This window comes from Hemicordylus capensis, chromosome 4, assembly GCF_027244095.1.
Source record: "Hemicordylus capensis ecotype Gifberg chromosome 4, rHemCap1.1.pri, whole genome shotgun sequence".
Lineage (NCBI taxonomy): Eukaryota > Metazoa > Chordata > Lepidosauria > Squamata > Cordylidae > Hemicordylus > Hemicordylus capensis.
In genome coordinates this window covers 22,967,332-23,082,457 of record NC_069660.1, presented here as the reverse complement: position 1 = coordinate 23,082,457, position 115,126 = coordinate 22,967,332, and the positions used below count along the sequence as shown (strand labels likewise).

At 43.5% G+C, this 115,126-nt stretch overlaps 2 protein-coding genes across 5 annotated transcripts; one reads left to right on the top strand and one right to left on the bottom strand.

Moving 5' to 3' along the window:
- The first annotated feature begins 7,652 nt into the window (after window positions 1-7,652).
- Window positions 7,653-98,500, top strand: RTF2 (replication termination factor 2). Its single transcript, XM_053245555.1, has 9 exons — window positions 7,653-7,805; window positions 11,818-11,912; window positions 12,012-12,105; window positions 14,444-14,583; window positions 19,510-19,588; window positions 88,081-88,194; window positions 95,093-95,147; window positions 95,810-95,902; window positions 97,562-98,500. Exons 1-9 carry the CDS (start codon window positions 7,737-7,739, stop codon window positions 97,753-97,755), a joined length of 933 nt encoding a protein of 310 aa, XP_053101530.1. The 5' UTR covers window positions 7,653-7,736; the 3' UTR covers window positions 97,756-98,500.
- On the bottom strand, window positions 48,257-67,449 carry LOC128323041 (beta-1,3-galactosyl-O-glycosyl-glycoprotein beta-1,6-N-acetylglucosaminyltransferase 7-like). 4 transcript variants are annotated; one of them, XM_053245551.1, is made up of 6 exons: window positions 67,138-67,442; window positions 63,403-64,894; window positions 62,688-62,851; window positions 58,510-59,599; window positions 53,844-53,939; window positions 48,257-51,716 (listed from the first exon to the last, which is right to left on the bottom strand). In XM_053245551.1, the coding sequence occupies exons 4-6, from the start codon at window positions 59,486-59,488 to the stop codon at window positions 51,490-51,492; spliced, it is 1,302 nt and encodes a 433-aa protein (XP_053101526.1). In that variant the 5' UTR covers window positions 59,489-59,599; window positions 62,688-62,851; window positions 63,403-64,894; window positions 67,138-67,442; the 3' UTR covers window positions 48,257-51,489. The 4 variants fall into 4 exon arrangements, with proteins under 4 accessions (XP_053101526.1, XP_053101527.1, XP_053101528.1 ...); XM_053245552.1 differs by having other exon boundaries at window positions 58,510-59,590; window positions 62,688-64,894; XM_053245553.1 differs by lacking the exon at window positions 48,257-51,716 and adding an exon at window positions 51,756-51,992 and having other exon boundaries at window positions 62,688-64,894; window positions 67,138-67,449.
- Window positions 98,501-115,126: the final 16,626 nt, after the last annotated feature.

Here is a 115,126-nt window from a genome sequence, read left to right as displayed (position 1 = left end):
TAAAGAATGGGAAACAAATTGAGGTGCTAGTGTTTGGACGTAATGCTGGCACTGCAAAACTGGTGGTAAAGTTGTGCCGTCGAGTCAGTGTCGACTCCTGGCGACCACAGAGTCATGTGATTATCTTTGGTAGAATACAGGAGGGGTTTACCATTGCCTTCTCTCACACAGTATGAGATGATGCCTTTCAGCATCTTCCTATACTGATGCTGTCCAATATAGGTGTTTCCCATAGTCTGGGAAACATACCAGTGGGGATTTGAACCAGCAGCCTCTTGCTCCCTAGGTACAGGCAGCTAAACCTTATGCAAACCAAAGATACACATTACAGTTTGGGGAGGGAAACCACGGATCAATTTCCTGACAAAACTGTGGTTACATGCATTTGGATGTACAGTTTCCAAAACCAGAAGTGAAGGGGGCTCTGGTTTCATGTTACGTGCAAATGTGGCCTAGGACTCTTATTTATGATCACCACAACTCTGTTCCAATTGTGGATATATGTATTATAGCACTTATTCCTATAATTTGCAAGGAAACAGATTGGGGCCACATTTACCTCTTCCAGATTGCTACAAAGGAAAATTCAGAGGCAGTTTATACATGTGGCAGAATCAAATGGTCCCACATCAGGCTGTAGGTCAGGGGTGGGCAAACCTGCCCCCCCCCCCCCACAGCTGTTGTGGAACTACAACCCCCATCATCCCCAACCACGATTTATTGGCCCGGGGATGATGGGAGTTGCAGTTCAACAACAGCCGGGGAGGGGCAAGTTTGCCTACCCCTGCTGTAGGGGAAGGGCCACATCTTGAAAAAGCCCCTTGCACATGGGGGGAAATGGCATGTCAGGGGAAAGCCTAGACAAAAAACATTTACTTATTCACATTCTAGCTCACTTTTATGCCAATTAGGCATTCAGCACATATTTTCTACCCTTGCTTGATTTCTACACAGTAAACTGCCATATGGAAAGGGTTATTTATTTATTAATTTAGCAGATGGTGGGGCGGGTTGCTGGATGCCAGGAGACCTGCAGAAAATGGCAGGACATTTTATTTGGCCCATTTTTACAATATGGGGGCGACTGTGTGTGTGTGGGGGGGGGGTAGTGTCTGGGAACTTAACCCCCGTGTTCCCATAGACTCAAAGCCTCATTGTCCGCTGTTTTGTTACCCGTAGTAATCTGTGGGAACAGAACCCCCGCAGATAATGAAGTCTACCTGGACACATTTAGAAGCACAAAACAACAAAACATTAAATGAATTAAAACAGTTTAAAAATAAATACCAGTAAACCCAAAGTTATGAACTAAAAGTTTTTCAGGTGTTTCTTAAAAGCAGCCAGAGATAGAGAAGGTCTAATTTAGGTTGGGAGTGCATTTCAAAGTCCTGCGGCAAGAAGGCCCTGTGTTGGGTTGCCACCAAATGAGCCAGTGGCTAGATTTGGGCGAATCTGGGTGGGTTAAGCAATCTGGGTGAGATGCTTATCATCCGGGTGAAACCTGGAATTTTGGGGGGCATGGCAACTCTACGTAGGGAGGGCATAGGCAATCTATGTTTGGGCCGCCCCCCACAAGCCAGCCGTGGTCACGTTCATGAAGATTATAAATGCATCAGCCTTTTCTATTGAAATCATGCTTTGTTCAATGGTGCTCTGAATATGCCTTAGATAGCAAATAGGTATGTGTGATCAGGTAGCTTTGAAAATCTAGCCTAATTTACAGTGTCTGTGTAATAATATTTGAGCAGTGGTCTTGGGGCAGTTCACTCTCTCCCTAGCCTACCTCACAGGGTTGTTTGGAGAATCAACTCCCAAATAACTCATCAATGGCATGAAGTGAATGTTGATGGAACACCCTTACCATATTCAGTTCAGTTTATTGCGATTTTTGATCAAATACAAATCAAATAAATCTACCCTGAGGGTAGATATCAATATAAACACATACATGCATATACATACAAAAAATCAGTTACATAGAAGATTGAGATAACAAATATACAGGACAAAACAACATTAAAAAGAAAAAGAAGGGACGATTAAAATTGACCGTTTCTGACACACCATATGCACATTTTAATCGCAGCTGTACAGAGTTTGGCTACTGAATGCAAGACATAAGTGTGTTTATCAGAAAGAAATAAGTTTATATAAAATTCATCCGAATTGTCAGGGTATCTAAGAATGAGAGGAGCAATATATTTGGAATGCAGCTCATGGTAGAAAGAACAATACAGAAGCACATGGCCAACCATCTCAATATTCCCACTTCCACAACGGCAGTCTCTCCAAATAAAGAACTCGCCTATACCTACCCTCTAGTACTGCAGAGAGCAGAACCAATGTGTGTTCCTGAAAAATTAGGTCATATAGGTATTTAGCTGGTGTTTGTGGCCCCTCCCATATAAGGCCTGTTCGCCCTGAAGGGAGGCTGAAGAGAAGCCAGGAAACTAATACACCTTCCCAGACACGACTTCAATCCTGTGTGCCTTAAAGAGAAAGCACAAGAGAAGCTGAGGCCAAGGAGTGCTGTCACATCCCAAAGAGACCACAAACAGCCTGAGACAACTTATATCTATTTAAGCACAATCTCTTTGGCAGATTAGTCTTGAGGTGGCAAACACAAAATCAATAAAAATAGCAAATCATTAAAGCAATAAAAGATGTCTGAGGGGCAGTTTTCCCCACCTTGTAGGTTTATTGTTCTTCTCTTGCTCACAGGGCCATCAGTGGTTCGTTCTACTGACCTCTGTGATGGAAGAAGGGGTCCAGTCCTTTTGCATCTTTTACTTTTGTTTGGTTGAGTATGCTCTATTATAACCCACTTTGAGTGCCATACAAGAATTTGTTGTCCAAACCTAGTGCAAAAGTGGGATAAATATTTAAGATACATAGTGCCTCTTTTGTTGGTGTGCACTACTTGCCAACAAAAAGTAGTTGGCTTTAGAAATCAAGGGCAGTTCTGGGGGGGGAGGGGCAAGGGGGCCACTTCAGATTATCAGTTGTTCCCCACTTCCTCCTCCCACCCCCAGTTTCAGAAATCTAACATGGGACACAGCTTGCCCACCCAGAAATGCATTTTGCCCTAATCTCAGCTTTTCCCCTGGTGCTGCCACTGTTGGAAAGCTTTACATCAAAAGACACATTTCCCTATTGAAACATATTTTTACATCAAGATTCCCAAACATGCCACCATCTAATTTTTATACGAGGAAATTCACCCTTCAAGGGATGTGCAAAAATCAAATTTTGAGATTTGATTCAAATCTTAATTGAAACTAGCAAATTTGATTTGAATTTGAATAAAATTGGCCTGAAACAGGCTGATCTTATCTGAATTTGAATGTATTCAAATTCTCATTGACTAGCTGACCCTTCACAGATCTGTACGCTATTTGCCCCCCCCCCCACGCTGGCATGCCCAGATTTCTGGCTGGCCTGGCAGCCGGGGGGGGGGGGACGTGCCCCCTGCCGCCTGGTTTGGCTCCCCCCACTTGTCTCCAGCGTCTTCCTCCGCTTGCCCCCCCACGCTCTTCAGGGCAGCGGTGCTTTGCCCACCGCCGCCCACTTCCCCCGCCCCCGTGCTCTTCAGGAGCCCGCAGCCTCGCCACCACAGCCCAAAGCCACCGCCACCTCGCCACCGGAGCTGAGCGCACTGCCTCACTGTCTCCGCCTCCCTACCCATTCCCTCCTGCCACCACCTCCTGACTCTTTGGTGTGGCCGGGCCCACCACCACCTTGCTGCCGCCACCATTTCCCCTGGCAGCAGCCAACGGCCTCCTGCAAATCTCTGCCGCCCAGCCAATCCAGAGAGCTTCCGACGCCCAGCCAATCAGCTGAATGCCGGGACACATCCCCTTGGGCACGTCTACGAGGATTAAATATATAGATTGTTTTTGCGCCTTTTTGACTAATCAGGGCACCTGAATAGTTTTTAAAAGGTTACAAAATGTCCCTAAACTGTCATCGAATCAATTCAAATTTGAATCTGGCCAATTTGATTTGAATTCAAACTGAATTACCCTTTTAAGGAGTGATTTGATTTGAATTCGAATAGTTCAAAACAGCCAGATTCAAGTCGAATCAATTCAAATCAATTCATACATCCCTCCACTCTTCCAAGGGTATTTTCTGGGAGGTAAAGGTAAAGTGTGGTGTCAAGTTGATTTCGACTCCTGTCTCCCACAGAGCCCTGCAGTTATCTTTGGTAGAATACAGGAGGGGATTACCATTGCCTCCTCCTGCACAGTGTGAGATGATGCCTTTCAGCATCTTCCTATATTGCTGCTGCCCGATATAGGTGTTTCTCATAATCTGGGAAACATACCAGCAGGGATTTGAACTAGCAACCTTCTGCTTGTTAGTCAAGCATTTTCCCACTGCTGGGAGAATAAAGTTGAAAATCCCTCCCTACAAGAAAGACTTGAGCAGTCTTAGGCCTTCAAGAGTGTGTGACTAGGGCAGGATCCTAGTCTACAACTCCCAGCATCACCAGCTGCAATGGCCTTTGGCTGGGGATTATGGGAGTTGTAGTCAACAACATCTGGAAATCCCTGTTAGAGGGAACACTGGTGCCTATCCTTCCTACTTACTTCTAAGTAAGAAACTTCCAGTTGATTCTCAGCCCAAGGCTGTTAGTATCCCCTTTCCCTACAGTAGGTGCTGATCAGACCACACTCAGAGGTTCCCAGGGAAGAACTGCACACATCCCTCTCCTACTCCTCTATAGTTCAGTAAACCCTGCCCTTCACTCTCGATTGGGTTACAGGAATTTGATTCTCCTGGGCTTTCTTCCTTATTTGGAGAGGCCCATCCTCCAAGCAGTTACTCTAATTGAGGCCTAGTCCTCCCTCAAGTCTGACTATAGCTATACCTGCTAACTAAGCAAAGAGGCACTTTTAAAAAGTGGTGATCCTCTTTATTTATCAGGGGGAGAGCAACTGGCCGTATCCATCACCAGCACAGCATCCTTCCAACGGCTGTTGCTGCTGTCTACCCTATGTTTCTTTGGGGCCCTTTAAGGACAGGGATCCATTTTATTTATTTATATCTATGTTAACCACTTTGGGGACTTTTGTTGAAAAGTGGTATATAAATATTAGTCGTATTCATATCCTAGGGCTAAAACAAAGAAGCTGCTGTTCTAACATATATGTTGAGGGCAGAACTGGAGGTTATATGCCAGCATCAGTCAGGTAAAAATTCTGTTATCACAGCAAGTAGTACACATACCAACAAAATAGGTATTGTGTCTGTATAAATATTTATCCAACTTTTGCACTAGGTCTGGATGACAAGTCATGATAACTGCTTCAGTCACAGAATTCCCTTTGTGGACAAGCCCAAGCATTTTAGGGTCTACACTTCCTCGCAGTGGAGTAGATATAGTGGTAACTTAAGGTATTTACGAAGCTGCCTTTCTCGTGATAAGCTGATTCACTTGCAACCATGTGCTGAACCGGTTTACTCTGGAATAACTTCCAGTGAATTTACTTCCAAATCAACATGTTTAGGATTACAGCATTTATGTAAAATAAATACTTCTCTGTTCTATGTTGGATGGTTCTTCATGGAGAGCAAATAGCTAAGAACATGATCCTCAGCATGATCACTAGGAAATAAGTGAGGGATGTTGCCTAGTCCTGTGCACGTTTGCTCAGAAATCTCACTGGATGATAGGACTTTATAAGAAAGCAAGCGTGCATAAGACTGCAGCCGTACAGTCCAGTTCTATGCATGTTGATCAAGAAGCAAGTCTCACGACATTTAACGGAGCTTACTCTCATACAATTTGGGGAAGGGTTGCAGATTAGTGGTAGAGCACTTGCTTTACATTCAGAAAGTTCCAGGTTCAATCTCTAGCATCACTGGTCTGGATAGGCTGTGTGAAAGACCTGTTTGAAATCCTGGAAGGCTACTGTCAATCAGTGCAAACAATGCAGATTGGTTATCTAGACTGGGCTAGATAATATTGCTCAACTTCAGCCCTCCTGAAGATGTTGGCCTACAATTCAATACAATTTTATTTTATTTTAATTTTTTAAAATTGTTATTGGTATTGTTGTTGTTCACCACCTAGAGTCCTTGGAGGAGAAGGTATATAAGGGTGGGGGCAGGGGCGTAACTACCATTAGGCAAGGGGAGGCAGTCGTCTTGGGGCCCCACAGCCTCGAGGGGCCCCCCAGAGGCACATCACATGACTCCCCACCCGCCCATGTTGCACCCCCTATGAATTATGTTGAGTCTCTTGGAGATTGGCAGGAGCAGAGAGTACAAAAACAAGATTCAATGTGAACTAGATATTCACCGTATTCATAATGGGGATGTGAGTGTGAGTGCACAATATATTGTGAAGTGTGTTTGTGTGTGGATATCAGCGAGGGGCCCATTTTAAAATCTTGTCTCTGGGCCCCCTCCAACCTTGCTACGCCCCTGGGTGGGGGGGTGGGGAATTCCCACAATCTCTGGTTATTGACTGCTGTGCTGGGAATTATGGGAGTTGTAGTCAAAAACAGCTGGAGGGCTGAAACTGAGCAGCCCTGTATGGCTCAGTAGAAGGCAGCTCCATCTGTGCATCAGAAGCAGTGTTCCCTCTAACAGAGATTCCCATATGTTGTTGACTTGTCTTGTGGTAGCAAGAATGACTTGTCTGCTTAGGTAAGCAGGGTCCACCCTGGTTGAATATGAATGGGAGACTTGATGTGCAAGCACTGTAAGATATTCCTCTCAGGGGATGGAGCTGCTCTGGGAAGAGCATCTAGGTTCCAAGTTCCCTCCCTGGCTTCTCCAAGATAGGGCTGTAAGAGATTCCTGCCTGTAACTCTGGAGAAGCTGCTGCCAGTCTGTGAAGGCAATACTGAGCTTGATAGACCAGTGGTCTGACTCAGTATATGGCAGCTTTCTATGTTCCCAGCTGCAATGGCTTTTGCTTGGGGTTATGGGAGTTGTGTCCACCTTAAGTGGCACTGTGGGAAAATGCTTGACTAACAAGCACAAGTTTGCCGGTTCAAATCCCCTCTGGTATTATATCGGGCAGCAGCGATATAGGAAAATGCTGAAAGGCAACATCTCAGACTGCGCAGGAGATGGCAGTGGTAATCCCCTCCTGTATTCTACCAAAGACAACCACAGGGCTTTGTGGGCGCCAGGAGTCTACACTGACTCGACGGCACACATTATGGGAGTCATAGTCAACAACATCTGGGAACCCCTGGTACAGGGAACACTGATGCAGGTCCCAAGTTCAGCCCCTGGCTTCTCCACCCAGGGCTGGCTGACCCCGCAGAGTCGCTGCCCGTCAGAGAACACAATACTGTGGACGGACCAATATAGTTAGATTCAGTAAAAAGCAGCTTTCTAAATTGTCAGGACTGAAGCTACACACTGCCGAGGTTGGCAACAACCAGTCCACCTAGGCAAATAGCGCCGAATTTATTTATTTAGCGCATTTCTTCTATACCGCCCCATATATAAGCTTGCGATTTTAGAACACAAACAACAATCCAAACATTGAATCAATCCAAACGCTTGGAAATGCACATAAAAATAACTTGGGGAAAGCCAGCGTCGTTTCGGTGGCCACGGTTGCTTAGCAACGCAACATTACGTCATCACCCGTGGCCTCCCTTCCCCTTCTGTTTGGCGCCGGAAGGTCTTCTGTCCCGTGACCGGAAGTTTTTTGTGTGTGCTTCTTGTGAGGAAACGCGGAAGCGCCAGACAGCTGCTGGAGGAGAGAGATGGGCTGCGACGGGGGAACCATCCCCAAGAGACACGAGCTGGTGAAGGGGCCTCGCAAGGTCGAGAAGGTGAGCGCTCGGCCCTGGGCCAGAGGTGGCCAAACGAGAAGCGAGGGACGGGCTGTTGCTGTGCATATTGCAGTCTGGAAGCCCAGTGGCCAAGCTCCGCTTAGATTCGGGTCGGCCTCAAGCCAGCGACCTTCTTTGGGGAAATCCAGCGTCACTGATGATGGGAAACGCTCCCTGCATGTCTCGGTCCCTGAAATTGTGATAGGGCACGTCGCTGGGTCTAGGCCAGGGGTGGGCAGTCTTGGTCCTCCAGCTGCTGTTCAACTACAACTCCTATCATCCGCCCCACTGGCTGGGGGTGATGAGTGTTGTAGTTCTTCAGCAGCTGGAGGGCCCAGATTGCCCATCCCTGGCCTAGACCCATCCCTGTTTGGCTTCCTCTGTTACTTCTTACAGTTACTGCCCTTTGTAAGAAGAAGAAGAAGAATGAAAATGATGTGAGGTACCTTCTTCAGAATCATCATCTACTACTACTATTTATATAAAAAAGTAATGATTACAAGTGATGGTGACGATGATAATAAATATAGTTTAAGCCCCTAAAGAGCTTAAGCCTAAGAATGAACATGAGGGAGACAAGACACCAGCAACAGCCAGTGGAGAAATGCTGTGCTGCAGTTAAATAGGGCCAGTTGTCGTCGTCGTCGCCCCCCCCCCCCCCGCCGGATATACATAAAGAAACAATCAGTTTGAAAGGTGCCATTTAGCCTAGTTTAACATTAATTCATTCATTTCATTCATTCATTCGATTTCTATACAGCCTTCCAAAAATGGCTCAGGGTGGTTTACGTGGAGAAAGAATAAATAAATAAGATGTATCCCTTTATTTATCTGTCTATTTTTATTTATTTATTTTGTTAAATTTATATAATTCCATTATATAAATTTCATAAATTTCGCTTTTCATTAAAAACAATCCCAAGGTGGCTTACAAAAATTAAAAACATAATAAAAATGAGTTTAAAGTATTAAGCTAAAAAATATGACAACAAATCTGATTTAAAATATATAAAATACAAACATAAAAGCTGTATATGGATAAAAACACACAGAAGCAGCAATAAAACAATCATGTAAAGGCCTGGATAAGAAGCCAAGATTTAACAAGCTTTCTAAAAACTGTGATACAGTCTGAGGAGTGAATGACCACTGGGAAAGCATTCCAAAGTCTGGGGGCAGCAACAGAGAAGGCCCTGTCCCGTGTGCATGACACCCGAGCCTCCCTCATTGTCGGCACCCAGAGTAGAGCCCCCTCAGATGATCTTGTCAAGCGGGCAGCAACCCTTGGGAGCAGGTGGTCCCTCAGGTATCCTGGGCCCAAACCATTAAGGGCTTTAAAGGTCAAAACCAGCACCTTGAATTGGACCCAGAAACACACTGGTACCCAGTGCAGCTCTTTCAAAATAGGTGTGGTGTGATCACACCTGGCAGCTCCAGGTAGAACCCTAGCTGCTGCATTTTGTACAAGCTGCAGTTTCCGGATTTCCATCCCCACGTAGGTATTCAGGGTATTCATCCCTACGTAGAGCGCATTACAGCAATCCAACTGTGACGTGGCTAAGGCATGGGTAACTGTGGCCAGATCTTCCTTCTTGAGAAAGGAACGCAGCTGGCCCACTAGCCAAAGCTGTGCAAAGGCACCCTTGGCCACCGCCTCCACCTGAGCTTCCAAAAGCAGAGCCGGGTCCAGTAATACCCCCAAGCTGTGTACTTGCTCCTTCAAGGGGAGTGCAACCGCATCTAGAACAGGTAGAATCACCTCATCCCAATTGGCTCTCCTACTGACCAACATTACCTCCGTCTTGTCCGGATTCAGTCTCAGTTTATTAGCCCACATCCAACCCATCACGGCCTCCAATCCCCAATTCAGGACATCCACCACCTCCCTAGGATCAGGTGACAAGGAGAGATAGAGCTGAGTGTCATCTGCATATTGCTGACAACTCAGTCCAAGTCTCCAGATGACCTTTGCCAGCGGCTTCATGTAGATGTTAAACATGTTAAATCCTTGTCCCCAAAGGACTCACAATCTAAAAAGAAACATAATATAGACACCAGCAACAGTCATTGGAGGTCCTGTGCTGGGGTTGGATAGGGCCAGTTACTCTCCCCCTGCTAAATAAAGAGAATCACCAGAGGTTAAAAGGTGCCTCTGTCAAGTTAGCAGCGTGATTTCTCAGTACAGTTTGTTTGTCTGCTGCTCCACACTAGAGGAACTAGAGGAGGCTCTAAAATGATGATAAACTAACATCACACAAAATAATCAAACATCTCCCACCCCCACCCCCAAAAAGCAGTGTTAACAGTTTCAGAAATGTCGATAAATGTTAAATTTTGGCTTGCTGGGCTATAAAGCTGCTTTCTGTGGATTTTTGTTGCTGAATATTTATTGTTTTATAGCTTTCCACTTCTGGTGAGGAGGTGGAAAGGAGTTGCAGTAAGTTTCTCTCCCCCCCCCGCACCCGTGGCACTTATTTTCTAGAGAGGTTGTTTGCTTCCTAGAGACTGACTTGTGTCTCACACAAGAGTCGGCAAACAGCCCTCTAACTGGTAGTACAAGGATGTTGGAGACAAAGAAGATTCAGAAAGTGAACTTACTGAGATTGCAGCCTGTCTTCTCTAAGAATTCTAGAGTATTTTTTTTTCAATACTTAGTTAATTATTATGGGTCATCATAACCCCTGCTTAACTGGGCAAAGAGGCCCCTTTTTAAAGTGGTGGCTCTGCCAATAGAGCAGAGCAGGCACAATAACTCTATGTGATTCCAAACTGTGTCCTTGCTGCTACCAAGCTTGGAGAGCCTCTGTGGCTTCTAAGAATTGTGTTATGCTTGTAGCAACGCTGCTCCAATTATTCCCAATGGCAGCAGCGTTTACTACAGTGGTGATGTAATTCTTATGAGCCATGGAGGCTCTGAGCTTGGTGACAGTGAGGATGTGGTTTGGTGGTATTATTATTATTATTATTATTATTATTATTTACATTTTATATCCCGCTCTTCCTCCAAGGAGCCCAGAGCAGTGTACTACATACTTAAGTTTCTCCTCACAACAACCCTGTGAAGTAGGTTAGGCTGAGAGAGAAGTGACTGGCCCAGAGTCACCCAGCTAGTATCATGGCTGAACGGGGATTTGAACTCAGGCCTCCCCAGTCCTAGTCCAGCACTCTAACCACTACACCACACTGGCTCATCTGGCACACAGAGCCAGCATGCTCACCCTGCTCTTCCATCAACAGGGCTCTGCTCAGTATGTAAGTTGTTAATCTTTATGGAATTGTACCAGAAAGAGTAGGCATTTTTTTGTTTTCATGTCTGTTTTTACAGGGACAGATAAGCAGGCCATTTAGATGCCCCAGTGGTTACTGGCCCTTTCAACACATTTCAAACTATACTTGCTGCTTGAAGACAGAAACAAATTAATCATTGCAATACGTTCAAATGTGTTTGACATAAACAGGCAAACCATAACATAAAGGTGAAACAGTTCACATGTGGGTTGGCAGCTGAATATTGAATGATTCAAAATGTGGTCTCTGGACTGCTATTCTGTACAGGAAATAACGTGCACACTCCATATAGATCAATCACCATGTGAGACAGATATGGAAGCTTTTTTACTGCAGTTACATTTGGAGCTGCATGTACTGAGAAACCATGAATAACTGGCTCTTCTCTGTATGTGAGTCTACCTGTTTATCCATCTTCTTGGCAAATTTGGCACAAGGACGTTGCCAAGGACTGCACAAAACTGGGGGACAATGGAAAGTTGCACACTCCATCCATGAATTTGAAGGGCAGCACCAAATTGCTTTCTTGAAGTATTAATCCTATACTTGTCAACTAGGAATCTTTCACATTTTTTAAAAAAATGTTAGATCAAATTATACATGAAATGTTCTGAGGAAATATGGGATTCAGATAGAGGAGGGAAGTGCAATGAAGATGAGTGCAAAGGTTTTGGCTTTGGGAACAACGGCTTTTTTCTCAAATGCGTATAACTCTGTTTTTCAGGTTGACAAAAATGCAGAATTAGTGGCCCAGTGGTACTATTGCACTCTGAGTCAAGAGAAGTTAAGCAGACCAATCGTTGCTTGTGAACTTGGCAGGTATGATTACAATTTTTAATTTTTCAATGAAATTTTAATTTCTGAATATATCCTGGCGATGTAGCTAACCCATTCTTTACAATATCTGTTCTGTTATAGGCTTTATAACAAAGATGCAATCATTGAATTTTTGTTGAATAAATCTTCTGATAAAGTCCTTGTGAAGGCTGCAGCTCACATCAAAAGTATTAAGGTAAAAGTTGCGTGCTTCTGTCCCATCATTTTTTTAAAGGAATTAAGTATATATCCACTGGGTGCAATTAAAAAAAAAGTGTAGGGTTTAATTAAGTCCCACTGATTTTATTTTAACTCTGGAGCTCTACATTTCTCTAGCATATATCCTCTTTTAAGTGGTTAATATGTGAGATGTATTTTTCTTAACAAAACTGTTAAGAAAAGTTTCAGTATCAGTTTCTCCTTATTTCTCTGACTCCTTTTTTGCTCATCTTTTTGTCCTCTTGGTTACTTTTTGCTATTTTTGCCTTTTCACCTTCTGTCTTAATGTTCCTTCTGCCTGAAATAGTCTTTCCTTTCCTGCCTATCAAACCAATAACTTTTTCTTTCATAGATATTTCTATAGGTTTGTGTAAGTATCCTTACAGCCTTTTCTGGACAACCCACAGCCTTACCTTTTCTATACTGTCCCATTTAGTAATTTGTGTTTTATCAAGTTCTGTGTTCCCACCCCCCTTCCCTTCCCCACCCCCCTCATCTGTGTTAAATGGGAGTCTTCTGTTGTCCCTGGCAGGTGGCACAGTAGTGGTAAATGGTTATGTAATAAGATAGTACAAATAGAATTAAGTAATGTAAAATACGCTGTGTATATGCAGTCAGTAGTTTAAGGCAGTGGTAGGCAGAAGGTAGATTGGAATCAATTGTTAAACTGCCGGGTGATCTGGCGAAGGTTTCTGACTCCCAATTATGTAACAGTGGCTTTTAAAACTAATGGCAAATCTCCAGATTAACTTTGCGGGGATGCACAAGAGGGAAGAGGCAGTTTTCAGCAATCCTCTCATCTTCAACTATCTATGCGCCCTGGAACCATCTCCTTCAAGGTCCCCCAGCTCTCAGAAACATAGTTTTGGAAGGCACAAACAGTTGCAGGGTGAAGGGGATAGCATGGAAAACCACCCCTTGGACAATGGGAAAACCTGGCACATCCATAGAAGAAATCTTGATGTCTGCCATTGTGGCAAGCTTTTTTTTTTTTTTTTTTTTACAAAAGCCTTTTCACTTCTAAATTTATGCTGCTAAAATGAACAAAGCTTGTTGGAGGAGCCAGGAGTGGATTTTTGTATGAAAAGCCTGACTTCACTTCAGGAACTGAAAACCCAACTCTTAGTCTGAGCATGTGCTCAGAGGCACCCTGTTTTTTAATTTTAAGTGTATGTTTCCTTTCTAAGTCTGTACTCTCATATTTTGATCAGGCTGGTGGACCTAGGTTTCTATTTAAAATAAATAAAAAAATCAGAATAGATCGAGCTTGAAGTCTGACCAAAGATTGTTTTGTTTCTAGTTTTCTTTATTGAGCTGATATTTCAGAAATTAGTTTTGTTAACAGTTGTGTGAATTTATTGCTAGAAAATCAACTAATCCACATTACTTTTTGTAGTTTGATTTTTAATGAGTTCTAAAATGAGCTCTTAAGCTGTTTTGTATTGTATTTTGTATTTTCTTCTTTTTTTATCTGTTATGACTTAGTGTGTTAGGTGTTCTTATTGTGTGTTTTAATCCTCTGTTGTGAGCTGCCCAGAGAACAATTTGTTGAGGGTTGGCTAACAAAGTTATTTATTTATTATTATTCAACAAACGTTCAGTCAGGAGGAGGACCAAGCTTAAATATTCCACAGATTGCTTTATTAATATAGAATGCAAAGATTGTAATGTCTTCAGAGTGTCATCACTTTAGTTTACTTCAGTGTAAAATGGGGCTGGACAAATCCCAGGCACCAGGGAGCCATGGCACCTAGAAATTTAGCTATGGTGCCTAGACTACTACTACTACTACTACTACAAATGCCCCTGCTAACTGAGCAAAGTGACATCTTTTTAAAGTGGTGGTTGTTTTTACTTGAATGGGGGAGAGCAACTGGCCCTATCCAACCCCAGCACAGCATCCCTCCAGTGGCTGTTGCTGGTGTCTGTCTTACGTTTCTTTTTAGATTGTGAGCCCTTTGGGGACAGAGGTTCATCCTTATTTATTTATTTTGATTTCTTGATGTAAACTGCTTTTGTTGAAACTGGTATATAAATATTTGTAGTAGTAGTAGACTAGGATATTCAGAGTTAAAGTCATTTCATAAAACCTTTATTCTCAGGCAGCCTGTTTCTGTTAAAAGTAAGTAACTTGTAAAGGGATAAAGAGAAGCACATTTATACCACCCCCAATGTCTGTCACTTAAGTTTTTGGTAACTTTTAAAGTGTCCATTGTCTGATTCCCAAATTTTAAGGTTGTCTCCTAGATCCACAGAAAATTTGACAAGGCTTGGTGTAAAAGCAGTTTGTAACGCTTTTCGTTTTTCTCTTTCAGAATGTCATAGAACTGAATCTCACAGACAACCCAGCTTGGACTGGTGACAAGGGTAATACAAAAGGAGATAAATATGACGACATCCAGAGTGCACGTTTTATTTGCCCTGTTGTGGGATTGGAAATGAATGGAAGGCATAGGTCAGTATATGTTACTTAATTACACAGTATAAGAAAAATGGAAAGGTGATATATCAATGTAGTAAATAAATATACCTAGTTCTGTCCTCAACTGATTATTGGTAATCTTGATTTTTATTTATTTACCATATTTTTATACCGCCCACAACCTGTGTCTCTGGGTTGTTTAAAGTTAAATATAACTTTGAACTGTAGTTTTAACTATATATCCGCTGTAGAAATGGATATAGTTCATTTACTTCTTCATCAATATGGGTAAGCCTATTACTAGATTTTATAATGCTTTATTGGGTTTCCTGTGCAATTCAGGGAATGAGAGAGGGGCTGGGATTATGTTCAAGGACAGAGTGAAAGTAACCCTTGGATTCAAAATTACCAGCAGAGTGCTCTCGGTTGTTGTTGAGAATCATGATGGGATGTCATAAAAGGGACGATTTCTTTGGTATGCTGGACCAAAATCTTGGCAATAATGTAAAATCTTCTTTGTGGGCTTGTAGTACTGAAGAACTAAATACTCTTTCACAGTTGCTTTGGGAGTAGCAAGCCTCAGATGGAAGTAGCATGTTTCAAGTGTACCATTCAAAATATGTCCTGAGCTTGCAGAAGCTGGTGATAGGCCAGTGCTAAACATCAGTACACCCTCACAGGGGTGTATGTGCAGGGTGTATCATTTTGGCAGACGATGCATAAATACATACATTTATACAGGCCCAGGGGTGAGTTGGGGATGCAGGACCCCATCCTTTGTTGTGATCCTTTGTCTTGTGACAATGAAGGAATACAAAGCTGTGGTGCTTAGAGAAAAAACTGCTACCATTTTTTTCTCCACTCAACATTTCCAGTTTCTGATTTTATAATGCTTTATTGGGTTTCCTGTGCAATTCAGGGAATGAGAGAGAATTGTCCTGTAAATCTGTAGGGTTTTAGGATTTCACAAGTTTGCATCTTGCACAAGTTTCCTTGGCTATGAAATCGTGAACTTCTGATGAAACACTGCATCAGTAAATGAATAGTCTTAAGTATTAGCATTTCCGTAGTCTTGTGAAAAGCATTGTACAAGTTGAATCGTCCAGCGATGTAAGGCACATATTAACACTTCAGTTCACTTCACAAAGACCATTTATTGCACAATGCTACACACATGGACAAATGTGTTGGTACCCCTCCACAAAAAAAGAACCCACAATTGTCTGAAACAACTTGAAACTGACAAATGTAATTGGCACCCATCATTGTTCTGCATTTAACAAAAATCAGGTTTTGCTTTAGAGTTTTGATGCAACAGAATATTTCAAATAACACAAATGAAAATGGCATGGACAAAAATGATGGGACCCTTAACCTAATATTTTGTTGCACAACCTTTAGAGGCAATCACTGCAAACAAGCGATTCCTGTAGCTCTCAATGAGACTTCTGCACCTGTCAACAGGTAGTTAGGTCCACTCTTCCTGAGTAAACTGCTCCAGCTGTGTCAGGTTTGAATGGTGCCTTCTCTAGACTGCATGTTTCCGTTCTTTCCATAGATGTTCAATAGGATTCAAATCAAGGCTCATAGAAGGCCACTTCAGAATAGTCCAAATGTTTTGTTCTTAGCCATTCTTGGGTGCTTTTAGCTGTGTGTTTTGGGTGATTATCCCGTTGGAGGATCCATGACCTGCGACTGAGACAGAGCTTTCTGACACTGGGCAGTACGTTTCACTCCAGAATGTCTGGATAGTCTTGGGATTTCCTTGTTCCCTGCACAGACTTGAGGCACCCCGTGCCAGATGCAGCAAAGCAGCCTCAAAACATAACTGAGCCTCCTCCATGTTTCACAGTAGGTATGGAGTTCTTTTCTCTAAAAGCTTCATTTTTTTTGGTCTGTTGACATAGAGCTGATGTGAATTGCCAAAAAGCTCCAGTTTTGTCTCATCTGTCCAAAGGACATTCTCCCAGAAGCATTGTGGCTTGTCAATATGCATTTTAGCAAATTCCAGTCTGGCTATTTTATGTTTTTCTTTCAACAGTGTAGTCCTCCAGGGTCTTCTTCCATTGACCCCACTGTCACTCAAAAAGCGACGGATGGTGCGATCAGGCACTGATGGATCTTGACCTTGGAGTTCAGCTTGTATCTCTTTGGAAGTTGTCCTTGGCTTTTTGTCTCACTATCCTTCTGCCCATTCTGGGGTCGATTTTCCTCTTGCGGCTGCATCCAGGGAGGTTGGCTACAGTCCCATGGACCTTGAACTTCTTAATAATATTTGCAGCTGTTGTCACAGGAACATTAAACTGCTTGGAGATGGTCTTATAGCCTCTGCATTTAACATGCTTGTCTAAAAATTTATTTCTGATCTCCTCAGACAACTCTCTCCTTTGCTTTCTCTCGTCCATGTTCATTGTGGGACACACTATGATACCAAACAGCAGAGTGACTACCTTTCTCCATTTCAATAGGCTGGATGACTGATTGCATGATTGGAGATGTGTGATACTAATTAAAGAAAACAGCTAATTTGAAACATCACTCTAACCCAATTATTTATTATCCTTTCTAGGGGTACCAACAAATGTGCCCAGGCCACTTTAGAATATCTTTGTAGAATAAGCAATACTTTATCCCTTTTCACACTTGCTTTGCTTTATTCGATGGCATATCAAAGGCATGCAGGTATACATGGGACAATTGCTTTCCATTTAATTGCTTTTCAGGAGGCATAAAACACTTTTCAATGAGCTGTAAGGGCACCGACAAATTTGTCCATGTGTGTATAAGATTCATTAGCTTGTGAGAAAAACCAGGTGACTCTCCTCTCTCCCCCTCCCTCCCTCTTCCCTCATTATCTCTCTGCTAGTCACTGAACGGTGTTATCTGGTTAAGGAATTTAACAGCTGGGGAACAGAAGAGGTCTTTCTGTGTTTGATTGTAAACTGGTGTGTATGTTGAAATGTTTTTAATTGACTTGTACCAACTTTTTATAAAACCTTTGCACAATAAAGGGTCTTTGTGAAGAGGACTTGTGAAAAGTTTCGGGGGCCTATCCAACTTTGGCCAGTTTGAATCAAAGTGCCGTCGGATGAGGCTGAAACGAAGCAGACCAAATGTTCAGCCTCAAAGTGTTACTTTGACCCCTCTCATCTCCAAAAGTACTTCCAAGACCAAGCAGAAGATGAGCTGCTTTCTTGCATCTTAGCTTCACACAGCCTTACTTTTTAGCAAGGAAAGGAAAGACAGCTCCATTTAATATCTATTCTGTCACTCACAGATTAGCACAGGAAACCCCATAATGCTTCCCAATGAATATTACGACTTGCATTCAAGTAAACGTACCATGGATTGTAGCCTTGATCACCTAAATCCTAATTCATAAATATTTCAGTATGAGAAAAAATAAACTCTGTTTGACTGCTTCCATACCTTATCAGGGGACAATTTGTAACAAGTTAGGAAATACCTAGGCATATGAATATTCCAAACGTTAAAGTATACTAAATGAAAATTATGAGAAGCCTGTGAAACTCAGATATCTGTGAAAGTAAAAATGAATTGTGATTTTTGTATCCTGGGTTTCTATTTGTCTAGTGAAATAAGAGAACATTTATTTCAATAATGAATACAGGTCGCCCTTGTTTTTCACAGGGGTTTCGTTCTCGGCTACAACCACAGATAACAAGACTTTGAGGCAATGGGAATTGGAGGTTAGGTTCCTGGAGGCTTAAAAAAACACTTTAATGGAAGAAATAAGATAAATAAAGTGCCATACAGTACTCTGAGGGTCTCCAGCTTTCCAGCAATGCCTCCCAAACCCCCAATTTCAACGATTTTCTGTGGGAAATTGTGGGACTTAAAAAAATACAAAAGAGCCACAAAATGGCTCCTTCCAGAAAAATGGTGGCTGGAAATTACCTCGGAGGTCATATCTGGTCACCTAGGAACTGCAGATAGGCAAATTTTAACCCTTAAAAAATGGCACACACATAGCTCAGGTCTCCATTACACAAGCACGGATACACAAAACTGTGGGTATTGGGACTGGGTAATGAGGGCCACCTGTATTGCAATTGTGTACAGTAGATACGTTTTCTTAAAATGGTGCTTCCTTTGTTAACCACAAGGGGGAATTTGGAGGCCCACAGACTGAACTTTTGCTCTCTGGGGATCCGGTTCCACAGAAATGTTCGTTTTAGTTTGTTGCTTGAGGTTGCTTAGAAATTCTTGCCTCAGTCTACCTAAGCGTAGTTGTGACATACAGCCACGTTTAATGAGACACATTCCCAAGAAAATTTGCATTGGATTCAGTGTGTTCTCTATTTTTTTTCATCTGTGTGTGGAATGAGTTTTGTTCTGGGCGGCAGTATCAAGGCAATGTGTGCCCACATGCATTCAGAATGAGATCTTCCAGATTCAACCTGAGTGGGATCTAAAATTAACTGAGTGGACATCAAAAAACATGTGAGCATGTGCACGCCTTAGAGGGAACACTGATTGGATTGCAGTCTTAAGTCTCATCTAAAGAATGGAGCAAGTTAGTTGCAACAGACTTAAATCCCATTGAAAGCAATGGGATTTAGTCAGAGCTCACTATAGCTGGATCAGGACCTTTGTTTTTAGGAGCATAGGAAGCTGCCTTATACCGAATCCAACTATTGGTCCATCTAGGTCAGTACTGTCTACACTGACTGGCAGTGGCTCTCCAAGGTTCCAGGCAGGGGTCTTTCCCAGCCCTACCTGGAGATGCTGCCAGGGATTGAACCTGAGACCTTCTGCATACAAAGCAGGTGCCACTGAACTATGGCCCCATCCCCAAAGGAGGTTTACATGGGTCTCCCATCCAGGCGTTGTCCACACCGAGATCTCCTTAGCTTCAGTAAAGTGGCTATATCATGTGCCCTTAGACCATACTTTGGGATCTAATAGTAACCATTTTTTCCCCTCTGCTTCTGCAAGGTTTTGTTTCCTGCGGAACTGTGGGTGTGTGTTCTCTGAACGTGCTCTCAGAGAAATTAAAACAGAAACTTGTCACAAGGTAAGTTTTGTTCTTCCTCTTCCTCCTCACCACCCAGCTCTCCTGGTGTAAGTTGGTGCTGCTTTCCAGCTCACAGTAACGTGAGCTTGAGTCTTCTCCACTCTGAGTTTGCTCAACTGAGTCATTTAGCAGAGAAAAACATATCCAGATTTTTACATTGCGTGCATATGTGAGTATTAAAACTGGACAAAACTGTTGAGCCTACAGAGTTGTTGGCTTCTGTTGTCTGTGTTAGTGAAAGTGATTCTGGAGTGTAGATTTTCAGTTTTGTGCCACACTGGCATCTTGTTCTCTTGGTGTCTCTAGAGATAGGAATTTGCTTTCCCCTTCTAGCTCTTTATCTCAGGATTTCATTGATGTCAGGCCTCGACAAATATTATTTGGCTTTAGGAGCCAGACTTCACCACAACAATGCTCTCCACTCCATGGGGGTGGGGAGCAAATGCACGGCTTGCCCCCAGCAATGCCTTCCACTGCATGGAGGTCAAGCTCATTTCCTTGCTTGTTGCCTTGGCACTTCTCCTCATGGTTGCATCCATCTGGCTCAGGCAGGCAATGGACTGGATCTAGGCAGAGGCGAGTTGCTGGTCCTCTTTCGGAATGTGTCTTTCTGGCTCAGGCAATGGACCAACATGACCAGAAGGAGAAGGGAGCAAACTGTCCCCACCTTGCTTGCTCATTCCTCCATTGTCTGACTCAGGTGCCATGCTTAAACTTTCAGCTGCCATGGAGATGAGTACAGAGAAGAAATCAACATTGCCGGGATTAATTTCCTGCAGTCCGTTCATGGGGGATATCAATTTTTTAAAAAAATATGACAATCCATAGCTTGAGTTCATTGTTGGCCTTCAGGAGAGCCCTTAAGACCTATCTGTTTGGTCTGGCCTTCCAGGGTTTTTTAAATGTTTTAAATGTGTTAATTGATAATGGTTTTTAACTGGTTTTAAATGGTTTTGTAATGATTATTTTTAAAGGATTGATTTGTGGTTTATTTTTGCTGCTGTGTACCGCCCAGAGCCGTTTGGATGGGGCAGTATATAAATGTAATAAATATTAGCACTGATATGCTCTTTGTTACAAAATCTTTATGAATTTGCCACCTCCTTTCTCATTCCAAAGGTACTAGAAGTGCAAACAATCTCAAAGCAGCCGTAGGTCCCTATATACCCCCTAGGCTACAGTTACCCCTTCGATCGTGCAAAGCCTCCCAACTATTGCAGTTCCTTGTCCAGCTCCTACACATATATACTCCTATGTCATATCTCCTCCTACACACCTGCTTCCTCCTTGCACCACTCTTCCAGTCTGAGGTAACTGTATATATAACAGCCCTGTGACCTTACTACTCCTCTTCAGTGATCCTCATGGGAACATGACTCAGAGTGCTGTGGCAACCCTGAGCCTTGACAGCTTAAGCAAGTTGATTTAGTCCCTATAAAAATATTTTTGCCTTTTGTTCACCATAGATCATGCAGTTCCTGAGTTTTGTCATCGCCCGTTCACCACAGTGTTGTCGCACTGCGATTGAACTTAGAACTTAGTTTCATGAACAAACCTATTGCAGTGGACTCATGTGAATTAAGTTGAAGCCTGTTGGTGTATGAATGGGCTAAAAGTAGATTGAAAAGCTGAAAGAGGTGTACAGATGTGACGCTCTGGAGTAGTCTCCCTGCAGTGGTTGTGGTAGCAAAAGAAAGTTGATGGTTTCAAGGCACTGTACCCTTCACTTATAACTTTTAGTCTCATCTCTGAATTGTGGGTAATTGAGTAAATCCCTCCCGCTACTTAAGATCTAACTTTTGGTGGGGAGGCTGTGCTTTTTATGGGATATTGGGGACTATAATGATTAGAGTGGTATGGACAGAGCCATGGCTGAGAGGTAGAGCACATACTTTGCCCTGGGAGGTTCCGGGTTCAGTCTCTGGCATCTCCAGTTAGAGAGACTGGGAAAGCTCTGCGTGAGACCTTGGAAAGCTGCTGCTAGTCAGAGAAGATTATTGTAGGCTAGATGCCCCTATGAGCTGATCTGACTTTGAATAAAGCAGCTCTGTGCGGCTGGTTCGTGATCAGAGCCTAACTGTGATCTGCATGTTCTTGGGTAAGAAAGAAATTTCCCCCAGGCCAGGCAAAAGATTGGCCAGCCACCTTTGGGAGATATTTGCCCATCCATGTGCTACGTGGCTTATAGACACATCTTGTAGGAGAATAAAAACATAAGAACAGCCCTGCTGGATCAGGCCCAAGGCCCATCTAGTCCAGCATCCTGTTTCGCACAGAGTCCCACCAGATGCCGCTGGAAGCCACAGGCAGGAGTTGAGGGCGTGCCCTCTCTCCTGCCATTACTCCCCTGCAACTGGTACTCAGAGGCATCCTGCCTTTGAGGCTGGAGGTGGCCCCCAGCCCTCCGACTGGTAGCCATTGATAGACCTCTCCTACATGAAGTCATCCAAACCCCTTTTTAAGCCATCCAGGCTGTTGGCTGTCACCACATCCTGTGGCAGAGAGTTCCACAAGTGGATCACGCGTTGTGTGAAATCTCCTCTCCTCTGCAGGCATGTTGTTGTGGTGGTGGCTTATCTTGTTAGTCCATGCTAATGGGGTGGTTTTCATAGTGGTTGTTAGCTGTAGAACAGGTATGTTGGCTGTTGCTTTGCAAGTTGCCTTTTTGTATGGTGGCAACATAAAAACTCTGAAACCACATGTGTGTGCTTGCTTAGCTGAAGTACCTGTGTGAACAGCATAATTGTGTGTTCTCTTCCATTTTGCTTTGAGTTCTGATGGCTGCAGGAAGAGTCCCTGTTAACCACATTTGAGGATAACTGAGATTGCAATACAACTAGGATACTAATAAATACCTTCCCCACATCTGCATACAACCCAGCAACCCTTAGTCCTGAAGCTCATGACAGAGGCCAAAAGTTTCAAGCAGTGGTGGACAGTGTTCCCTCTAACAAGGATTCCCAGACGTTGACTACAACTCCCAGAATCTCCAGTTGCAATGGCTTTTGCCTGGGGATTCTGGGAGTTGTAGTCAACCACATCTGGGAATCCCTGTTAGAGGGAACACTGGTGGTGGAGCTGTGGTCTGGATTATTGGCTTTATACCAGGCATGGGTTCAGCTTGATGACCATTTGTTCCTAGCAGAACATCGTGATGCAATGAAATCAATGTTCCCTGGTTTTATGCAGCAAATGAAGCCAACAATGAAAAGTTCAGTATTCTGGGGTTTTGTTTGTCTTTAACTCAGTTAGTATCAGACTTTGGCTCATCTTCTTGGCTTGGAATACTGAAATGTCAATAGAGGCTGAGGCTGATTTATTAATGTTTAGACTGTAATAAATTTTAGGCTTTGCTTATTGCATTCGTTCTCCTTGGAGCTGGTTTATCGAGTTGTGCTGGTTCTCTTATTACTGGCAGCCTAAAAGCATTGAAACAAGCTTAAAGATTTTTGTGATGCCATTGTCTGAGGCTGCTTGAATATTAGGTGACTGAGAACAGGAAACTTGAATAGCAGAGAATTGGAAAATCAACAGTTGTAGTTAATAACTTTAAATAAAATATAGTATAAAGCCCCTGCTAACTGAGCAAAAAGACAACTCTTAAAAGTTGTGATTCTCTTTATTTAGTGGGGGAAAGCAATTGGCCCTATCCATCCCCAGCATGGCATTCTTCTAGTAGCTGTTGCTGATGTCTATCGTATGTTTCTTTTTTAGATTGTGAGCCCTTTTGGGACAGGGAGCCATTTTGTTTACTTCTTTTTATCCTTTGTAAACCACTTCGGGAACTTTGGCTGAAAAGCAATACTGTATTTAAATATTTGTTGTATTTGTATAATACAGCGAAAGCTAGATTGTGAATGTTGTCTCTAGTGATAAATATGTCTGCAGCAATCATTTTACATGCTCTAAGATGGCTTTCTGTTGCAAATTCTGGTCACTGTCTTCTGATAACCAATAATGAGTTTTTGTAGGTTGTTACAATCCGTGATAACCTAGTTGCCAACAGATTGTGGATCGCAATCAGTGTTCCCTCTAATTTTTATAATCAGTGAGCGGAAAGAGTTTTGGTCTGGGTGGCAGTATCAAGGCAGTGTGTGCACATCTCTCTCTCTCTCTCTCACGCCCTCACGCCCCCATTAACAATGAATATGCCATGCGCGAAGTGTGGCTTGCAAATTTTTTGTGGCTCCCCAATACACACCATCTTTGGGATTGATCTGACCTTTGCATGCCTTTCAAGGAGCATCTCTCCCCACACTCTTTGCACAGCTTGCAAGGAACACGTAGAGGGAGGATGCTGGCAATTTTTTCTCTCCTTTCTCCTGCCCGCCATGCCACTTCCAAAATTTGCAGGGGTCAGTTTGAAAGGCAACATTTGGCCTGTTGTACAGATGCCGCAACTCCTTGGGCCATCCCTAATGCTGAGCACCCATCCACAGATGTAGGGCACCATATCGTCCTTCACATCAGGCAGGAAAATGTCTTCGACCACCCTGTCCCGATCACCTGGGAAGAATCCATCAAGAAGCTTCTGGCCACACCAGTATCGTTCAACTTCTGGCAAAGGCCTCAGTGACATCAAAAATAGCCATATTGCCAGCTTGCCTTATGTGACCTTGGACTGCTGAAGTTTCCCAAAAAAGCCTGGCCCTCATACTACTGAGGTAATTTTGGAAGGAGATCCTGGTTCACATGGAACCTTAATGCTACCGGTTGTACTGTGCTCATCTCTTTGGGTGGTTTCTTTTTTACTGGCCCACTGGCACTTAGAATGGGATCTTCCAGGGTTTATATTTTATTGTAGGCTAGAAACTACCATTTAGCAAAATTTATGTTCAGAGGCACCATCTTTCAGTCATTGGAACAATGGTTTATAGGATCACTACTAATAACTGAGAGTGTTGTGCATCTTCCACTGCCAAACATACAGCTCTAAAAGCTACATTGAAGGTTGTGTGGAACGCTCTGGTGGAAAATATATATAAAATAGGAGTGGGTGACCGATGAAATGGCTTTCTCTTGAGAACATTAATAATATGCAATATTGGAAATAAAACCATAATAAATGATGGATGGCTCCTGTTATTGCCATGAAGTGAGGCTGGAGACAAAATATTAATTATGCTTCCCAAAGTAATCCTGCTTTTGTGTTCCACATTTACTTCCCTTCTCTTTTTTTTTACCTGATCCTGTTGGAAGAGGATCAGAACTTGGTAGGAAAAAACAGAGGGGAGACCCCCAATATTACACATCAACAAAGATTCAACAGAGCAAAAAAGGAAAATGAATTTGCCATCCAAGATGCCCATCTTTTAATTCCAGTCAATAGAGCAGCTTGTCACTGGAAGTACTTTTCACAACAGTGAAATGTGTTCTTTTTTACCTCCCCCCCAGCTCCGGTCTCTCGGGGCTGCTGGGGGTGGGGGACCGTCACTACCTCCCGTTCTCCTCCCCCCAGGCTCCCAGTTCGAGTCTCTCTGAGCGGGGAGTGTGTGCCATGGTATGTGTGCCATGGTCCCAGGCAGTTGGGTGGCAGTGGCGGGCGCAGCAGAGACTGCGTGCCCGCCAAAACTGTTGCACAGGGGCCTGGGCTTTGGTGCGCGTACACACACACCTTAGAGGGAACAGTGATCCCAATAGCACTTTAATACAGACCTTGACAAATGTTTTTTGGATCTAGGAGTCAGTCTCACAATTTGGGAACCAGATAATAGTGTTGAGGGGGGGTAGGGTAAATTAAGTCTTTATCCCCTTTACAAGTAAAGTACTTAGAAGAGAACTGCCTAGGACCAATACATATTTTATTAAATAAGTCTACCTCTGAAGGTCCTATTCTAGGTGTGATGGTTAAATTTCTAGTTGCCACGGCTAGAGGCGCGATGCAAAGATAGCATGGATGGAAAGCATAGTTTTTGAGAGGGGGTGGGGATCAAAGCCTTCTGTTAACTTTGTATTGGTTCAGCTGGGGATGTTTCCTTCCTGTGGAAAGTCAGAATTGTTGCCTCATGTTTAAGGACCAGGTACCTTAATTCTTTCCTGTTCAAATGCAGCACAACCAGAATGGTTTCTGGGGCTCCTCCTAACTCCCTCCTTGGAGTGTTTCAGAATATGCTTGGTGAGCTATGTGGGAAGAATCCTCCCAGGATATTCCCTAGTTCCAGGAAATGTACACCAGATGCATTCTTCAGTTGTAAACTTTCTAGTAGTGTTAGTGTTGCAACAATGAGTAGCCAGTAGCAGAAGCAGCACTCCTCAAATTCTCCTTGAGTGAAACGTATAGAGCAACATAGGCTTGCATTGATTAGACAGAAATTCAAGATATCTTGAAATGAAATCAGGCCTAATATTGTTCGGCAGCTTGTCACTGGGAGTGACCCAATCAAATTCTGAGCAACTTGTGTTGCTCCACTGGTAATTCATTTGACTCTGTTGTGTGTTGCCAGACAGCCTCCCTTTCTTCTGGGAAATTTGGTTTCGATCCCGAGGATGATGGAGTGAAGGTGGACAGGTATTTGATGCCAGGAGGGAAACAGCCCAGCCTTCATTTGGACCAGAGCAATACAGTCATGCTAACTGAACCAGTGCATGTAAATATTTTGGAGAGGCAAAGCACCCACCCTGAATTCTTGAATTGTTAAGGAAGCCAAATGTTGGGTGGAGCAAACAGGGGAATCTTAGACAAAAGACTGTCCCTTAGAAACTCAGCAGTGCACCTTAAAATGCAGTGAAGGCAAGCTCCATGTCATCTGACATTTGGATTTGGCTTACTAGTTCCGATTTTTCTTGGAGACTCCTCTGAACAGCAGCCTCTCCATCCTTGGGTTTTCCCTGTCTCAAAAATAGAAATTCCTAATTATATCTCTTCTGCTTCTTGAACTTTCCTGCTATGGTAGCCCCTGGCAGGGCCCCTGCAATGAAACTCCAGAATGGAAAACCTATACAGACAGCTCTCAAACTTAAGCACAATTGGTTCCTGAAAACTGCATCTTAAGTCGGGACACCTTAACTCAAAACCAGTCTTCCCATAGGAAACAATGTTATGAATGAGTATTTGGTTCCTGAATCAAGGCTGGATACCCACGTTTTACTAAAATTTTTACCAAAAGAGAGCCAGCGTGGTGTAGTGGTTAGAGTGCTGGACTAGGAGCAGGGAGACCCGAGTTCAAATCCCCATTCAGCCATGAAACTAGCTGGGTGACTCTGGGCCAGTCACTTCTCTCTCAGCCTAACCTACTTCACAGGGTTGTTGTGAAAGAGAAACTCAAGTATGTAGTACACCGCTCTGGGCTCCTTGGAGGAAGAGCGGGATATAAATGTAATAATAATAATAATAATAATAATAAATATGAATTATATAAATATAAATAATAAAAATTTGGGGACATTTTATTATTTTTATTATTAAAAATAATAAAATGTCCCCAAATTTTGTAGTAAACTGATTATAAATGAATGACATAATTATATGAGTGTGTTTATACTGTGAATACCTGCAGCAGTTAAATGGATGGAGAATCAGAATGTGCTCCTCCCTCACCATTGCCCCTCACATCTAACACTGGGCAATGGAACTGTTACCCTCCTTCCTTCTGCATCTAATCTGAAGAGAGTGGGAACAAGGAGGTTGAGAAACAGAGATGCTGGTCAAGGAAGCCTTAGGCGAGCCTTTATCTTCCAGTTTCTTTGGGTTTTTAACTTTGCCCTCTTAAAGCAAAGCGTGAATAAGCCAAAACAACAAATGGCATTGAAGTAAATGAGGTAAGCATAGTAAAACCGTTTCTATGCTGAAAAATACCATAATCTTACTGCTCAGCCTGAGGGACTATACATTTCTGAAGTGTACCATACAGTGTCCATTTAACATCTTTGGTTAGACTGTATGACCCTAACCCAGGGCTAGGCAACCTTGGCTCTCCAGCTGCTGTTGAACTACAACTCCCATCATCCCCAGCCACAAAGCGTATGGCTGGGGATGATGGGAGCTGTAGTTCAACAGCAGCTGGAGAGCCAAGGTTGCTACTTTGCCCTAACCTTGCTCCCCATCCCCTACTGAAACTTAGCCTAAGTGGATATGACTAAAATAAATGCATGTTCCTCCCTGCCTCCATCTCTCTCACCTTCCTCTGTTGTCTCCCCTGTATCAAGGCCTCTTGGAACAGGAACCTTTTCTTATGCTTTGCAAAACACCGTGCCTGCTGAGAGCATTATATAAACCGTAATGGTATTGACCTTGCACTTGGAAGATCGTGACACTGAGCTCTTCCAGGCCTTTGAGCTGACAAACGTCAGTGTATGCTTGTAGCCCTGTCCCTGATGAGCTGAGAAGCTTGAACGTAAGCCCATTTAGCCCCACCGAAGTCAGCAACATGAATTTGCTCTTAGGTTTTTTTGTTAACTTTACTTTCAGACTCAAAGCAGCTTACAAATCCTACTGCAAAGAAGGTAAGATTAGTACTTTGACCCACTTCATAGCCTTTACAGAGGCTCAGTGCCCCTAACTAGAACCTGGTGTTCTCATGCAGGTCAAGGCAATGGACTCCTCCTCTTGTGCCTTTTTGTAATGCCACACTTGTCGTGCTTGTTGGAGAGACAGGCATAACCAGAGCTGCATCCACCAAGCTCCCCAATTTGCTGATGTAGCTGTCTCCTTCTTCTGCCAGCAGAGTTCCAGAAAAAGTCTAGACAAACCTGGGGTAGGGAGATTGTAGGGCACAGCTTTATTCAGCACCAGCCATCACCATTATAGCTGATTGAAGCAGTCTCAGCTGGGGAATGGGCTGTCAGAAGCTTGCGGTTCTGTGGGGTTGCAGTGACCCTCTAACCAGGCATAGCAATAGCCCACAGATCTCCTGGAACTGAGGGGTATTAGCACACTGGCCCATCTTCCTGAGTGATGTAGTATGGGATCAGGTCTTCATGGAATAATTGTCTTGTGCTTAAGTTCAAATAACAAGGTTTTAATGGGATTTGTGGACTGGGCTCTTAAGATTAAGAAATATACCTTTCTGTCCCCTTTTAAACCGTTCCTCTTGGGCTTTAGTGTAGGCTGATAATCTATTTTCCCTCAGAGGAGGGTTGTATCAGCAAAGGATGCTGGGTTGTCTCGACCTCCTGCTCCTAGACAGGGCCAATCAGAGCTTCGGCTCACGGCAGGAGGGAGGGGCAACCCCCTCAGACTCCAGTTCTTCGCCCTGTCTGCTCTGAGCAGGTGTCCTTTTCTCTGTGCTCTTCAGTTTTGCTGTTTTTCCATACTATCTGGTCCTATCTCCTTGCACTTTGCCCTCCTAGCCTTCAACTTTGAATTATTTTGGTACCCGGCATTAGGACCCAGCATTCCTCTTCTGCCGCCGCCTCCTTTGGCCTTGTTTGTATGGCGCTGGAGATGTAGCGTGGCGAGAGAGAGGCTTCTCCTTCTCTCTCGGAGGACTCCGTGGCGCACGCTGTGTGCCAAGCCGAGTGGGCAGCGGCTTCTTCTCCTGCGCCCAAACCTCGGCCCCACAAGACTCAGAAGGCTCACAAGGCCTCCAAAGGCAAGAGGTGGGACAAAGACGTTACTTTCCTTCGCCTCGGTCCCGCAAGGACTCCAAGCATCATCTGATGATGGAGGCTATTCATCATCTGGTTGCCATTCAAGCGGTCGAGCCTGTTCCTCTGGAGGAACAAAAGCTGGGGGTCTACTCCATTTTATTTCTAGTCCCCAAGAAGAACAGGGAATGGAGGGCAATACTGGACCTCAAGTTTGTGAACAAATATTTCCAAAAAAGGGGGTTTTGCATGGAAACCCTACGCTCGATCCTTATGGCTCCTCAGGAGGGGGATTTCCTAGTTTCAGTGGACCTCAAGGAGGCATATCTGCATGTGCCTATCCACGAGCTGGACAGACGCTTCCTGAGGTTTGCTTACCTATCTCATCATTACCAATATCGGGCGCTACCCTTCGGTCTATCGACTGCGCCTCGGGTGTTTACCAAAATTATGGTGGCACTCGTGGCACACTTGAGGACCAGGGGAGTCCACCTTTACCCTTTTTTGGATGACCTGCTGATCAGGTCAGCCTCCCTGCTCAGAGGCCAGCAGGATGTCCAGCTGACTCTCTCCATGCTGGAGGCCCACGGGTTCATAGTGAACTACCCCAAGAGTTCACTTCTTCCTCAAACCAAAGTTCTTCATCTAGGAGCTCTGATCAATACAGTCCAGGGGACAGTTTGTCTATCCCAGAAACACAGAAACCCGTTAGTGTCCCGCTGCTGCACACTGATCTCCTGCCCCAGCTCCGATGTCCTATCTCTGTCTCAACTGCAGGGACGGTGTCGACACTGGGCATAGTGCCCTGGAGTCGCTTCCACTCTAGTCCGCTCCAGTGGTTACTTCTCAAGTACCAGAATCAGGTAATGTGCAGATCCAGAATGCGCCTAAGACTGCCGCCTCGGGTGGTGCGGTCTCTGCACTGGTGGACATCACCGGCCATCAAAAAGGGGGTCAGGTTTCTTCCGGTGGAGCGTGTTCAAGTCACAACGGATGCCAGCCTCCAGGGCTGGGGGGGCCATTGTCAGCATCGCATGGCTCAAGGTCGGTGGTCCGAGGCCGAACGGGTCAACTCCATAAACTGGCTGGAGCTGCGTGCGATCCAGCTCTCCCTCATAGAGTTTCGGCCAGAAGTCCACGGTCACCACGTATTGGTGCGCACGGACAGTGCTACAGCCAAGGCCCATGTCAACCGGCAGGGCGGTTTGAAATCCCGTGCCCTGATGAGAGAGGCCTCACTTCTACTGGCATGGGCAGAGCAACATCTACTGTCCCTAGAGGCAGATCACGTAAGCGGAGTGATGAACACAGTCGCGGACTGGTTAAGCCGGTCACAGATAGACCCAGCGGAGTGGTCTCTGGATCCTCGAGTCTTCCAGCAGATCGTCTGGACATTCGGTCGACCAGTCATGGACTTGTTTGCAGTTCCAAGCAACAACAAGCTGAGGTGTTTCATCTCCAGGTATCGCTCTCCTGGGGCGGAGGGAGTGGATGCCTTGACTTTTCCCTGGCCGCCCGGCCTGTTATACGCTTTTCCGCCGTTTGCCATCATTCCGCAGACCGTTTGACGGGTCCGCCTGTTGAGAGCGGAGGTTGTGTTGGTGGCTCTGCATTGGCGCTGCCGACCCTGGTTTTCGGACCTGGTGGAGTTGTCCAGCGAACCTCCACTTTCTCTGGGACGCGACAGCCGCCTTCTCCGCCAGGGTCCAGTTTTCCACCCGGAACCAGAGTGGCTCAATCTCTTCGCGTGGAGATTGAGCGGAGGTCATTAGCCGAGTGCGGTTACCCTAGTTTGGTCCAGGACACTATTTTGGCTTCTCGTAGGCCTTCCACAGTTAGAATCTATCAGTCTACCTGGAAGGCCTTTGCTCTCTGGTGCGACTTACGGGGGGTGTTGCCACTGTCCATTACGGTGGCCCATGTGTTGGGGTTTCTACAGAGGGGTCTGGATGAGGGGCTCCGCCCCAATACACTGAGCCGCCAGGTTTTCGCAATTTCTTCGATTCTGCAGTGGCAGGGGACCTGTTCTCTGTCTCAGCATCCCCACGTGCATAGGTTTTTGAAAGGGGCGGCTATACTCAAACCTCCCACAGTCCATAGGTTTCCGACGTGGGACTTGAACCTGGTTCTCAGTGCTCTTACTAAGGCCCCGTTCGAGCCCCTACGGTCTGTTTCCTTACGTTTGCTTACGTTTAAGGTCTTGTTTTTGGTCACTATCACTTCTGCCAGGCGGGTTTCGGATCTGCGAGCTCTGTCGGTGCGGAAGGAACTACGGTATGTCTGATTTATCCAGACTATGTCCTCTTACACACTGACCCAACATTTATTCCCAAGGTAAATTCAGTGTTTCATAGGGCTCAAGAATTGATGCTGCCTTCGTTCTGCCCCAAGCCTTCTTCACCTAAGGAACGTGAATGGCATACCTTGGATGTACGTAGGGCAGTAAAGATTTACCTTAGGCGCACTAAGGTTTTTCGGTTATCAGATTCCCTCTTTGTTTCGTTCAGGGATTGTTCATTGGGTAAACAGGTCTCAACATCCACTTTGTCGCGCTGGATCTGTCAGTGCATCAGGTTAGCTTACTCTGTCTTGGCTACCCCGGTTCCAGAGGGGATTACAGCCCACTCCACCAGGAGTGTGGCCTCCTCTGCTGCCTTCTCCACCTTGGCTCCCTTGGTAGATATCTGTCGAGCAGCCACATGGGCCTCACTCTCCACCTTCGTGAGGCATTACAAAATCCACGATTGGACCTCGGCAGATGCTGCTTTTGGGCGGAGAGTCTTGCAGCGGGTAGTTCCTCCTTGAGGCCAGATCTCACAGCTCCCTCCCAGTGGGTCAAAGAGGCTATGGTAGGTCCCAGCATCCTTTGCGGGTACAACCCTCCTCTGAGGGAAAATGAATCGTTGGCACTTACCTGAAAGGTCATTTTCCTCAGAGGTACGGGTTGTATCAGCATCCACCCGCTTGTTCATCCAGTCTGTGTATTCTTCTGTCCTGATTCCAGCACCCTTCTGTCTCCTATATTTCTGTGGGGCAGTTTCTTTCCTAGGGTGGTTTGTCTTCCCTGCGGGGGAGTTTTCAGTTAAACCAGGTGCTGTAAAGGGAATAGATTTTCTTGCCGGATGTACTGCTGTTTTGCTATGGTGCATTATCCGTTTGCCTTTTCTGCTTGTTTCTTACCTATTTTGTTCTGGAGCACATTTTAGAGCTGGCTATGAACTGGAGTCTGAGGGGGTTGCCCCTCCCTCCTGCCATGAGCCGAAGCTCTGATTGGCCCTGTCTAGGAGCAGGAGGTCGAGACAACCCAGCATCCTTTGCGGATACAACCCGTACCTCTGAGCAAAATGACCTTTCAGGTAAGTGCTAACGATTCATTCTGTTGTATACAGTGGAGTCCAGTATGCAATAACATCCAGAACATTATTCCTGGCAGTTGTTTACAGAACATGTCTGAGTTTATTGTAAGTGTATAATCAAGGGGGCATAACACATGTTTGTGCTTTACAAACAGACTTAATTCAAGTGACTGTTAGTTGTAAATATAAATGTTGAATTAAAGCAATTCAACAAACCTAGCTGTGTTTTGGGTTGCTATATACTACTTGAAAATAAAATGCTTGAGAAGCATTACATTATCCTAAGGAAAGTGAAGCAGTAATCCTCGAACTGTTTAACCTTTTGTAGTGTAAGAGATTTGAGATGCCCCAAAACTCCTTTGCAATTGGGAATAAATGGGGATCCCAGAATCCTCACATTAAGAAGACCTGTGGGTTCTTTTCCATGGTCTTGGCTGTTAGGACTCTCAAGACCCAAGAAGACACGAGGATGAAGGGGTAAAATTTAATCAAAAGGCTTTATTCCTCACCAAAGTCCAGATCAATCTCAGCGAACAACAGGACACTTCTTTTTCTTTACAGCAATCAAACAGTTTTAAGCTAACAACTTTAAAGATTGTCAAAAACCTCTCCCCGTTTGTGGTTTCTCAATTCCCCAGGGTCTCACCCATAAGAACCTTGTGTTTCCTCTTTTGCTAGATGCTGGGCATTGTCAAATTGATCGATTCCCTTCTCCTCTTCCTCTCCTTCCTCCCTTCTTCATCTTCCTATCCTATCTCCAGGCTGGGGTTTTTTATACCCTTTTCTGGTCATCTACGCATTAACAACGATTGGATAAAGAAGGGGTCTTGACCATCAATGACCTTTGGTTAAACCTGTTCCCCTTGACATTGGTCAGAAAAATATGTAAAAGTAGAATAAGGGCGAAAACATGGGCGCGCGCCCCCCTTCAAGTAGAACACTGAGTTTGACATACTCTCGTTTTTAGACAGTGAAAATGGGGAAGTTCGCCTGAGCTGATAGGCCGACTCTCTGATTTTAGACAAAAGCTTAGGTGGGGGCTATCCTTGACAGAATGGAAGATTACTCACTAGTGGAATGAGGAGTTTGTATGGTCAATTCAGGAAAAAGGATATCTAATTTGGACGCAAGTAAGAGATTTGGGATGCACCCAAGGTGGGAGTGTGTGTTCAGCCATAAAAGGATATCTAATTTTGAACATAGTTGGGGGATTTGGAAATTCACCTTATGACAGCATTCGCCCATGAGTTCGTGCCAAGGCCTGTACTGTGTCAAAGGGACTCATGCCAAGCATTTATCTAACATAATATGGCTAACTTATCTAAGCACTTACCTAATACAAAAATGACCTCTATCAGATCTTACAGTAGTCACACTTAAAACAGTGGTATTGTTCCAAGATTAACTAGCTGAAAATCACCTCTTAATTGCAGTTAGGATTGCAACATTAATCCAAGTACTGTACAGAGTCCAATTTTTTTAAAAATTGCAATTTAATGTTTATATCTCTAGTGAGTCAACATACCTACATTTACAGATTAATTCATACTTCATGTTGCTGTATTGACATAGACATTCTAGGCAGAGTTGTCGCATGTTCAGAATTGGCCTGGACAGTCCAGGAATCAGTTGATGTCCAGGATTTAGTATTTAGTATCCAGTGTCATTCTGGATATGAAATGTCCAATAATTTGAGCAGGAAGATTGTTGTAATGAATTTTACCAATTTTTAAAGTTGTGTCCAGGAATTCTCTCTGAATGTGGTAATCCTAATCTTAGTGTTGTTTGGAAGAAGTGTCAAAAAGTAGCCTTTAATTTCAAATAAACAACTTTTTAGTACTTTGATTTGCAACCTTTATGTTATGTATAAATCATTTTTTCCTAGTGGGCCTTGCAGAGGAAGCAGTATATTTGGGTTCAAAAGAATGCATACAGAAATGTCAGAATTGGAGATGATTTACACGTACTATGATGTATTCTTTCTCGGTGTTTTCTGCTCTACTGTTAAAACCACTGTTAAAACCACAAGCTACCCACAGAAGCATAACTGATGACATGTTCTTAAGATGAACAAAGGTTTAGTAAATGAGTCCTGAGGGAGTTGGTTGCTACGTTTCTGGTAGTTAATGTTTTGTGTTGTTTTTTTAAAGCAGTAATTAGCTCTATCCCCCAGGTGTGCCTCATCCTTTATACATTACTAAGTAGTGAACTAAACCCAAAGCAAATTTGTTCAAAGGAAAAAGAATTAAACTTGAGACAATCTGTATATCTTTGATATGCGATAGAAATAAGTATACAGCAACAGCTCTCCTCTGACCTCTAAAACAGAAAAGAGGATATTAAAACATGACTGATGGATTCTATAGCGTCTGCATTCTAAACAGATAGGCTTTTTTGGTAGCAGGTAAGCAGGGGTATTGTGCCTACAGTTCATAAACTCCACTGCAAGACTCCATTACTTTGTCACAATAGAGGATAATTAAGCACTCTTGTTTTATTCATCACCTCTATTGCCCACTCATCAGGATTTAAACTAAAGTGTATTGTAATCACTCAGCACTCCCCTTCCACATCTATATTAGTTCATTGACCCAGTTTGTATCTTTACCGTGCTTCACAGCTCAGAACCTTCTCACAAGAAGCACCAGAGCTAGCTCTGGCGCAAGCTCAGTAGACATTATGAGCTCAAGCATAGGAAGGACTAGTTCAATCCAAAATGTTCTGAAACTATTTTAAACTGTAAGCTTGTGTTCTAAAAGTTGGTAGAAAGGAAATACTCGAACGAATGTATAGCTTGCTTTCCCACCATTTTGCTGGTGGGAATAGTGGCAAAGTGGGCTATACAAGAGTTAGTTAAAAGCAGATTATATACAGTTTTGAATAAAGTTGTTTCCAGTTGATCCTTCTTTCTAGAACAAGCCAATAGATTTCCACCCTGCCCCTGAGTGTCTATTCTGGAGGACTACAGTGGCTTGATAGCAGTTATTCACCTTACAAGAGGGGCCTCAGTGGAGTTGCCCTTCTCTCTTGCTTATGGGGTTCTGATGGTCCTGGCAGTAGAGCAGGGAACAAGGTCTTTCCAGAAGCATCTGCCCATCAGACCAGTCCGGTAGTGGAACAGGTTGCAATGTTTGGGTCAGACCCAAACCCTAGAAGCACTCTCTGTGAGACCAATTGGTTTGCAAACTGTGCTCCAGGAAATCATTAGGTGCCTCAGATGCTTAATATGGGTTCTTCACTAAGGGTGGTTATGACATACAAGCTTCCTTGAAAATCAGCTTGCCCTCTGCAACAGAGAGAGAATTTCTCTGTCAATCAAATTTGTAGACTGCCCCAAACTTCCGTCTCTTGGTGATTTATAACATAAAACAAAATAAGACAAAAATGAGAACCTTAAGACAAAATGACAAGTCTAGTTAAAAAGCTTGGGTGAAGAAAACAAGCCTTTAAAGACTTTTTAAAAGTTGTCAGAGATGGGGAGGCTCCTAATTCAACAGGGAATGCATTCCAGAGTCTTGGTGTGGCAATAGAGAAGGCCTTATTTGATGGCCTGGTGGCAACTACTGATGAACCTCTCTGAATGATCTCAATGGACAATGGGGCTCATGGCAAAGAAGAGCCTAAGCTGTTTAGAGCTTTATACGTTATCACCAGCACTTTGTGTTTTGCCTGGAAACTTACTGGTAGCCAGTGTAGTTCTTCTATTATAGGAGTAATATGGTCTCTCTGAGATGATCCAGAGACCAACCTGGCTGCCACATTCTGTACTAACTGCAGTTTCTGGACTATGCACAGAGGCAGCCCCACATAGAGCACACTGCTATAGTCAAGTCTGGAGGTTACTAGCATATGTGCCACTGTTCTGAGGTTGTTTATCTCAAGAAATGGATGTAGCTGGTGTATCAGCCAAAGTGGATAGAAAGCACCTCTAGCCACCGCCTCACCTGAGACACCAGGGAGAGGTTGGGATCCAGAAGTACTCCCAGACTGTGTACCTGCTCCTTCTGGGGAAGCGTGGTTCCATCCAGAACCGGCAGATCAAGTCAATGTGGAAAAGGTTTCCGAAATAGGAATGGTTCAAATGGGCAGTAATAGCCTCCAATTGATGTGGATGGGGCTCGTTCCTGGGTCTGCTTAGCCAATCAGTCAGACACAAGGATTGGGAATTATTAATTGAGGTTTATTGCTACTGCAGTCAGCAATAGGTAATCAGTAGGCTCACACTCTCAAACCGATTACAGTTTGATTACAGGTGCATCTTACATTTATACAGACAATCTAATGATGCTGACACCCTAGACACAGTATACATGGCAATAAGATGGTGGTCTAAGTATCTAGTACGCATGCGAATGATTCATTGTTCATCTGGTGATTATTTCTTATTTGGTTAAATCCTGTTTTCTGGCCTGGGAAGCTTAGCTGTCTTAACAAGTTTCATAGATACATTTTAGCTGAAGAGAGATAATGACGCCAATCATGAGAGGAAGTGATGTCCTTGAGCTGGGCTGGGGTTACTTTAAGTTAAAATGAGGTCTTCTGGGCAAACATGGAGTTTCTTTGGTTTTCTAAACACACCACAAGGAAGATCTTAATGAACAAATGTCTTTTAAGGTTAAGGTTCTTTACACAATCAAAAGTCCAAGGGTTTTGCGCTTACCTCATAGAAGCAATGTTTAGCCCATGAGGGGAGTAGGACAGTGCATGGTGATCAGTGTTCTCTCTAATTCTTTTCAACTGGAATGAGTTTTCTTCTGGGTGGCACTATCAAGGCAGTGTGTTCACATGTGTATTCAGAATGGGGCCTTCTTGATTCAGCCTGAGCAGGATTTAAGATTAACTGAGCGGATGTAAAAAAATGTGTGTGAGTGCGCGCATGTGCACACATCTTAGAGGGAACACTGATGGTGATGAATGTCAGCTCCGATGTGTCAGGAGGGCTAACTTGTCCCTCCAGAACTGTAGGATTGAGTCTGAACTTCAACATTTCCTTGACCATCTGTAGGACCCCTCCCTTCTCTCTGGTTGGGGAGAGCAAAGGCCAGCCAGCAAGCTGCTTTTCTTTCAGCTGCTTGATATTTAAATGGCGGGGGAGACACATCTTAAATCTTCTTTAATTGGTGACAGCTCTTCCTCACAATCCTATTTTAAATATTCCATGCACTTAAGTGATAGAGAAGTCCAAGGTCTGTCTGCATCTAGGCAGATGGCCAGTTCATGAACATCCTTGCTTGAATGTTCTACTCCTTGCAGATTTTTCATATGGCTCCTCTATTCATACAGGTTTTATTTATTTATTACATTTATATACTATCTCATACACATATCTCATGGTGGCTTACAAATAAACAATAAAACCAGAATTAAAACCAAACATTAAAACAGTTTTTTTTTAAAAAAACAATTAAACAGGAGGAATAGCAACCATAAAAACCACCTTTATAGCTGATCAAAGGCTTGATGAAACAGTGTGTTGTGAGTGCTCTTTTAAACCCCGCTAGAGATGGGGAAGCTACTACCATCAGGAGTTCATTCCAGAGCCTTGGGGCAGCTACAGAAAAGTCCCAACCCTGAGTCGCCATCAGATGACCCGGGGGCAGCTGCACACAGACCTTTCCTGAAGATCTTAATAAACGGTGGGGAGACCTGAAGCAGAAAATATAAAGTGCTAGTGATTACCTCTAAAGCCCTAAATGGCTTGGGCCCAGTATATTTAAGAGAACATCTCTTAAATACACTGGGCCCAAGCCATTTAGGGCTTTAGAGGTAATCACTAGCACTTTATATTTTGCCCAGAAAGATATGGACAGTTGGTATAATGCTTTTAAAATAAGAGTACTGTAGTCTGCCTGGGAGACCAATCTAGCTGCTGCATTTTGTACCAACTGGAGTTTCCATACTGCATACAAAGGCAGCCCCACATAAAGTTCATTGTAGTAGTCAAGTTTGGTGGTTATCAGCAAATGTACCACTGTTTTGAGGTCATTCTCCAAAAATGGCCAAAGCTGGCGTATCAGCTTAAGCTGATAAAAAGCACCCCTGGCTTCTTCCTCAAGCTGAGAAACCAGAGAGAGGCTTTTATTTAGTCTCTTATTTTGAAACGCTTAATCAAAAAGGTGGTTGCGAAGTGGTATATAAATATTTGTTGTAATTGTAAAAAGTGGTTGAGGGATGTCATCGTGCAGAGTACTAAAGCAGGAGACTTCAGTAGCATGACAGCGGGCGAGTGTTGATGTGTGAAATATCTCAGGCATAGTGTGACAGCTTCAGTGCAATAACAGGTTCAACTTACAAAAGTAGTTCCATGGAAATGTATAAACAAGGTCATGAAAAGTGCAGGAAAGTATCTCCTACAGTTCATGTTCACAGGGCAGAACCCTGTTCTATACCTGTACTTTGTGCAGAAAAAAATTCTAGTATTCTCACAAGACCTCCATTTGTGAGAACTACTGTGCATCTGGTTAATGATGGAGAACTGGGAACAGTAGGTAAACCTCTGGTTGGTCTAGTTGCACACATGGATCTTGCAAGGGAAGAAAAGAAGGCACAAAAGGGGAGCAGGCCTCAAGTTGTAGAGACCTCATTTATTGCCCAACATGTTTTTAGTATTCTGCCTCTAATTCAGTTCTTTCCAGGAGACACCTGGTTTGGTTGGGTTTTTGTGGGGGGTGGGAATTATGTGTAATACAGTTCTGATCTTGCTTTAAAATAACTCAGAGTCTGATGAAGAGATAACAATACACCAAAAAATGCTTTGGGCAACTTCGCAAAGTCAAAATGCATCATATTTTCCCTTGATAGCTTGAGAAACTGAATTAACTGAATTGTCTAGCCTTTATTTGGTCAAATGGAGTTTCCAAATCCATCTTGTTCCTGCTGGTAACATAAACCGAAGTGTTCTAAAGTATTCTTTTCAGTAGCAGGGTAGGGCTTCCTGGATTTTTTTTTTTTTTTTAAGAATATACTGCTTTTCAACAAAAAACAGTTTTCAGAACAGTTTACATAATGATTTCCTGTCCCAGAAGGGCTTACAATCTAAAATAGGGTATTATAAGATCTTCTCCTTTCTCCCTGCCCCCTTTCTTTCTAAAACACCAAACATTCATAAACTTCACATAGACCTTCAGTGGTTCCTAACCTGAGGATGTTGCTGAACTCTAGTTGTTGCTGAACTACAGCTTCCATCATTCCCAGGTACAATTTATTGTGGCTGGGGATGATGGGAGCTGTAGTTCAGCAATATGTGGAGGACCCCAGGTTGGGAGCCACTGCTCTAGTTGTATAGAGTTTGAGCTTCATCTGGAAATAGAAAAAGGATGACCTCAAATTTTTAGCACCATTGAGCATTGCCTCTTATGCCATCAGTGTTGTTGCAAACCAGACACTACTGCAGGGGTAGGCAACCTTGGCTCACCAGCTGTCACTGAACCACAGCTCCCATCAGCCCCAGCCACAATAAATTCAGCAAGAGCTGGAGAGTGGAGGTTGCCTACCCCTGCTCTACATGTTTATGTTGAAGTTGGCCACCAGGACCTATTCCTAAGAAAGTGTGCAGAAGTCTGAAACCTTGGGAACCAAGGAATTATGCTAATCTAGAAAAGTCAAGGTATAGGGGAGAACAAGATAAAAAAAATATGGTGACATTTTGTAGGTAGCGATGCAGCATCAAAAGGATACCATATTGAGGAAAACCTGATCTCTCTTCTTTCTTCTTCCCTCCTTTTCTTTCCTTGTGTCCTTATTTTCTACTCCCTTGGTGTGTGTTTTTTGTTTGTTTGTTTGTGGGGTTTTTTCTGTAACAGTGGATGGGTGGGATTTTGTGGATGGCTGTGTATAATGTCTCAAAAAATCCATTGTAATCTGGAATAATGCACAGGGATTGAATCTGGGACCCTGATAGTTAAAGGATCTCAAGTAGCAGTACACTGATCTTGAGAAATACCTGATATCTTGGAAAGCTCCTGTCAATCAGAGAAGATAATATTGGGCTGGCTGGACCAGTGGTCTTAATGGTCTAAGCAGCTTCATGTCCTATATCCAAACATATATCTATATCTGTGCTTCACAGCTAAGACAGCCCCCGCCCCCACACCTATATACCTTCCTTTTTGGCAATGTTTTGCTTGCCATAGCTATTACCGTGAGGAATATCCTGTGCCATTCTGTTTCTGCCCAGAGTTCTTTGGGTCACCCATAAGGCCCACCAGTGCTCATCTTTTGATTCCTGTAAGATTAGGGTCCCCCAGGAGTCACTTCTGTGCCTATTGATCCATACCTAATTGTTGAACATTATTCTAGATATTATGAAAAAAAGGGTGCTGGATGTTGAATGATCCTGTTGAAGCTGGAAGGGCTATTTTCCAGCACCCCAAAATGACCTCGGGCATATTCTGTACGAAGCCTGCTTGACCAGAACTGCCTGCACTTTCCTCCACTGTCTGCAGGCAATGTGTAAGAATGTGTTGGACCACATTTTTTCTGTGGACTGGCAACATTTTTGCTGAAGTATAAGATTTTAGCAAGCATGGTGCCTCCACAACAATGTCTGTACTGTCTATAACTCTGCACAGTTACACACAGGAAGTCATACCTGACGGGTGGGAAGACCACTGTGTGCTGTGGTATGTGATCTTTCTTTATAATTTATTTGTACAACCTGAAGATAGCTGGGCTCAACCAGGCAAGCTAGCTATAGTGTAGTTTAGTTATTTTATTGTGGACCACAGTTGAGGGGAGAATATTTTGTCCATAGCTACCCAGCAAACTTCATGGCTGATCAAGTATTATGAAGACAAGCTTCTTGGATATAAGCTCAATACTGTCCCCTGGATCTCTCTGGAATTCAAGGAAATGGGAAAGATATTTCTGTACCAAGAAATAGGCTTAGTTGTCAACTTCCATGACTTTGTTCTTTTTTAACTGTCCAGTTCCACTCAGGGGCCCAAATCGCCTCATAGATTAGCGGGGGCTGGGGGTAGTTTCTCACCCTTGCCTACCTCCTGCCTTACTGGCTCTCTCCCCAGAGAATGTCCAGCTCCCAACTGAGGGCAACCCTCCTCATTGGCTGCCTCCCTATTAAATAGCCATGTGCAGGCTTCAAAAGCCTCACCAAGCCCCACCTCTTCCCTTGGCTCACTTCCTGCTTCCTCCAGTTTTGAGCTCCCATGAGGTTTCTGGAGACTTCTCCAGGGCCTCGACACATCAGGTGATTTCTCCAATACCAGAGGCTGGCCACGGGCCTGGCAACGGAGTCCTTCCCCAGCACGCGGAGGGTGAGAGATTGACAATACAGGAGGAGGAGGGACACCCTGCGTTTTGGACGTGCCACCACCTGCATCGGGTGAGTGCAGATCTGAAGGAGGCCTGGAATCGTGACACTAACCTTGCTAATAGTTCTCTCTACTGTAGTCCTCTGCTTCTTGAATTGCATTGTATTGAGGATGGGCAGGCCTTGGGCTGGTAAGATCTCTTTTTTCTGCCTAAACTGGGACCCTAAGTCCTCCAATTAAAGTCAGTCACAAAATGGTGGCTTGAGGGGTGGACCCATTCACAGTAATCTTTGCACCTGATGGGCAGTGTTCCTTTTAACAGGGATTCCCAGATGTTGTTGACTACAACTCCCATCAGCCAAAGGCCATTGCAGCTGGGGGTGGTGGGAGTTGTGGTTAGCAGTGGGAATGGGGACAGTATTTAGGAGTGACCTGAATGAACAAGAACATGTATGGCAGCTCTGGCAGGGCAATATTAGCTGTCCTGTCTCCAATATGGCAGCTACTTCCCCACTCCTAGCACAGCTGCCCTTATCAGATGTTACAGCCCATACCAGAGACTAAGATGGCACTGAATATGGCTCTGAGCTTGCATAACCTTCGCTCAGAGGATCAAAGAGGAGTGCAGGGTGCTGTGAAGTCAGCAACCATTGCCGTCCACTGCAGCTGCTATTCTGACTACTCATACCTTATGGAGCAATGGTGAAGGATAGTGGCTTGAAGTGGAACTGAGAGTCCTCGATTAAAATCTTGTCTTGGTTGAACTTGCTATCTAGCCTATCTCAGTGACTCTTCTCTCACCCACCCACTCCTGCCCCATTCTAAAGCAGGGCCAGTAATAATACAGTTCTGGGCTGTGTGCTCCTGCTTCTGGGGGCCACCTCCTGGTAGGGAAGGAAGCCCAGCCCAGAACTTTGTCCCCTCTGGACAGCCGCGGCAAGCCTGACTGTCCACACAGCCAGCCTCCTGGCTATCTCTCAGGCAGCAGGCACCTACTCTTCTCCTGCTCCAAAGCTGTAGCAGTTAGTGCCTCCTGCCCATCCCTCCACAATAGAGCCCACCTTGCCTACATCACATTGCAGCTGTTGCTCTCTCCATCTGGCTTATTTTTGCCCTACTGCTCCAGGCAGAGAAAGGGGGTGCCAGTCTGCCTACATGGTGAAGCTGAAGGTGGGGCGGGGCTTGCCCAAGAGGACTCCAAAAGGGGAAAGAGGGGTCAGGAACGTTGGTGGAACAATGGCGGCAGCCTCTGGCCAGGAGGCAGAATTGTGCTGAAGCCAACGTTGAGCCGGTCTTCTCTCCACACCACCATTCAGTTTCTAGGCACTGTGGCAAGCTGGCACTTGGGGTTTGTCAAGCCCTGTGTTCAATACAAACATGGCTGCTGGGTTGCCAGTATGTGGGGAAACAATCTCGGGTTCATCTCACGATATTTGTGTTCATGGAAGCACCTGAAGCCTAACCATGTCTGCTTTGAATCCAAAGAAGAAAGGAAACTCTGAGTGTAGACAATACTTTTCTTATCAGAAGCTGTCCCAGTTGCTAGGCTCTCTGAAGGAAAGTAATCCACCATTGGATTCATTTCCCCTCCAAACAATCCTGTATCTCTCTCTCAGATAGTTTACTGAAGTGATTCCACCACCACCCCACCCCTCATTAACCAAAAGCCATTCTTTCACTATTGCTAGCCTGTTTGCTGAGACATCCATGATATTTTTTGCAGCACTCAGAAATAAATACAGTGGTCCCTCGACTTACGAAGATAATCCGATCCGAACGCATGTTCGTAGGTCGGAATTTTCGTAAGTCGAAAAGCACATCCACGGAGGTCCGGAACACTCGTAAGTCGAGGAAACCGCATCTAAAAATTCGTAGGTCGAGGAAGCCGCATCTAAACCGGCAACGACTTCCGGTATTTTTTGTCGTTTGTATGTCGAAATCTTCAGATGTCGAGTGCTTCGTAAGTCGAGGGACCACTGTAGAAACAATTCTTTTCAAGTTGCACAAACTTCCTGACCTTCCCTTGTCTCTTAAGGTCCCTTCTGGAAGTATTTGGGGTTCCTTCTGATATTTCATTTGTAGAACAGAAAGGAGCAGCACTGCAGCTGTTACCACATCCCAAAGGTAATGTCAAAATGGGCCATTAGCTGATCGCCTGTGGAAAGTAAAGGCCTGTGTACAAGTTTGAGTAAAATGTGGCTTTGGGCCAGATTGGATGATACATCTTTCTGACTCAGCCTGTTTGCATAGTGGAGAGCAAATGTGTTCCTGTCCTCCCTGCCTGCTTGAGGCCCAGACTCTACCCCAACAGCCACTGACAGCAATGTGAGGCAAAAACGTTTGAACAGAGTCTCCAGAAAAGAGAGTGTGTAACGAGTGCCCATAGGACTGTGCCTGTTTCCTTAGCTGCCCATTTGAATGACCTTGCTCTGCAGCAGAGGGAATGGGTGCACATGCACATACTGGTGGTAGCAAAGAGGGAACTTGTGTTTTCCCCCCAGGGATGAGATGTGCACACACAGCTTGCTAAGGTGGAAGGCTTTCATTGCTGGTTCTGTGTAATATCCAAAATTCCCTTATTTCCTTATAGACTGATACATTCCCATAGACTGTATGGCCAAGTTTAAAGATTCTGTAGGGGACAATGTGCCTGTGAACATCAGTGGTTATATGGTTCGAAGAGGTACTTTTAAATGTACCTTATACAAGTTGATAGGTGGTATTGAAAATGGTTCTCACCTTGCAATAATACACTTTTTCCCCCTTGTACTGGTTCACAGTGTGCATTTATTGTCTGAATAAAATGTTGAATCTCTGTACAAATATATTGAGTGTAATGATTCAGTTATGTGTGCCACAGCTTACAGCAAAGATTATACAGATACCTTGGTTATGCATGGAATTCCATTTGTTGTGTGTGACATTGTTTCCTTGCACATGGTCATATTGATGTTGTTAACTGTGGGAGTAATTGAATCAACAACACACACTTGTACAATATACACTTGAGAGCCAGCGTGGTGTAGTGAGAGCCAGTGTGGTGTAGTGGTTAGAGTGCTGGACTAGGACCGGGGAAACCCAAGTTCAAATCCCCATTCAGCCATGAAACTAGCTGGGTGACTCTGGGCCAGTCACTTCTCTTTCAGCCTAACCTACTTCACAGGGTTGTTGTGAAAGAGAAACTCAAGTATGTAGTACACCGCTCTGGGCTCCTTGGAGGAAGAGCGGGATATAAATGTAATAATAATAATAATAATAAGGCCCCTAAATAGAGATGAATATGATGCATTGTCTTCATTCAGAAGAGTATTCGGTCAATAAGGTGCAGCATTAAAATACATTGTGACATGTTTATTCTCTTGGCCTTTGAACTTCTATGAAAATTTTGTAGTTCTCAAAACAAACAAATAATCAGGTTTATTTTGTTTTGTAGCAAAACACTTGTTCCTATGTGTATACCGTGGCTTAATTTTTAGGTATTAAAGAAGATGAGCATCTCTTCTGCGATTTTGTCTTGCATTTCAAATTAGACACTTTTAAATCAAAGTCTTTGGTTCATTGGAAGCTGTCTTGGGCCAAATCAGTTCATTTAGTCCATCTAGCTCAGCAGTGTTTACAGTAACTCTCCAAGGCTTCAGGCAGCCTTACCTGGAGATGCTGCCAGGGATTGAACCTGAGACCTTCTGCATGCAAAGCAGATGCTCTACCACTGAGCTATGGCCCCATTCCTAGACCAGTAACTGCTGTATTTCAATAGGGTTAGAGCAAGAATGGATTGCGTGTAGTCCGTGGAAAGCTTTTATGAGCTCTGCAGCCTGTTGTTGCTATACTGAGAATTTGCTTTCATGTTAAGGTTTTGGCTCTCTTGCCTGCCTTCATAATGGCAGTATGGTCAAGAGACTCAGTAACCAGATGACACTAACCAAGGTAACAGTACCCTTCAGGTGTATGTTCTTCCCCAATTGTATTGTTTCTAACTTTATTTCATGATTAGGGCTATTCAGGGTTAATTCGTAGCCCCAGTAGCATTAGTTGGAATAGGAACATAGGAAGCTGCCATATACCATAGGTCCATATAGCTCAGTATTGTCATCACAGACTGGCAGCAGCTTTTCCAAGGTTGCAGGCAAGGATCTCTCTCAGCCCTATCTTGGAGATGCCAGGGAGGGAACTTGGAACCTTCTGCTCTTCCCAGAGTGGCTCCATCCCCTAAGGGGAATTTCTTACAGTGCCCACACATCAAGTCTCCCATTCATATGCAACCAAGGCAGACCCTGCTTAGCTAAGGGGACAAGTCATGCTTGTTACCACAGGACCAGCTCTCCTCTCTGGAGCCAGCAGCTGGTGAGAAAGATTTGGTTATCACCAACCATGTTCCTACCAATGGTGTTAATTGTCACAGAGAGAGACTCCAATTCAGTGACATGCATATTGGTCATGTAGCAAATGTGTACATACTGGAATTCCACCATCCTAAAGGTCCTGTGAGGTGATCTTTCCTAGCTCTTACACAGAAGTGAACAGCTGTTGTTGATTTATTCGGAAGAAGCATACAGGACTGTAGTTGCGAACAATGTTGAAATTGTAGCAAAATATGCCCCTCCTTTACCAGACACTGAGATCTTCTGTGCCTAGAGTGGCAAGTTTCTCTGCATTCACCTCAGTTGCATTCCCTTTACTTTCTCTCAATGGGAGTCATTTATTTCTCTTGAAGAACTGCAGTCAGGGAGCAAAACCTGGCCAGAAACTGGTAACCCAAGCACCTTATATCCACTTCTATGGGATATGAGAAATACAGTCCATCATATTGATGTGCACTTTGCTAGTATGTCAGTATACTGTATTAAGTGTTTTAGTGGCTTCTCTTTGGTTCATTGTATTTTCCTCTGTTCAAAATCCTTTATGCTAAACTCAGTAAGAAAGAAATCACCCCTTCAGTAACAACTTTCAGCCAGTTTCTGAAGCTTAAAACTTGCAAACATTTAGCATTAATTGTTTTTCCGGGGGGGGGGGGATTCTTTCCAATGAAGTCTGTGTTTCTGTATAATATGAAGTGCCTATGACATGTATTCTGATACTTTTAAACTCTTTCTCTCTTTTTACTTGAGAGAAATAAGTGCAGCGGTTAGTTTTCCAAGTAAACAGATGCTGAGTTCAGAGGTTGTTTAAAATAAACTTTGGTGTCAAGGAGATTTCTCATAGATGGGGAGAAATGTTTAGTGACTTGTTCTGATGGCCTTTTCATTAAGCCACAGATCAGGGCATTAAGCACTATGGTGAAAGGCTTCATTTCAGTAGAATAGATTCAGCATAACCCCATCAGTCGATGGTAATATAGACAACTGGACAATAGCTACTGGGTACAGAGAGGAAGTCATTAATAATTATTACGTTCTCTTGTGTTTGATAGGAAAGAGACACAGTCAACATGCAAACTAACATATTATAGCATATATCGAAGAATTTCCTATAATAGAAGTTCTTGATTTCTGTCTCCAAGTTGACACACATTGTTCAAAGGAGCACTCAGAACAGGTAGTTTTCTACCTCACAACTTCCTGCCAGAAAAACTTTCTCTTTAAAATTTGCTTGCCTATTAAAGTATTAAGATATGTATTGCAGTGAAAAAGAGCTGGACTTGCCCATTGACTCTGGTCTCCATTGTGAGTGTAATGTGTTACACTCTCTCTATATAGACTATTGAAATCCTAGAAAGAAATGGTTTCTAGGATCTTGGTGTCAAGGGGAGAGGGGAATTTGACATGTTGCTGTCACTGGATGAGAATGAGTCAGAATTGGGGCCTGTTCGTTTTTATAATTCTTAGAGAACAATAGACTTAGTTGCAATATAGGACTAGCAGTGCAGTTCCAACTACTTCTCTATCCCCAAACAAAGCAACACTGGTGATTTATGTTGCTGGGATGAGCATGTTTTAATTTTAATTTTATTTTCTTATTAGGGATGTTTAATTTGATTTTCTAGAGACGTTTCCTGTTCCAAGGCTGAAGGCAATACGCTTTTCTGTACTTACTCCTGTCTGGTTTTCATTACTGCATTAATTATATGCAGCATTATTGGGAAATGAACTGTTTGCCCTGTTGCATACAGATTCCTGGTCTTGTTCATTATCCTGTCCAGAAAAAAGGCACTTTAGTTTGCAGCTCAGCTTTTATCAGTTTTCTCTGAGCTGCCTCTATTACAGGTATTTGCTATTGTGTTGTAAATCCCATAGGTTCAGGGTTCAGGTGGATGTGATGCCAGTATTTACCTTACCATATGAAAACTGTGTGTAAATCTATAGAAGGACTTCAGTGTGTATAACTGCACTAGATTGCAGGCAGAAACTTCCGGTTTTGCATATAAAACACCCAACTTTGTATAACTGGAATATAATTTGCCTATTTCAGTTACTGAGTTGGAATGGGGCCAAGATGTGTGAGGAGATCGTTGTCAGTGGAAGAAAACATCACTTGATATGAGTTGATTCACATGTAAAATGAAGATTCTGTCAGCAAAAGCAGGTCTATGATGGTTTATTTCACATTCACCGCATTGTTGTTAGGCAGTTATAACAGTCGTAGAGTAAAAATGGTCACATGGTTTTTATTTAGCTGAACCTACTCTGTTAAAGCATGTGGCTGGCATCTAGACTATCACTCCGTCTGCACAAAGCTCTTTCCTGCCTGCACCTATTTTCATTGAAATCCCTCCTCTCCAGCACCTGAAGCCTGATCTCATGTTTTTTGGTGCAGGCCCCTCAACCCTCAGGAATGGCTTTTCTAACTACTGAAGGCTGCAGTGACAAGGAGGGAGTGGGAAGATAGTTTTGATCCCCGTTCTGGGTACTAGCCTGTCTCCTTCAGCCTTGTGACAAGGTGCACTCTATCTTCTGTTTGGAAGCATGCACCTCAGTCTAGCTGATGAATGTTAAGGCTGGATCTACACATTCAGTGGTACAAGATGGCAAAATATGAATGTGGTAGAATGGATTTGCATCTCTTGTGATTGCAGCTGGAGATGGTAATGGTTCTTGGATGGTCCCTCATGTATATTTTTGTTTATCATGTAAGTAGAAAAACAGCATAGAGTGAAAAAGGCTGGAATAAAGTATTTCAGTTGTATGTACTAGTTTTCTAACTGCAGGATGACTTTTATATAACGAATGTTGAAGAACTGAACCCAGCAAAGGCATGTGCATGAACACTGGTCCAAATGCAGACTGGTTTGTGGTTTTGTAAACCGGTTCATACCAGGTCAACCCAACCACGAATTGGTTCGGTGGATTGTGGGGGGTGGCATGCGGCACCTTTAAAAGTAAGTAAGCAGCGGGGAAGCAACCTGCCTAGAGACAGGAGGCTGTTGGTTCGAATCCCTGCTGGTGTGTTTCCCAGAATATGGGAAACTCCTATACAGCAGCGATATAGGAAGGTGCTGAAAGTCATCATCTTATACTGCACGGGAGAAGGCAACCACATGGCTCTGTGATTGGTAGGACTCTACACTGACCTGATGGCACAACCAACCAACCAAAAGCAGGTCCTTGCCTGTGGGACCACCCCTCCAGGCAGCTTCCTGCTGCCGCAGTGCTCTCACCAGCAGCCCATGTGCTGCCATGGCAGGGCGCCGGCACACCTCTGGCCTCCTGTATGAGGAACTGGTCTGCATTCCTGTATGAGGAACTGGTCTGCATGGTCATGGAACTGGTCTGCATTCAGATGAGTATACAAACCTCGGTTCATGCACATGCCTACCCAGCACCTGCAGTCTGAAATGATGCAATGCACTATACCATTGAAATTTGCTGCATGAATAGATCCAGCCTTTGACTACTGCATGGCTTCATAAAACCAAACGTCATAAAACCAGTGATTGAGACTACAAAAAGTATTTGAAAACAATGATGGCCTACTTCAGTATTGTGGGGGTGGGCTCTGTTCTGCAGATACCTGTAGCCTAGAAGTGCATTTTGCTACACTATTCACTATAGTGTATACACTATACACTATTTTTAATTGTAAACCGCCCAGAGACGCAGGTTTTGGGCGGTGTAGAAATATTTTAAATAAATAACTAAATTCAACCGCTTCCTAGCTGGCCAGCTGCTAGCTAGCATCATAATTGCACAAGAAATAAAACACGTGCTCAGGCATGATTGTGGCATTGTGTAAAACTCAAAATAGATCATCTGGCATTAAATCATGGACCTCATGCACTTCCCAGAAACGTATTGCACATCATCATCCTTACCTTCACAAGTGAAACTGTGGGCTAAATTTTATGTACATTAGCAGTAAAACATAATGATTTATAGGCCAGATTTATTTCATGTACCTCCAGTTGGCCATCCTTGTTCTAAAATTCTCAAGTAAAAATTGAAGAGGGGGGAAAAGACACATTGGTCACGGTCTTGAAAACCATAAACACACAATATTTTCCCTATTCACCTAGAGAAACAAAAAGGTCCATGTGCTCAGTGTGGATCTTGCCATTTTAAGTGATTAGAGGAAATCTGTAGTCTTTGTGACTGTATCTTCAAGCTTTCATTCCAGAAACTTCTTAGGTGACAATGTATATAGTATTTTATAAATATAAAACATCTTTGTTTTAAGATTGTGTTCTCCCTGTAATCCTTCTTGTAAACATTCAGTACAAAAAATGGATCATTTTAAAAATTCATCTGAAAACTAAAGTATTACTATACTGTTACAATATCTTTGTTCAGTCCCATCCAGTCCTTTACTGTTGCTTTCCTTTCAGTAAGTTGCAATTTTTTTTCTTCCATATGAATCCATGGAACACCAAATTTCAGCTTGAGTCTTTTCCATACTTTCTTCATTCAGTGACATGTCCATTTGGGAATGTGTTTATACTGTGTTGCTTGTGTGTTTTTCACATATAACTTAGATTACTTGAATCCTCTTTCTTAGGATTTCTGTCATTCCAAAATAAATAAAACTTGTTGATTGACCGCGTTTTAGTTGAATAATCAAATCTACATATGTTTGGATATAGATAATGCAGTTCTGAGGTGGAAAGAAACTTTCTTTTTAGAAGATGCATGTATATTGCGGCCAGTGTCATCTTAGAAGCAACATTCATATCGATATGAAAGAGAAATAAGTGCCTTTTCTAAGTTGTTGTCTACTGCCTTTTTTTGTTTTTGTTTTAAAAAATACTATTTAGCATCTTTAAAATCTGCTGCTCAGTTAATCTTTTATATTAAGAAAAAGTTTTCTTAATTTATTTACTGATTAATTAAATGTTGCCGCTCTGATTTTTTGTTTTGTTTTGTTTGGAGAACTCCATATTGATAATGATGCTGAGCATCTTCTAGATAGCTTAATCTGATTTAATCAGTGAGACAGGTTAGTCATGACTAACTTAAATCCCATTGATTTAAATGCATTTATTTAGTATATTTGCATACCTCTCCAAACTCATGTCTCTGGGCAGTTTACAACAAACAAAAAGATTGAAGCAACAATCAAAAAGTTAAAACAATTTTAAAACAAATTGAACTTAGTCATGACTAACTTGCCTGAATGTTGCCCATTGGGTTTAGTATACCTTGGCTCTGCATTCTGCTGATATTTTGCTTTTCCTTTCATACTGTCAATAGAATGTGGAATTTGTGCAATACGGTCCCCAAAACTGTAAAATGCACTTGAAATGTGATTTTAAAAGAAGAAGAATCCTTTCACATCCCAATTTTGTTCTGATTTTGCCCTCCTAATGTTGGCCACAGCTGATTCAGATGTTTGGCTTCATATTAAAATAAGTGTGTTCTTGCAAATGCCAGTGTGCTTCCAGTGGTATTTCAGCCTGCTGGAGTACTTTAAGCCTATAATGCCTTTCTAGGCAGTCCATAACAAGTGGGTAGGTTGATGGCTCAAATTTGTTGGCAAACAAATGAGGAGATTCAATGATCCACTTTAAGTCCCCAAGTCCAAACACACAAATGTCTCTGACATAATGACCTGCAAAAGAGAAATTGCATACAGTTTTGACAATCCCAGACTGGATACCATCCTGAAAATGAATTGTACAATGGGCATTGTCATTTAGCAATGGAGAAAAACAGTTCAGTGGCTTAAGCAGGCTCCTTAGAACTCTCCATTCAGTCCCTTGTAATTCTCATTGAATTTTAGAGTAGGAAGGGACCTTGGATATCTTCTAGAATTCCAACCCCATGCTCAGTGCAGGAAACGCTGCAGCATCCCTGATAGATGCCTGTCCAGTCTCTGTTGGAAAGCCTGTGAAAGAGAGCCCATCACTGAATGGGGCAGACTGTTCCATTGTCAAACAGCTCTTACAGTTAGGAAGTTCTTCCTAATGTCTAGCTTAAATCTGCTTCCTTGTAGTTTCACCCCATTGGGTCTAGTCCTGCCCTCAGGAGCAACAGTGAACAAGTCCTCTCATAGGAACATAGGAAGCTGCCTTCTCTGTGATAGTCCTTCAGACCTCTGCACAGTACTGTGCTCTTCTCAGTGTTGAGGTGGGGGCCTTTAAGAGAGTTGGAACCCTTTCCTAAGAATTATCTGGGGGAAAGTGCTGGGAAGGGCAACATGGTGCCAGGGGAACAGTATTCAAGAGAGTATTCAGCTTTGGCTGAAGCTTCACGGAGTAGGCCCAATAAATAATCAGTCAGAGAGTGGAACTTAGGGTTTTATGGGGGATGCCACTGGCCCCTGGGCCTTACAGTGAAGAACACTGGTATGAATTGTATCTTAAAATTTGAAAAACCAGCAATTAAAAGTGTTGATGCATATGAGTGAAACAGTTGGTCATGCTTGTGTAGTGTAGTGATTGAGGGAATTCATAGCATAGTGTAGTGGGAGTCCTTGGGTTCGGGTCTTGGCTCAGCCACAAACTCACTGGATGGTCTTAAACCACTAGGTTTAGGCTCCCTCTTCCACTTACCCCTCTGCATACCTTGTTCTATATAACTTATATGCCCTAGAAGAATAATCTGCATGGTAGCTTCTACTTGTATATACCTGAGGAGCAGGAAATGGCAAGCTAGATCCTGAAGCAGTAAGTTCTGCCTGGCATGCCAAAGCTGTTTTTAAAAGTATCTGTAGTGGCAGTGGGGGAGCAAAGATGGTCATGCTGTTGGGTGGCCTCTTATCATTTGCCCCTGTAACTTCACTAATGAAGGAGTGTTCTCTGATTTGATAACAGTACAGATTTCTCATACAGCCTTTACAAATGGACCTCAGCCTGATGCACTCAAAATGGTTGACCATTGTGGCTTATATTTTGTGAAGGTTCAGGCTAATGTTCAGTTTTGCTATTGATGCTTCCAGAAAATTTCATTAGTGTGAAAGCCCCTTTCATAGCTATTTTTGCAACAGATTTGCATAATGGGGGCAAAAACCATATTATGTCAATGGGAACCTGCACCTTGAGTTCATGAGCATAATCCACCAAGCCTCCCTAGGAGAAGAGTTCCTTTGCTCTTTAGTATTACTCCAGCTGCCTTCAATCTGGCATTCTCTGAAGCCTCATTAAAAGGAAAATGACATCTCGGGGAAGGCGGGGGGACTTTTCTGACCCTAACTCATCCTATTAAAATTTACCAGTCAATATCCTTCTTCATAAATGTATCCAGGTCAGTTTCAGAATTAATAGAAATCTTCATAGGAAGAAAGGAAGCCCATTTCCCTCTGATATACCTATGCAAATAAACAGACTATTTTAGTTGCCAGAAGAAATGCAAGCAACTAAGGTTGTATGTATACATGCATGCTTATTTTGAAATGGTTTATGGATGGATGCATATTGTGGTTAAATATGTCATTGGGAAGAAACTGACACTGGGATTATCCAACAGCAGCAACTAGTGCAATTTTTTGCAACTCGGGTTCTGTGTAGTCTGTTTACGTGTGTCTGTGTCTGTCTGTCTGTCTGTCTGTCTGTTTTGGGGTCAGATCGTGAGCTTCCTGTGCCATCAAAATGTCTGGAGGTTGTACATCATCCATGTTTTGCAGATGGAGTTATGTGCAACTTTAACTGGGCTTATTTTACTTTTATTGACTTACATACCACCCTTTAATGGTGATTATTTGGGCAGTTCACAACGCTATGTTTAGGCAGTGTGTTACCTTTGCAGCCGTTGTGGGCTTGTCCTTCTTGATCTTTCCACTTGATAGCACGTATATTTCCTTCCCACTGTGCATCTGGTGTAGCACCCGGAGCATCTAATGGACAGATCAAAAATTGTATTACCCATAACTTTATATTTAAAATAGCAATGTTTGCTGTATGGGGATTTCCCATTGTTTTTGCAAATTTCAGATTGCCTCATAAGATGAGCTAGTTGTGCAGCACTCTTAGTGCTCTTGCAAAAAGTATTGCTTCTCGTTCTGATTATTTACTTGTGAGTTGTATGTACTGAGAAGACACACAACAGAAGACATACAACTTAGTTCAATTCAATACACATGTCTCTCTTATTCACACAAGCAGAGTGGGGCTACTCTTTACATGTAAAGGAGTGCATGGCAATGGGCCATCTCCAGCCTCTGAGGCAAGATGCCTCTAAGTTTAAGGTGCAGGGGAGCAACAGCAGGAGAGAGGGCGATCAGGGGATGGACTGGGGGCACTGAGAGGGTGGTGGAATGTATGTGGGGAGGGTGCCGGGTTTTGAGCAGAATGGGTGGGAATATTTTTCTGTTTCATTGATTTTTTTTTTAATTTAAAAAAAAACTTCAAAAAAGTGACTTGTTTCATGGCAGAAAAATACAAAAACTTCTGGAACTGAAGCAACCCCCCTTGACCATCATTCCACACACACGCACCCCACCACTTTCATAAAAAAGAGTAAACATCACACACACACACACACACACACCCATTTTATAGTTCCAGAATGGCTTGGCTTAGAATTCTGAAATTGGGCTCAGATGTATGACAGGTTATCAGGACTGTGTATTTATTTTGAAGTGGATTGGTCTATTTATTGATTTTTAATGATTTTTTGAATTTAAAAAAAACTTCCAAAAAAGTGGCTTGTTTCATGGCAGAAAATTACAAAAACTTCTGGAATTGAAGCCCCACCTCCCTTGGACCATCATTCGACCTCAGTGTGAAGGAATCAGCCAATTGCCTTGATAAAAAGTACAATGTGTTCCCCCTTTTGCATTTCAAGAATGGCTGGGCTTAGAGTTCTGAAATTGGGTACAAAGGATGACAGAACTCTGTGTATTTTTATTTCCATAAAATGGGTTAATCCTGCAATACATAGGAATCACCAATACACAGGATGACATGTTCCATAGCCTCCCACATTTTACTGCTGAAAATAGGGACCTACTTGCTATCACTATGCAAACACAACTAAATTGAGTAGCATCTTAACATGCATTTTTGCACTATAAGTTACATTATAACAAAACACCCCTAGAACACAAGACAGAAATTAGTAAGGAAAACAGAAAGTATATAAGGACAGAAGTATATAAGATTCTGAGTGATAAAATTGATATCACAAGACAAATTAGTAAGGAACTATTCACAATTTGTCTACTTGCATGCAAGTGGACAAATATACCTAACAAGTCCTATTCAACCAGTTATGTTCAACACATGTACAATCACTGTGCACATATACAGATCTGTAATTATTCACACATAATGTTCAACACATGACAGTACATCTCCATGCCTGTTTGTACTGTGGATTTGAAGGGCTTATACCAAAGTTTGCTTTTTAAATGAACTTATGCACAAAACACAACATTGAAAAATTGTCTTAAAATCCCTTTTCAGCAGAAAACAAATCACCAGGAACTCACCCGTCCACCCCACAAAACCCCACATTCTACCAAACAATCTGAGAAGGGATGGAGAGGGGGAAAAGGAAACTCCTAGTTCTTCTGGAGGATTGGTCAACCACTTCACTGGCAGATCATTCCAAACCAGTTAGAAGACCAGTCTCTCTCTCTCTTTACTCACTCACTCCCTCCCATACAGATAACATGTACACTACCCTGAACTCTTTGGAGGAAGAACAGAATGTGTATCATAACAAAATATATGTATATGTGGACTTTTAGCCACATGCACTCCAATCCTAAGCATGTAAACTCAGAAGCAAATTCAAATAAGGTTTTTTTTTACACCTAGCACAGCAGCAAGCAGCCCTGTTTGATCTCTTATAGGACAGCAGAAGTTACCCTAATTTCTTAGGATTTAAAGACAACCAAGCATTTCATTGGCAAAGAAGGTTTAAAAATGAGTTTCTTGTGATCTGATTTGCAAAGTCGTATTTTGAAGCAAGTGTATAAAAACATACTTTTGGTGGGAGAGGGGAAATGCTTAATGTTCATTTTAGCCATTTGTGAAGCTGTTTTCACGAAGTTGTGGTATTTTAGTCCATCAGAAGACAATATGTAAGTTATTTATATATGAGCTACTGTTACAAGCACAAAGCAAAATAAAACAGTAATGATTAGTTGGGGAATCATCTTGAGAAAGAACCATTTTCTCATATTTTGCTATTTAAGCCATTTTGAGAACTTTGTTGCTAAAAAGCAGCATATAAATATTTTAAATAAGGGCGGGGGAAGGAAAAAAATCCACACATACAGACCAAATTAGAGCTATAAGCTCTGTAGTTTAGTATCTTCAGAAACAAAAAGCAGGAACAAAAACAAAAACAGATCCATTTTGCCAGAGCATTTTTAATTCCCTCTTATCCTTTATAAGGTTTTAATACTTTTGTGCTAATTTCCTCTCAAGAAGGCATTCTCTCACACATGCACACACTCAGTGTGGAGGGAGGTGCTCAGGTGGGAGTTGGGACTGCTCACTGCTGCCAAGTGTGGTGGGGGGCAGGTGCACTGGGAGTATTCCCTGTGTCCCGGTGGGCCAGTCCAAGCCTGGAGGACATGGCCTCACCTCTTGCCTGTGGGTTCCCCAGAGGCATCTAGTGGGCCACTGTGGGAAACATGATGCTGGACTAGATAGGCCTTGGGCCTGATCCAGCAGGGCTCTTCTTATGTTCTTATGGGGAGGGGATTAAAACCCAGCCTAGTTTGTAGACCAGAAGTGAATTGGGATGGAGAGAACTATGCAATAGAGAACAGTGAGGTAAGCTCAGTGTACAGTTCTGGTCATCACATATCAAAAAGGATATTGTCAGGGGACTGGGGCACTTTCCTTACTACCACAGGATGTGGTGATGGCCACTATCTTAGATTGCTTTAAAACTGGATTAGTCAGAGGACAAGTCTATCAGTGGCTGCTAATCGTGACAGCTATATGCTACGTGCAAGAGAGGCATGCCTTTGGCTCCTGCTTATGGACTTAACAGAAGCATCTTGTTGGTCACTGCAAGAAACAAGATATTCAACTAGATAAGCCTTTGATCTGATCCAGCAAGCATGGTCTTATACTCTTGAGAGCAGGGCAGGTTTTGCTCCCTTCCCTGTGTTCTCAATGCGTGTAAAGAGTAGCCCTCCCACCCTGCTTCATTTGTTAACCAGGCATGCGTGTGGATAAAATATACTTGGTGTGCTGTAGGGCTGCACAACTTTGACCTTTCTTGTTGGATTATAACTCATCCCTGACTGCCACTGTGGCTGTGGATAATGGGAATTGTGGTTCACTATCAGCTGTAGGACCAAAGTTGTGCAGCCCAGGCTTGTCCCATCAAATCTAGTTTGGCCCTTTGACTCTATGAAGCAAATAAAGACTGTCTGTGATGGCTTCGTGCTATTCCCTCTTGGGAAGATTTAGGAGTTCTGCTAGAAAAGAGGTGGTGCAAATTCTGCCATTAAGAAGGATATGTCAGTTCTGCCAAGTATGTGCTTGCCCTTTTTAAAACATGGGTGTGGATGCAAATGCTTCTGTAGGAGAGCTGCCCAGTCCAGTAAGATGTTGTCATGCTTGACCTGTGAAAACTGCCTCAAGGCACAGTTTCTTAACCTTGGCCCCCAGATATTGTTGGACTACAACTCCCATCATCTTCAGCCACAAAGGCCATGAGGACAGGGGAAACTTTTAATTCTGTTCTCCAACCTGATGCTGGAACTTCTAAGCTTAGGAATGAAGACCTTCATCTGGGATAGTCCCTACCTGCTGGAAAGGGATTGTCTGGCCTGCCTGGGTGTCATATACTTCAAAGGAAAACAGTGCAGCACCCACCCATTCCCAATCTTACCCTGTAACTTTAATTGTAAGCTGCTTTGGAAGCCAATCTTGGCTAAAAAGTGGGGTATCAATAAATTTGTTCAGAAGGATCAACAGTGCTGTAGATAAGAATAAACTGAAACCACCAAATTTGCACTTTCTGTTCTAACTAGAGACATGGGGTGGGAGACATATGTACATACAACATTTATGTTTGGAATATAAAATAGTATAATGTTTTATTAAATAGGTAGCCAATATATTAAGAATGGGAGTTTTAAGAATTTAAAAATTCTTAATGAGTTTTAAAAAATCAGTGGTATGGTTAGAACAGATGCTGGAATTTTCTAAATTTCATGAGCATTAAAATCAATGCTTTCAGATTCTGTATCTTACAAAATCAACAAGTTGTGTAGAATTAGGAAAAGTGCTAAAAAGTCTGGAACTTTCCGTAATACCTGATTGTGCTAATATGCTGGTGTTGAATATTGTAGATTCTGTTTTTGCTGAACACTGAAGGGCCAAAATGAGTGAGAGAGAACATAACTTTGGCAAATAAATTCAGTGGAAACCAGTAAATTCAATTTGACCATGAATGTTCAATTTCTGGGAATAATTTGTATTATATCTGCTTACCTGCTAACCGGTTGAGGGTGACCCAGTAGTGCTCATCTGGACTATAGGTGTCCTTTGACCATTCAAGCAAATCTTTTGCACGTTCATCTGTCAGTGTAAACTCTACAAATTTTCTCGTGAGTACATAATAAGCACCCCCAAAATATATAGTCAAATTATGTGGTGGTGCACTTTTTACATTCTTAGTTGGATACACGTATGATTTTCCTGAATGCACATATTCTTTGTAGCTCACATGTGTTCGGTATTTCATATGAGGTGGTTGAATGATTCCCGGAGTCATATTTTTACCATTCCATTTGCTTTTTATATACTGTATAAGTTCCTTGTTAGTTTTGATAGGATAATCCTGGCCACAAAGGTTAATAACATAATTCCATTGATTTTTTGAATGAATCAAGTCTTTCATACAGTTGATATCTGCTTGTAACCTGGAAAATCCCCCATAGACAACATTCTCTCTCTTTGAAGTGATAAATATGTTTTCAAAGCAGTTAACTAGGGTTTGCACAGCCACCTTGTAATCCTTTGATGACTTTTCATCAATGTGTATGCAATAAACATTCTGAGGTGCATAAATGGCTCTGAGTAACTTTATAAACATGTCCAGCTCCTTGTGAACAGTGATGATGTATGCCAAGGAGAAGTTCCCTTCTTCTTCTGACAGTGGACTTGTAATGAAATGGAGTGTCTTCTGGACCATTGAGCAGTTGCAGGGAGTCCATATGCAGGCAGACATTTCTTGTCCATGAAGTCTCTGCTGGCAGAAATGGCCAATTTGAGGAGCAGCACTTTTGCCTTCAAATAGAGCTGAGCAAAGCTCATCAGGATAAAAGCCACACTCTGCTAATTCCGGGAGGAGTTTTTGCTCCTCATCTTCCTTGGGAATTGTATTCCGAATGTAAACAAAAGCAAAAATGAAAATGCAACCCACGACGCATACTAAAAACCCAGATTTTGCTGCCTCAAGTTGGTTCATCTTTTGGGCTCCAAGTGTTTTCTGCTGACCATAGTTCAGTCAAATGTCATCCATTCTACCGGAGAAGAGGGAAGGAGGAACTAGCATTTGAGCTGATTCATTCTGTAGATGCTTTCAGTATTCATCCAGCAAGTGCAGAGAGGGAGAGAGAGAGAGATTGACTGAGTAATTTTGGCAATCTGCGGTTATAACACATCATATCATAACATAGGCATAAAGACCATACATTAAAAAATCACAGCTGATTAATAAAATGCAAAAAAAAAATATGACAATCTTGAATGCTTAACTGTCGTTACAAATGTAATAGATACAGTGCAAATACTAGGGCTAATCCTAAAACTACAATTTAGTCAGGTTTCTAGAAGGCTTAGTAGATACAATTCTTTTTCTAATTTTAAAAGACAACAAAGTAAAAATGACCATTTGATAACTAGCATAAGGAAACACACATTCAGTAACACATTCTGCTCTAGAATTCCGTGAATTTATCAATAAGCTGGCCCAACATTTCCCCTCTTTTTACTTCATGAAAGAGGCTGTGTAGGACATAGTATTTCTTGTCCTCCACTTGCCCCTGACCGCAGGGGCAGAGGTGGTGCTCCCCAGGGACTTTGTAGAATCGGCCCTCAAGATATGCGGAAGTCATGGTTTGAAAACATAAATGCCTTCCTTAATGAAGCAAAAAGAGAGAGAGAAACCAACAACCTTATATCTTTTAGCACTGAGTGTATAGTACAGCTTTAATTATGATCAAAGATGTTCCAAAAGACATGCTTAATGGTGCATTACGAATTATACTGTGTTTACTGATCTATGGGCTTGCTATTGTTGTTCTCAACTGAAATGGAAGCCTCTTTTTTTCCATAAGGGGTAAATCATATTCACATATAAGGCAAGGGGATAGGTCTTTAACAAATTCATTTGTGGGAGAGGAGTATAGAACCCTCCCCAATACCTTATTTTCCCCTCAACCTGTGATTCCAGCCCTAAAGGCAAGTTTGCCATGCAGTATTGGAATTGTGGGATGGGGGAAAGATACAGACACAGCAGCTGTTTCTGCTTCAACAATGCATTCAATAAGGAGGAGAGCTGGTCTTGTGGTAGCAAGCATGACTTGTCCCTTTAGCTGAGCAGGGTCCACCATGGTTGTGTTTGAATGGGAAACTACATGTGAGCACTGTAAGATATTCCCCTCAGGGGATGGAGCTGCTCTGGGAAGAGCAGAAGGTTCCATGTTCCCTCCCTGGCATCTCCAAGATAGGGCTGAGAGAGACTCCTGCCTGCAACCTTGGAGAAGCCTCTAGTCTGTGTAGACAATACTGAACTAGATGGACCAGTGGTCTGACTCAGTATATGGCAGCTTCTTATGTTTCTTTGCTTGAAGGATGCAAACTGGGCAAAGAGGCACCTTTTACCGTGGTGATTCTCTTTATTTAGCAGGGGGAGAGTAACTGGCCCTATCCACTCCCAGCACAGTACTTCCAGTGATTGTTGCTGGTGTGTGTCTTATGTTTCTTTTTAGAATGTGAGCCCTTTGGGGACAGGGAGCCATCTTATTTGTTATTTCTCTTTGTAAACCGCCCTGAGCCATTTTTGGAAGGGCGGTATAGAAATCGAATTATTATTATTATTTCTTGTTTACACAGTCAGACAGGTGTTATTGACTGGTTTGTTTTATCCAGACATCGAGTCCTTCCCAAGGACCTGGGATGCCAGAATTTTATTGTCAATGGTTATAGATATTGTCGCAGAATATAGGCTGTTCCCAGTAAAGCTGCTTTTTGTAATTGGCTGATGGTGATTTCTGTGGCCCCTATGGTGTTGAGGTGCTTTTCAAGGTCTTTTGGAACTGCACCCAGGGCGCCAATGACCACTGGGATTATTTTGGTCTTTTTCTGCCACAGCCTTTCAATTTCAATTTGTAGATCTTTGTATTTGGTGATTTTTTCTATTTCTTTTTCTTCTATTCTGCTATCCCCTGGTATTGCTATGTCGACTATTTTGACTTGTTTTTCTTTCTTCTCGACTACAGTGATATCTGGTGTATTTTGTGTAGCAGATGTTTGTCTGTTTGTAGTCGGAAGTCCCATAATATTTTTTCAGAAGTCCCATAATATTTATTTTTATTATTTATTATTATTATTATTATTATTATTATTATTATTATTAAATGTACTGCCCTGTTAGTTATGTAGAACGAACTGTACAGTTCTTTGAATCCTGGTGTAATTGTTTTATGTATGTATCATATATTTGGTTCTTGACATGTTGCATGTCGTAGTTAGAGAAAAATCTGTCCAACAGGGTAGGTGATACAGTATCACTATTGTGACTTTTTGTAACAGAAAAGACTACAGTTTGTATTGCTAATGCACTGAAAATCAAATCCAGCCGCTCTCTTATTTTTTGCCTGTTAATTATATTTACTTAATTAGCACCAAGGGCATGCCTTTGAATCTAAGCATGAAGTGAAAATGAGTGTAGCTTGTCACATTTCAAATCTGTCCTGTTAATAGAAAATTCTAGCTATCGCAACACTGCAGTGCCTTGTAGTACTATTTCAATTTGTTTCCAATCCGGTGTTAGCAAAATGTTTACAGTTGCACATTTTTACCTTTCTGAGCATGTTCTTACATAAACTCGGTTTTGCTGAAACATCCTAAGCCTTTCAGTGCCGCATTATGCTCTCTAAGAGTTCAGAAGCAAACTCTTCATCCTTGAACTCTTAGATGCCAGATATATGCGACACTAGAAAAGAAATCTGGCTGAAGGAACAGTCTGTAGAAATGCTTTGCAGCCCCTAACAGACAGTTAACCAGTACTGATTTTACCTGCCTATTAGCTTCAATAATACAAATATGTTAAATAAAAAATGTCATAGGGTTGCCGTTTTTACAGCTTCTATGATGACTGGATTTCTCATTGATATCTTATGAATGCTGGCAGAGCAAAATCTGTATCTGTTTGTAATGTTTTCCATAGGTTTTTCTTTTTGTATCATCAAGATCTATGTTTAATTTAAATCTGTTTCTTTCAAACTGCAACCTAATTCTGATTTCAGGCTTTCAAAGGAAAGCTTGAGCAGGCAGGCAGGCAGACAGACAGACAGACAGACAGACACACACACACACACGCAAAAGAGAAATGCATATTTAGAATGTTCCATATGATAAAGAATACATCTCATTGTCCTTACTGGCATGTCCTAGGCTTCCAGTTGGAAGACGGTCCTTCTCCCCACTTAATTGTGTTGGAATCCTTTTTCTGCAGTGCTAGATGGAAGATGCATCCATTTTGCTGCTTAGTCTTATCTCTGCCTTAGTTGCACTATTCATCCTTCCACAAGGCTGCTATACAGGCCTAAGAAAAACATCAGGAAAACCAATCCCAATAGAATAGTGTTTGCCTAGAGGCTCATAAGGGATAGGCTTACTGTGTAAACATACACAAGGAAGCAAGCATCTTCTTTAATATGAGCCCCAAGCGTCTACTGAGTCTGTAAATTTTCAACCTACATCAGTATTTGTATGATGTGGGAGGGGAGGAGAGGGAGGAAGTCTTTCAAAAGCAGACGCAAGGTTTCTGTGCAAAAAAGAAACATGCTCACTCTGAGACTGGAGCCTGCTGCCAAGTGACAAATAGCCAAGAATAGATTAGTATAATGGACATGATGTACCCTGTGATGGGAGTGAGACATAGAGGGTGGGAATTGGGAGTTGCTTACAGTAAGGTAGCACAGGCTCTGTCACAGAAGCAAAAGTGCTGTGTTAAGAGGAGTGAGTAGTTAAAAAGGGAACAACCATGTTAAGCAGACCTGCCAATGGGGGTTGTTCAACACTGTCATGGGGAAGCATAGGAGTCATGCATGGAGAGGCAGCAAACCCTGCAGTTCAAGAAAGATTTTTAAACACCTATTTGTGTGTGGAAGCATAACCGGAGAATAGTTTGTATTCTGAAGACTCCCCTTGCTACGAAGGCATGTACACAATACGTGACCGAAGACACTTGCATTTCTAGCCAGTCCTGCTTTAGGTCTGCCGTTCTGAGCCTTTCATGTCCCAGCTCAAGAATTCTGTGCAGCAAAAGTATGAATGACTCTGCAGCGATAGATGTTAGACAAACAATGCATTACCGTATCTAGTTTTGCTATTACTCCTCCCTTGAGCCAGCATAAGCAGCAGCTGTCACTCAGGCAGGAACAAATAGGAGGGCTTATGACAAGAGTCAGAAATCAATACATCCAAGGTCAAACCATGGCTGGAGTCAGGATGCAGCCTTGGCCGCTTTGGGCAGCAAGTCCCACCTGTGAAGTGCCACTAGGGAATTTTATTACAGGGTTGCAGTTGTTTTTGGACTGCAGCTCCCATCACCTCTAGTCACAATGGCCAGTAGTCAGGCATGATGGATGTTGTAATCCAACATCTGCAGGAGGGCCACAGTTGTACAGCTCTGTCTTACTGCATCCCCTCCAGCACTTCACAGGTGGAAATAAGGACTTGCTTGTGTACTTTTTTGTGTACATATTTGTACTTTTAATAGCTCTGTTATCAGAGCAAGGATCGTTGCATGAGCCGCTGCACTAAAGCAGATTGCCAAAGGCTCTTCTCCACCTGCTGAACTCTTTATTAATGTGATTTACATTAGACTGCCCTGCATTGATTTGTAAGCAAAGAGGGAATTCTTTTGGTTAAAGATACTAGAAAAGCAAAGCTGTTCTATAAAATGTTATGTTGGAATGAGCCAAGTGACTGAAATAACAAGCTGCTAACTATACCATGTCTTAGTGTTCATGTGCATGGGTTTGATTGCAGGCACACTAGAAACAAGATATATCCAAGTGGGTAGTTAACCTCTTGAAATGCAGGGGTTGGGGTTGAACCTGAAGACATCTAACTCTAGCAGTGCACATTACTGTTTATTTATTTGATTGATTGATTGATCGATTGATTTATATACCACCCTTCCAAAAATGGCTCAGGGTGGTTTAATATCATTAGTAAGAGAGGCATCGTTTAGCATCCCCAGCCAAAGGCAAAATAAGAGCAGTGATTCCCCAGGGATAGTTATTAAGATCTGGAGGGGGGGGTATCCCTAATAAATAGAGATCATAAGACAATCTACTATAATAGTAGATATTTGTCTTAATATCTATTAATAGTAGATATTTGTCTTAATATCTATTATGCCTCGGATAACGGAGCTGGGAAAGACCTCTGCCAGAGGGTTATATCCAAATTTATGCTTGTGGTACTTGTGCAAGAGATCTTCCCCTCCCTTCTTCCCCACTACAGCACCTTGAAAAGCAAATCCTGAGGGATATGTAGTGTGTCACAGTGTAGCCTCCCGTGCAATTTCTGAGGGTTCCCCGACTCACAGTGGCAGCTTGTTGAGGCACTCAGGAGGCTGTAGTTGAGAGAAAGGGGCAAGAAAGATTCCCTGTGTGAGCACCACTGCAGAAATGGATGTCTGGAGGATACAGAACAGACAGCAAGGCAAAGAGTCGACATTACCACATCTACCTGTTGCTGCTTTTCACAATGAAATTAGCCCTTCCTCCTCACTGAAGCCATAGAACTGCCAACTGCCTGTGAGGAGGAGGTGGAGGAAACAAGAAGGCAAACAATAATGTGCATCTCCACCTGCTGCTGCAGCTTTTCAAACTGGAACTATTGTTTTATATTTGTGTGATTTTTTTTTGATACCTATAAGGGGCCTTGGCGTCTTCAGACAGAAGGCAGTATATAAATGTAATAAATAGATAAGCCCAGATACCTTGGAGTGCTGCCAATCAAAGCTGCCAGAACTAGGCTTGATAAACAGTGGTTTTAACACAAAATGCAGCTGTATATGTCCACATATGCTAACAGAAATGTTTCACCATATCCACATTTTGAACGGCAGGTGGTTCTGCCGGTTTGAAGGTGGAGGGGGGGTGCATTTACACCTCCCTCTGCTTTTCCGCTGCCAGCGCTCTGGTTTTTTTAAGTCCATCGGGGTGGCAGCATACCTCCCTTCCACCCCGTTGCTCCCTTTACTGGAAGTATTCAATGCGCCTGTCTGCGCCCGTCAGCCATGTGCACGCCAACCCACAACGTGCATGGCCCCATGCCCAGTGCATGCAGGTGCTTCTGATACTTCCAGTAAAGGGGGCAATGGGGCACCAGGGAGGTACGCTGTTGCCCGATGGACTTTTTTAAAAACCGGAGTGCCAGCAGGGGGGAAACAGAGGGAGGGGTAAGTGCACCCTCCCCCGCCCTTAAAGATACATCCCCTCTGCCTTCAAACCACCCCCACCCGGTTCTATGAACACCCCTAGTTTGAAGGGGGGTTCACAATAGTAGTCTGAAGGCAAGGGGATAAGTATAGTTTGCCACTTTGGATGCCATGGCAATTTATGGTTAGCAAAAACTAGGCAGTGGAGGAGGAAATCTGTGCAAGAAGCGACAAAGGACCATGCGAGCCTGTAGGTTTTCTTCGTGGTTTGGTAAATTGATCCAGTGTTGTGTGCATTGGGAAAGATGGCCCATCGGTTTCCAGGACACACAGAGATTCCATGAGGTAGCCATCTATCTGAGGCTTCATGTTTGCCACATAGGATAATTTAGCTCAAAATCTCTTAATGCCAGGGTTCAACTTCTCTGGCTTTGCATGTGTCAGGAGAATGTGGAAAAACAATCCATAGCCTCATGAATGAGTTCAAAGTAGTCTGGCCACAATTCAGTGAATCATAGAACTAGGAAAGATTAGGAGGACACTGTCTAGCTGCCTGTTGTAAGGCAAGATCTTCTACAAACTAGCTCACTCCACAAATGAATCCACATGATTCAGGCAGTAGAGTGGAGGCAGAATGAAAAAGATGCTCACAGTTCTGAACCAAGTGAACCAACCCAAATATCACAAGAGAAGGCTTGATGTCAAACTTAGACTGGAATGGAAGAAGGTTATTTGCCATCTCTCCCAGAAACTGAAGATGCAGTGGGCTGAATTAACTATCTCTGGGACAGATTCCTCTAGGACCCCTCTTAACTAAGAGTGTATGAATTTCCTATAAAGCCATGTTCAGTATGGAAGAAGCCTCCTTCAGTGAGTAAATTCTTAAAGGATATTAAAGAACCTAAATAGCGAGTGAGCTCGACCATAAGAATGCACTAAAGAGGACAGAAACAAACCACCTGTGTCACATATTTTTCTACTTCAATTAGAGTGTGTATGTGTGTATTTAGAGCTGAAGTGAAAAAAATTTGCCCACTGTAAATCATCAGCTCTAGGGAGGTTAAATTTTAGCTGCTTTTCTGGGTTCTGCCCAACATGTTTAATCATATACAGGAGTAAAAGATTGTAAGCTCTGAGCTGCTGAGTTAGAGGAGTTACGGACATGGGCAATTTGAGCGAGTGAGAGAGAATTACAAGATTTTTTTTTTTAATGAACCAAAACCCTTCTCCCTTACAAAAATTTTAAAAGAAAGATACCAGTAAAAGTCATTTTCTTCTAGAATCAGAAAATGTTCTTCATTATTGAATAAACATTCTAAAAATGTGGGAAGTATCAGATCGACATAATCCATTTGTTGTTACGTTACAAGTAATTCTAGAGCAGCTATAGCTTTTAAGTAAATTTAGTTAAAGTACAGAATTAATAAACTTACCCAGTACTGGCAGAGGCAGATGTTTGGAGCCAAATTTAAGAAATGGAGAAGAGAATTCTTATGATTCTTTGCCCTTCAGGCTAGTTCAGACTTAAGTTCTTCATATGCCAAGACCTTCCGTCACATGAAGTGAGTTAATATTTAACATGAAATGTTTTTGTTTTAGGATTAGTCGAGGTTTTCCTTAACCAATTAAGTCCCTTGTTTTGAGAATCAGCTGCAATAGCAAATAACCTAATTAAAAATAGCTCGCGTTTTTCTGGACTTTTTTCCTCCCCAATCGTTCTGACAGCCTTTTAAGGTAGTGAAGCCAGCCTTTGTAAATGAGATCTGTAGATACTGCATTGCTGTTGATTATAAATAGTCTTGGTATAGCTTTAACCTCTAGGCTGCTAGCAGAGCACAGTGAACAATGTGAATGACTCCTCTGCTGCCTTTTCTTTAACTCTCCGGTTACTGAAACTTTCCATATGCCTGGCAAGTTAGAGCAGTGTCAGGATTTCTTTAGAATTACCAGAGAAATGTGAAAAAATCATGAGTGAGACAAATAGTTTCTCTTCGTCTGAAGGTTTTTACAGTTTTTAATTTAAATAGTTGGCTTGGAGGTTTGCATAATGAATTGAGCAGCCTTGGGAGTAGAAGTATGCCTGTGGTGGTGGTGGGAAGGTATGTCTAATTCTGCGGCTGCATTTTGTTGCCTTTTAACTAAAGTAATGACCCAAGATAATAAATGGAGGTGGCCCAAGGCTAGATACTTCTGTAAATGGGTTTCCATCTGGATACTCCTATTAGGATGTGAAACTGCACCCTCATACAGTTGCTGTATGTAGAACCCACTTCCCAATGTATCTGTGTACAGACCCCTCTTCAAAACTCACTAATTGCATTTATCAGCTGTCTTAAAGGGTGCAGGGCCTGCATTTCCCATAGTCCCAGCTCCCACTTCTTCCTCCCCACCAACCATTTGATCATTGACTTGCCTTACATACAATGCAGTACCCCGCCAGTGATAAAACAGGGTGCATGTGCTGGCTTCATGTGATTCCAACCACATCCTCACTGCTGCAGAGCTTGCGGAATGTCCACAGTCCTAAGAATTGTGCCACTGCTGTACCGATCCTGCTACCAACAGGAGCAGCATCGCTACGGCAGTGACACAATTCGTAGGAGCCAAGAAGGCTCTGTGAGCATGGTAGCAGCAAGGATGTGGTTTGGAATCACACGAAGCCAGCACACATACCCTGCTCTTCCATCGACGGGGCACTACCCGGTATGTAAACCAGTATAATTACTTCTCTTTGAAGAGGGCTTCATGAATGCAGCTGAGTTGGGACTTGACTGTTCCTGAAAAATTATTTAAAGAACTGTCTCTTGACATTTTCGTTGATTTTTAAAGGACTAATGCTGAAAGACATCATCTCACACTGCACGGAAGGAGGCAGTAGTAAACCCCTCCTGTATTCTACCAAAGACAACCACATCATGGCTCTCTGGTTGCCAGGAGTCAACACTGACTCGATGGCACACCTTTACCTTTATTCTCATTACTAATGCCATGTATTCAAAAGTTATTGTATTGGATTACAATATTTGTTCCTTGCAGAAGTTCCTGTCGCAATAAACCAGGTAGTTCCTTTTGTCTTTCTGTTGCTACACACTTAAGACATACATCTACCTTTCGACACATGATGTCTCATCACTGTATGAATGGTTCTCTTGTGTTTGATTTAGGATTGGGCAATATGAAAGTTCTGCTTCTGGTAAATTAGTGGTAACTGGTTCATTTGATAAGCCAATTAAAAAATGATAAATCTTCTTGTATGAACTTGGTCTTAAAGCTGTCTGAACAAGCCAGGTTGACTTTCTACCCGTTGTTCTTGGTAATTAACTATGCTAATGTCTATGGAAGTATCATTCCTGTGAGTAAAGGATCAGTACAGTAGCCTGTGGCATGAACTGACAGGATGGAGCCCTTCCCTTCCAGGTTAGCACCTGGTTGGGAATTTCCCACACGGAAGTGCACAAACTCCATATATTTTCTATTGTGGTTTTTGCCCAAGTGGAAATGACAGATGTTATGAGACTTAGAAGAGACAGAAATCTGCAGTATAGTTGTTGGGGTTATTTTTGGCGTGGAAGCTTTAGCAACTAAATAAGTACAATAACAAAAACAGTTTATTTTAATGTGTTGGCTTATTCATATCCAACATCAATTTTTTATCACTTTGCCAAACATTCCACCTAACTAAGTCCTTTTTTAAATGTTACCTGTAGTTGTCAACGGGGAGAAAAACTGAGCCTTGAGATAACATTGCTTACAGGTATTATTCACGTTTTCCTTGCAAGATTTCTAAGTTATTTATTTCAGCTGGAAGTCACTGGACAGTTCTGAATTCATCCTCTATTTGGAGAGTGGCTGGCCAGTGTGAATGTAGTGGTTAGAGTGCTGGACTAGGATTGGGGAGACCCGAGTCCAAATCCCCATTCATCCATGAGACTTTTGTTGGGTGACTCTGGGCCAGTCACTTCTCTCTCAGCCTAACTTACTTCACAGGGTTGTTGTGAGGAGAAACTCAAGTATGTAGTACACCGCTCTGGGCTCCTAGGAGGAAGAGCGGGATATAAAATGTAAATGTCCTGCTGTACAGGATATTAATGCCTTTAGGGCAGCCCAATCAGAGATATATGCCACAGCAGCTACTACACCATCCTCTGCAAGGTAGAACTGGATATCTGATCACTTTTCCTCTTTTTTTTTTTTTTAAGGTGAAATCCCCTTGCCATAGCTTCTAGCAAAGAGGAGTAATGAGGCTTGCTCTATGAACCTCACAAAGGGGCAGATTTGCATCCTCCAAATCTGCAATAGCAATTTTGTCACTCCCTTTGTACAAAAGCCCCTTTCCTGTTGCTCCTGCACCATTTAAAGCAAGGGTATCCAACTCAATTGGGTAGGGAGCCAGATTTGATTCCAACACACCTTTGGGGAGCCTCACATAGAGAACTGACCAAAAACAACCACTTACTAACAACCACAACAATACTTACTAACTTTATTTATTTCATTAACCTGTTTGTATACTGCCCAAAACACAAATCTATGGATGGTTTACAACAAAAACAACAAAGAAAAAGGTTAAAACATTACAACAATTTCAAATATATGCACATTTATTAAATTATGTTAATAATATAATAGTAATAAAATTGTCAAATAAAATATCACAACGACAGAAATTAAAACAAAATATCTTCAAAAATTTTAGTAATACCACATAGTTAACTATAAAAGTTAATAATAAAATACTAATACAAAAGTAATTTCCTGTGGATAAAACAGAGATTAAAACAAATCAACTTTAATAATTTCAGTAAAACCACATAACTGTTGCTACTGCCTCCTGATGCCTGGCACCTCTTTACTTGGACCACTGTGTCAAAGTCTGGAGGAAGTGACTGGGCTGTGGCAACCTTCAATACTGCATTGAGGTGTGTGTCTGCAAGTTGAGGGCATAATTTTGACTTGTTGATGTTGATAACAGAAAACAGCTGCTCACAAACATACGTTGTCCCAAACATGGACAAAATGCTGGCAGCTAGAGATCGCAGCCTGGGGTCATTTGGTCCTATGTATTGATAAAATGCTCCAACATCATTACTGGAAAGTTTCCTCTTCAGAGCATTATCACACCAATTATCAGTGTGATATGGCAGCCCTGGTTTCTGCATGCCCTGTATAAGGCATAACATTCAATACATTGCCCATCTGTAGTGTTTTACTGCACAGAACTTCCTGATGCAGAATGCAGTGCATGCTGCAAGTATTTTTGCCTTCAACTTTGAAGCTACTCCAGTTTTTATACTGACAATTTGTGGAGCTCCATCTGTCACTACACTAACAGCTTTTGTCTAGTCTATGCCCCATTTGTCCAGAGTGCCTACCAATTTGGTAGTACCAAACAGTTGAAAATATCCTCAGCTTTGTCGTTGTGTCTTTCATAGGGACAGCCTCCACAAACTCCTCTGTTATAGGCATCTTTCTATCAACACTGAATGAAAATAGCAAGCTGTGCCACATCAGTAGCATCTGTGCTCTCATCAACCGCAATTGAAAATATATCAGACAACTTTACCTTATCAGTGAATTGGCTATTCAGATTCCCCGATCATTCAACAACCCTCTCAGCAACAGCCTCTTTCTTGACAGGCTTATGTTTGCAAAAGCCTGCTGCTTCTCCAGACACAGCAAGTCTGCACTCATAAGCAGGCATCTCTTAACCATCTCCCCATCTGAAAATGGCTTTGATACAAGTTCATGGGCTATCATGTAGTTTGCTTTATCAGTAGCCTCACATTGTTGTTTGGTTTTCTTGAAGAGCAACTGCTGTTTTTTCAAGGACCTTTCCTGTTCCGAAACCTTGTCCTCACACAACTTTCCCATGTACTTGCTGTACATCTCCGCATGATTGTGTCATAATGCCTCCGCACATTATACTCTTTGGGTACAGATATCTGTTGTGTGCAAATCAAGCACGTTGGCTTCCCAATAAATGCTGTGAAGAAGTAGGAGTACTTCCAATTCTCCTACACCACTCAACATTCCTTATCTACTTTTCTTTTCTTTGCAAATATTGCCGCAAGCCCTCCCACACACCTCTTTACTTCCCACCCATTTCTTTATAGGCTCTGCCAAGAAATAGGGGCAGATGTGGGTATCCAATGCCATGTGCAGTTTTACTAAAGAAATATCAGGGTGTTCAGGTAGAGAAGAATAAGCACAGTGAACATGTAAATACCCCTTACCTAGTAGAGAAAACCAAGAACAGAGCACACAGGACAGGAGATTTGTGCTGCAACACATGAAGGTGAACGTGATACAGGGCAACACATACTGTACATATGAAAAGAAAAAGAAACAACACACACCCAAAGATTCCACCCCTTATCAAGGTTCAGGCTTCCTGTGGCAGATTTTCAGTAATGATACTTGGCAACACATACTTAATCCAAAAACAGAGTGCACAGAAGCGACAAGGCTAAATCAAGTGAAGGTTTGTTAAAGTTCAGAACAGCTTCCCCAAAGGAAGAATTCCATTTAAACATCTTCCCCGTGGCTGTAGCCCTCCACACAGATCAAGGGCAGCAAACAGTTCTGTGCTGAAACTTCCTAGGCTTCTGGGTTGCTTGAATTTCTTGCCAAAAAAGCCAGGGGGGCAGAGGGGGAGCGGGAGCGAAGATCCCTTTTAAATATGCCAGCTCTGCCGTGTGCTGAAGCTGCAGCCTTCCTGCTCCGGGCACATCCCCTTTCTCTCCCTCACCAGCCCCGACATGCTTCCCGGCACTCACTTGCTGAGATGGCTTCTTGCTGCCCACTGCCAGCCCAGCCGCAGCGGAAGCTTCCAGCCCATGCTGCTTCTTGGCCAGCGGCAGCAATGACCACTTCTCAGCCACTGCAGCTTCTTGCTGCCCTCACCGCCAGCCCACCACCAGCCCCGCTGCTACAAGTCTGAAGCTTCTGGCCCACGCTGCTTCTCGGCGGCAGTGAACTTCTTGCTGTCGGTGGTGTTTTTCGATTGTGCTGCTTCTCAGGCATGCCAACAGCTGCTTGGCCTCCGCGGCAGCAGAAATGACTCATGGCATAGAACACTTCTGGAGCCAAAGAAGATCAGCAAAAATTGCTCCCCTGTCTGCCTGAACGGTGGAAGTAAGGAAGCCTCAGCTACATTAGGAGCATCCTTCTGCTGCATTGTCACTTCACTGCTCAGTTTGTCAGCCTATAATTCATCACAGACCAAAATTTCAGGCAGCCATGTTTGTCCATCGGGCGGGGGAAATAAAGTCACAGTAAAGTGATTGTCAGAAGTCACAGAAATACTGTTATTTGGGTCCTCAGGGCACAGTCTGAGGGAACATGTTGCAAGCACCTTGTTGAAGTTCTGCAAGTCTAAAAGCCTCTTCACATGAGCATCTAAACCTGGGTTATCTGCCTCTGACCTAGGCTTGTGTGCTCATGTGAACTAGGGCAAAAACCCCAATCCCTGGTAGTCCAAATCCAGGAAACTTTGCTTCTAACCCTCAGTCTTAACCCAGGTTAGTTCACAGCAGGGGCCCTAGTACCCGTGTGTGTTAATCGTGTGTTCTCTTCCCACTGTGTTTTGAGGCTCCGGCAGCGAGCCGCCATGTTTGCTGGAGAGCTCTGTGGCTGAAGGGACTGTGATAGATGAATGTGTCACTGTGTACAGCCCGCTCTATGATCACTTGCTCAAAATGGCTTAAATGGGGCTTGCCCTGCCTCCTTCCCCCTTGTGGCCATTCAGAGGGTGCCTGCGATGTTATGAGGCTTTCCCTTCTCCTAGCAGTACGATGCATTGTGGAAAGGTTCCTCCGATTTTCAGCAAACTTCCCTGATCCGCTGCAGCACTTGTCTGGGAGCAGGGCTTGCAGAGTTCACCGGAGGCTCTGCTTGTCCGTTCTGCATGGGGTAAATACTCTTCCCAGCCCCAAACCACCCCCTCCTAATCATGTGCAAGAACCCAGAGTCAGGTCAGTGCCTGGGTGGTTGACTGCCTGAGAACTTCATGTGTGCCTCCTAGAATTCCATGATGGAAGAAAGACCCAGGATTATATAATCTGTACATTTAACAGATTAACATACATTTAACAAATCCTTAAATTTATGGATTTTATCCATAAAATCCATAATGAATTTAAATATAATCCATTTATAACAGTTACAATGAAGTGAGTGAGCTTTCAAGTGGAACTCAAAAGCTTGCTCACATCTTTTATAATTTTAGAGTTGGTCCCAAGTTCTAAATAATTATTGAATGCAAAAATAAAACCACTTCAAAGCCGTATAAATGGCCATCCTGATATTGTAAAGGGTGTGCTTGAGCACTTGCTTGAACTCCTGTATCCTACACAAATGTGCACCTATCTTTTGAGTCTAAAATGGGGCAGTTACGCAGAACCAAAGTCACAAGTGTGAAAAGCATACGGATTGCAGTTCATATGATGCTGAGACATGCTTGGAATGCCCCAGAGGAGCAAACAGAGTGTTAAGGCTTTTTTGGGGGGTGGGGAGGGTGGGTTGGTTGTTTGGTTGGTTGGTTTCAACAACACAGGGCCACAATGTGAAAATATGGTATTTGGCAACCTTGATCATGACAGTAGTTACAGCAGGTGCCAGGCCAAGTTGGGGCAGGGGGTGTTGGTGATGGATAGGATGTTCTTTGCTGCTGGTGGGTGGTGATACATTAACTAAAAAGAGAGGGGGTCGAGGCTTGGATGGCCTTGTAGCTAGAAGGCAGCAAAATGTGGACTGAAAGGAAAGCCAAGAGAATAGTTCTCATTGGGGAGGTCCAAGGATACTGCTCCAAAGGTGCTGACAGTGTGACAGGCAGGGAAGAGCCTCAGCTATGTATGTCCTTTACCATGAACCAAGGGGCAGCAGGTTCAGATCTGATCAGTGGCCAGTGAGGCACCAATGTATACACCATATTTCCAGAGGGATTGTGGAGGGCAGCTGATACATTCAGCTGTGTAGGTTCTTGTGAGGGCATGAATAGAAGTGGGGGCTGTTTGGGATTAGAAAGGGCAGCTCAGTGTATCAGCCAGGTGAGCACTCCTAAGGGGAAGCTTCGGTAGGACGCCTCCAAATACCAGCTGCAGCAGAGCAAGAACAGGAGAGGGGCATGCCTTCCTCTTCTGGTTGCGGGTTTCTCAGGGGCATCTGGTGATCCACTATGGGAAATAGGATGGTGGCCTTGGGCCAGATCCAGCAACGCTCTTCTTATGTTACGTTAGGCAGTTGCAGTAACAAAGCTCCTAATCAGGTGGCGTCCGGGTCATAGAGAAGCAAGAGTGCCTCCCACAATTCAGTGTCTGAAGATCAAGTGTTTAAAAGCAGAGACTTTTTATAGTTTTCTCCTTCTGTGATCTCCTAGCAGGGGCTGTAAAGGCCAAAATGTTCAACAGCAGAGGGTATAGTTAGAAATCTTTAGTGGCGGATCAGGAGGAAATGTGTGGATTTGGAGGTCGCTGATCAGATGGATTGCTTGGTAGGCCGCAATCAGTCAACTGTCTTGGAGCTTGTCATGGTTGCAATTTGGGGTGTGGTTATTCAGATTTCCAGGGCTTGCCTTTTGTCTAAGACCCCATTTACTCCATCTGGACATTTTATTTTATTTTATATGTTTGATTGATTGATTAATTGATTTCTATACTGCCCTTCCAAAAATGGCTCAGGGAGTTGCACATTAGAATAAAACTAAAATCAATTAACTGTTAAAATCCAAAACTGTAAAAACACAAAACCATTGTTAAACCATTTGAAACAGTTTTTAAAAACCTAAAAAACCAGACCAAACATTTACAGTTTAAAAACCCTGGTAGGCCAGGCCAAACAGATAGGTTTTAAAGGCTCTCCTGAAGGCCAATAATGAATTCAGATTATGGATTTCTGCCGGGAGTGCATTCCACAGCCCAGGAGCAGTTACAGAGAAGGTCCTCCTCTGAGTCGCCACCAGTTGTGTTGGTGGTAACTGAAGACAGACCTCCTCGAGTGACCTTAACGTGTGGTGGGGATCGTGCAGAAGAAGGCACTCTCTAAGATAACTGGGATCTAAGCCATTCAGGGCTTTAATGGTAATAACCGGCACTTTGTATTTTGCCCGGAAACATAACAGCAGCCAGTGCAACTGTTTCAAAACAGGCGTAAAATAGTTTCTCAGGGTTGCCCCAGAGACCAATCTGGCAGACGCATTATGAACTAACTGAAGTTTCCGAACTATGTACAAAGGCAGCCCCACATAGAGTGCATTGCAATCGTCAAGCCTGGAGGTTACCAGCTGATGCACCACGGTTTTGAGGTCGTCCTCTTCAAGGAATGGACGCAGCTGTCGAATCAGCCAAAGCTGATAGAAAACACTCCTGGCCATAGCCTCCACCTGAGATACCAGGGTGAGGCCTGGGTCCAGGAATACTCCCAAGCTGTGTACCTGCTCCTTCTGGGGGAGTGCAACCCCATCCAGCACAAGAAGATCTAACTCATCCCTCAAATTCTGAGCCCCTACAATGAGCAGTTCAGTTTCAGTTTGTTATCCCTCATTCAGCCCATTACTGCCTGTAGGCAGGCATTTAGGGAATGAATGCCATTTCCTGATTATGAAGATGTAGATTTGGGTGTCATCAGCATACTGATAACACCCAGCACCAAATCTCGTGATGACCTCACCCAGAAGTTTCATGACGATGTTGAAAAGCATTGGTGACAGAATAGAGCCCTGAGGGACTCGATATAACAGTTCCTGTTTGGAGGAGCAACTGCCACCAAGCGCCACCATCTGGAATCTGAGAGATAGGAGCAGAACCACTGCAAAGTAGTAGGGATGTGTATGAACCTGTTCGGGGGCTCTTTTATGGGCCTCTGAACAGGTTTGAACACTGGCCGTTTCGAATGTTCGGTGGGGGTGGGTTGTAGGACTTTAAGGGTGGGGGAGGATGCACTTATCTCTCTCTCTCCATTTCCCCCCCGCCTGTGCTGGAGTTCTGTAAAATCCCTTGGGGCGGCAGCATACCACCCTGCCGCCCCTTATTTGGCTGGAAGTGGCCAGAAGTACCGGGCATGTGTGCACATCGCATGTGTGCTCGTGCACATCAGACAGGCTTGTGTGTGATCACAACATGCACGCACGCACGCCCAGTATTTCTGGCCACTTCTGGCCAAAGAAGAAGGGGCGGCAGGGAGGTATGCTGCTGCCCCGAGAGATTTTACAGACAGAACTCCAGCACCAGTGGGGAGGGGGAGGGGGGAGGGGTAAGTGCATCTTCGCCCGCCCTTAATGTTCTACCTCCCACCCCTTCGAGCCACCTCCTCCCAGTTCCGTGCACATCCCTACAAAGCAGTGCCCCCCTATCCCCAACTCCCTCAGGCAATCCAGAAGCATACCATGGCCGATGGTATCAAATGCTGCTGGGAGATCCAGAAGAACCAGCAGAGTCACACTCCCTCTCCCCCAGTAAAAGTCATCCATCAGGCCGACCAAGGCTGTCTCAACCTCAAAGCCTGTTATAAAGCCAGTTTGAAATGAGTCTAGATAATCAGTTTCCTCCAAAACTGCTTGGAGCTGGTTGGCCACCACCCTCTCAATCAGCTTGCCCAACCAAGGGAGATTGGAGACTGGCCTATAACTATCCATCACTAAAGGGGTCCAGGGAAGGCTTCTTAAGAAGCAGTCTAACCATTGCCTCCTTCAAATACGGAAGCATCCTACCCTCCCTCATTGATGGATTTATGATATTGACTAGGCCACCTCCAACAATCTCCCTGCTAGATAGAAGCAGCCAAGTTGGGCAAGGATCCAGAGAACAAGTGGTAGGCTGCACTGCCCCAAGCAGCTTGTCCACATCCTCAGTAGTCACAGATTGAAACAGATCCAATCTAATACTGCAAGATGGATTGCTGGACACCTCCTTCACAGATTCTGCAAAAGTAGTGGAGTCCAAGTTTTTTGCTTCATTAAGAATTCAGGGTGGGTGTTTTGCTCTCTGCAGGACCCTTTTATTTTGGTCCAAATGGAGGCTGGTTTCTTTCCTGGCACCAAGCGCTTGTCTCTGCAACAGTCTTGCTCACGGTCGAAGCTAAATTCCAAGATGGAAGAGAGGCTGTCTGGTAACCATGTTGGCATTGTATCTGTTGTGAATAATTCAGGCTTTTGTTCTAGCCTTGTTTTTCTGCCCCTATTGGTTTGTTTCTTTTCGCTCTTCTCTTTTATGTCCCTTGGGAATCCCATCTGAGACAGGACTTGACAAGTTTTCTTTGGATCTAGAAGCCAACCCAGACATTTGGGAGCCAAAGAAAGGACACTTGACAAAATGACCAGACTGAGTGATGTACACTGTGGAGGGGAGAGGATTAATGGGCTTTTCTTTTTCACTTTTACAAGTAACATCTTTAGAACAGGAACAGGGCTGCCTGAGACGAAACGTGCTTGTTAAATAATTCTACCTCTGAACATGATAGTCTGCACACCACAGTTAAATTTCTGAGTGCCATGGCTCCCTTGCCCCTGGGATTTGTCAAGCCTTGATCTAAGAACAGTTGTGAGGACAGAGGAGCTGGTAGCTTTAAAGCTAAGTACAACACACTCTTGAATGGTATCATACAGTTCTGGTGCAGTCCAGAGAAACTAACGAAGGCTTCATTTGCTTAAGTGGATAGCACAAGCACAGAGTTATGTACCTTGCATTCCCTTTCTTTCTTGGGATTCAGCCCATTATTTAATATTTAATGACTTGTGGGACAGGTCATTACTTTCACTCTGTTTCTCCTTCCTTTATCCCACCCGAAAGGCTTAGATAAAGCACAACTGTGGATGGACAGAGCAATCTTATACTTGATCACTTTTTTACTTGCTTCTTCCATTGGAAATGGAAATGGTTTAAATGGTTTAAATGAAGGCGATTTAAATTGCCAAGAAAAAAGGTTGATTTAAAAAGTAGTTTACTATTTAGAAAATAAGCATATATAAATATTTTTTTATTTAGATAAGTACTTAGGGAATGTACTTACTTACGGAATGGTAGTTCTGTACATACTGGTTGATGTATATAAAAACATATTGGGGTGTATCCAGTGTTCCCTCTAACAGGGATTCCCAGATGTTGTTGACTGTAACTCCCATAATCCCCAGCCAAAGGCCACTGCAGCTGTGGATGCTGGGAGTTGTAGTGAACAACATCTGGGAATCCCTATTAAAGGGAACAGTGGTTATATTCTGTGTTCCACTGGCAAAAGGTCCTTTTCTTTGTGCAGGAAAAGGAATCTCCCTTCCCTCACCCCTCCCCATCTCTCTTTCTGTGGGTTGAGATCCTCTAGTACCTCATAGTATGTAGTACAGAGGACTGCAGAGGAAAGGGAAGATCAGTGAAAATGCCCCCACCCCCCGGAACTGCCTTCTGTTCACAGAAGACACAGATAAGATGTGTGGTTGCTTCATTCAGACAGCTGAACCTTGTGTCTCAGTGTTGCACTGCTTACATTTGCCACACTTCCTTTTCTACCTGGAGAAGAGATTTCTTCAAAATATTCCCAGATAACATTTAATTTACCTGCATCCATGACAGATTTTTGTAGACAGTTGCTGGCTGGAATCGACACTAAAAGGCACTTCTTTCCCATCTCCTTGTTTTAGTCTAGCTCTTTTTTTTCATCCTATAACTGCCCTATCCTACCCCACCCCAAACACACACACACACACACACACACACAGAGTAGTTACTGGGCAGATGAGCATTCTCCATGAGATGGAAGGTAAATGTCCATGTTCTTTCATTGGTTGGTAGAGTAATACACATTTATAGATAGAGTCCTGGTTTCAAACCACTTGCAGAGATCAGGTAGTTATTAGATCGGGGTAGGCAACCTTTGGCATTCCAGCAGTTGTTGAACTACAATTTCCATCATCCATGGCCACAAAACATTGTGGCTGGGGATGATGGGAGTTGCAGTTCAACAGCAAGCTGGAGTGTCAAAGGTTGCCTATCCCTATGCTAGACATTGTAGGAAGAAAAGGTCACTCAGATGATTTGGCTGATTTGCCATCCCTGCTTGGCCCCTGGTATCAAGCCATGATACAAGTACATGAACTACTGTGCCATGTGATGACCTGGAATTGTTCTTGCTTTAAAAGGGAAGCAGTGTTCCATAAATTCATGAGGGCCTTCAGTTTTAAGAACTGAACATGATTATATTGTTTACATTAAATTCAGAGTTCATTTTAAACCAGCTAAAAAGAGAAACATATGAACATGGAAATTTTCTTTCTTTTTTATAAACCATCTTATAAAATCTAAGAAAATTGTTGGTTTTCATCCAACTTGGTTGAAACTGGTTTGCCCAGTTTGAGAGAGTTAAAACTAGAAGCAGTTATTTATTTCATTTAAGAGATTATTTGGATTGTGGTGGGGGAAATGGAGATGGGATTAGGCTCGATTTCCTTGGTAGTATTCTGCTTAAACTGCCTATAAGCCTGTTTCTGCATCTCGGTAATGATGCCATGTTCAGCCTGTATGTTTGTAAATTAGCAAATTATTCTCCAAACACCATCACGCTCTAGATCTCTTTCCTCCAGGGGGGAAAAACCATAGCCTTTGAAGGTTACCCTGAACTTCCTGTCACTGCAGGAAAGGGAGGCATGAAACAGCATAGCTCAATTTCTAAGGGTTGCTGATACCATCTTGTTTCCTGAAAATCCTTTTGCAATACCCTTACTAATGGTTTTAATAACACTTTAAAACTTTCCCTGCTTTAGGTATATAGCAGTTCTGGGTTTCCCTCCTCCAATTTTAGGATCTTTATAAATGTTTGGACAATATATTTATTTTTTAAAATGTTTAGGGCATGAGGACAGTAGGGGAATCTGTTCCTTTCATGCAGTGTGTCTGTTCCCTGTACAAATGGCTCCTGTGTGCAGCCCTGCACTCTGTGCACAGGTGGATGTGGAGCATAGTAGGAACAAATAGCTGTTGTTTCAACACCTCCACCCACACACACACTATATTGTTCTTGTTTCCTAGATACTGCATCTCTTAAGCTTCCTGCTTTAGCCTAAAATAACAGAATAGGAAATGTGAGAGTCTTGTCTATTGGGCTTGGACTACAACTCTCATCATTCTCCAGCCACAGTGGCCAATTGTGAGAGATGATGGGAGTTGTAGGCCACCATCTGCAGGAGGGCCAAAGTTGTGCATCCCAGGGGTAGGAGAAGAGTTATGAGACAAGTCTTACGTCCTTGGCTAGGAACAAATTTCCATCAAGGTAATGTATTTGACATCAAGCCCCAGAGAAAATATCTGCAATCCTGTATGAAATCTTCTCTGTTTTCAGTCATGAATCGCCCTGGAGTTTTTGCAGCTGAAGTTGGGCTACTCAGTGATTCTACAAGAGCCCTTGAACTGTGTGAAAGATTCTAAAATCAAACTGAGTATCTTTTGTCTACCTGATCAGCTTAGGAAGGAATGTTTCTTAAAGTCAGATGGGTTGTTCTCTCTCCAAACCCTGCTGCTGCTTCCCAAGTTTTCCCTGGAAGCCTTGTTGACTATGTCCCCTAATGCTACACCCATGTTATAAATTCAAACCAGTTATTTTTTTTAAAAAATGTGATTTTTGTAATGAACCCCTCAGAACTTTATTTACTGTTCTGCAAGGGTTCTCTTGGAAAAGCAACAGCAGAATGAATTCAGACCTGAAATTGACTTGATGACTGTAACATCAAGTGTTGACTTTGCATATCTAAAATGTCAGTCACACATGTGAAACAGACCTAAAACCAGTTTAGGTTTATTGCGAAGCTACCTTGGTATGCGTTGATCCTCCTTGCATCTGTCCTGAGACCATACTGTAATTTGGTTGTGATTGCCCTGACAAAATTCCTAGTTTGTACCTTATAGTTTCTGCAGATGTGAGAAAGATCGGAATGTAGGAAGCTGCCTTATACTGAGTCAGACTGATGGGCCATTTAGCTTAGTACCGTCCATACTGACTGGCAGCAGTTCTCCCAAGGTTACAGGAGGGAGTCTTTTTTCCAGCCCTACATTGAACCTGGGATCTTCTGCGTGTAAGGCAGATGAGCTATGGCCTCCGGGCTGTCCTTGGGGCATGGCAAGCAGGGCGACTTTTTAAACCGCCATGAGAATTAATTAGAAGGGGGGGCCCCGCACTGGCTGATTTGCCCCGGGGCCCACACTCTGCCAGGGCTCTCTAAGGACAGCCCTGTATGGCCCCATCCTCATGATGTGTCTTTGTAATTCGCATGTTTTCTGGCTTTGGGGACTTTAAAAGTCTTTTAATTAGATATTGCTTTAACTGTGCTTTAATAGTTTTAACTTTTTAAATTTTCATTCTTGAAATATGTTAATCTTTTTATTGGTTGTTTTTATTGTCCTGTAAACCGCCCAGAGAACTTAACGTTTTGAGCAGCATAGAAATATGCTAAATAAATAAAATAAAATAAAGAGAAAGGCCAGGAAAAAAGTATCCAGTGGCATCTCAAAAACATGAAAGCACACAAAATACAGCTAGACAAATTCCATAAACATTTCAAGTTCTTAATAATGTTCATTAAGTTTTCTTCTAAGTATCTGGGAGAAAAGTGGGAGTACAAGATTCATAGAATTGGGGGCAGAGAAAGAAGATGATGCTTGTTACTCGGATTAAACACCCATCCACCTCTCCTGTATTCTACCAAATAAAACCACATGGCTCTGTGGTTGCCAGGAGTTGACCTGACTCGACAGCGCAACTTTACTTTACTGTACACCTCCTGAGAAGAACATAAGAACAGCCCTGCTGGATCTGGCCCATAGCCTATCTAGTTCACCATCCTGTTTCACACAGTAGCCCACCAGATGCCGCTGGAAGCCTACGGGCAAGAGGTGAGGGCATGCCCTCCTGTTGCTGCTCCCCTCCAACCGGTATTTAGAGGCATCTCACCTCTTAGGCTGGAGGTGGCCTATAGCCCTCAGATTAGTAGTCATTGATAGACTTGTCCTCCATGAATTTATCTAAGCCCTTCTTAAACCCCCGGGTGTTGTAGCTTTACCTCGTAGGGAAGGTGCTCTAGGCCCCTGATCATCTTGGTTGCCCTTTTCTGCACCTTCTCCAGTTCTGTAATGTCCTTTCTTAGGTATGGTGACCAGAACTGTACTCAAAACTCCTAATGTGGCCACACCATAGATTTGTATACAGGCATTATGATATTAGCAGTTTTATTTTCGATCCCCTTCCTAATGATTCCAAGCACGGCATTTGCCTTTTTCACAGCTGCTGCACATTGTGCCAACACTTTCATTTCTAATCTTTATCTGAAAGGGCCCATGTGCTTTTGAGATTTTGGTTTCTTTTCCTGTCATCTTTGTTAAACACTTTGTTAAAAAGTGTTAAACACTTTGTTAAAAAGTACACAGAGATTTTGGAATTTTTTGTAGAATCTTGCGTATTGCATGCCAGGGGCTTTTTCTGCAGTCAACTATGTGAATAATTATACACATTTGTCTAGTCTTTACTTACATGGGCAGATTTCTCAAGGCTCTTCTGGAAGTGGAGCCCCTTTTGGGGGGGGGTGCCATGAGTGGCTTGTTGACCTCCTTTGACAGCATCCTGCAGTTCTCTGAACTTTCTTGTGAATTAATTTCTTCTCAAGCATTGCCATAGACAGGATTTCATCTTCATTGACTTTCAGATCATAATTTAGATTCTTAGCAGATATAATCACAAATCTTTGGTTTATATTATAAACTTCTCCAAGGTAGTATTCTCCTTTTGCCTATGTATATCTTTAAGGTTTTGCCATGTGCCCTGAAGTTGCTGTGTGAGTATTGGTCTAGTTTGTGTGACACACAAGAGCAAAGATTAGCAGCTGGTGCAAAATTGTTCAAGATAATAGTGTGTGAAGGAATCTTGATTACTGTTAGCAGATTTGTGTGTGTTCTGATATATCACGAGTTTACAGCTCAAGCATGAAATTTCACATCTTGAAAATCTTAATTCGCTTCTTTTAAAAAGCAAGTTTCTAGCCCCCACGAAGGAAAGTTTGGAGAAGCAAAGGCAGTGCCCCGTGAAAGCTTTGAAAGCATAGTTGCTGCTTGCCATAGAGTGGGATTTAGCAGCCTACACAGTTCTTGTTTCCCATATTATTATTCCATATCCTCTTGCCTACTGCCTATCTCTCTGCTTTTTTCCACTCTGTTCCTTTCCTTCCTTGACGCGTGCACTCGTAATGTTGCCAAGCAAAATCTTTTGCAGAACAAATTATGCAAAGAAAAAATATATTTGTACTTTATTTGAAAATGTCTTTCTGACAGTAGAAAATCGTTTTCCTTTTTGACCACACACACAGACATACTACAAAAGGAGTATAATCTCATGTTCAAACTGTTCCCAAAGCTCTGGTTGTTGTAAGCAAATGACAAATAATGTATCTGATGACTCCGTAATTGCCCTGTTCATTGTACAAAACGCATACCAGACCCACAGCAGTTCAAGTAAAGCAGCACACTTACCTGAAAATGTCGAATGGAAGCAGCACCAAATCAGGCTCAGGCTAGAGAGAGGTCTTCACTTAGCGATGGCACAAAGGAGCACTTGCCTAGAAGCCTGCTTTGATAGAGCAGCGCAGGAAACATGCAAATGACTTAAATGTATTTTGTTCCTCTTAGACTTATTACCTCTTCCTTCTATTGTAATGGCTTCCTCTTGCATCAATCAGATGCATAGATTCAGAGAGTAATTGCTGGAGGAAGTGGAAAATCCCAAAATTGAAGCAGAATTGAGAACAATTAAAGGATACAATTAAAGGATAGCTCTGGGGGAATTGAGAACAATTAAAGGATACTCTCTCTCTGATGTTTTCATCAGCTAGCCCCAGCTATCCACCAGTGTGTGCTGCCTTGCTGCCCTCGTATATTACGATACTGCTTTCATTTGTGGGCCCACATGCAAATGTTGGCAGAAAAGATGGTGCAGCAAAAGCAAATGGCAGCAGTCTACTCTGCTACCGCCTGTCCTGCCAAGGTAGCTGCTGCAAGTAGGGTGCTTAACTTGCCCTATTTGACAAGTTGCTTCTTCATACATCTGTTGCTGCCAATCAGAGTTTCCTTGTAGATGCTCCTTGGAGTAGGCTAATGTAATGCTTCACATCAGCCAGTTTAATGCGATTGCTGGGTGTGGGTGTGGGTGGGGATAATTCAGTCCCCATCTCCTTTTTGTTAGGTGGATGGTAGGCATGAAAGATTAACCGGGGGTTATTTAAAAAGAAGCAATTTATTATTAATGGGGGAGGGAAAACCTACATCATATCTTCTTCACTATGACAGAAGAAGAGGACAGCCTTCTTCACTATGAGCCCCATTGCTAATTGAGATCATCTGGAGAAGTTTGTCTGCAGTTGCCACCAGCTGGTCTGGTGGGCTTCCTCTGTTGCCACTCTGAGACTCTGGAATGTGCTCCATGCTGAAATGAGAGCCTCCCCATCTCTGACAACTTTTAAAAAGTCTCTATAGACGCAGCCAGCTAATGGTGCAGAGGGGAAATGACTTGACTAGCAAGCCAGAGGTTGCCAGTTTGAATCCCTGCTTGTATGTTTCCCAGACTATGGGAAACACCTATATTGGGTAGCAGCGATATAGGAAGATGCTGAAAGGCATTATCTCATACTGTGCTGGAGATGGCAATGGCAAACCCCTCCTGTATTCTACCAAAGATAACCATGGGGCTCTGTGGTCTCCAGGAATCAACACCGACTCGACAGCATGCTTTTCCTTTTAAAGACACATTTATTCACCCAAGCTTTTTAACTAGACTTCTGGTTTTAAATTGTTTTAAAGTTTTAATTGCTATAAATTGCCCAGAGATGGAAGTTTGGGGCAGCGTACAAATACAACTAAATAAATAAATAAATACTGCTTTACCTTGCTGTTTTAGTTTGACATTGGGCTGGGGAGGGAAGCGCCCAGGCAGAAATTCAACAGGTACAACTTTCCCAACCACTATCTAGAAATGCACTTGATTAATTTCTGCCTAGTATATTGTACAAGGCACAGTGCTTCCCTAAAATGCCACCTAGTATGGTAAATGTCCAGCAGAAGTTCAGCTGGAAATTCAGACTTGTTATAACATTGATCCAAATTTGCTTTAACTTATTGGTCAAAGGGGAGTAGGATGTGCTTCCTAAACAAATATAAAAATATATTTGTGTGGTGTATGTCTGTAATTTAAAGGGTTGAGATCTACTATTTGGAATTAATGGTCCTATAACCTACTTTAAAAAGGATGCTGCTGGGAATAATACTATGCTTTTATTACCGCTTGCTCAGAGAATTGTTCTGTATAAGATCAAAGTATATTAGAAATGACAGGAATTGTTTGACTTTGTTATAAATTGTCTCAGGAGAAGTCAGGATGGCTCTTGGTAAATAATAGTGATTAGTGAGGATTTTCACCCATATTGTGGCTACTTAACTGCTGGCAGCTTCAAAAGCTGAAGAAAAAAATAATAAGAATGCTGTTAAATTATCAGATGGAGAATTATGTGCTACTTTATTCTGTTCTAACCACTATGATGGCCCGTGGGCTCAGTTAGTATTTTTATCAGCACTGTTTCAATTTGCATAGCAATTCTTTGCTCTTTGGTATGGACTATGGTTAAGCAAATTTGATTCAAATTCTGACAAATCAGGAATGAGCTTTGAAAATCCCATCGCATTTTACTCTTAACCCCTGCAGCATTTGGCTAGAGAGAGAAACTGCGCTCTCTTCCTGTGACTGGCACGCGGAGCCATCCCAGCATTCTACATCATGGGTAACTTCCCTCCGTGATATAATGCCCTCGACAGGGCTGCTTTTTCCCTCTTTTGAGGATTAGAGCAAGCTGCAAGCAAGACAGTTCTGATATTTTCCTTCTTTTGAGGCTTATTGTCTAAATCTAGATAATTTGGGGCAGAAAAGAAGTATTAGAACAGAGGCTGAATGGAGAAGGGGAAATGCTACCTGAAATTACTAGGAACATGAGAGCCCACAAATGAATTTACCAGTCCTAACATTCTGAACGTCAAATACTTGTTTTGGGAAATGTGATTGGTCTTTGAACGGCTAAATACATTTTTATATATATATATATATATATATATATATATATAGAGAGAGAGAGAGAGAGAGAGAGAGAGAGAGAGAGAGAGAGAGAGAGAGAGGAAGTGTTAAGTATTTTAAGGGGGTTTAAAGTTGTGTGATAAAAAATGAGCAGATGTTATAAGATATGATCTGATATGTATACTTCATTTTATTTATTTAGTTAGTTTTATTTATCTATCTATCATTTTTGTGCATTGCCCCAAACTTCCATTTCTGGGTGGTTTACAACATTGTGGTTTACAACATTACTTCTCCAACTGAGAAGCAGCTCAGTGGGTCGAACAGGCCTTGATGCATATTCTTTGGATCTAGGAGCCAGCCCCAAATTTGAAGAGCCAGACATTTGACAAAATTACTGGACTTAGTGACAGTCATTGTGGAGGGGGAGAGTAAATGAACTTCTCTTTATCCCCTTTACAAGTAACATATTTATAACAGAAACAGGGCTGCCTGATACAAATAAAGATTTTATTAAGTCTGGCTCTGAATATCCTAGTCTAGGCGCCACAGTTAAATTTCAAGGTGCCATGGCTCCTTGGCTTCTGGGATTTGTCGAGCCCTGGGGTAGAATGTTGAATGGGCTGTGGAGATCCGGGTTCAAATCCTGACTTGGGCTTGCAGCTCACTGGGTATCCTTGAACGTGTTATTCTTTCTCAGCCTAATCTACCTCACAAGATTATTGTGGTTAAAAAAATATTCTTGTAACCACCCTGAGCTCCTTGGAGGATGGGTAGGTTATCTCCAAAGTGATGGGGGCAAGATCCCTTTAGATGATTTAAAATCAATAATTGAAGGGGGGAATCCATATTGAGTTAATCATATGGCCCTGATTCAGAGGAGGTAAGTCATATTTCAGATTGGACATTTGGGACTAAAGTGTGCCGCCTCCATTGTCTATGTGATTTAAGTGTTTCTAACTTTCTTTGGATTGGGGCCTATATGTATTTCTGCATAGATCTTGATTATTTGCAAATGAAAGAAACAAGTAGTTCGCTCAGTGAATTAATGGCCCAGCAAGCTAGGGCTGACTGCAGAAATGACAGAGAGAACAAACATCAGGGTTAGAGAAAGAAAGCGAAAGATGCACATTTGAATCCACCTGGAAATATTTAATGTTGTGTTCAAGAAAGCAATCATAATATGCCTGAAGTGCTTTGCACTCTGAGTTTGTTTTTTTTAATGTGAACAATAAATTACTTTACATTATTTCTTGTTTTCTGCAGTCTTAAAAAGATAGTGTTTCCTTTCTCTCTTAAAGTGTGGGATCCCTTTTCAAGATGATGACGTGATTGTACTTAATGGCACTAAAGAGGATGTTGAAGTGCTGAAAAGAAGAATGGAAGAGAGGAGGCTTAAGAGCAAACTGGGGAAGGTAGGATCTTTGTATATGCTTTGTCTGAAGTATTTGTGCATGTGGTAACAGGAAATATGAAGAACTGAGTGCAAAGTGGTGAATTGCTCTTTTGGCACAGAGGTTCTTGATTCTGAAGTAGTAGGACCCGCTGCTGGTAGGAATGCTTCAATGGCCAGGATCCGCAGAGCTGCTCTTTGCATGCCCAAGGCCGTGCCCAGTGGCATTCTCAACTTTCCTATGTCAGACCTCCATGCCATCTTATAAACTGTCACCACTGAGAGTTCCAGTAGCCTCTGTGTAATTAGCACTGGCTGACATTTTGCACAGGCTTATTGTGTTTCCGATCAGCCCATGCTGCTGCAGGTCTCTAAAAAAAAACTCAGGGGTTTTGCACAAGAGCACTCTTGCACAAATGCTTAAAGCCATGCACACACTCCAGAAGCAGAACCTACATAGTTATTCTTTTACAAAGCCTTCTTCCTGCTCATTGCAAATATGAATTGTTCAGCAAGTTATCAACAGAGGAGTAAACCCATTGGCTTTCTCAGCTGATGTTTTATTCAGTTGCTTTCAGGCAGAACAGTAATTGTTCCTTGATTTAGCTCACAGCACCCTGGTGATCAGGACTGTAAAATATCAAAGAGTCCAAGATGTTTAGGTTACTCAAGCACCTGCACCACATCCATGAATTAATCTGGGGTGCAGATACCTTGTGCATCAATCCCAAACTTCACACATATACAGGCACACTAATATGCAAACACAATCCAACTGAACAATCACCAGCCCATGGTCTCAGGGTCCATCTACCTTTTAAGAGAATAGGAATTGTCTTGCTGGAATGACCAGCGGTCTATCTTGTCCACCACTTCAGTGACACAGTCAGATGCCTCTACATTGCCATTCTCCTTTCCTGGGCCAAGAAAGCAAATAGACAGGCGGAATCGTGGACTGTGCTTCTTCGGTTGGATTTTGTGGAGTGTGTATTAGTATGTATGCATCTGTGTAAGGTTTGAGGTGGTGAGCAGAGTATCTACATCCCAGATTACTCCAAGGATGCAATGCAAGTGTTTGCATCAGTGGACCAGGCATGTCATGATATAAAGCAGCTTAATCTTGGCTCCTACATTCTGTTCTCAGATAATACATTGAACAGAAATGGACAGATTTCCAAAGTCCAGCATCCAAAGGAAGAAGTTCCATTATATCTCGGATTGGAACCCAGTCTTCTTTCACCTACCTATATCCCTTTCGTTTTTGATGGAGCGGGCAATGTGCCATTCAGTATAACCGTTTCTATTTTATGCTTAATCATACAAATTATTGCTGGTGCAGTGAAATGATTGGCTGTTTCTGAGTCACTGTAGCCAGTGTGGTGTAGTAGTTAAGAGTTTTGGGCATAGTTCAGGATCGAAATCCCTGCTCCGCCCCAAAGATTAATTGGGCCAACATACCTTTTCAGCCTAGTCTACCTCACAGGGTTGTTGTAAGGATTAAAAGGGGGAATATCACCTGACATACCATGCAACACTCCATGCACATTTAGTGCGAGCGGGCGGGGGGCATTGCTGTGTGTTTATAATGCTGGTTGTGAAAGTTAAGAGAGTGCCTTCTTCATGAACCCCGCCACCAAGATTATTGGGGGATGTCCAGTTGCAGTTGCCACCACTTGTTTGGTGGCGATCTAAAACCGGGCCTTCTCTAGGGTTGCCACAGGGCTCTGGAACACACTCCCAAATGAAATCAGAATCACCCCATCTCTGGTTGCTTTTAATCGACCTTTGAAAACACCCCTGTTTTATCAGGCTTTTTGATGTTTTTAAGTTATTTGTGGTACTTTTAATCTGTTATATATTATTTTGAGGTTTTAGTTGCTGTTTGGTTAGATTATAAACCAACCTGAGATTTTATATAGGGCAGTATATAAATACAATTGATCAATCAATAGTATTTATTTATTTATTTATTTATTCATTCATTCATTCATTCATTCAATTTCTATACCACCCTTCCAAAAATGGCTCAGGATGGCTTAGACAGAGAAATAATAAATAAATAAGATGGATCCCTGTCCCCAAAGGGCTCACAATCTAAAAAGAAACATAAGATAGACACCAGCAACAGTCACTGGAAGTACTGTGCTGGGGGTGTGTGGATAGGACTAGTTACTCTCCCCCACTCAATAAAGAGAATCTTTATAAAAAGATGCCTCTTTGTCAAGTTAGCAGGAGTTAAAGCGCAATTTGTGCAAATGTTGAAATAGTACAAGAAGACTTTGCAATTGGAAATACTGGCTGTGTGATTGCACATGTTCCTTGTGTAATTTTGTCATTTTGGCAAGTGTGCACTTTTGCAACTTGCATTAGGAAGACACAGCAGCTCCCACACTGTGCTAAACACACATGGAGCATTGCACAGTATGTCAGTCATTATGTACACTACCTTCAGCTCCTTGGAAGATGGGGCGAGGGACAGAACACTGCATAGCACTAATTAAAAGTAAGTTTTGTGTTGGAGGTTGGATACCATCTAAGCATATGGTATCTCTAGGCAACTCTTGGTGGGAATGTATTCAGTTAGCTTCCCAAGCTGAATCTTCCCAACTTGTGGGTTCTCCTGAAAGTCACTTTTGTGTCTAAAATCTCACGTGAGAAGGACTGTTTTGTTGCCACCTCCAAGAAAACATGTGCAGGAGATTGGCAGGATGCGGGTCTCATATTTGTGTCTGAGCTCCTCTGACGGCACATCCTTGACCATGTTTTGTCTGCCTTTCTTCTACATTTCTTGTGGAAATGCACAGCATAGGTAACATTAGAAGCAGCCCCAAGAAAATAGTAAAGGTGTAAAGTGTGCCAGCGAGTCGGTGTTGACTCCTGGCTCCCCCAGAGCCCTGTGGTTGTCTTTCGTAGAATACAGGAGGGGTTTGCCATTGCCATCTCCCGCGCAGTCTGAGATGATGCCTTTCGACATCTTCCTATATCGCTGCTGCCCGATACAGGTGTTTCCCATAGTCTGGGAAACACACCAGCGGGGATTCGAATTGGCAACCTCTGGCTTGCTGATCGGCCTCAATCGTGGTGCTTCACGTGGGCAGCCAAACCATGGCAAGGCTGCTCAAGCCTTGGTTTGGCTGCTCATGTGAAGAGCCTCCTTGTCTTCTTATGATGAAGCAGATAACTGAAATTTAAGAGGACTGATGGAGACTTCCAAAGCTTGTCAGTTTCAAGAACTGGACAAGCTTGCCCCATTAGCCCAACTTTCGAACCCCGCCTTTAGCACCCCCTACCCCAGGTCTGGGGTTGTGTGCGTGTGCTCGGACTGCATGTTTCCCGAGTGCATACAGACTCGCAGGAGAATCCTCCAATTAGGGATGTGCACGAACCGGTCTGGAGGCCATTGTAGAGGCCTCGGAACTGGTTTGAATGTGGCACAATTTGAAGGTTCGGCACCGGGAAGGGCGGGTTCTTCAAGGGCCGGGGGGTTGCACTTACCCCTCTCGCCACTTTCCCCCACCAGCGCTCCTTTTTAAAAAAACTTCTTGGGGCAGCAGCGTACCTCCCTGCCGCCCCTGCCCCCGTTTTCAGCCAGAAGTGGCCAGGAGTACCGTGTGCACGTCACACGCACGTCAGACTGCAGGCGCGCGCAGTACTTCTGGCGAAAAACGGGGGCAGGGGTGGCAGGGAGGTACGCTGCTGCCCCAAGAAGTGTTTTTCTTTTTAAGGAGTGCCGGTGGGGGGAAAGCAGTGGGAGGGATAAGTGCAACCCCCACCATTAAGAAACCCCCCCCCCCCCGCACCAGACCGCAAAGGCGCAGTTCCGTGCACACCACTACCTCCAATGCGCCACGCTCATTGTGCGGTGCATTGTGAGATATCTAGATTTCGGGACGCATTTTCTCAGCCTCTAAAACTCCGCACTGCCCGGCACAGCACGGATCATATGGACGCGTGAGATGTGTGTCCCACGCATGGACCTTGATCGTCTGGCAGGAAGGTAAGCAGGATCTTGCCTTCCCCCTGCACCCTCCTCACTCGCCAACAGTGGTCATGTGCACAACCGTATTGAGTGGCAGCAGGATGGAATGAGAGCCATCTTCCTTGCATTTGTTAGTCATAATCGTCACTGGCAGTTAGAAAGAAGTTCCTTACTGCCACCTGCTGGATGAGACGTGGATACATATTTGCTATGTGATCATTCCTTATAAATAATATTACATCACTTCAACAATGCATATAAAATATATCATGTATTTGGCCTCATTTAGCTGTTCCCTTACAAATTTTGTAGAATTCTTATACCTGGGAGAAGGACAGTCTTCTGTTGTTGCCCATATAGGGCATAGAGAATGATAATATATGCTAGATCAGGTACTCCATTATACCAGTCAGACACATAGATTACTGTGGGGCCAGTTCAGACATCACATGGAGACAAGATTAAACCTTGACCTTGCACACTTGTCAGTCAGCTTCAGAAGCATACATTCCCCCCTCCCCTCCCTGTGTGTGAGTCGGAAAAATTCTGCTTCCAATTGTGGTTAGAAGCAAGCCAGGACCAGTCGTGATGTTTGAGCTGACTGACCATGGCTTTTTCAATCCAAAGTTGCAAAATAAGTCATGATCAAAACTCAAGATTTGAAGTTGGGTACACATTGTGGGTTTTTTTGCATTTTTGGATTGAATAAACCAGGATCAATCAATCATTCATTCATTCATTCATTCATTCAGTTAAATAATGCCTGACTCTGAAGACTCTAGGCAGTTCACAAAAGTAAATGCAAGAAAAGAAAAATAAAGCAGCCATTAAAACAACAATTTAAAACATTTACAGATTACTAAAAAGGCAGGCTAAAAAGATGTGTCTTAAGTGCTCTTTTAAAGTCAGGTAAAGATGCTGAATCACAAATGGCTATAGGGAGTGCATTCCAGAGCCCAGGAGCAACCACAGAGAAGGCCTGCTCCCAAGTCGCCCCCAGATAAGCTGGTGATATCCCGAGACAAACCTCTCTCGATTACCTCAATGTGCGGTGGAGATCATGCCGAAGGCGCTCTCCCAGATAACTCTGTCCTAAGCCATTTAGGACTTTAAAGGAGATCACCAGCATTTTATATTTTGCCTGGAAACCTATTGGTAGCCAATGCAGTTGCTTTGAAACAGGCATAATGTGTTCTCTTTGAGAAACGCCGGAGACCAATCTAGCCACTGCATTTTGGAACAACTGAAGTTTCCAAACCATATACAAAGGCAGCCCCACGTAGAGTGCATTGCAGAAGTCAAGCTTAGAGGTTACCAGAGAGTGCACCACAGTTCTGAGATCATTCTCTTCAAGGAATGGATGAAGCTGTTGTATCATCTGAAGTTGATAGAAAGCGCTCTTGGCTCGAGCCTCAACCTGAGAAACCAGAGTGAAGCCTGGGTCCAGAAGCACTGCCAAGTTACATTCCTGTTCCTTTAGGGGGGGAGTGCAACCCCATTGATAACAGGAAGATCTGTCACATCCTACAAAGCATGACCCATTACCATGAGTACCTCCATCTTGTTTGGATTCAGTTTCAATTATCCCTCATCCAGTCCATTACTGCCTGTAGGCAGGCATTTAGGGGAGTTATACCATTTCTGGGCTTTTGAGGGTTTGTTTGTTGTTATTCTGTCTCTCACAGCTACAATAAACCTACCATTCCAATTATAGCCTGCTCATTTCTGTGTCAGAGGGCAAACGGACAAAATCAGCAGGGGATCAAATACTTATTTCCCTCACTGTAGCTTAGTATTGTCTACATCAGGCCTGCTCAACTTCGGCCCTCCTGCAGATGTTGGCCTACAACTCCCATAATCCCTATTGGCGACTGTGCCTGGGAATTATGAGAGTTGTAGTCCAAAAACAGCTGGGGGACCTAAGTTGAGCAGGCCTGGTCTACAGTGACTGGGTAGCGGCTCTCCAAGGTTTGAGGCAGAAGTCTTTCCCAGTCCTACCTGGAGACACCAGTGGTTGGACTGGGAACCTTCTGTATGGAATGCAGATGTTCTACTACTGTATGGAAAGCTGAGGCCCCATCTCCAAAGGTGGCATATGTGGGTCTCCCACCCAGGCACTAACCATACCAAAACTTACTTAGCTTCAGCAAGGTGGCTGTATTAAGTGCCCGTAGACCATGCTCTGGGACCTTTTGATTTGAATCTTGGGGATCATGGAATCTTGAATTTGTCCCTCCCACTGTCAAAGGGTCAACATAGGAAGCTGCCATCTACTGAGTCAGACCATTGGTCTATCTAGCTCAGTATTGTCTTCACAGACTGGCAGCGGCTTCTTCAAGGTTGCAGGCAAGAGTCTCTCTCAGCCCTATCTTGGAGAAGCCAGGGAGGGAACTTGGAACCTTCTGCTCTTCCCAGGGCGGCTCCATCCCCTAAGGGGAATGTCTTCCAGTGCTCACACATCGTCTCCCATTCATATTCAACCAGGGCAGACCCTGCTTAGCTAAGGGGACAAGTCATGCTTGTTACCACAAGACCAGCTCTCCTCTCCTCCAAGTTCACGCTACTTTTCAAAACATGTTCCGGATACTAAGGTCAGATTAGTGTACTATTGCCTCTCAAAGATGAGCCTTCCTTTCCTAAATTCTGCTTCTCTTCAACTTGTAAGCTCTCTGCATCCAATTTAAAAGAGCACAAGTTGCACACAGGACTGTATAAGTTGGCTTATTTTCCCCAGGTTTATGGGCCTCGCTTTCGCCATGAACATCTTTGTGTAGTGGGAAAAACACAAGAGTAACTGTTTGGAAAGAATTTTCTTGTATAAAGTATCTTAATTAATAAAGTTACTATTAGAGGTATCTAAAGGGGTTGTGTAGTTGCACAATTGAATCTTGTCACTCCTCAAGATCCTGAAATGTTATCAAGTTTGTTTCCGTTATTTCAGAAATCCAAGAAATCTAAGGCAGCAGAGACCATTGTGAAGCCTGATACTAAGGAAGGTAAGTTTGCTATCATATGCAGATGCATTAAGCAGCTTTTCCAAATGTTTATTCTAGGTGGATAATTGCATCATTACTCTCTCTTGTTCCACAGGGTTCAGGTGTCATTCCTCCAAGTAGTGTTTCTGTTGTAGGGAAGTTGCAGGGTTCTCTTTATGGCAAGCCGGAATGGGTACAACCATCTCAGTGACTATCCTAAAGCAACGCTATCATTCATTCATTCATTCATTCATTCATTTATTTATTTAACACGTGTATACCGCCCAAAACGCAGGTCTCTGGGCGGTTTATCCTTTACTGACTGAGGCATTCTCCTCTCTCTTCCCCCACCCTTTCCAAAGCTGCCTGCAGCAGAATGAGGTTGGAAAATGGGCTGTACCACTTCAGCGGGGTGTGTGTGTGCACGTGTGTGCGTACACACACACACACACACACACACACCATGACAAAGAGATAGAGGCATTATTGTTCTGATCAGCAGCAGAAGCAGACACATGGGTGTTGTAACATTTAGTGGCCCTATATTGCTGAGGGTTGTTTGTTTGTTTGTTTAATTTATTTGATTGCAATCCAGTCCCACTAAATAAGAGCTTTGCCAGTGATTTTAGTAGACTGCAGATTTCACCTTTTAATTCCCTACCCTGCCCTTTTTCTGTTTTAAGATTTACCTGGACCATCTCAAGTAAATACTGAAAAGGATGCCACAACAATTAATTCTGGAGAAAAGAGGAACATTGCATTTTGTAAAGGTTCAGGTTGGTATAAAATTTCTGTTGCAATTCATATGTGGATTTCCTCACATCTACTATTACTACTGCTTATATACCACTTTTCAACAAAAGTTTTCAAAGTGATTTACATGGAAGAATAAATAAGATGGTTCCCTGTCCCCAAAGAGCTCACTCAAGGTAGACACCAGGAGCAAGAGTCACTGGAGGGACATTGTGCTGGGGTTGGTTAGGTTGCTCTCCAACTCCTAAATAGAAGAGAATCACCACTTAAAAGGAGAACCTTTGCTCAGTTAGCAGGGGTTAGTAACATTACAGACAGTCCTTTGTTAACCACTTGCAGCCAGATTCATCCAGAACTGCTCTGGACATGTTGCAGACATATTGCAACTAACCATGTTTAAGGAACTGGAATGGGCCATCAAATTTCAGGCTTCCCAACCAACAACATGCAGTAAAAATCCCTCCTACTCTTCCTCCACCAGCCATAGCCCTGATAAATGCTAACCAGGGTTCTGTCTTCACCATTATTTGACATCCAGGTTTTAGGTTGGTTAACTGGATTTGGAAGCTTCCCCAGGCTTGATCCTTGCGAACTAACTGTGCCATCAAGGACTGACTAGCTCCTTGGATCTGGAGGGGTGAGGTGAGGAACAGGCTTTGGGGGCTTCTTATACAGCTCTTTGTGAGCAGACTTTGAGCCCATTCACACAACTGGGCGGGGTGCGGGGAAGGCTGTGCTCCACTTACCTTCCTCCCAGACGATCATTTTGAAGTCTTCCATGCGCTGCTGCGCGCCCTGATGATCCACACTGCTCCCCTGTAGCACAGAGCTCTGGAGGCCAAGAGGAGGCGTCCCAGCCTCCAGGTATCCCAAATGCACTGCACGCCAAGCAAGGGGCATTGGGAGATTCCCCCAGAGACAGGTGCTCTAAGCGCCCATCTCTGTGACTGCGCACAGAGCATCCCACACGGTCACACAACCACAGAGCCTGGGTTGAGAGAGCGCTTGCTCCCTTAACCCCAGCTAGAAGTTAGGCTAAAAAGCCAGGCTAGGAATCCCTAATCCGGGTTAGGCTGTGCGTGAGAACAGCCTCAGTGTGTCCATGACTTGAGGGGTGGGGGTGGATGTGAGAGGGAGTGGGGAGGAGGGAAAGACTGCTTCCATTTTTGCTTGGTTTTTTTAAGCTGTTGGGTGAAAAATTCTCCATTCTGTTCTGATTATGTATTAATTTAGTTATGTGTCATATTTCTATAGCGCCCTATATAAAATCTCAGGGCGGTTTACAATCCAACTAACATATATGCAAATGTTGACATAAAAATCAAAGCTTCAGGAAAGTGGTCATAGCTCTAGCCTGAAACAGTCTTACAATTTAACCCATTAGTGTGTTGTGTGTGTATGCGTGCACGCACACACACACACACACACACACACACACACACACAGAGTTAAGGAGCTTGGCCACTAACCAGGGTCGTAACAAGGCTGGAGTGGGCCCAGAGACAAAATTTTTAAATGGGCCCCTCGCTGATACACACACACACACACTGCACAATATATAGTTATGTGACTTGCCTCTGAGGGGCCCCTTGAGGTGTGGGGGCCCCCAGGCAGCCGCCTCCCCTTGCCTAATAGTAGTTACGCCCCTGCCACTAACTCATGTTCTCTGTTTTGTTTTACAGCCGATAATGAAAGTGCATTGTCTTTATCTGAAAGAGGCAGCAACAAAAATGCATCTGGCCCTCCCAAGCGATCCATTGCAAACAGTGAGGAAAAATCGGAAGCGTACAAATCGATCTTTACTTCCCACAGCTCAGCCAAACGCTCCAAGGAAGAGTCTTCCAATTGGATTACTCACACAGCCTACTATTTCTGAAGCAGAAAAGTATCTGTTGCTCTTTCCCTCCTCTCACTTTTCCTCTTAAAAATGAGGTCTTTGTAACTGAGTATTATGCAGTTTGTGATCAATGTAATAGCTCATGTATTCCTGTACAACAGAACTGTAGATAATTAAAAAAAAAACAGGTAGCTGAACCTGGCTTGGTTCTTAAACGGGGAAGGGATTTGAACAAGTACTGATCTGTAGCCTCACCTCTGTTACCCTTTATTGCATATTGATTATTGCACTGCTCCTGCTTTGTTTGAATAATGGAAGCACATGTGTCCTATTAGTACAGAAGCAGATGCCCTCACATCACCCAGTGTCTGACAGACATCCCATCTACCACTCCTGATTTGATGGGAAATTGTAGGCTGGGGACTTAGAAACGTAAGGTAGGAGCCCAGCATTAGCACTTCCCTGCTTGGTTATTTTCTTAGAGATGTTACAAGATGCAACATGGGAAGGCTTCAGCTGAATGAGAACATTCCACCATCCACTTTTGCAAGTGCCGCAGTCAAATGTCTATGAAGTCTGTGGGGTGATGGATCACGCAGAGGCCTTTGCAGGCTGTCCTGGCTCACCCACCTGTTGCAGGTATATCTCTTACCAAGTTTTCATATGGGGATTGCGAAATATTTACTTCTAATTTCCATTCGTGTACTTTGTCAAAGAAAACGAAGCCTATTTTTTAAATTTTCTGACATCTTGTCCTTACAAATAAAACCTTGCTTCTCATAAATTATGTGATTTATCACTATCGAAACCTGCACACCTTCATCTTGAAGCTTGTCGAGATTACTTTCTTTGCTGCATATCTTGGAGTTATTGGGTGATATTGAAATAAAATGGTTGTTCCCAGCACTATATCATGACAGGATAGTCTGAACTGTGAAGATCTTCCCGAAGGTTGGCCAGAAAGGTGTGGCCAGTGACTGACATACTGTGCAAGAATACTTCAGCCTGGTAATGTTGAGTGTGTGCAATTTGTGCTGACAAGAGTAAGCCCATTGGAAATAATGGACTTACTTATGTGTGATGCAATTGGCACAAATTTTGAAGATTACTCATCTTTTTAGAGAGGCTTTTTACTATGTTCTCTACAGTCTATATCTGGTGGATGATTAACTTGCAACTATTGACATTTGGTGTTAACTGGGTCTTGTTTTTAGTTAATTTTTAGCCTGCTTTCCAGTAGGCTTATGAGATCACCTGGCATTCTGTGTGTGTCCATGTGTCCCCCGTCCCCCCCGCCCATCAACTTCATAATGCCTGGACCAATATGAACCAAATCGGGTACAGTTGTAGGGACACATAGGGACACCTCAAAAGCGTAGTTTATGATTATGTCATCCACCCCGATCCAACTTTTGAGGTGCAAATGGGCTAACTTGTGAACCGCCAAACCGATTTGAACCAAATTTGCTACAGCTGTGGGGACACATAGGGGTGCCCAAATGGTGTGGTGTGTGATGATGTCATTCACTTCAATCCAAGATGGTGGCCATGTGAACATCTGAAGTGCAAGTGGGCTAATTTGTGGATTGCTTAACCAGTTTGAACCAAATTTGCTACAGCTGTAGGAACACATAGGGACATCTCAGTGGCATAGTTTGTGATGATGTCATCTACCCCAATTCAAAATGGACACGTGAACATCTGAGGCACAAGCAGGCTAATTTGTGAATTGCCTAGCCCATTTGAACCAAATTGAGTACAATTGCAGTGAGTGACACACAGGGACACCTCAGTGGCATAGTCTGTGGTGATATCCACAGCGATTCAAGATGGTGGACACGTAAACTTGTTAGGCTCAAGTGGGCTAACTTGTGAACTGATTAACCGATTTGCACCAAATTTGCTACAGCTGTAGGGACACATAGGGACACCTCAACAATGAAGATTGTGACAATGTCATCCATCTCAATTCAAGATGGTAGACATGCAAACTTTTGAGGTGCAAGTGCACTAACTTTGGGACAGTAACTGAACCAAATTTGCTACAACTAACTGGACACATAGGGATGTCCCAATAGTGTAGTTTTTAATGTTGTCACCCACCCCCAATCCAAGATAGTGGATGCATACACTTTTGAGGTACAAGTGCACTAACTTGAGGACTGTCTAACCAATTTGAACCAAATTTGGAATAGCTGTAGTGAGTGACACACAGGAACACCTCAGTGGTGCAGTTGGTAATGATCATCAAAAACAACAACATGATGTATCTGAAATGTAGTAGATTAAAATAAAACAACAGATCCTGATAATACAACCAAAAACAACAATGATGACATCTACCCTGATCCAAGATGGCAGGCACATTAACATTTGAGGCGCAAGCGATCTAACTTGTGGACTTCAATTTGCACCAGATTTAGTCCAGATGTCGAGACAGTGAAAGGAAACTAGGCTGATTAGTTCTTACTAGAACAGCTTGTTATTAATTGTATATTGTTTTATTATTTTGTGAGCCACCCTAAGCAGGCCCTTACATTCAAGACCCCAAAAAGTGGAAAATCTCTCACACTTTTTAAAACTAATGCTCATGAGTGAATCAAGGGGCTGGTCCCCATGATACTCTGCCTGCTCAACTTTGTGGGATGAAGATGTGTGCGGCCCACAAGTCTGCATGTCTTCCTCTCTCCTGGCATGCAGAGTGAGAAGCCTTTCCCTAAATGTGGGAGGCAGTTTGAGCCACTACAGACCACCAAATGCAAGTTTAATTTGGGCCACGTGTAGAAGAAAGGTTTGGACAATCTATCCTCCATGCAATTAACAAATGGCATTCTTGTGCACTGGCAGGGGGGAAAGAATGGGCATGCATGCATGTGTATTCCTGTGGAGTTGGACCAATGGACAAAGTATCATTTGAACTGGCCCTAGACAAGATTTCTGCTACATCCAAGCAATTTCTGCTGCTTTCTAGGAAATTTAGGACTGACAAAGGTAATACTTTTCCACACAGCACATAATTAAGGAATTCTCTGCCATAGGATGTGGTGATGGCCACCAGCTTGGATGGCTTTAATAGGGGCTTAGACAAATTCATGAAGCAGAAATCCATCAATGGCCACTAGTCTGATGGCTATAGACCACCTCAGAGGCATGATGCTTCTAAAGCAGTTGCAGGGGAGCAAAAGCAAGAGAGAAGGCTAGCCCTCACCTATGAGAACAGCCCTGCTGGATCAGGCCTAAGGCCTGTATTCCAGCATTCTGTTTCCCACAGTGGCCCACCAGATGCCTCTGAGAATCCCACAAGCAAGAAGATGCTCATCAATAAGGAGTGTGACAGCAAAGGTGACAAAATGGAACCCTGAGGCAGCTCACAGACCAGTGGCCAAGGGGTAAAACAGGTGTTCCCCAGCGCAACCTTCTGGTTATGGTCCTCCAGGTAGAGCTGGAGCCCCTGTAAAAACAGATCAGCAACCCAGTTGCCAAGAGGTGCAGGAGAATCAATAGTATCGCATTCCCTCTATCAATTTCCTGGAATAGGTTTCGACTTGTTTTTGTTTTTGTTTATATACCGCCTGACTCTGAAGGCTCTAGGTGGTTCACAAAAGTAAACACAATTAAGGCCAAATAAAACAACCATTAAAACAATTTAATACAGATTACTAAAAGTCAGGCTAAAATGATGTGTCTTAAGGGCTCTTTTAAAGGCAGGTAAAGATGGCTTTAAAGTTGGAGGAAGAAACATCAATAACCTGCTCTACGCTGATGATGACACCACTCTGATAGCTGAGAATGCGGATGATCTGCAAGCTCTAGTAATGAAAGTCAAGGAGCACAGTGAAAAAATGGGACTACAGCTAAAGGTAAAGAAGACTAAACGAATGACAACTGATACAGCAACCAGTCTCAGAATTGACAATGAAGACATTGAAGTGGTGGACAGCTTCTGCCTTTTAGGATCGACAATCAACAGTAAAGGAACCAGCAGTCAAGAAATATGCCACAGACTAGCACTTGGTAGGCTTGCAATGAAGGCCTTGGAAAGGATATTTAGCTGCCGTGAGGTGTCTACACCTACAAAGATTAGAATCGTTCAGACAATGGTTTTCCCTGTGACAGTCTATGGATGCGAAGGCTGGACTTTGCAGAAGCAGGACAGAAAAAGTATTGACGCTTTTGAACCTTGGTGCTGGAGAAAACTTTTGAGGATACCATGGATAGCCAGGAAAACAAACAAATGGACCATAGAACAAATCAGTCCAGAATTTTCACTTGAGGTGGCACAAATGGCCAGGCTCATACTTGGGACACATTATGCGAAGATCCAGCTCCCTTGAGAAGTCCATAATGCTGGGAAAAGTTGAAGGCAAGAGAAGAAGAGGATGACCAGCAGCAAGGTGGATGGACTCGATTACAACCAGGGGCGTAACTACTATTAGGCAAGGGGAGGTGGCTGCCTGGGGGCGGCCCGCGCCTCAAGGGGCCCCCCAGAGGCAAGTCACATGTGAAGTGTGTGTATCAGGGAGGGGCCATTTTAAAATTTTGTCTCTGGGCCCACTCCAGCCTTGTTACGCCCCTGATTACAACAGCAATGAATGCACTACTGAGAGAGCCTAAAGGCCAAGCTGAAGACAGATCATCCTGGAGAGAATCTATCTATGTGGTCACTAAAAGTTGACACCGACTTTATGACACTTAATCAATCAAAGATGCTGAATCACAAACGGCTATAGGGAGCGCATTCCAGAGCCCAGGAGCAACCACAGAGAAGGCCTGCTCCCTAGTCGCTGCGATATGAGCTAGCGGCATCTGGAGATGGACCTCTCTCGATGACCTCAGTGTGCGGTGGGGATCATGCAGAAGGCAGCACTCTCCCAAGTTTTGTTTACAAAGCATTCCTACTAATGTTGATAGGGCAGATGAAAAATAAATAAAGTGGCAAGTGGGATCTCTTTGTTAAAAGTGGGCAGAGTTAGCATTTCACAACAGGGATGGTCTCTTCTTTCTTTCTCACTGTAGACAAAATGCAAGCCGTTCCCAAGAGAAAAACCACGTAGCTGTCCTTGTATTCTGTTGCCACCCACTTCTGTACTCGAGAAGCATCTGAACAAAATAGTTTCAGGATCATAACTTATTTTCCTCTGAGGCTGCGTGTCCTGGATTCGCAGAGTACAAACAGTCCCTTTGCAGTTGATGGTGGCAACATATTTGACCATTTGAGCAAGCATATTATAGCTCTTCATCTTAAATTAAATTATCCTGACAGCAACTGGTGGCTTGACTACAGCGTGAGCAAGCCAAATCTCATATAAAAAGAACAATGTGGATCCTATAATCTAGCTAAGAACATGACAATAACAGAGAGGAAAACATCTGTCTTTCCACCATGGCATTGCATTTCGATTCTGTTGGAGTCTCCATCAAAGGTAGCAAGCAAAGAGTACATCATTACAATGACTTGCATGTTTTGCTGTCCTATAAAATGGCTTTGATCTTTCTGCTAACAATTAAGGGATTATGCAGAAGAACTTGAAATTATTTTCTGATTTCCCCATTCAAAGTTATGGGACGAGGCATTGAAATGCACATAACAATTGGAATTTTAGAACTCAAAAATTGCATCTCTCCATTGTTTTGATTTTAGAGGATTTCAGATGTGACATTTCATAACCTGGCAACTAATTACCATTGAATTTTATCTAGCTAATGCTATAGAGTTTTTGTTTGTTTTGTTTTGTTTTAACCTATTATATGTTAATAGTCAACTGGGACTGTTCCTTGTGATCATTCCAGTGTCTGGTAATGATTCAGTCCCAAGTCCCAGCAGTACCACTTCCATGGAGTGTGTTGTGTAAACACGGGACTGATCCCAGATCCACACTGCAATTGACTGATATGGACCCATCATAAGGTGGACCACCTTATTCTGTACCAGCTGAAGTTTCCAGATAGTTGTCAAGGGCAACTCCACACAGTGCAGTCCCTAAACAGCATTTTAACACACGCTGAGTAGATTTCCATGGAGGATGTTGCTAAGTGAATAGATGACACATGTGAAAATCCATGCGTTTCTAGTGCAAATGGTCCCTCGATCCCCACTTTGGTCAACTCAGCAGCAAACCCCTTCCTTCTAATTGCTGATCTTTTTTTTTTTTAATGGTAACCTCTTGCCCAAAAGGACTTTAAAACTGGCCACTTGGCAATCCCTGATAGCATCTCATGAGTGGATCAATGCCTACTACTTGCAAACCTCTGATTAATATAGCTTTTCTGTATGATTTATACAGTGTGGTTTGTGGAAGCCACGGAAAGGCCCTTCTCCAAGGCACTGCCCAGACTGTGGAATTCCCTGCCCTGAGAGGTTCTTCTAGCCCCTCCCTGATGGTTTCCCACTAGTGCATAAAGATGTTCTTTAGGCAAGCATTTGACATGCCTTCTGTTGAATGGGTTTTGCAGTTTTCCCTTCATAGAAGTATGGCTGAAGGCCAAGGCTTCTGTAAGGAACACCATGGCTTCTTCTGTAAGGAGCACTGTCATGCTAATAGTCCAAGAAGCCTAGTCCAGATTCTTTTAATGGTCAGAAGATGTTTCTTATTAGGAGGTTCTGGGTATGGAGACCTCTCTGGAATGTGGAAAGCTATCAGAGCTTGGAAGAGGTGACCTCCCCCTGCCCAAGCTAGAGAAAGAGGCTGACATAAGGGGTGTGTGAGTGTGAGTGAGGGGGGGAGGGAGAGGGGGGAGATTGAGAGTTTGGAGTCAGGTTGAATAGAAAAGTGGCTACACATCATGCTGAACCTGAAATTTAGCAGAGCTGGCAAAGTCCCAGGAACACATGTGCACCTGACTTCTAGTGTTGGGAAGGATATACCGATAGATTTGGTGTATAATCTGAACCCACCAATAAGAACATAAGAACAGCCCTGCTGGATCAGGCCCAAGGCCGATCTAGTCCAGCATCCTGTTTCACACTGGATGCCTCTGTTAGCATAATATGCCAATGTTGGCATATTATACCCTACTTACAGTCTGGAACCCAACATCTAACCCTCACTTTAGATCTTAGGTACAGATGTCTGGTTCCAAACAGGAAGTAGGGTAGAATATGCCAACATTGGTGGGTTTGGATGACATGCTGGGTGCTGGCATATCCTTCCCAACACTAGAAGCCAGGTCCGTGCGTCTTCCTGGGGCTCTGGTGCCTTCACTGGACTTCTGCTTCTGTGTGACGTGTGAAGCCGCTCACGAAGATGGAGGCAGGAAATCAGCTGGGAAAGCACCAGAGCTTCAGCCTTGTAGCACAGGCCCTTTTTCTCCACCTGGTGTGCTACTTGCATATTTACAAATAAGCCTAAAGTTGCCAAAATGACATTATTCTCTCCTGCAAAGCAGGTGTGCCCATACTTGGGTCCTCAGATGCTGTGGGACTACAGTGCCCAACATCCCCACCCACCATGTCTGGATGAGATGATGGGAGTTGCACTCCAGCAACATCAGGGCATCCAAGGTTGAGAACACCTGCTCTAAAAGAAAGCTGAGGAGTATTACGCACAGGAACCTCTCATCACCCTAGAGAATGTGAGGAATGCACAACAATATTTTAGTTGCCTCTGCTGTCACTCTGGCTTTATTATTTTCTTAGGAGTTAAAATGGATTAATACTTGTTTGGATTGATTCTGTAAATCACCTTTACGAAGGATGATGTGGGGAATTAATTCTGAGAATGAAACAAATTCATTCAAGAGAAAGTCACAGATTGCTCTGGAACTTTCACTGTGTAAGGATTTGGCCACCTTGTCTGTCAGACTTTAGTACTTCACATTTGGAGTTCTGCCTACAGTTCTGGTCACTCTATCTTAAAGAGGACATTGGAGAACTGGTAAAGGTGCAGAAGAGGGCCACCAAGGTGATCAAGGGCCTTCCTTGTGAGGCAAGGCTACAGCATCTAGGGCTTTTTAGTTTGAAAAAGAGGCAACTTTGGGGAGACATGAAAGAAGTGTATTAAATTTATGCAGGGAGTAGAGAGAGTGGACAGAGAAAAAAAAATCTCCCTTTCTCACAACACTAGAACCAGGGCTCATCCCATGAAACTGAAGGCCAGGAAATTTAGGGCCGACAAAAGGAAGTACTTTTCCACACAGCAGATAATTAATCTATGGAATTATCTGCCATGGGATGTTGTGATGGCCACTAGCTTGTACAGTTTTATGTCCAAGCATCATCAATTTGAATGAACTCGCCAACAAACTCTGATAAAACAGTATGTGAGTATAATATGTGAGTTAACCTTTTACATGTTGGAGAATAAATATCATTTAACCTTCTTGGATGTTCCTTCATTTGAGTAATACTGCATGAAATCATCTGGTGTTCAGAACACTGCCTATTAGCGATTATCTTGCATGTAAAGTTGAAGCAAGAGATATTATTTTCATTTAAGCAGGAGCAGTCTGTCTCCGAACTAAACATTCATATGCTTGTGACTAGAGCTTGGAAGCAAACAGGCACCTGTTGAGAAGCTGCATTTCCCATCACATTTTCACAGCACAAGGCTCTGCAGTGCTCCGCGTAATGGAAGAAAAGGGATAGTTCTCTTTTAATATCCCTTTGCAGCCCAGGTTTACATCTGATGTGCTTCTCCCAATGCCATACAGAGTGATGAGGGTGGAAGCAATCTTTTGGCTCACCCACGGATCTGGGGTAAGGGAAGTTAATTAAGATTCCTTTACACTGACTTGCAAGTTCTTCTGCAGTTAAGGATACTCCTTACTACTTGTGTCTTAAGATGCATATAGCAAAGCAGGAAGAAAGGAGCTAAAAGGAAGAATCCCCCCCCATTGGTGGCAGTCAAGTAAAGTTACACATTGGCTGACCTCTTGACCAGTGAAGGCTTAGGAACATAGGAAGCTGTCATATACTGAGTCAGACCCTTGGTCCATCTAGCTCAGTATCGTCTTCACAGACTGGCAGGGGCTTCTAAAAGGTTGCAGGCAGGAATCTCTCTCAGCTCTATCTTGGAAAAGCCAGGGAGGGAACTTGAAACCTTCTGCTCTTCCCAGAGAAGCTCCATCCCCTGAGGGGAATATCTTACAGCGCTCACACTTCTAGTCTCCCATTCAGATACAACCAGGGCAGACCCTGCTTAGCTAAGGGGACAAGTCATGCCTGTTTGCTACCACAAGACCAGCTCTCCTCTCCAAGACTTTTGGAAGGCCGTTATGCTAGCACAACCCCACCCCTACAAGAAGAGCCATGCTGGATCAGGCCCAAGGCCCTTCTAGTCCAGCATTTGTTTCACACAGTGTTCCACCACCAGATGCCTCTGAGAAGCTCAGTGGTGGATTAACGGAGAGGCAGAGTAGGCATTTGCCTACGGTGGCAAAATTTGAGGAGCAGCAAATTTTGCCTCTCCTCAAATGTTGCCACCCCTCTCTGTGGGCCGTGGCAGCTGCAGCAAGGGTGGAGTGGGCGAGGAGAAAGTCCCCCCTTTTACCTTATATTTTAAAAAGGCAAACCACTTTTGTTTAAGGTAAAAGGGTGGCAAAAGCCTTTTTGCATATGGGCTACAAAAAGCTTAATCCGTCCCTGGAGAAGCCGACAGGCAAGAGGTGAGGGCATGCCTTCTCGCCTGCTGTTGCTCCCCTGCAACTGGTATTCAGAGGCTACAAAACCCCCCACTGGATCCTGCCCTCTGCCTCCATCACTAGCCCTGCTCTGGGTTTCATCCTCCACCCTCATGAGCCAGTGATGACCTCCAGGGATGACCTCCTTCAACCTTTACCCCATAAACCAGTGATGACCTCACTGCCATTTCAGGAGCTGGCAACCTTAGCAGGTAATCATTGTATGAACTCTGAGTTTGTTTTCTCCCGGTCTCTTGCCTTTTGTCGGTTATTTGCTTAATTGCATTTGTATCTTGCCCCTCCTGCACAAGCCTCAGGATCGTATACATGGTTCGACCCCCGCACACCCTCCATTTTTATTCCTCACAATCATCCTATGAGGTAGGTAGGGGTGACTGAAGACCTTTTGCTACCTGAGTCAAAAGACAATAGGGTTTCCCCACAACCGGAATTTTTTATTTTATTTTATTTTATTTTATTTTACATTTTATATCCCACTCTTCCTCCAAGGAGCCCAGAACAGTGTACTACATACTTAAGTTTCTCCTCACAACAACCCTGTGAAGTAGGTTAGGCTGAGAGAGAAGTGACTGGCCCAGAGTCACCCAGCTAGGTTTTTTTTATGGCTGAATGGGGATTTGAACTCGGTTCTCCCCAGTCCAAGTCCAGCACTCTAACCACTACACCACGCTGGGAGGAACCTGGCACTCTCATTTGGTAGCTGTGTAGGGTCCTGATATTTGGTCGTGTGTTAGATAAGAGCAAGGTTGGAAGCAGGGAACTTGCTTGTCTGCTAGGTCCCCACTGGGTAGGACAGGCACGCCCTACCCAGATTTTGCACCCAGATTCAGAATGAGGTAGGGGGAAACCCTGTTACCCGTTTGGTGCCTGACCAGCAAGCTAACAAACAAACAACCCTAACCCAAGAGAGGAGGTCTATGGGAGGAGAGCTGGTCTTTTGGTGTCAAGCATAACTTGTCCCTTTTGTTAAGCAGGGTCTGCCTGGTTTGTATTTCAGTGGGAGGCTACATGTGAGCACTGTAAGATAAGGGATGGGGCCTCTCTGGGAAGACCATCTGCCAGCTTGCATGCAAAAGTTCCCAAGTTCCCTCCCTGGCATCTCCAAGATAGGGCTGAGAGAGACTCTTGCCTGCAACCTTGGAACAGCCGCTGCCAGTCTGTGTAGACAATACTGAGCTAGGTGGACCAAGGGTCTGACTCGGTGTATGGCAGCTTCCTATTTTCCTGTCTAGGGGAGGAGAGCTGGTCTCGTGGTAGCAAGCATGAATTGTCCCCTTTGCTAAACAGGATCCACCTTGGTTTGTGTTTGAATACGAGACCACATGTGTGAGCACTGTAAGATCTTCCCCTCAGGGGATGGGGCCACTCTGGGAAGAGCATCTGCCTACTTGCATGCAGAAGGTTCCACGTTCTCTCCTGGCAGCTCTAGATAGGGCTGAGAGAGGCTCCTGCCTGTAGCCAGAGCCAAGAGCTCTTCATGGCGCCTACTGTTGCTGCAGGATATTCCTACCTGAGGTCCAGAAAAAAGGCCCTGCAGGCCCTGATCTGGCCCCTTGGCCTTATGTTCTGTAGGCCTGGTGTAGACAATACTGAGTTAGATGGACCAGGGGTCTGACTCAGTATAAGGAAGCTTGCTTGCTTGCTTGCTTGCTTCCTTCCTTCCTTCCTTCCTTCCTTCCTCATATTTATATACCACCCAAACGTATGTCTCTGGGTGGTTTACAATAAAAACAATGCAAATTTAAACAAAATTAAAACAACAAAACATTAACACAATTTTAAATTTAACACAATGTTAAAACTGATGAAAAGCCTGGGTGAACAAATGCGTCTTGACTCCCTTTTTAAAAGTTGCCAGAGATGGGGAGGCTCTTATTTCATCAGGGAGCGTGTTCCAAAGTCCAGGGGTGGCAACTAAGAAGGCCCGTCCCCGAGTAGCCACCAGACAAGCCAGTGGCAACTGCAGACGGACCTCTCCAAATGCTCTCAATGGGTGGTGGGGCTCATGGTGAAGAAGACGTTCAAAGAAGATGTTCCTAGGTAAGCTCCCCTCCTCCAACCTTGCTATTATCTAACGTGTGGTCAAATATCAGGAGTGTATGCACAGCTAGGGCAGGAGCCCTCTCCTATTCTACTTCCTAGTGTGAGGACAGCCCTAATATCTACGGAGATATTGTCCCCTTCTGCGAATGCCTATGGTGGTGGGGCCATGTTCTCCAGCGCCCCCCACCCCCGTCTCTCCTCACACACACACCCCTAAGTGACGGTCTCACCCTGCCTCCTGAAAGAGGTGCTGCTGCAAGTAGATGAGGCTGACAGAGGGAGCTACTGGCCTGAGATCATCTAGTGAGCTTCCTGGCTGAGGAGGAATTTGTGTCAGAATCTCCTCATCCCTAAGAACAGTCCTCAGAACTAGATATGGGTTGTGGCTGCATCCAAGGACCAGTTCTATGAAGCCCTCCTTGGGGATCATCTCCCTCAGTGCTATTGGGATTTCTATTAATTACAGACGGTTTGCTAGAATGTAATTGAGTGGCTGTGCTAGATCCTTGCCTGCCATTTTCATTCCAAAATACCAGCAACCATGTGACAACAATCACTGATGGACTCTTCAATTTAAAAGAAACATTCAGAAAGAGATGTCCATAAAGCATCTGGCGTACTCTCTATCTATCTGAGAGCCATCCCCAGTTTCAAAACTGCAAAGCTGAATGAACCATGTCCCACTAAAGCTAGAAATACATCATTTTTGCCCCTCAAGTGCGTCATTTTGGTTCAAACTAATTTCACTTCAATAATGTAGGGTACATATAACCATGTTCTGCTATCTGGAAGAGTGTGAAATATGAACTGCTAATTCAACAGTGTGTGGCAGGGATTCCCAACCTTGGGTGTCCAGATGTGTTGGACTACAAATCCTACCATCCCCTGCCACAATGGCCTTGGGAGTTGTAGTCCATCTGGTATAAGTAGCTTTCAGGTATAATCGGCCAAGTGAAGATGAGCTGCAGTGACTAGCATTGTCCACATGGTGGCGCCAACAGCCCAGTTTACAGATTAATGCAAACTACCAAATAAACTTTAATTAACAGGTTGTATTCACAATCGAGCTGTTTCTGGAGGAGTGGAGGGAATGATTGGTGGACCATAGCTCTGTGGCAGAGTACATGCTTTGCTTACAGAAGATCCCAAGTCTTTAGTTTCCCCCATTAAAAGGGTCAGGCGGCAGGTGATGATGGGAGATATCTCTTTCTGAGAGCTGTTGCTGCTCCAATATAACTGGGCCAGACAGACCAAGAATCTGACAGTCCAAAGCTGGTTCATAAGGACTTTTCCTCACACTTTCGTTGCATGTCTTATGAGAGGAGGGGTGCATTAATGTTTATTTATTACATTGGCATCCTACCCTTCCTCCAAGGAGCTCGGGAGTAAATGCTCTGTTCTTTCCCCACCCTTAACTTCACACAATCTCTGTGCGGGGTGATTGAATTATGCGGGGTTGGGGGCGTAAGGGCAGAGGTATTTACGAGATCATATTACTCCTATACTAAAAGAACTTATCTGGCAATATGTTTCCGGGCAAAATACAAGGTGCTTGTTATAACCTATAAAGCCCAAAAGAGCTTGGGCCCTGGGTATTTAAGAGAACGCCTTCTTTGCTATGAACCACACCACCCATTGAGATCATCTGGAGAGGTTCGTCTGCAGTTGCCACCGGCTCATCTGGTGTCCACTCTTGGACAGACTTTCTCTGTTGCCGCCCAGAGACTCTGGAATAAGTTCCCTGCCAACATAAGAGCCTCTCCATCTCTGACAGTTTAAAAAAATTCTTTAAAGGACACATTTGTTCACCTTTTAACTAGAATTGTGGTTTAAACTGTTTTAATGTTTCAATTCTTGTTCTAAGTTGTTTTGAGCCGCTCAGAGGTATAGGTTTGGGGTGATGTAAAGGTAAAGTGTGCCGTCGAGTCGGTGTTGACTCCTGGCGACCACAGATCCCTGTGGTTGTCTTTGGGAGAATACAGGAGGGGTTTCCCATTGCCATCTCCAGTTCAGCATGAGATGATGCCTTTCAGCATCTTCCTATATCACTCCTGCCCAATATAGGAGTGCTGATTCCCCTCCATAGAAGCCCTTTAGAGTACATGGAGGACATGATATCATCACAATAGGCTAGGTGTGCTCTCCTGCAAGTTAATCAGCCTAGACTGAGAGAATGATTGGCCCATTAAGTAAACATCACAGTTTCCTCAGAATCCTGAAAACAGATTTGTTTGACAGGTCCCAGGTGTTGTTCAACAATATTTTCTACCATTCCCTCTAGCCCCTACACTACACTTTCAATACATATTGTACAGAAGTAAAGGGTAATAGTTACCGTGGTCTTCTTGAATCTGGAGGAAAAGGGTCGCTTTGGACAATCAGTCAAGCAAATGGAGCCAGCATGGTGTAGTGGCTAGAGTGCTGGACTAGGACCGGGGAGACCTGAGTTCAATTCCCCATTCAGCCATGATACTTGCTGGGTGACTCTGGGCCAGTCACTTCTCTCTCAGCCTAACCTACTTCACAGGGTTGTTGTGAGGAGAAACCTAAGTATGTAGTACACCATTCTGGGCTCCTTGGAGGAAGAGCAGGATATAAAATGTTTTTTTAAAAAAGGTTGCCAGCTTCTTTGCTGATCCTTGCTCCTGTGCTTTTAGCAATAGCTTGGTCTGAAGATATAAGCAGGCGATGATAATATTTATTCCCACACTGTGAAAAGCTTCACTTGTTGATACTTGCAGATCAAGCCGTTGTTGAAAGCACAGGAGCAAGTCAGGAGGGTTTTATCCAGTTAGCTGGCCACCTTACCTAAAAGAAGTAAATGAATAATTCAGTTCCTACAAGTGCAAGATATTTATTATATGTATTTATGTATTATGAATATTTATATATTGCTCTTCCACAACAAAAAAAGTTCTCAAAGCAGTTTACATAGAAAAAGAAATCAGATCTGTAGATCATAGTTCACTGCTCTCTTCCACTGGCTTTTGCAAGTCCTCCTTATTGATACAAGATTACAGAATAAGGAAGAATTGTGGTTTGGGCTATGTGGAAGTAGGAGTTACCATAGCTCAGAGCTAAAATAAAATAAAATAAAATAAAATAAAATAAAATAAAATAAAATAAAATGTCCCCCAAACCTTAGAGCAGCCAACTCCTGGAGGTTATTTTAAAAATATATATTTTGTACAAAAGCCAGCCATTAAAATATCTTTTCAATCAACAGTCACCCGGAGGTTGATGCCGAATCCTGGAGGAGACCCCTCCCTCCGCCGGCCAATCTGGAAGTGCTGGCAACTCTAGCAGCCCCCCCCCCCCGCCACAGCCCCCACTCCAAGGGATTAGGCAGTAAGTAGCATCATCAATCTGCCAGGTTCTCTTCTTCCCTTGCACTTTTGGACCCTGGACTTGGAGTGCTTGGAAAATTGTGCCATGACTCTTCTGATGAGGTCACCTGTTAGCAAGGTTCTGCCTAAGTCTCCAAATGGAAAAGGTGGAGGGGGAGGGTGTTCCTTTTCAACCCTTGCCAAGAAGTTATTTAAACGAAGGGTACAAATTAAAAGAATTAAAAAAGCCAGCTCTAATTAAAGACCACAGAGAATCCGCCGAGGAGTTGGCTCTGCCCCTGTTCCCTTGCTCATCCTGGGATGCTCCAGACAATTTAAAATGTCACGGCGTTCATTAAATGTTCATTAAGGGCGCCACCAAATTGAAGAGAAATGGGATAATAACACTTCACACTTGTGTTGGGTTTTCCACTTGGAGACCAGTAAGGAGTTTCCCTCACCCCCCAGTAATTACTCTTCTTCATTTCAAGAGCAATAAGCAGAGGTCAAAAAGCAGTGAAATCAATTTGTCCTGGGGAGTAAAGAGCTGGGAAGAAGACTCCGATGTCCCCAACTTCGGAGCCAACATTTGTCCAAAGTGGCTTTGGATGCTGCACTTTCTCACGTGTCAATCACTGTCGTGTTATGTAACCGGGAAGCCACATGTGTTTTAGCAGCTCATGACCTGCACCATTCACATATTGTCAATATATGAATGGCATGGTGCCAGCGTGGTGTAGTGGTTAGAGTGCTGGACTAGGACTGGGGAGACCCGAGTTCACATCCCCATTCATCCATGAGACTTTTGTTGGGTGACTCTGGGCCAGTCACTTCTCTCTCTGCCTAGCCTACTTCACAGGGTTGTTGTCAGGAGAAACCTAAGTATGTAGTACACCACTCTGGGCTCCTTGGAGGAAGAGCGGGATATAAAATGTAAATAAATAAATAAATAAAATAATATGGCCTGATGCTGCTTATCTACAATTATAAAGCATGAAACAATGAGTTTTAAGTACATTAAGTACAGAGAGAGTAAGGGTGGGGGATCACACCTCTCCACCATGTGCTTCTTTTCATGTACAGGTTAGACCCCCCCAGCCCCACTTAATATGCAAATAGGACAGACCTATGGACTGCTGCCTCCTCCCTTCTGCCTAATTTGGCCCTCAATCATTCTGTGCTCAGATCAAATCTTCAGCTTGATTGCCTGCTGAGCACATTTTCTGACTCCTCTCTCCTGCAAGCGGTGCTTACAACTGTGCCATTCACAGACACTACCAACACCTAAGGACATCGTAAGAACAGCCCTGCTGGATCAGGCCCAAGGCCCATCTAGTCCAGCATCCTGTTTCACACAATAGCCTAACAGATGCCTCTGGGGAGCCCACAGGCAAGAGGTATGTGCATGCCCTCTCTCCTGCTGTTGCTCCCCTGAAACTGGTATTATTTAGAGGCATCTTGACTCTGACACTGGAGATGGCTCACAGCCATCAGATTAGTAGCCACTGATAGACCTCACAGTTGTGACAGACATCACAATTGTCCATTCACTAGCAATAATGCACACTTCCAAGGTTCCTGGAACTTTGGAAAGTTGCATCTCTAGGTGATTTACAAACCAGTTAAAATAAACCATTCATTAAAACATTATGTGTAGACAGGGCTCTAATCTTTCAAAAGCAGGGTCTGAAGATGAGAGCCCCATTCACATGTTATGTTCAACACTTGTACAATGAGTGTACAGGGTACATACAAACATAAGGACAGCCCTGCTGGATCAGGCCCAAGGCCCATCTAGTCCAGCATCCTGTTTCCCACAATGACCCACCAGATGCCTCTGAGAAGCCCACAGGCAAGAGGTGAGGGCATGCCCTCTCCCCTGCTGTTGCTCCCCGGCAACTGGTATTCAGAGGCATCTTGCCTCTGAGCCTGGAGGTGGCCAATAGCCCTCAGACTAGTAGCCAATGATAGACCTGTCCTCCATGAATTTGTCCAAGCCCCTTTTAAAGCCATCCAAGCTGGTGGCCATCATCACATCCCATGGCAGAGAATTTTGTAGATTAATTATGCACTGTGTGAACAAGAACTTCCTTCTGTTGGTCCCAAATTTCCTGACCATCAGTTTCATGGCAGGATCCCCTGCTTCTAGTGCTGTGAGAAACATACACAGGTACAGAGCTGAACACTCATTCACATGTTATGCTGAATGCAGATACAGAAGTACATGTCCTATCTGTAGCATGCATTTGAATGGCCTGTGCCCAGGTTCACTTTTGAAATGAACTCAGGCACAGTCATTCACACAAACACATGTACGAGTGTACAGGCATCTGTACACATGTTTGAATGTGACTGAGAGCCCCCCCCCTTATTGTTTGTTCCCAGCATCTGATATTTAGAGG

What these genes read in the sequence shown, in the direction of transcription:
- RTF2 (XM_053245555.1), top strand. Translation starts at nt 7,737, where the DNA reads ATGGGCTGCGACGGGGGAACCATCCCCAAGAGACACGAGCTGGTGAAG. An exon ending in GGCCTCGCAAGGTCGAGAAG is followed by an intron (nt 7,806 to 11,817) that starts GTGAGCGCTCGG and finishes TCTGTTTTTCAG; the next exon opens with GTTGACAAAAATGCAGAATT. An exon ending in GAAATGAATGGAAGGCATAG is followed by an intron (nt 14,584 to 19,509) that starts GTCAGTATATGT and finishes TGCTTCTGCAAG; the next exon opens with GTTTTGTTTCCTGCGGAACT.
- LOC128323041 (XM_053245552.1), bottom strand. Translation starts at nt 59,488, where the DNA reads ATGAACCAACTTGAGGCAGCAAAATCTGGGTTTTTAGTATGCGTCGTG. An exon ending in CACCCTCAACCGGTTAGCAG is followed by an intron (nt 53,940 to 58,509) that starts GTAAGCAGATAT and finishes TCTGTCCATTAG; the next exon opens with ATGCTCCGGGTGCTACACCA. An exon ending in AGCCCACAACGGCTGCAAAG is followed by an intron (nt 51,717 to 53,843) that starts GTAACACACTGC and finishes TCTCTTTTGCAG; the next exon opens with GTCATTATGTCAGAGACATT.